Raw genomic sequence first — 115,291 nt, 5'->3', positions numbered from 1 at the left:
GGAAATGAATTGCAATGCAGCATCAAATGCTTACTGATTTTTAATTAACTCATGTATCATATCTTGAATTTTTACAGTTTGTGATTGAAGCCTTCTGTTGTTTGATATTAGAATGAATGCTGACAATTTTATAATAATTTACTATATAACAATAAGAAAACCTTGAGAATATTTTATCCAAAGTTTCTAAAGACAGTAAAAATATCAGATATAAGAATTGATCATACAACCAGCCTGTTCTGTAAGATGAGGGTGAATGTAGGACCACCGTGGCACCTCCCCTCATTCAGAAGGCTGGCAAAGGACAGGCAGGAATGGAGCTCCTCTGTGCTGCACCATAGGAAGCTCTGTCAGAACCCAACCTTGAAATGGGGTAAGAAGAGCTCATGTTTGCTAGAGAAGGATCCCAAAGCTGAATTTCACTGTGATCCTCAGCACCAGGAGCTGGCAGTGCCCTCATGTTTTCTGAGGAGTTTGTTCAGTTTCCACTTATTCCTTCCTGTTTCCTATCACAGCCAAGAGCCACTTCACTATTTGTAGTGGGGTTGCCTCTTTGCTTGATACTGCACCAGGTTCTCTGTGCCTTCAGTTACACAGGATGCCCAAGTTCCTTTGGAAGATGGCTGCACAGGAGTCACCCAATCACCTCAGCAGCATCCTGGCAAGGGGATGCAGTAGTGCAGAACCCAGCTGTCCCTGATGGCCAGGAGGAAAATGACTCTCATTGAAGAGACCAATGGAGGTGTTTTCTTCATATCAGTATTATTTTCCAACAAAACAATGCAGTTTGGTCCTTTTTTATAGTTGCAAAGAATCTGCACGGCCTATTATAAATAAGCTTTCCCTTTTCAGAAGATGTATTTGATGTGTACAAATTGCCCGACTCCAACAAGAGCAGTGCTGAGGGCTGGTCATCACCACCAAGTGCACTTCTGTTGTGCTTGCATCTCGCTGTAGGGTGAGATTTGTGTCCACCAGTATATATCTGCACGTACATCTGTTGTCATTGCAATGACTTTGTGCAATTGGGTGTTGAAAATAATACGGCTAATGCTCATGATGTGGCTGGCTCAGATTAAGGACCACAATTTAGTTATCTTCCTGGTGCTTTTCTGAGGTCAGGAATTATTCATGTTGTTTTTAGGTGAGAGTATAGGGGATGCACTCAAACCTTGGGGCAGTGAGTTGCCCCTTGCTGGATCCTTATGGCCAGCTCTGTGGTGTTGCAGCAAACCACTGCTGGAAGTGGTTGGGTTCACAGCCCGTCTTCTCATCCTGAGCATCCCGAGAAGTGGGCAGGAGCCGTCAGCCCATTGCTTTCCCAGGACACCACAGGATGTGGTGACCCAGCTCTGCTCATTCTCAGCACCAGCACCTGGCTGTCAACTTTGCTGGGTGTCCACAGTATTTGCCCAGTGCTGACTGCAACTGTACCTGGCACTGGAGCACAGTTTTGCTTCCAGCCTGGGTGCGTTGTCACTGACGTTACAGCACAGCTGCCTGGCCGTCAGCTCCTGCTGCAGCAACCAACATATAAATGTGAGCCCCGTGTAGCCAGTTGCATGCAGAGGCTCAGCAAAAGGATGCTCCCAAGCTGTCCCTGGGAGAAAGCAGATTTTGAGCTGCATGTTAGCAGGAGTGGGAGGCTGCTGGGACCTGTGCTTAGAGGAAATAGGTGACCTTCATTTTGGTGAGTGGTGGAAAGTCATTGGCCTGGGGTCACACTTCTAGTGGTAGGATGGGATGTAATGGCCTCAGTTTATGTCAGGGGAGGTTCAGGTTGAATATTAGGAAAACATTCTCAGAAAGAGCAGTGAGGAAGTGGCACAGGCTGCTATGGGTAGTGGGGAGTCACTGCCCTGGAGGTGGTCAGAAACTGTGGAGATGGTTAGCAGGCATGGTGGGGGTGGGCTGCTGGCTGGATCTGACTATCTTAGAGGGTTTTCCACCCTTAATGATTCTGTGATTCTGCTGATTGCGTTACAACCACCACGGTGATCCCATGCCCAGGTTGCTTTCTTCAGGTGTCAAGCAAGCGGTGCGTTTGTTTCCCTGACTCGGTGGGACGGCTTCAGTATCGCACTCGAGCAGCACGCTAATTCTTTCCCCGGGATATCCCTCCCAGAGACTAAAACGTAGTTGGGGCGTTGCGATGACCTCGCTCGAAGCTTCCGATAGGACGCGGCTGCGGGCAGATCCCGCTTCACTCAGCCCCTCCTCGCTGCCGGGGGTGCGGGCCGGCTGCACGTGGAGGGGCTCGGAGCCGCGCCAAGCCAGCTCGGTGCGATGCTGGGTGCGGGCGGGCTGCTGCTGGCCCTGCCGCTGCTCTGCGGGGCGGCGGCGGAGCCGGGGGCTCCCCGCCTGCCGCGCTTCTCCGGCCACGTGCCCGAGAACAGCCCGGCGGAGACGCGGGTGCGGGGAGCGCGGGTGCCGCTGTGGGGCCCCGGGGAGCCTCTGCAGCTGCGGCCGGGGGGCGAGCGTGAGGAGCTGGAGGCGCGCACGGTGCGGCGCCCGGACCGGGGAGCGCGGACCGAGTACAGCCCGCTACTGCGAGCGGCCGTCCGGCCCCGGGCAGCACTGCCGCGCGTCCGCGTCCCGGCTCGCTACGACCGCCGCCCGCGCCCGCCGCCCGCCACGCGCCTGGAGGCGGCCGAGGCGTCGCCGCAGGGCGGCGAGCTGGCGCGACTTCGCGCCTCGGACGGCGACGAGAGCCCCGACGCGCCGCTCACTTACCGTGCCTGGCCGCCCGGTGCCGGAGGCCGCCCGCTCTTCGCGGTGCCCCGCGGCGCACGGGTGCCGAGCGCGGACTCGCCGCCGGCGTCACGCCGCCTCAGCCTCTGGGTGCGGGCGCGGGACCGAGGCCGTCCGCCGCGCCCGCCGCTGGCCGTGCGCGGCCCGGGCGAGCAGAGGAGGCGGCTGCCGCGCTCGCCGTCCCCCGGACCCCGGCGGTACTCGGCACGGCTGCCCCCGGGGGCGCGGGTGGGAGACACCGTGTTCACGCTGCCGCGGGGCCGCGACACCGACGGGTGGTTCGAGCTGGCGGCACCCGGAGCCGCACCGCTCGGCGTGGACCGCGCGTCGGGGCGGCTCTACCTGCGGCGGGAGCTGCCGGCCGGGGGCGGCGCCGAGGCGCTCGTCAAGGTGCACCGCAGCGCGGGGAGAGGTAAGGGCGGCCGGGCCGCGGGGAAGCGGGCTGGGCTGTGCTGGGCTCTCGGGGCTGCGGGAGAGGAAGTCCGGGAGACCTTATCGCTTTAAGCTGCCTGGGAGGAGGCTCTGGCGAGGTGGGCGTCGGTCTCTTCTCCCAGGTAAAAGCCGTAGGAGGAGAGGTATAATGGCTTGAAGTTGCGCCGGGGAGGTTCAGGCTGGATATTAGGAAAAATCTCTTCTCGGGAGGAGTGGTGAGGCACTGGCACGGGCTGCCCAAAAAGGTGGTGGATTCACCATCCTGGAGGTGTTCAAGAGTCACGAAGATGTGGCACTCAGGGATGCGCTTAGTGGGCATGGTGGTGATGGGCTGACGGATGGACTAGATGATGTTTTCCAACCATGATGATTCTATGATTCTCAGCCAAGACCCAGCCAGCACTGGAAGCTGTCTAGACAACGTGCTGCCCGGTGGCCTTGCTTATTTTGAACACAGCAATTAACCTTGTGAGTGGTGGTGTGTAAATCAGACATGCTGTCCTCTCCAGTGCAGCTCTGTGCCATGTATTTTCACCCGTGTCTGTGCACAGATAATGTATTGACAAGGGATGAGCCTCGGGGAGAAAGGAGTTCAATGACCAATCGGGACAAGGTCGTTTTGATGCTCTTTTGAGCTGCTTTTAAAATCAAAACTATTCCATAGCTTTGCCCAGGGATGAACTGAAGCTCTCTTTCTTGCAGTTTATGTAACACAATCAGAGCTGGAGGCTTCTACTATCTTAAAATGTGAGCTGTCTGAAGCCAAGCAAAATTTACTTGTGCCTGCTTATCATTTCTCCTTTCTGTTGCCCCTTACCAAATATAATTAACAGTAGGTGACCCGCAGGCACTGGAACAGGTTGCCCAGAGATGCGATGGGTGCCCCATCAATGGAGATGCCCAAGGGGCTCTGAGCAACCTAATGTAGCTGTAGGTGTCCCTGCTCATTGCAAGGGAGTTGGATCTGTTGGCCTTTAAGGGTCCCTTCCAACTTCAATGATTCTGTGATGCTAAGACACAGCACTCGTGCTGCACAGCTAAAATACTGAAATGTGTTCTGTGTACGGAGTTCCACAACCTCTTGCTTCCCAACTCACTTGGTAGCACAGATGGGCATAGGGTTACCCTCACTGCTGTGAGGCTCCATAGCTAGTCCTATGGAAACACAGCTGATAAGAACCATTTCCAGCTGTAACTAAAGCCAAAGGAAATAGACCATAGCTCTGACCAGGGAGCCTGCAGCTCCTGATTTTTGGGTGGTCCTGTGTGGAGCCAGGAGCTGGACTGAATGGCCCTTCTGGGTACTTTCCAACTTAGGATATTCTGTAATCCTGTGACACTGCTGCAGGACAGGATGTCTGGAACATGGACACAAACATTCTCTGTTTGTCCATGAAGGGCAGCTGGGCAAGCACACGTGCTGCCTTTGTGTTTGGAATCCAAGGCCAGGATGGAAGGGAGCTTCATCCCCTCCTTCATCCTCTTTGAAGGTTGTCCTTACTCATGTGAGCTGAGGCCTCCTCAGCAGCATTTCATTAAAGTTTCCGTGCTAAAGCAGTAATTTAGTGCATTTCTGTCCAACCTTGAAGTTTCTGCCTGAGCAGTGAGGTAGGTATGCTAGTGGGAACTGTCAAAAATTTAAGAGAAAGTTTGAACAAATCCTTGAAACATGTGGCCTTAGGAAATAGGCTGATGGAAAGAACTTGGGGTTATGCTCCTGTAACTGTACAGTTCTTGGTGGCTTATGTATTGCTGACTGAGGGATGGACCTGAGCATAAGGTGTGTAAGCTGCAGTCAGTGCTGTATGCCTCCAGCTGCTGGCTTATATCAAATGAGTTGGTGGAGCTTTGGGCGGAGCAAACAAATGGAATAGACGAAAGCTTTGGGAAAGGAAGAGTAGCAAAGTGATAGGGCTGTTGGACTCAATGATCCCTAAGGGTCCCTTTCAACTTGGGATATTGTGTGAGTATAATTCTGTGTGTCTGTGGAAGGGGAAGAGGACACCAACTACTTTCACTGTAATAGATGTCGCTTAAGAGGAGAAATGTGGTGACCTGTTGTATAGGGACAAATACAATATTACAAGGAGGGCAACAAAGCTGGTGAGGGGTCTGGAACACAGGCCATATGAGGAGAGGCTGAAGGAGCTGGGAATGTTCAGCCTGGAGAAGAGGAGGCTCAGGGGAGACCTCATTGCTCTCTATAACTTCCTGAAGGGAGGTTGTAGTGAGCTGGGGGTCGGCCTCTTCTCTCGTGTCATTAGTGATAGGATCAGGGGGAATGGCTTCAAGCTACGGCAGGGGAGATTCAGGCTGGACATGAGGAAGTATTACTTTTCAGAAAGGGTGGTCAGGCACTGGAATGGACTGCCCAGGGAGGTGGTGGAGTCACCGAGCCTGGGGGTGTTCAAGGAAAGACTGGATGTTGTGTTGAGGGACATGGTTTAGTAGGAGCTATTGGGAATAGGTGAACAGTTGGACTGGGTGATCTTTTAGGTCTTTTCCAACCTTGGTGATTCTATGATTCTATGATTCTACGATAGGAGAACACCAATGAGAGAGCAGACTAAATTCCTTAAACCTTGCCGACTGAAACCTGAAGGGCAATCCATATTGGGTACATGAAGAAATGTGTCCCAGAAATGTCACCAACTGATGGCAGCAGGGTGGGCTGCACTGGTGCTGACTGGTTAACCAAGGGAGGAAAGCCATTGCTGCTGAAACAGCTGCTGATGGGGCACTTGGCACTGTTCCTCATCAAGGTGCACTGTGGCTGCAGGCTTTTGATCCACAAACTGATGTAATGCTTTGTATGTCTTCAGGGAAGCAAGCACACCCATTTCTGTAATGCTACTGGTAAGGATATTGCCCTGCCTTCAAGATATGGAAGATGTGGTCGTGGCTACGTACTGCTGTGGTGTGCATCGGGTGAGGTAGGGTGTTACAAGGGGATACAGTACCCCTGAGCAGTGTATCCACTGCTCAGTGTCCTTAGGATATCTCTGAGAAATCACATCTATTCATTATCAGAAACTTCACCCCCCAAGCATCTCTCATGGCTGATTGGAGCAGAGTTGACCTGGTACTTCCATGACTGCATTGAAACCACCCTGCACAACTTTTCTTGAGAGAGTTGGAGGAAAGAAATGAAAAAAAGGAAGGATTTGATTCCAGGGTGTTACCTGTGCCATGAAGCTGTTCCTCTGCTTCTCCCCACAATGGGAAGGGCAGCAAAGGTGGAGCATTGCTCACCAGTCTGCTTGTCAAGACCACATGAAAACTGATTTCTCGTATCCGTTCCTTCAGGGGAAACCCTTAGTTGGCCATTTTCTGGCCAGCTGCTTTCCTAAAGCTTGTAGGAACAACCCAGCAACCAGATCCTAATGCTGTTTGGGCAGGAGAGGGTGGGCCCAGCTGGCAGCGAGACTGTGTGAGCATCACTGCTGTAGGCTCAGAGGTATTTGTAAAACCAACAATGAGTGCTGCTGAAAGATTAATTGCTGCTATGAGGCATGTTGTTGGAAATGCAAGTACTCTGTAAGTATATTATTCCTGTGAATGCTTGTGTCTGGGGGACATTTCTGGAAGGCACAAAAGTACTCGCGGAGGAATTTTCATGAACTGTTTCCATCTATATCTTTTTTATTTTTTCTCATATGCAATGCTTTTCTTCCGTGCTTTTGGGCACTGTGTAGTTGCTGAGGACTGGGTTGCAAGTACCTGGGGGCTGTTAGAAAGCAGATTTATGAGACGTGTGACACCTCAGGCAGCACTGGAGTGGTGTGACTGATCATAACTGCAAAAACAGGTGGATGCAGATTGTCCCAGTCTTCTATTGAAGTGTGGTTTTAAAGGCAAATGCACATTTCCTGCAAGCTGCCTGCCAAGCATTTTACCTTACTGCCTCAGCAGCTGCCCAGCCTGCAGCCTGAGGGCAACTTAAGCCTATAGAAACAAATGAGTGCCCCTCCACTTGTTTTTCCTTTCTGCTTCAACCAAAACACTATGATCTTCCACAGTTTTCAGTCTGTTCAACTCCATTTTTAAAAATTGCTCCTGTAAAGTGCATTTCATAAGGAAAATTGTGGATTTACAGGACATGCATTTATAGGATTCTAGAGCCACTTTTCTTTCTTTTCTTTGTGTGACATTTGAGATAGACATTTATTAGCTTATTCAGCACAGCAGGTGTTTCCTGGCCATTACTTCTTTTTCTTTAATTTGAGGAAAGCAGGTCATTTGAGGCTAATTTTTCATTTCAGTCCTGAAGACTGCAAGCCTTCCTCAGGCTCGATGGGGCTGACAGGAGCTGCACGGGTTCTTGGAAGGGTTCAGCAGAAGTTCCTGCCCCTGCCCTGTGACATCGGGGCCCAAGAGCATGGCAAGGTGCTGTCTCTTACATTCAAATAGTTTATTTTGCCACAGAGAATGTAAACAAGACATAAACTACCATTATTTCTCAGATGTGAACATTTTTTTACTTCTCAGTTTGTACAAGGTTTCTATTGTAAACCCACATTAGTTGGTGTACTTCAAGACCTCATCTCAGGAAGAGAAAATCACATCTATCACATTTCCTTCTTCTGCTTGGGAAAGGAAAATGATTAAATTGGACATGAAGTTGATACAAGTTTGTAAGAAAAGCCATTTGTATTTTAAAAACCTTTTCCAAGTCTTTTCTTCATGTTCTTGTTCAATGGACAGAATGCTCTTCGTCACTTGGACAGTGAGTTCTCCCTGTCCTTCTGTTTGCTGCTCTCCTGGGGCAGTTATTGGTACAATTGCCCTCTGAGAAATTATTTTGAGTTTAGTTTAAGTTCCTCTTGCTTAAGTTCCTGAGGCTGGTTTTGCTGCTGCCAAGCAGCCTCATCCCTGATGTGCTGTTCATAGCATCATAAAATCATAGAATCACAGAACCACAGAATCACAAAATCCATAGGGCTGGAAAAGGCCTCTAAGATCATTTAGTCCAACCACCAACCCAACCAGCCTTTGCCAACCCTTTGTTGTTATTTGTAACCGAGGAGTAATGCTGAAGCCTTGGGGACATGCTGGTATAACCATGAAAATCAGCCCCTTCATTCTGACTTCTAGCTGGATCGTACCAAGGCTCTTATCCAATTGCATGGTGTCAATCCCAGTGTTTTATCCCATTGGTAGTCTTCTTCACAGACTACAGAGCCTGTTTTCCTGGATTGTTTGTTTTCTGTAAATTCGTATTGACAAAACGGGTGAGCTGTTGCATTTTGATTTGATAGGATGCTGCCGTTGTGACAGGGGAACAAAATAAAACATTATTGATTTCAACGACTCGATCTGTTAATGGCTTTCCAGTTCTGACAGCTGAAAAGCCGATACAAAGCTGGAAAAAAATTATCTTCCTCATTGGGACTGGTTTTGTTGTATGCCTTTGTTTGTTGTACATCTGGCCAGCAGAGGCTCTGTGTGGTTGTGTGGCATCTGCCTTCTTTGGGCCCATACCTGGGGAAGAGATGGGTCTGAGAACTGAGAGCAGCTCACGTGCTGAGCAGGAGGGATTGAGGCAGGAAAACTCAGCTAAGAACTGCTAAAGGGAGGTGCGTGCCTCGCGTTCAGGCATTCTGAACATGAAGTGCCTCATCTTTGCTTTGCCAGCACCACAGCGTTCTGAGGCACTTCCCAGAGCTGTAGGTCCTCTTGGGTGCTGGAGGGGATCATGCTTCTGGACACTGTGATGGAAAACACTGCAGCAATCAGGCTGCTGTGGCACTGCTGCTTCTGCCAGTGAAGCCCCTCTGTCCACCAAGAAGAAAAGGCAGAAGTGGCTTTTGCATCACCTACTTGCCTTTTTAAAGAACTCGATGCCTCTTCAGAAGGATGTTGGGATCTGAAATGCTTAGCTGTTTCTTTTGAAGCTTTGGTCATTATAAAAAATAATCAGTATATTATTTTGGTTGAAAATTATGTTTAATGGACAAAGATCTCAGTCTTTCTGAAGGTGAAAGCTTCCTTAGAATCAGTAAAATCTTTGAGTTGGAAGAGACCCTTAAAGGCCATGTAGTCCAACTCCCTGCAATGAACAGGGACACCTGCATCTACGTCAGATTGCTCAGAGCTCCATCCAGCTTGATCTTAGGTGTCTCCAGGGATGGGGCATCCATCACCTCTCTGGGCAACCTGTTCCAGTGTCTCACCATCCTTACTGTAAAAAACTTCTTTCTTACATCCAATCTAAATCCCCCCTCTTGTAATTCCCAGTCCTGCTGGGCTCTGTTTGCACAAGCAAATGGGACATGAGTGAGTTCAGATAAGAAAATTATCATTAATTTGAGCAATACAGTTATTTCCCTGGATGTTGTCTTGAACTCAATGCAGTGTATTCCTGTGTATGGGTTGCGCCTTTTTTTGTTTGTTTGTTTTATTTTAATGAATAAGGCTTATGTGAAGGGCTGATATTTTGGTGTAGTGGTGTTTTTTACAACTCTTTACAGCAGGATCTTGTTACTGATTCTATTTGGTACTCGCCAAATGTTGCTGGGTATGGGTGGGCTGGTTAATGTGTCTGTTTCTCAGCCCTCCTCTCAGCTGTGAATGAAATATTGAAACCTGGAGCAGCACTAGTCATCTCCTAGCCTGTGCTGAGGGCTGAGACTTGCCTTTTGCTGAATGATTGCAGAAGTTTCTTAGGATAATGTGTCTAACGAATGTTCCCATTTATTCAATGTTGGTAGTTTACAAAAAGAGAAACTGTGTAATCTAAGAATTTACTCTAGCTAAAGAAACCCTGTCTTAAATTATTTTAAATACTTCAAAAACTAAACATTCAATTAAGTCTTTTCCCTCCTGGGGGCAATTGTCTCAGATGAATTTGTCCAGACCACATTTTTACTGGTGTAAGACTGCCCATAAATGCTAGTCTTCCGTGTTGGGGGATATCTCTGTCTGTGGGTAGTCTTTTGTTTGGTATCTGATCTCTGAGGTCTACAGTTAAGATTTGTTTGGAATTTCTGGCTTCTTTCTGACCTTCAGTTTTGCTCACATGCTGCTTTCTTCTTCGGTCCAACTTAAAATTTGGTTGTGTTAAAGGCAGAGGTTGGGACCTCCTGTGTGAGACATGTGGATACCCAGGTGTGCCTGTCTCTTCTGACAGTGCTGTAGACCCGTAGCAGACCTACAACCTTGAAGCAATTTGTCCAAATACCTGACCATATTCTGTCAGGCAGGCAATACACATCTCTCACATTGATTTCTACTTTTCTCCCTTTCTGCACTTAGGGTCTGGTTGTTGAGTTTTTGGTTGGTTGGTTTGTTGTTGTTTTTTTTTCTTAATTATTATTATTATTATTTTTGAACTTATTTTGTGTATTTAATGATCCGAGGACAGATATAGACTGGGCACAGAATGGATTGAGAGTAACCCTGAGGAGAGAGACTCATGGATGTTGGTTGATGAGTGCTCAACATGAGCCAGCAGCATGTCCTTGCAGCCAGCTGTGTCCTGGTCTGCATCAAAAGTGGTGTGACCAGCACGTGGAGAGATTTATGCTGAATCCATTGAAAATAAAATGGTCAAATTTCACCTGGGTTTAGATAAATATACATTTTAAATTGTTTAATGGCTAAGTGGTGTAACTGGCACAGTGTTTAACATGCATATCTAGTTAATTTCTATCTATTATTGAAAGTATTTTCAAGTAGTTGTTAACTGTACTTAGTGCACATCAAGCCTCAAAAGTCCATATGTGAACTGAATTCTTCGTGCATGCAATAGGATGAATGTGACGAGTGATTCAGTTTGGTTTACAGCTGCTGAAGGATCCAACCGTAAACACTGCTGATGAGTCTGTGAAGAATCTGGCAGTATGTTCATCTTTTGCAGACGACAACTGGTACCTCTGCCACGTGACCCTCCTGGCCCCAGAAGAGGAGCTCCTGTCCTGGGCCATGTACCCATACCCCTACCTGGCACGCGTTGATCCAGATGCGCGGAAAGGCACTCCTGTCTATCGGCTTGCTGCACGATACAGCAACAGTGAGAACACCAGTGCTGGTGTATCTTACACACTGATTGCAGGTAGGTCTAGTCTGAAAGAAGTGATGAGCTTCTGCAAACCTGCAGATTTTTCCTATCGGTTTCCCATATTATCATTTCAGTTGATAGATTTTACCTCTTGGGAGATCCTTATGGATACAGCAGGTGAAGAAGGTGGAGGTGCTTTAAGAAAAATAGATGTGTGGATGGGAATTTTCCTTGCTTTCCCTGGCTTCTATTTTGAAAACAAGTGGAGCCTTATATTTTTTATTCATTCTGTCCTCTTTTACTGTGCACCAGTCAAGATAACATGGTGTGAGTGAGAACAAGGAGGGGGAAAAAGAAATGAATGCAGGGATACAGGTAAATGATTTGAGGGTAGCTTACTTTAAAACAGTGAGGATGCAAATGTGGATGCCCACCCCTAGAGGCACTCAAGGCCAGGTTGGATGGGGCTTCGAGCAACCTGGTCTAGAGGGAGGTGTTCCTGCCTATAGTAGGGGTTGGAACTAGATCCCCAAAAGTCCCTTCCAACCCAAACCATTCTATGATTCAAATGTTCTTGTTGTGGGGCGTTTTTCATACCCGCTCTGTGTGTACATTGGTAGGTGGCGAAGAACGATTTCAGGTTGATGTGGATACTGGGATTATCATGACCACGGGCTTACCTCTGGTGTGGAACGAGGAGTACGTGGTCACAGTGCAAGCCTTGGACGAGTATGGCAACAAGAGCCCCTTTGCCTCCATCTCCATCCTGGTGGGCTCCCGACCTCCACAGTTCACTAACATGTCCTACAGTGTGTTTGTCCCTGAAAATACACCACCAGGAGAAAAGTAAGTTCTGCTTTGTTAGGTGAGCTGTCTCACCTGTGTCAGGAGTCAGCTTGGAGTGAAACACTATTCTCCCCCTCTTTACAGAGTGGCAGTGGTTGAGGCTGTTTCCTTTCAGAACCAGCCCCTGTCCTACTCGCTGCTGACTAACCCCAGTGGGCTGTTCACTGTGAGGCAGGAGAGTGGCGAGCTCCTGCTCACCCACCCCGTGGACTATGAGGGTGAGCACCACCTTTACCACCTCCTCCTGAAAGCCGTGGAAGCTGGGAGCGCACTGAGCAGTGTGACTGAGGTACGGGGAGTGTTTCACTTGCCACCCGCTGTCCCATCCATCTCTGTCACCTCATCACCTGAATGATCTACCACGTATAGAGAGGCACTGGAACATGTTGCCTGGAGAGGTGGAGGATGCCCCATCCCTGGAGGGGCTTTGGGCAACCTGATCTAGATGCTGGTTGAAGAGAAGTTGGACTAAATGGCTTTTAAAAGTCCCTTCCAACTCAAACAATTATATGATTCTATTCTATGAAGGTAGATGGTGCTTGAGGGGCAGGTCCTGTGGTCAAGGCAGAAATTTGGACTCTTATATGAGGCCAGTTTAGGCTCCAGAAAAAAGAAATCTTATTGTTTGGCTATGAATTTGCTTCCCATAAGCTTGGAAGTGGAGGTGGTAGCACTTCTCAGTGCTGAGGGCATAGTGCAAGGAAATGTTTAATATTACTGCTGTCCCATCCTTAAGCCTCCATTGAATGCCCAGATTTGTCTGGAGTGAGGTGCATGTTTTCCTAAGCATAGAAAACGAACTTATATCTCAGCGTGTCCTTTTTGTCTCAGGTTATGGTCCACATCACGGATGAAAATGACTGTTCTCCTGAATTCCAGAACTCCATTTACAGCAGGGACAGCATTCCCGAAACCATTCCCATCGACACATCTCTCCTGCAAGGTGAACACCTTCCTGGCACCTCTCACTTCAGCTCAGGCTTCCCAGGGCCCCATCCAACCTGGTCTTGAGCGCCTCCAGGGATGAGGCACCCACAGCTTCTCTGGGCAGCTTGTGCCAGGGCTTCACAGTCTTCTTAGTGAAGAGTTTCTTCGTTATATATAATCTAAACCTACTCTCTTTCAAGATAGTATCCTGCTGACAAATTAGAGCAGTTGGAAATAATTTTAAACCCCAAGTTTCAACCCAAACTTCAGTCACTTTCAAAATACTGTGGTTGCACAAGTAAGGACTGAACTTGGGTGATGGGGCATGTCTTGTCTCACTCCATTAAAGAAAAGGAATAGAAGTCTGTTCCTCAAACTGATGTCACTTAAACACCCTCTATCTTAGGTGTCCTCAGATCTGACGAGCCAACTGTGATGCCACACATAGCACAGAGATGCAGTGCTTAAAACTCAGGCTGAGATCGCAGGCTGGTGATAAATTGTGTGAGAAATGGATGAGTACCAAGGCAAGACTCAGTGAAAAGTACATGTGTTGAAGATGTCTCTTTTGAAGACAAGGATGTAGTTTTCCACCATTTGAAGCTGAACATGCACAGGACACAGTGGGGATAATAAGCTTAGTCTCCCTTGTGTGATGATATGCTGATAGCAGGGCTGCAGGGAATGCTTTCCCTGGAAACTTAACAAGAAAGCAAACAGCTGCAGCTCATGCTTTGGTCTAATGGCTCACAGGAAGAAATAAGTTGCCAGCTCATCAGCTGCTGAAAGTTCTCAAGTATGTGATTTTCTTTAAAAAGGTGAAAGCTGTTCTCTCCATGAGACCTTTAAAGCTGATCAACTGTGTGGAAAAAGTGTACGCTCCATATCCAGAGCAAACAGAATGGCAAAGCTGTGCAGTGAGGTTTACAATTGCCACACTGAGTGAATGTCAAGGGAAAGAGCTTGAAACAGAAAGTGCTTTGTGTAAATACAGTGACAGTAAAAATGGGCAACTTGGTCACAGGGCTGAGCAGCATCGGGAGCAGCTGCGAGGGAGGGACAAGTGCAGTCACCTGCACATGGAGCTGCTAAGCCTGGCTGCTGATGCTAATACCACTTCAGAAAAGAGCAGCTCTTACCTGGCTGTAGTTCCTGAAGGACTAGGAGGCATGTAGCAGCCCCAGGTTGTCCTGCAAAGAAAGAGAAATGCGGATTCATGGCAGCCTTTGCTGTGCTGAGGCTGGTTGTTCTCCTTTGCTGGTGTAATTGTTCAACTGCACTGCTGTACTAGCAAAGTAGGGCTTGGAGTTGTAGCTGTCAAATTCAGCCAAACTAGCAGGCTTTGATGTGTAGTTAGCATGCAGTAAGCTAGCACACAGCATGGGCAAAGCTAGCTCAGACTTGCTTGCACTTGCTGCATGAGTCTCAAAATACTTTTGCAGTGCAGATCAGTTTGTAGGATGAAAAGGAATGGAATGGGAATGGAATTCCCTGTTGCTATTGGGAAGCAAGAGATTGCTTTGCAGTGAGTAAGCATCATGTTCCCTGCTTGCCAGGAAAAATAGAAGAGTGTGATCAGTGAGCATGTAAAACATGTTTTAAGTCAGTAACATGGTTACATGTCAGTAACATGGTTACATGTCAGGTCTTTAGAATAAATCAGAACTGTCCACATCAAAGCTGCATTACACTTTATACTTTTCTTTCTAAAATAGACACTTTGCCACAAAATTTAAGTTTTATTTCACTTTTATTTCTACTTTTCTCGGGTTTTTAATAGATGTAGATCTTCAGTGCAGCAAGAGTGGTTAACTCCATAGCCTTTGCTCTCGTAGTCATAATACAGCCAACCATTTATTTACTCACAGCAGAATTTTGAGATGTGAAACGAGAAGTTAGAACCACCATACACTGAAGTGAGTAACTTCCCAAAGGCAGAGGTGGTTGGTCTTTCCTTTTGCAGATAAGTAGCACAGTATTTCACTGCTCTTTTTCAAATCCCTCTCTTCTCTTTTTCTGAGCAAATCTGCTGATCACTCTGGGTCGCTGCCTCTGCACCCCATAGAGCTGTCTGTTGGAGTGTCAAGCACTGGAGTCACTCCTATGCCTTCCTCAAGCCTGTTGGCTGCTGCAATGGCCACACTTGTGTCCTGCTGCCTGCAAGAGGAGGTGGTTTAGCACTGGTGTGGATATGACCTGAAGCCTTGCTGTTTGAGGAGGAAAATGGCAGGGTAATTAAAGAGCTGAGCTCCTGCTCTTACAATCACTTGTGATACAACATGTAAGCCCTCTTTGTTCTGCCAATTTGCTGCTGCTGAGCAGATGGGACGCTGCCGTACTGAGCAAACACTTGCAAGGAACGATGTTTAATCACTCTTTATACCTTGAAGTGCCAGGTAATTAAAAAGTGCTTTAGCTGTAACATAGCTGGGAGCTAATTAAATGGGAACGGCATCCCCTGAGAGAGCGAGGACACAGTTTGTGGCTGATAATGCTCTAACAGTGTGTGTATTGATTGCGTGGTAATTACTGGTGCTGAGTGCTGCTGGCACAAGGCAGGCTGCAGTGCTGGGCTCGCTCTCGCATTGCTGCTGGGATGCATGTGGAACAGAACTGTTGGCTAGCTTCCCGCTGAGTTCCCTTTTGCAGCAACACAGCTTTCACAGAGAAAGCAGTTTAGTACAAAATCTGTTCCAAAAGAAGTTTACTAGGTGGGAAACAGCACACCCAAACCTTTTCTGTGGCATGACTGTTCTGCTAAATGTGTTCCCTGGTAGTGCTTGCGACAGACTGTGACTCTGGCCCCAACTCGGAGATCGCTTACTTCATCCAGAGCACTGATTTTTCCATCACCCACCACGGCGTCATCAATTCTAACCAGAGGCTGAACTTTGAGCGAGCCAACCACATGTATGAGTTTGTGGTGATCGCCGTCGATAAAGGACAACCCCCGCGGACAGGAACCGCGTCGGTGCGCATTCGAATGGCCAACGTGAATGATGAGGCACCCGTGTTCTCCCAGCCCGTGTAAGCCTGCCTGAACACCCACATTGCTTTGTACGGATGCTGTTCATGTGTGTAACCTTGATAAAACTTGACTAAATAGGTTGGGTTTTTTTGTGCATTTGTAAGTACCAGTGAAACCAAAGGGTGATGTGTCTGAAGAAAGGCTTTGGAAGCTGGTACTGAATGTGATTGCTCCCTTTTGTGCCTCAGTTACAGAACGTTCCTCTCGGAAGATGCTGGTCCCAGTACCTTAGTGGCTACTGTCCGGGCCATGGACCCCGATGGAGATGCGGTGCTCTATCTAATTGCTGGAGGAAATGAGGAGGGCAATTTTGAACTGGATAGTCAGAAAGGTAAGAGAGCTTTCATGGCACAGCTGTAAGGGAATGCAAGTACCTGGTTTAATACTCTCAGGCAGATGTTCACAAAGGCTTTGAAAATTCCATCATCAATTTTCCTGTAACTCTAAGTCCACATCCTTTTACTATTTGTACTTTTACACCACTAGCATACAGCAGTTACCTCATATATGCACATCTGGGAGATATAATAATTCTAAGCAGTCTTTTCTATTTTAATTTCCATACTCCAAACACAAAGTTAGCATGGGAGAAAATGGATCCTGAAAAGAGAACGGATTTTACTTAAAACGAATACAGTGCAGGGCTGCTGAGTCACTATAGCCTCGTTTCTACTGTCACATAATAAATAATTTCTTACCTTAGTACTAGTCCTTACGTTGCTTAAATGTCTGCATTTTGAATAAAGTATGGTACTGTTCAATAAAGGAGAAATAACTGATTGGCTTCTTTGCAGGTACATCTGTTGATGTGTTGAATGCACAAAACAAGCATGTTTTGAAACCTTGAGAAAAAGAATAAAAAGAAAGATATTTTCACTGACTTCTCAAGCTGTAACAGTGGGGACATGGGGACAACCCCTCCCCCGAACGTGTAGGAAGTGTTTAGGAACAACAAGATCTCACAGAAAAACTACACCTGGCCTTCATTTTCTTCCTTTTATGTCCATTCTTCTCCAGCATTCTCTCTCCTGGCTCTCACAAAAAGGGGGAAACATTTTCTTTCTTGTGAGGAAAACCTGAGAGGGCTGGGGAAGAGAGAGTCAGGAGGAGAAAGAGATCCAGACTGACTTCATATCGGCCTTCCAATACTTGAAGTGGGCTTATAAGAAAAATGGAGAGAGACGTTTTCCAAGGACAAGGGCTAACGGTTTGGAACAAAAAGAGCTTATGTATTGCTTAGGTATAGGTGTAATAAAGAAATTCTTCACTGTGAGAGCAGTGAGGTCCGGGCACAGCTGCTCAGAGAAGCTGTGGGTGCCCCATCCCTGGAGGTGCTCAAGGCCAGGCTGGATGGGGTCCTGGATTGAGCTGGGAATGTTCAGCCTGGAGAAGAGGAGGCTCAGGGGAGACCTCATTGCTCTCTATAACTTCCTGAAGGGAGGTTGTAGTGAGCTGGGGGTCGGCCTCTTCTCTCGTGTCATTAGTGATAGGACCAGGGGGAATGGCTTCAAGCTACGGCAGGGGAGATTCAGGCTGGACATGAGGAAGTATTACTTTTCAGAAAGGGTGGTCAGGCACTGGAATGGACTGCCCAGGGAGGTGGTGGAGTCACCGAGCCTGGGGGTGTTCAAGGAAAGACTGGATGTTGTGTTGAGGGGCATGGTTTAGTAGGAGCTATTGGGAATAGGTGAACGGTTGGACTGGGTGATCTTTTAGGTCTTTTCCAACCTTGGTGATTCTATGATTCTATGATTCTATGGACAGCCTGAGCAGGTGGGGGCAGCCCTGCCCATGGCAGGAGTTGGAGCTAGGTGGTGCTTAAGGTCCCTTCCAACCCAAGCCATTCTGTGATTCTATGGTACCGTCTACTCTCTACTGACTCTGCTTCATTGCTCTGCCAAAAACCGTAAGAAAGCACCATATTCTGCAAGTGAAGATGCTTCATATCAGTTAGAAAAAGCTCTTTGATTATGCATGGTTGATTCGAATATCAGCCAAAATTTGGAGAACTTGTCCAAGGGCTGTGTTGGCTGATATGATGGCTGATGTGATCCAGTGATAACTGAGCTGTGCTTTGCAACCAAGATACAGTGGCAGGGAAATATGACGCTCTATTTATTTTGCTTGTTTGTTAGCACTAGTGTGGATATGAGCTGAAGCCTTGCTGTTTGAGGAGGAAAATGGCAGGGTAATTAAAGAGCTGAGCTCCCGCTCCTAAAATCACTTGTGATACAACATGTAAGCCCTCCTTGGTAAAATAAAGCACTTTATGCTTCCAAATGCAGGTATCATTAAGCTCCGCAGAAGCCCTGTGCCCAATCTGAAAGGACCTCAATACATCCTGAACATCACTGCAATAGATGACAATGCCTCCGGGGGACCCACTCCTCTCAGCAGTTTTGCTGAGGTTATTGTAGGAGTTAATGACATTAATAACAACAAGCCTGTCTTCAGAGAGGTAAGATGTCTTCCTGCAGGTGTTTTCTTCCCATCCATAGCTGGCCTTATAGATTCTTCTTGGCGCCTGGTGAAGGAAATGTGTGAAACAGAACGAGTCTATAATTGAGCACATTTCTTTGTGCTTACATAGACAAGTCTTCATTCTCTTTTTTTCTTTTTTTTTCATCTTTCTTCCTTCCAGCTTGATTTCTTTGTGACTATAAGTAATAGTTTTCTTCTGAGTTCTTCTCAGATGTGCTGCCACTGCGCAGCTAATTCACACGGCTTGGTGTAATACATAGGGCTGGATGTTTGGGTGTGTTTTTAGTGCACTTACTACAGTGACAGCACCTGGGTTCTGGAGAACCAGCCTCCGGGCACGTACGTGCTGCAGGTAGAAGCCTACGATGCAGACCTTGGTGTTAATGGAGAGGTGAAGTATGGGCTCATGCACCGTGATGGAGCTTCCCTGGGCTTCAGCATCGATTCGGACACAGGTCAGTGGCTTTTGGGTTGCTGAGTTGAAATGAAAATGCCATTGTATTGCAGTGAGAATGCCGTGGTCTGATTGTTGGGTTAACTGTAACAGCTTATACAATAAATACTGAAAAGATAGACTAGGTGGAGAACTATGCATATTGATTAAATTAAGATTATAGTGATTGAAAAGACAAATTAGGTAGGGCAACAAACCCCTGTTCAATACGTAAACGTATTGAAACGTAAAAAGCTATTTTGAGTCAGTTCTCTTCCTACTGAACCAAGTGCAGCTATAAAATGCATGATAGAATCAAACAGCTTGAGTGTGTACTTCTCTTCAGTGGGGTTTACAGTTCTTTAATGTAGATTACTTATCAGTTCATGCACAAATGGGAAGGACAGTGTCATGTGTACAGAGGCAAAATGTTCATACCAGAAGGTGACAGTGGCAGATATTTTTGATGCCTCTTGGATGAAAGAGTTCCTGTAGTCAGATCAGTCAGGTGGGGTATTTGTGTGTTGGTGTCCAAACTCGGGGAGCTGTCAACAGAGAAACACAGTCCTTATCTTAAGCATAGCAGAGATGTGGGTCTGGAAGTAGTCCCAAGGCCACTTTGAAGGCTCACAACCAGAGAAAAAGAGCTGAGGCTGGGAGAGGGTTGGTCAACAGAGAGGAAAAGCTGTGGACTGGGAGAAAGTTGTTCCACTTACTGACCGACAGCATGATTCTATGTCGTTGTAATCTGTTCAGCAAGGTTTCCACTTTCGAGATGACCTTAATATCACTTAAGATTCCAGAGCAATCACGAGCTAACTTTGAAATATTCAGTTACCCGGACTATTGCTGGAACATCCCTATGGGACGTCTTGATGAGGAGACTGGGCAATGGGATAGCCAGGAGCTCAGACTGAAGCCCCTTAGGGTGCAGCAGGAGAGAAACCTGCTGTCTGCTGCTGGTGTCCAACAAGTAAAGGAGGAGAGACAGAACGTGTGGTTGATCCTGCTGGGGCTGTGCCTTGCAGGGTTGGTGTGGGTTGTGCTGTGAGCAGTTGTAGCTCTCTCCTGTAGAGGAGCAGTGGGGGCCCTTTCTGCAGGCTCAGTCCTGAGGCTGTGGCACGCAGACAGGAGGTGTCTGTGTCCTCAGGGGTCATCACCACCACGCAGAGCTTTGACCGTGAGGAACAGAGGGAGCACACCCTATCTGTCACCGCGACGGACCAAGCACAGGAGCCGCTGATCGGCATCTGTCAGATCACTGTTTTGATCGCTGACGTCAATGACAACGATCCCAAGTTTGAGAACAGTCGCTACCAATGTGAGTGATTGGTTAACCACCTTGTCCCAGTGCTATAACATGAACCTGTTCGATAGTTCCTAATACCGATGACAAGTTTTCAGGTCTTTCTTTGCTGCCAGCTGAGTCAGTTACTGCTCATCTCATTGCCAGTGCAAGTAGGCAGAACTGATCACTGTTCTAAGTGTTTTATTCAGTGCAATACTCTTAAAAACACTGACTGCCTTCAGACCTACAAACTATGCAAATCTGATCTCTCTATTTTCTGTCTTTCCCTTGCCCCATCTTTCTGCACACTGATGTTTTGTTCAGTATCTTAAAACAATACATGATACTGTAGCTGAGAATTCACCAACCCTGGCTAGAAGAGCAGTCATCATCTTTGTCTCCTTGATAGTGTGCCCCTGTTCAAATGGTTTGGAGTGATATTAGATATATCTCTTGTCAAACAACCTGGAATCCTTGGCTTGTAGTCTGCAGGTGGCTGTGAGCCCTGATCCTGGCTTGTAAGTATGTTGTCTCTAGCATCAGAGAGGCCAGAATCTTTTGTAGGAGTCAAAAAGTTGAATGCTTTATGGCAGGATTTTATCATGAAAAAGTGACCTGCTGAGAAATAATCTAAGTATATGTCTATTGAATCTTAGAATCATACAGTGGCCTGGGTTGGAAAGGGCCGCAGTGATCATCTAGGCAGTCCTTTGGGATGGGGAAACTGCAGACAACGAGGTCACTCTATGTGTAGCACTTTTCCAGTGTCAACAGCTAAGTAATCAATGTTCGTACGTCACAGAATTAAAAATAGCTTCCTTTCCAACAGGATCAAATGCCATTAGTCATAGGTTTCTGTTCTTCTTGGAAGTTGCTGGTTCTTTATTTCTGTGCACTAGCATATTAGTCAAATCCCTCGTTTAAGCCACGTATCTTATAAATCTGCATGAAATGAAGGCATTAAATAAATGCTTAACTCTGTGCAGTATGGATGGCATAGTAATTGCTAGTTATGCCAGCAGCAAGTAGAAGTACGTGAAATGAGAAAGAAAGACCCTTCCAAGTAACACAATGCTTTTTTTACAATGTGATTTAACAGGATTTGACTATAAAAGTATAAACCTAAACACAAAGAAAGGATATTTTACAGTGTTTCTTTGTAATAAATTCCATTTTCATTAATCTACTTTAATGTCAGTAAATCTCTTCTAAGAGTAGTTCTGGCTGTACTGACACACTGGGGACATGAATCCTAGGCCAACTAAACATCCTGGGGGATAAGAGAAGCTAATTAAAGCTCAACTTTGTGTTCATGGAGTGGTGGTGGTTTATAATTTTACTGCCCTGCTGCCACAAAATGCAGATATTGAGGGAGAAAAAGCAGAAAATATGAGCTCACTGTTTTATGAATACTGAGTGGTACTGATTTTCCCAGCTCGAAAATGCCTAACTGTGAACTATTTCTCATAACTTTTTTGGGATCCCTGCTAGGAATCAGGAAAACAAAACAAAATTACTCTATGCAACTGTGCACCTTTTCACTGTCATGTTTTCGGATGACAGTTACAAAAGCAGATTCAGAGAAGGTCTGGTCTGCCTCAAACCATTGGCACAAAGGCGCTGCCTCTGCTGCAGTCAGTTTGCTGGGAGCAAGGAGCGAGACCCGACGCTTCCTGCTCTGCCATCGCCCCCTGCCTCCCCTTGGAGGTGCTACTGCTCACATTCAGCACCGATTCGAAACACAGAGACCTTCATGATGCCAGGCGCAGAGGGACAGAAGCATCTGGGAGCTGTAAGAGTGACAGTCCCCAGAACTGTCCTGACAGAGGCTAGCAGAACAAACCTGCTGACAGTACCTTTCTCTTCTCAAAGATTTCCTCAGTGAAGACACTCCCATAGGGACGAGTTTCCTTCGTGTCACAGCTCATGACAGTGACCAAGGTGTGAATGCTGCCATCACGTATTCCATGTTAGCGCATCAGGTTCAGTACTTCCAGATCAATCCCAGCACAGGCTGGGTGTATGTGAACCACCGGATCTCCCAGGTAATGACAGCTTGCTGGAATGGAGCAACCCCCAGACCCATCACAGAGGGTCTTGATTTGCACAAAATACTTTGCAAATATCCTTCATCTTCTTCATTTCGTAGACAACACGCATTAGTCACTATGTTGTAGCAACGGATGGGGGCAACAGGAGCAGCGCCATGGAGCTGACCGTAAGCATCACCAACGCGCTCAGCCAGCCACCCTGCTGGGAGCAGAGCAGATACTGGGTAACAATCCCTGAAAACACCATCCGTGACACCAAGATAGTGGTATGTTATGAATACGATTGCTTACCTCCCTCTTGTTTTCATTTTGTCTTCCTTTGTTGTGCTCCCTCTGCATCCATGTCAGAAACATAGAATCATAGAATGGTTTGGGTTGGAAGGGACCTTAAAGTCCATCTAGTTTCAACCCTCTGCTGTGATCAGGGTCACTTCCCATTAGACTAGGCTGCCCCAACCCCCACCTAACCTGGTCTCAAACATTTCTAGGGTTGGGGCATCCACAGCTTCTCTGGGCAAGCTACATCACTGCCTTAACATCCTAATAGCAAAGAATTTTTTCCTAATATCTAATCTAAATCTACCTTCTCTTAATTTAAAACCATTACCCCTTGTTCTAGAACTACATTTCCCTGACAAATAATCCTTCCCCAGCTTTACTTTAGGTACTGCAAGGCTGCTATGAGGTTTCCTCAGAGCCTTTTCTTCTCTAGGCTAAACTATACAAGCAGGTACGTTTGTTTTTGATTGAAGACCTGCAACAAGCCTAAATGTTGTGAAATGAAATTCAGATCTTCAGAATACACCTTAACTGTTTCTCTTGTCAGTTGTCCTAGTCGTGCGTGCATGCACTGTTCTCCCCATCAAACTGAACGCTGAACACTTCCAACCCTGTGCCAATGCACATGGTGGCTCTTTTCTCCTTCAGACCATCAAGGCCATGTCCCCTCTTGGTGATCCCAGGGTTACGTATAACCTGGAAGAGGGTCAAGTTCCAGAGACAAACATGCCAATTCGTTTCTACCTGAGGCCAAATAGAGCTGATGGATCTGCTTCTCTTCTTGTTGCTGAACCACTTGACTTTGAGACAACCAAGTTCTTCAGCCTGGTAGTCCGGGCACAGAACGTGGCGATGACTCCTCTAGCTTCCTTTACCATTGTTTATGTTAATGTAACAGGTAAGCATTGCTGCTGTTTGAACAGCTCATTCAGAACACTATTCTCCTTATTTTTGCTCTAATACCATGAGTTAAGGTGAAGTACATGATATTACAAACTGCCTAAGAACAATTTGTGCATTTCTGTCCTATCAAAGGAAATTGAACAGTCATAAAAAAGCCTGAGACATGTTGTAAGTACAACTAGAAGATGTGGAAATGTAGTAATGCAATAATGGTGTGTGAATGTTTACCCACTGCTAATGCTTGTTTGTATAAATGTAAGCACAAAGAATTCCTTTTGATAGAGGGAGAAATCTTATAAAGATTCCCAAATTATCACTGGAAATATTCTTCTCTGTAGAAAAAGTTACCAGCAGGTTAGCTTTTTGCTTCATATAAGATGTTTAACTTTTTCATTACATTCATATTTTTTTATTTAACACTGTGGTAAAAACAATTTAAATGGAAATGTCCTTACAACAGGATCAATTTTCAAAGATTTGACCTAACATGCCATATAGAAAAATCTCTCTGTAAGGCTCTGCTCTTACAAAACCACATAAACCTAAGTCCAGTTTTTCTCCAAACAAAATTATTAGTTGTGCGGAAAAAATTTGAATAAATAAAGATGTTCCAGAAGACTTCAAACATTATCTGAATCCATCATCTTTTGCAGATGTCAACGATAATGTTCCATTCTTTGTGTCTTCCAACTATGAGGTGTCTGTGCCAGAAGGAGCTGATGTTGGCACATCGGTGGTTCAGGTTTTAGCAACAGACTTGGATTCAGGTCTTCATGGACAGGTTTGACCTTGCATCCAATTTTTTTCCTCCCAGTAGGCAAGTTTTGATATTGTAATTAGTGAGAGTGCACAGGCAGCAGATGTCAAGAGTAATGAACTATAAGTGCTTTTTACAGCACATTTGTCTAGCATGTGTCTGGGTCTGATGTGCATAATGTGGGGTGCAGGCAGAGAAGATGCTGTTCAGGATCTTGAGATCCTTTGTCATATCAGGTCATCCTGAACTAGCAACCATGGCAAAGCACTGCTGTGTGATTCTCAGGATTGCTCCCATGACACGATTCCAATCTCTTGGCTCTTTAGTTTAAATAGCTTTTCATTTAACTATTATTGTTGCAGAGACCTGACTCTTGAAGAAAAAAAAAAAAAAAAAAGCAGTGTTATGATGGAAACACACATTTTCTGTGCATTTTCCTGAGCCTTTTCTAAAAATCCTACAAATCTCTTGGGACTGAACCCAAACTATTGATTAGCTCTGCTTATTTGATACCAGAAGCAGTGTGGGTTGCCTGAAGTCTGGGAGGCACCAGGAAAAGTGTTGCTCTGTACTTTCTGTTACTTACAATATTTTTTAATTGACTCCTACCAGCCAATGTTGGAGGGGAGATACTGTGCTAGATGGACTTTGACATGATTGCTGCAGTTGTTCTGAGAATTGTATTGGATTTTTTTTTTTATTTTGAAATAGAGAAAAGTCTTCTCAAATTCTGTCCAGCTGAGAGCTTTTTCCCATAGAGCATTGCCATCTTGCAGAGAGACACAGAAAGCTAGTGAGGGAGAGAGAGGTCATGACATGAAAATGGAAGTGGAAAATGTAACCTGCCTTGACTGTTTTCCTTTTAGGTTCGCTACTTTATAATGAAAGATGCTAGTGAGGACTACCAGTTCTTCACCATTGAACCTGAGACAGGAATTATTTCCACCCAAGCATCTTTTGACAGAGAGAAAAGAGCCTCTTATTTGATTGAAGTTCAATCTCAGGACTCTTCAAAATCTGCCAGACCTGGTGTCCATGGGCAGCCCAACACAGGTAAAACTAGTAACAAATTCTATGTTGGGTAAAGAGATCAGAAATTGGGTTCCTTAGCTTTACTAGACTAGGGAGGTATGTGAGCTGTCTGGAATAAGGTGTTTCACCTCTGCCTTTCTAGTGTGCTTGTTCATCTTACATCTCCTTAGACACAGCCTATGTAAGGATTTTTGTTAGTGACGTGAATGACAATGCCCCAGCATTTCCTCAGCCGGTGTATGAGGTCAGCGTAGATGAAGACAGGGATGTTGGAAGTCCTGTTGTGACAGCAACAGCAGATGATCGAGATGAGGGTGAGTGGTCTTGCCCTGCGTGTCTTTCTCTTTAAGTCCTCTTGGTATTCCTAAGTGTTGTCCATAAGGTTGTTTCCCTAGTGGTCAAATTTACAGGTCGAATGTTCTCAGATGAATTCGTTCTCAAAATAGAGCAATGCCATTATATTTTAGCACCATCCAGTGGTAAAAAAAGAAACCAAAAAAGTTAAGGAATATTGGCACTTGAAGTAGAAGGTTAAGGAAACCCTAAGCAAAAACAGCTTCTAATATTTTAATTGTGTTTTACCTTTTTATTTTAAGTGAGTGAACAATAAATTAGAGGCACACAATTCTTCTGTTATCAATAAACAGGGACTTGTCTGTGACTGCAAATCGTATCTGTGGCTAAAAATACAGATCTGACCCCAAATCTCCCATACACATACCTTTCAGATTACATACATGGATCGTTCTGTTTGTGATTGTGTTTCCTGCACACTCTGTAACAGCCTTTTCTGATTTGAGTGAATAAGGTTTGAGTCAGGTACATGTCCACTCTGTAGGACTGAACTGAAGAGGGAGCGTACGGGCCATGGTCATTTGCTTTCTCTTGTAGGTGCAAATGCCAAACTCAGGTATCAGATCACATCAGGAAACACAAAAGGTGTTTTTGATGTGGAACCTGAGGCTGGTACTGTCTTCATCGTTCAGTCTCTGGATTATGAAGAAGAACAACATTATGAGCTCCAGCTCGTAGCATCTGATGGAAAATGGGAAAATCACACTCTTATCATCATCAATGTTGTCAATAAGAATGATGAAGCACCAGTCTTCACTCAGAATGAATACCACGGCAGTGTCCTGGAGGAGCTCACAGATCTGCCTGTACTTGTTCTAAAGGTAAAAGAGTTTGCATGAAGCTGAACAAAACCTGACTTTTTCTTCCAGGATTGAGCTCGGGATGGTTCAGTCCCATCCATTCACACAAATAGAAGGAGACAGTTTCAAGTGAGTAAGCCTTGGTAACTGGAATTTAGCTATCAACTTTCTGTGAACAAGAGAATAAAGAGAGCCTGGTTGAATCTGTGTGAACTTTCTCCCTTGACCATCACAAATGTTGAACAATAATCCTTACAAAGCAAAGGAATGTTTATTTGAGCTCACGCATTTAAGTTTGCAGAGACACACATACCTCATACATTTAAGTTCACAGACTCTTTAGCTACACGTGCTACAAAATAAACATTTACATGGAATGTTCTTTGACTGTGGGACTCGGTCATCTTCACTGTTTTATTGTTAGACCATGCCCTGGCAAGGGGATTGCCTTTCTGGCCCAACCAGCAGTTTTCCAAACTATCCCTGGTTGCAGATCAGGAGCTGGAGTTCTCTATGCTGGTAATCAGCTTGGATGTGCGGCCACCCTGCCTTCACAGTCTTCTGTTCGCTCTGAGAGAAAGTCCCTATTTCTCTAAGTGTTACAGCTCTGAATAGTTTCATAAGAAACATATGTTCTACAGATCTATTATTATTCCCACTTTCTTCTTTCCGCAGTTATTTCCTCTTTCCAAAATAAAATGTGGAGTAGAATATATTAGTCTAAACATGATCTTTTTGTTTCTCCAGGCTTCAATGTTTATTGAAAATACTTGACCTGGATGACTCAAGCCAAGAGATGTTTGTTATTAAAATGCATGCTATTTTGTTAGCCTGCATAATCCTAACTGTTATCAATAAAAGAAGAGTGTTTTACTGTTTCTTTTGCATAAATGTTTCCCTGCTGTGATTTGTTCTAGGTGTCTGCAACAGACCCCGACCAAGAGGCAGATCAGAATTCTATTAGCTACTCCCTGCATGGACAGGGAGCTGGGAGTGAATTCAGCATCGATGAGAACACGGGTGAGATCAGTGCAAACAAAAGATTGGACCGTGAGAAACGATCAACGTGGCAATTTCTTGTTCTTGCAACAGATGAGAGCGGAGAGGGACTGACTGGCTTTGCAGATGTGATCATAGAAGTGAGGGACACGAATGACAATGCACCCCTTTTTCTGTGTGTGTCAGATGGTTGTTTCATGGGTTATGTCCCTGAGGATTCCCCAGCAGACACGTCCGTCATGGAGATGACAGCAGTGGACCTTGATGACCCAAGGGCCAGCACGAATGCTGTGCTAACATACCAAATCATTCAGAATGTCCAAAATGAAATTAACCTGAACTTGTTTTCAATTAACCCTGTTAGTGGCACCATCTATACCATGCTTAGGTCCCTGGATCGGGAGAAGGAAGACAGGTACCTATTAGTGGTTGAGGCCAGAGACGGAGGAGGACTCGCTGGGACAGGCACTGCCACTATTCTGGTGACTGATGTAAACGATCATGCTCCAGTCTTCCTACAAAGGATCTACACAGCGTTTGTCTCTGAGAATGCAAGCATTAACACTGAGGTTGCGGTAGTGTCTGCTGTGGACAGAGATGAGGGAGAAAATGCCATGGTGACATTCAGCATCCTTGATGGCGACAATGACCATAAGTTCTCCATAGAGACAGATAAAGTCAACAACTGTGGGTTTATCCATCTACGAAAGCAGATTGATTTTGAGAAGCCTCATGAGAGGGTGTTTAATTTGACCGTGAAAGCAGAGGACATGGATTTCTTCAGCGTTGCTCATTGTGTCATCTACGTGGAGGATGCCAACGACCATGCTCCTGTCTTCTACCCCCAGTTCTATGAAGTGGTATCTCTGGCAGAAGATGTGCCTCTAGGCACCAAAGTTGTTCAAGTTTCTGCTGTTGACTTGGATTCTGGCCTGAATGGAAGGTTCTCTTTCCATCTGCTAAACAAGTCTGACCCAGGTGGCCAGTTTTCTGTGGCTAGTGATGGCTGGGTGATAGTTGCAGGAGTGCTGGATCACGAGACAGTGACACAGTACCAGCTCATTGTTATTGCCACTGATATGGGGCAGCCCCCTCTGGCTTGCAGTGCCACAGTTCTAGTGACTCTGCAGGATGTAAATGACAATGGGCCAGAGTTTGAGGCCCATTATAACCCAGTGGTCTGGGAGAACACAGCTTCTCCACAGTCTGTCCAAATGAATGAGACCTCTACTTTGCTGTACGCAAAGGATCGTGACACTGCTGCTAACGGAGCACCTTTCTCCTTTCATTTACTCAGCAATTTCGACAGTCTTGGTAACTTCCACTTGCAGGATTTCCATAATGGCAGTGCCTTGCTCACTGCACTGCGTACCTTTGACAGGGAAGTGCACAAGGTATTCCACCTGCCCATTCTGATCACAGACAGTGGGATTCCAGCCATGAGCTCCACCAACACATTAACTGTGAATATTGGGGACCAAAATGATCACCCACATTCTGCTGGCTACATGGAATGTCTCATCTACAGCTATGATGGTAAGTCCTTCCCTGATGCTTGCATCCAAGTATTACAGTATTAAAGGAGCAGCTGTGAGATTCTTCAGAGGACTTTGGTGTGTTCCACATAAGTTAAGATCTTAGCAGAGGTGCCACTGAGGTTTGCCCACATAAAGAATGGTAGGTGGGCAGTGCACAGGTCTATGGGCCTCTTGCTTTGTGAAAGACGCTGAGATAGCCTTGATTTAAGAGGATAGCTGGCTGCTCTTCGATGTATGGTTTTATCATACTTGAGTAATGTCTGCTTGTTTCCAGGTGCAGTTTTACAGCACAGTTAACATGTCAGAGAAAAAAAAGAAAAGCTGACAATTGCTATTAGGGGGCAATTTTCTGCAGATGTTGAGTGCAGCATTGTGAGAGAGACCTCCTTTCCTGCTTTGCTTTGGCAATTAGATAGCAGTTCTCCTGTGATCCAGTGTCCTACATAATGTGCCCATCAACAAGTTAAACCACAAGTTAAAGTAAAAAGATACTAGGTTGCTTGCATCCATGTAGGCTCAGGTCAGTCCTTCATTCCTCTTCTCTGCTGTATGACATATGGTGCAATAGCACATTAAATAGGGTATGAATTGTGGGCGCAGTAGAAACTACTTCTGTATAGATGCTCTATTTGATCTTCTGTTTGTACTGAAATGTTCTGCCTGTTCTATGCCCACTCTCAAGTCAGCTTATTGTAAAGTTGAAACCAAGCCTGGTTTGTTTTTTTTTTTCTGTCAAAAACAGAGAGTCTCTGCTTCAAAGCCAAGTACCAGATCTTTTCATTAAGCCTGCATTTTCTGTTAGCTGCCCCTTTAAAAGTAAAACTGATCTGTACTGCTGACTTCTGGGAGGAAGAAACAAGTCTAAAGATCTTTGGCTATTTTAAATGTTTAGCTGAAACAGACTCAGATAGTTACTGTTGTGCTGTGTGTTACATTTGTATAATATAGCAATCAAAGACCGGGGCATCCCACATACTGTCTTCTGCAAAATACCAAATGAATATTGTCACAGCTTCAGAAGAGGTACAGTTTTCTATTGTTCTGTTGCTGCTGCTTGCAGCCCTTCAGATGTCAGTGTTTGTGCTATTTCCTTTCACAAGGTGAAATCCCGCATTCTTTGCTCTTTATGTATCCTTGATTCTTTACTTAATAGATATATGAATTGAAATATTTGTGGATCTCTCCTTCAGAAATGGCTATTGATTTTAAACAAAAGCAAACTCCAAACCATTTATTTGTGAGTTTTTCGTAGAGGATTTAGGATCAGCACAATACATACCACTTTCCCTCTCACCCCAAAGTCTTACCACCTACACCAAATAAGCCTGGCTACTGTATTTTAGACATCCTCTCAGTCTTGCTGCAATTTCTTCCAAATTGCTATTGTTTGTTTGGGGTTTTTCTTGCCCTTTGCAATTCAGTCAGTATTTTGGTTGTTTTTTCTGCCAAACCCCAATCCCTGTCTAAACCACTCTTCAAACTGGTTGGGGACTACAGCCAAAATAGTGGAAAGAATTGTCCTGGCATTGTTTCTGGATTTCTCTTGCATCTTTATTCAGAGATGGCTAGTTTTTTCCTTCCTGATTTTTTTTTCATGCAGCCCCTGATTGAACTGAATCCATACAGCCATGTAGCAAACACCCAGTTAGCATTACAGCACGTGGTATTTACATGCTGGTGCACATCTTCAAGGAATCAGCATAACTATTTCTGTAAGGGCTTAAGGTTTAAGGCAAACCAGTAATCCTTGAGTGGCCAATCTGTTTGTGAAGATGTGATTGTTCTCACTATGCCAGTTATGTGCTATGTTGTTTTAGGTATCCTGCCCACGACTGTCTTGGGTCAAGTCCTTGCTCCTGATGAGGATGATTGGGATCGTAAAATTTACCAATTTGAAGGAAAAGCATCAAGGTATTTAGACCGAAAAGTGGAAGTTGTGTGAAATGTATGGAAAAACTTACCCACGTACAAAACACAGAATGTATTTAAACTGTCTTTATTTGAAAACAAGTGTGCAAAAGCAGGTTGTTGGTAAGATTGCTCTCCAGAATCCCTTCTGATTGTGAGATGACAGTAAATAATGCTGCGTGGCAAAGGATCCATTTCCTGTTGCCTGCTGGGGTGCCTTATCTAATAGGACACTGTTCCAAAATCCCCGTTCTTAGCCATATCCATAACCAGTATCAGTGAACCACTACAGAAAAACTACCCACTGCCTTCCAGCCTCTCTTCTCCTGACTCCTGGAGTTTAGTGTTGCAGTGTCACCACTGTTTATAAGAGCTTATATGTGTAGGATGTGTTCACACCAAAGTTGTGAGCAGAGTTGGGATGTACACATGCCGCTGGGGTGGGTTGTGTCCTTTGGAATGAGTGTACCTAAATTGGCAATTCACGCTGTTCCCAAAGGTATGGCTACAATAGCCACAATCTTCCTACTCAGTTTTCTATGGCACAGAAGGAGGAAGAAACCTTCTCAATGTACTCCTAGAAGGTCAGTAGGAGGTTCTGCCTTGTTCCTTCACGAGGGAACACATCTGCCATCTTCAGTAGCTTTCCCAAAATAAAGTGCATCAGAAGAACCGTCAGTGATAATAATTACTTCTTAGCTTTTTAACTCCTCATAGCTTGTTCCTTGGCTTAACTTTTATTGCAGGTACTTTATCCTTAATGATAACTCAGGTTTGCTAACTATTAAAGAAGGAACCCCACCAGGAACATACAACATAAAGGTTAGAGTCATCGACGGTGTTTGGCCAGATGTTGTCTCAACTGTAAAGGTTATAGTGAAGGAAATCAAAGATGATGCCCTCCATAATGCTGGTTCTTTACAAATCAAAGGTAAGTAAGGTGATGAAGTTCATTAGGATCACAATGCTGAAATCTACTTCTTCAGTGTTACTGCCACGTTACTTAGAATTTTAATTCTCTTTAACATGATAGGAGTTAGTAGCTTGGTGGGTGAGGGTTTGAAAACGCATCTACATTTGCATGGTCTTCTGACATGTCCTTATGTATGTAAGGAAAATGTCTGGAGAAAAATCAGCCAGAAATGCTTGTCAGATGCAGAAAACAAAGATACAAGTTTTCTACACCAACTTTTCAACAAAATACCAATTTATGTTTCAGAAAAAAAATCCTTGTTTGAACAACTGCCTGCCTGAAATTCAGGAAATTGTTTCAATCTTTGTGGAAAAGTAAAATATTCTTAACTATGTTTCTGATTTAAAAGAATAAAAAAGAAAGAAACAAATAAGATTCAAAAAGCTTCAGAACACAAGTTTTGAGCAGAAGCCAGCATGAAAAATTTCAGAGCCTAAAAGTGAAAACAGTCATGAATTTACAGCTAATTCATGTTCTACAGCCTTAATATTTGCTCTGCAGTGGTCTCCTCTTTTATTGCTATAGCAGTTATGAGGTATGTTTTTGTTTAAATTCTGTTACAGATATCACCCCAGAGGAGTTCATATCCCAATCCCCTGAAGAAGAGAGTAAATACAACCAGTTGAAGAAGCTGCTCTCAGAAATCATATCAGTCCAACTTGAAAATGTTCACATTTTCAGTGTGCTAAAGTCAAGTCAAACACGAGGGGTTGATGTTTGGTTTGCAGTTTATGGCCCCCCCTATTATAAAACAGAAAAACTTAATGGCAATGTAGCAGCTTCCAGAGCATGGGTAAGTACATATAAAAGATAAGAAACCGCAGCATCTTCTTATTGTATCTGTTCAAATAATGTCCACTGCCTAGTGGATGTGCCTATTTAGGAGGACTGAGGGAATAATGTGTGAGAAAAATGGATGATTTTAATTGACAAAGTCAAATTGTCCTGTAACATTTATATTAAAAGTTTCAAATAGGAAAGTTTTAAAAGCCTCATATTGAGTCACGGTGATCTAACTTTTGGGATTGTGAACATGTTTTTCCTATTGAAAAGACTGTAAAACCCTGTAAAAAGGATGTTGTCTGGCTGCTACCTTTCTACATGGTGCCTTAATGTTTCAGTTTATTTTCTGTTATACAGAAATGTTCAGTAGCTGAAGCTCACAAACCTGTGCTCACTCAACAAACAGTTCCAGCTTTCTAAGTAAAGAGAGCAAAGCAGTAAAATAACCATTGTCCAGTGGAGAAATAAGTTGGACATATGCATTGAAAATGTAATGAAGTTTGTGCACATTCCAAAAAAGAAAAAGTAGTCTTGCTAAAATCTAAATGACTCTCTGTTGGAAATGTGTAATCAGTGCTGCAATAGTAACTCGTTGCCAGAAAAGGTTTGCCAAGGCTAGTTCACCCTTCCCAGTATTAAGACACAAGTCCAAATTAGAAGTACATCTCAGATTCTATGTAAATAATCCATCAGAAATAAAAGTGAATAAAACTTACTCGACTTATGAAGACTGTGGCAAGACTTTTGTCTACTAAATGCTTACTCACATTACAATTGACTTGCATCGAGGCTTTCGCCTTAACACATACCAGGCTGAGCTGCCTTTGGCTGCAGAGACTGTGGTAGATGTTGGAAGGAAATGGCACAGCAAGCAGTTTTGAGAATAAATAAGACTCGCGCTTTTCATGGCTGTCATTTGTCAACTTCCTCTTGTGGAAAAGCTAGATGAATATAACTAATTGTTCTCCGCAGCTGGAAAACATCTTGGATATAAATATCACCCAGATTGGCATTGATGAATGTGTGACCGCAAACTGCACTCATAGCAGCGGATGCATCAGCAAGTATGAGCACAGTCATGTGCCAACGATAACCACAGCTGGAAGCATTTCACTGGTGTCTGTGACAGTCCTGAGAAGTGCCCTGTGTAGCTGTGCAGCTCGGGAGAGTCCTCATCTCTCTTGTTCCTCTTACCAGACAAACCCGTGTCTGAATGGCGGCACGTGTGTGGATACTGATTTAGGCTACAGGTTGGTTAGAGCTTTGTTTGGGGTGCAAGCAGAGTGCTTCTGCATCGGTCTGTAAGGAGGAGGACAGGCAGCTTTGGGGGATTGCATGTCTCCTCACTGTGACAGAACAGAATTCTGTTGTACTTCACACAGCAAACAGATTTCTGTTTTCAAGTAGGTACTTAGGATTGTTGTAGTCTCCAGGAAACCTTGGGAATTTTGCAAGCAGTCGTGGTTCCTTTAATGTCGTCCTGCAAGATGTCCTTGTTTCGTGCACCCCACCTCAGTGTCATTGGACACTTTAATCATGTCACTTACATTACTTAATAACCTCTTCCTCATGTTCCTTGCCTCCTTTTTTCCTCCAAAAATGACATCTCATCGACAAAATAGTATGAAGCTGAAAAATCCCAGCATAATAAGGCAGAAACAACTAGCCAGTATCTCCTGAAGAGCCTTGATAGGGCAGATAGTACTCAGACTATTAAGATGCAGAAGCCTTGGTCACAGTGCAGATCTCAAGCTAACGGTGCTGCTCAGATGTAATTAAGCAGGGAGATTTTGCTGCCTAGAAATACTGTTATCTTTGGTAGCCCCTTGCTACCTATTATCTGCTCAATTCTGAGGCTACTTTGTTTCTGTTGCATTTTCAGTAGTTTTATGAGTGGACTTCTGCTGCATCCCAGCCATGTCAATCTGCTCTCATGAGGTACTAGTCAGCTATGGGAAACCAGGAAATAGGAGTCCAGCTGTTCTCCCTGCCTGATATCTTTCCCATTTCTGTCACCCCTTTGGTTTTCCTTGCAGTTTTTGTAACTGCAGACTGAATTTCTCCCTTTTCCTCCCCTTCCCCTTCTCTGACTGAAGAGATCAAAGTTTTTCATGTGCTTTCTATATAACAAATTCACAGAATTATTCTTGCTAGAACTAAAGCTAATAGCATTTGTACAAACAAGTAAGTGGGGCTCCTTTTATAAAGAAAGCTTTGCTAGTGCTTGTTAAACTTGCTGTGGCCGAGGCAACAGAAGCTCCTAGGTTCAGTTCTACAACGGGATGAGCCGTTGGAGAGTTCTGCTTAGATGGCAGATTTTTTTCTTATTTCTAATAGATGCAGATGCTCTGCTAATTTTCACGGACCAGACTGCCAGCAAACAAAACACAGCTTTAAGGGCCATGGCTATGCCTGGTTCCCTCCTCTTAAGCCTTGCTTTGAGAGTCGCATCTCCTTAGAGTTCATCACTGAAGTCGCGGATGGCCTCCTGTTGTACCAGGGACCAGTAGCACGAGGGCAGCCTGGACAGCTGGAAGATTTCATTGCTTTGGGTTAGCACCTTCATCATTATTTCTTCTTTTTTGTTTTATGTGAACATGAATTACCAGCAGTTAATCATTTTGGGTTTTTTTGCTTGTTTAAGATTCAGTAAGTTACTTTTGGAGAATAAGGAGAATGCAGTAAAGAGCAGTATGCAGGACATAAAATTATTAGAGATTGTACAAAGGGTGGGCATGAAGATGGTGAATGGTCAAAAGGGAAAAACGTATGAAGAGAGGCTGAGTGGGGGTCAGGGACAGGTTCTGCACCAGAGGGTGGTGGGCACGGAACGGGCTGCCTGGGGCAGCAGGCACAGCCCCAGTGCCAGAGTCCAGGGAGCGTTTGGGCAGATCTGAGACACTGGGTTTGGATTTGGGGTGGTCCTCTGTGGAGCTGGGAGCTGGACTCAGTGATCCCTGTGGATCTGCTCCAACTCAGAATGTTCTGTTATTCTATGAATTTGCCACCATGCCCAGCAGTTTGAGTCCTAACGCTGTACTGGAAGTTGGATTTTTTAAAACTGAATTCCCTCCACTGGCTGAAGAACTCGTCAAACTAAAATGTAACTTTGAGCTCAGCTGGCTATGGGAACGTGGGTGTTTATCCAATAACAATCTTTTCTCTGCAGAGCTGTCTGGTGGTGTTCCAACACTGACTGTCAGCCATAGCTCTGGTGAGCTTTTCCTCCAGCTTTCCAAAAAAGTCAATGTTGCAGATCGCCGCTGGCACAATATAAAAATTAAAAGTGATGGAAAGGCAAGTGTAAATGTGGATGATCCTGATGAAGTACAAATTTATGTCTCTAGTTATCCCTTAAGAACCCTTTCATTCTTCTGTAGAGGTCTTTCATCAATCCTTCCATCACTGCAGTGCCAAGGACTGATGTTTGTAAAGTCAGCCATCACCTTAGTCAGGAGGCAGTCAATCAGAAGAAGATCTTAAAAAGTCCAGTTTATTTTTAATGATCCTACCTATTACTTAGAACTTAGAGCTGTGATAATCCAGAGGGCAGGATGGATTGATGTATCCTTTATTTCTGAGAGTGAGAAACCCTGCCCCACCAGCTGAGTTTAGAGATGCATGCAAAGCAGATATGTATGCTTTTATATAAGGGTGTATAATTTATTCTTGCTAATATAATGCTGGTGAAGGCATCTGCTGGGTTGCCCCTTTCTCTCACGCATAAGACAGAACAGCAAACATGTCAGGCCCTAAGACGGCTTGTCTCTTCAGGTTCTGATTTGGCAGCAAACTCCAAGAAAATCCTGTTCTCTCTTGGCCATGTCAGTGACTTGGCCAGCTTGTGATAGAGTCAAATTTTTCTTTTTTGTGGCTCGTTAGTTACATACCATATTCAATAACCTTCCAGATTAGCATGTGGAAGTGTTTTATTGTTCTGATGAAGTTTCCTACACTGTCATCACTCGGTAAAATCCTTCCTTCTGATAAGTGGGGAAAAAAGAAAAAAGTGAAATTAAAATGTATGCATGTCTCCAGATGCAATTGCTTTAAATAATTATTTTCTTCAGAAAGTGAAGCTGGTTCTTGACCACTGCATAAATGGCTCAGTTAGAGACAGTGACAGTGTTAAGAAGATCTCTCAAGTGGATCTGTCTGCCTGTGAAGCCTCCGAAGAGACTGTGGGAATTTGGAGGTAAAAACTAATAATAATCCCTGAGCTAGAAATGTGATTACTTAAAAGAGCTCATGAAAAGAAAGGGGGGGAAATTAAAAAAAAAAACAAGGGAAAAAAAAACCAACCAAAATGTGTTCTTTCTTTCCACTAATTCTTTCTTTCTCCGTCTTCCCCCCAGCACAGGCAAGATCTTCAGTGGTCACCAGCCCCTACAGCTGGGTGGAGTTAAAAAGATTTTGCCTTACCGCGACTCACAAGAGCGCTTCAGAGGGTTTGTTGGCTGCATTCGCAATGTCGTTGTTGACACTAAGGTAGAGCTGCTATGGCCAATCTTGGGTCTACCACTGTCAACTGTAAACATTTGGTGTGATTCTTCCCTTTGTCCTTTCCTAGGTATATGACTTAGAGCACCCTGCGGAGTCCTTGAACAGCTCTCCAGGATGCATTCTCACAGATGAAATGTGTCAGAGTGCTGGGATGGTCTCCTGTGGTGTCCACGGCCGGTGTGTTGGTGACTGGGACTTCTTTCACTGTGACTGTGCCCCAGGATATGCTGGACCAGTGTGTGATAAAGGTACTGCAAGTTCTAGGGGGAAATTCATGGCAGGAGCAGTGGGAACAGCGTCAAACACACTGCTGTGAATTTGCCTTTGCTTTGAACTTAGGATCTTAATAAGACCATGCTGTATTCTGGGAATGTTTTAGATCTGCAGTGAAGTAAAGATCCTTCTAAATCTTGCTGAATGAAGGTAATGACACAGATGAAGGTCTTCTGTTTTACTTTGTGGAGTAGGCAAATGGTCAAATGCATTGTTTTGCCTTTTTCATTGCATGGCACCTTATTTCTCAGTGGTAAAGATGGAAAAAAGGATTGCATTGTGCATTCTTCCTCTGACCATACTGATCAAAAGTTTATTTTAATAAATGTGGTGCTGTTTGTCATCCTGCAGTGGTCTTAAGAGTGATTAGGTGCCAGTTTGGAATATTCTCTCTGTGAAACCTGGGGACACAAACCTCAAGTCCTCCAGCCCGATTTTCTGTCCATAAAAGGGGGATAATTGTATTTTCTTCTGCCACTGGAATGAAATGAAGGTTGTGTAACACCATTAGACCACAGCAATGGGTTCGTGTAGGGACATAAAATGAGGACAGCTCCAGCAAATGTGTTATCCTGTGCAAAATCAGCATGAAATGTGCATCAGAGAACAAAAGCATGCAAGAGGCGATAATGAAAACCTCTGATGCATTGTAAGAAAGTACAAAGTTTTAGCAACATCCAAAAATCTAAAAAATGAAGTCTTTAATGTGTGAAGTGCTTCTAATAGCTCTCAGCCATGTTCAGGGCACATATGCTTGGATTGGCTCTGACTTCCTCATCTTAATACCTTCATCAGCCATTACTTGGAATCACAAACCAGACATGAGTTATGGGTGCTTATTGGGACTACCTGCCATATGCCTGCCTTCTGTCTCTAGGTACAAGATAGGAACAAGGAAGTTAGTAGTAACAGTCTCTGTCAGTATGAGTTCCCCATAATATCTGGGTCTTTGTCTGGTGTTGGAGGGGAATTAGCCCCCTCTGCACCTTAACATGAATGAGAAGCACTGGAAAAGGAGTATATGATAGTTAGCACTGAATCACTGTGTTGAGATTAATATGCATGACTGGTGTATTGCACGTACCCTTTCAATTTAGTGGTCTTATTTTCCCATCCTGCATACGGAATAATAATACCCTGAAGTAAGCCAGACCCTTTCTTCCTTTCTCCACCTCCCACACGAGACTTAAAAGGTGACATTAACTGACTCAGTGGAAGCTTGCCTGATGGGGTGAGAACTGGAGTCACAATTGGCAGCACATTCTAGGCCTGGAGCCCTCATTGTTTAGAGTTTATAATGACCACATAAATGGTCAGTATCGTTCAGTTATTTGTATTAATGTTTTGCAGATATACGATACTGGTTTAGAAACATCTGCCTAGATTTAATTCTCATTCTGTTTCGCATTATATTGGGATGCTCATTCAGAAGCCCAACTGCTTATTTGATATAGCTGCATTGGTTTCTACTTCTCACCACTGGGAGAAACCAAGCGCTCAGAAACCAGTTGTTTAAAATCCACAAGTCATACCCTGATGTATTAGGAATACTCCATTTGGTTCCGGTTTCTTCTAACATGTTGGGCTGCAAATGCTAGCATTGAGCTAGACAAAAGCAAAGGGTTACTGGGCTCAATGTAGGAGTGACGGGCAGAATGCATAGTCTGTGACAGGCAGAATGCCTGATTGTTCCTTTCCTGCCTAAATGTTTTTATTCTTGGTTTGTTCTTTTCTTCTTAATTCTCTTAAGAAAGGGAGATACATGCATGTGTGAATTTAACCGTTTGGAGTGGGGGAGTGCTTTCCAGAATGCTTCATTACTTTGTCAAAGTTTCTTAAGAACTGAAATTCTGATGCTCAGAACTGGTTAATTCTCAAGCACTGAAGGAGCAGTGGTTTCTGAGATTTTCTCTGCTTTGGTGAATGTTGTGAGTAGTTCTTCCAGAATGGGCTTTTGGAAGGGACAGCTGGATCCATTACGAGCCAAGGAATACCCTCAGCACTCTCAGCACTCGGATCCAGCTGATGGTGCGCACCCGCATCTCCCGCAGCACACTGCTCAGCTTGGCCTCTGCAGATGGGAGCAGCTTCATCCAGCTGGAGGTGGGTGCTTTGGAGCCCTTCTGCCTCGGTCCTCCTTATTTGTATTGGGGTATACAGGAGGAAATGATTCTGCTTAGGAGCATCTATTTTTTGATGTAATAAACAGCAAGAATTGTCCACATGAGGGCAACCATTCTCATTTGTGTTGTCCTCAGAAATGAACCACAATCAAAACAGTGATGCTTTCTGATGAAACAACATAGGAACATCTTCTGCAAAGTAAAAACTACTGAACCTGCAGTTTTCTTGTGGTAATTTTTACCTGGGAATAAAGCACTTTTTCACTCCCTTAAAAACAAGAATGCCATTTCAATTTTAAAAGCTCAGTTGTTGTTTTTTTTTGAGACAGGACAGTGCAATAACACTGAGAAGGGGTTATTAAAGGTCTTAATTGTCTTTTAGGTAGATGAGGGCTACTTTTCTGTTAACTTCAGCCTGGGGGACAAAAGTCACTCTCTGAGAATGAAGACGTTACGTATAAATAATGGCCAGTGGGTCCTGCTGACCATGGAGCGCTACAACAACGAGTTTACTCTGCGTGTCAACAGTGGTGGTGGGGATCAGGAAGTGACATCTGTCTTGGGCACAAATAGGTGGTTTGAAATGGACTGGGCAAGTGTTGTGCTAGGAAACCGCCTTCCCAGTCATTCAGAGAGTGATTTCCAAGGTAAGTGATGTGATGAGCTGTCAAAAAGAGGGAATTAGAGCCTAAAGGTGGCACCTTTGAGTATATTGAAGGATCTAAAGCCCAAGTAAGAATTCAGTCCCATGTACACTGCTATGCTCATGAAATCCCTCCTTCTGTACTAGAGACAAGTCAGAGCTAAGGTTCAAATTTCTGTTTGCCATGTATTTGGTCCTGCCAAAGATGTGAAGGTTCCTGTAAATATTAAAGATGAAAGCACTTTACATTTTCGTTTTCCATGGCAGAGGTCACAAGTAGAGAATGGAACATGTACTTATAGGTGAAGAAAGATTTGGGAGGCAACCCATAGTACTCTCTCCATTTCTTGGGGTGGAGGTGCTGGGACTTTGAGACCATGCCTTGTAGAAGACAGTTTTCCATTATGCTGCTTCTCATGCAGCCCCAATCTGCAGATGGGCCAGGACATACAGGCACATTTCCTGTAGCTTTTCTAAAACAAAACAATGGAAGTGGTGTAAGGATCTTTATAAATATTAAGTTTTCCTACAATTCAGCACACATGTTGGGGGCAAGGCTTAAGGTGGGGAACTTGATAACTCAGTGTACTTCTCTGCATACCTCTGCTTTGCTGCAGGTTGTTTGCGTGATGTCCAGCTCAACGGCCAGCCACTACTTGTGGAAGGCAGGAGCACAGAGTTTGGCTTCATTCTGAGGCGGCAGGGTGTCACGATGGGATGCCATTCTAGTGCCTGCAGCAGCCATCCCTGTTACAGCCCTTTCCTTTGTGTTGATCTCTGGAGAAAATATGAATGCCGGTATATTAAGCTTTTTTTTTTTCATACAGGGGTGATTGGGAAGCAGTTTTCAGGCAAATTGCTTTCAACAGCGAAACTCCCAGCTGCTTCTGGCCAGAGGGGAGTATCCCAAAGACAGATCCTGCTCTCTGTCTTATCTCCTGTCACGGGCCAAACTTGCCTTTTCCTGCAAATCTGGTGTCAAACCTACTTGTTCCACCATTTTTTTCCCTGTAATAAGAAGATCACACACCACTGATATGAAATGCCCTTTGATGGAAGCTGGATTGTTCTCTGCTAGTCTGTATGAAAAATACACATTTTTTAATGCAGAGTATATATTGTATGTACATATGTATGTACAATATATAGAGAGAATATATCATACATATATTCCGTAAAGAAGTTGGAGTTAGTTATACTTTGTATGAAGCTCTCAAAAAACTGAGTTCTAAAATTGATTGCTAAGAGTCAGAATCAAAGCCCACCAGCCTGGTATCTGGTGCAGTTAGCTAGCTAAATCAAAATACAGGCATTTGTGTTCCAAAATAATACAAACATACATGCAGGAGTGGGAGAAAGTGCCTCTTGAATTCTTTTAATAGTCAAAATTTGGCATATCTAAGGCCTAGCAAGTTGTTGCTAAAGGAGGCTCTGAGATGGTCTGAAGCGTGCCTTGAGACACTCTGTAATCAGTCCGAATGCACAAGATCAGTATTGAGGCTCTTCTACAAAAAACAGGTTTGTGTTCTTCACAGTATTCCTGCATGGCCCTTCTGCCTTCGTTTCAGAAGAAATGATTTTCTCTGCAGATTCAAGGTCTGAAAGACATGATGGTTGTTCAGAGCAGACCAATGACCATCTTTTTCCCAAAGATCCAGATGAACATTATAAATCTTATTCTAAATACAAGCTAGCCTTTTCCCCATTGATCTCAGCTATCTACTTCTTGATACTTTTGAACTCTGTGGAAAAAGGGTTAGTGCATTCAAAAACTGACATTCAAAAGCAGGTGCTTCACCTGCCTTAAAGATACCTTGTGCTTTTTTTGGACAGGTGTCCAGCTGGGAAAGTGGAAGTGACTGATAATCTTACAGGGCTCAGACACTGTACCTCATCACCTTGTGGACACTGGACCTGTAGGAATGGGGGTACCTGTCTGGCTCAATCCCAAGACAAGACTATCTGCCAGTGTCCTGAAGGCTACAAGGGAAGATGGTGTGAAATTAGCCAGGTGAAGGCAGGAAGACCTGTTGGACTCAGCTCTGGCTCTATTCTGGCAATCAGCATGTGTCTCCTTGTCTTTCTAGGTAGGAAAGCAAGTACTTTTTTTTTCTTTTTTCTTTTTTCTTTTTTTTTTTTTTTTACTCTTTTTAAATCCATTGAATCAAGTGCTTTAGCCTTGGATGTTGTGATCAGTATTTCTCCTTTTCTGGAAATCATCAGTTAGGAGCTCATTTAAGGATGCTAAGTAACATAGATTTAGAGTTTACTTGCTTGAAGCCACTTGAAGCAAATGTAGGACTTCTCTTTTCCAGAATCACTTATTTTCAATCCTTCATAAACAAGGATTTTCACCTATGTGTGCAAATCTGTGTGCAGCCATATCTACCTGAAACTCCCACCCGCCCAGAGCCCTCACATTCATATTAAGTAGGTTCTACAGCTAGCATGTGCTGTTCACATATTAGGAAGGTAGAGAGCTTTTTTCCAGAAGGTTTATGGTCTTAACAGGCAAGTCTCATTAAGAGTGCAGGGCAGAAAGAAATGTTCACAGTGTGTATGCTTTTAGGCACACTTTGGCTGAAATGTTAGTACACTGTAAAACTAGTTGTTTCTCATATTAAAAATAAGTGCATACATATCTCAGAATAGTAATGACTCCAATGATTATATTACATTTGTAACCTTCATTAAAACAGTGTTTTACTTACTTTGGATATCTTATTTACTCAGGATTGGTGAAAGGCCAGAGATTGGCCAAAATGCCTTCTATTTAAATGGATTCCTTTAGGTAAGTAAAATACTCTTTTAATGAAGTTTATAATATAATATGCATAGATGACTTTTTACCTTCCTGAATATAAATTGTTTATATATTAATGATTACACAGTTCTTAGCTGGGAATTTGACTGTCAAATCAAAAGTGGATTAAATGTGGAGGTTGGCGGCCCTGCATGCTGCAGGGGTTTGAGCTTGATGATCCTTGAGGTCCCTTCCAACCCAAGCCATTCTATGATTAGGTGATTCTATGACGATTCCAGGAATCACATAACTACTTGTTTATCGTATGTCATATTTTTCATATGTCATATAAAAAATATGTGTATTCATTTCTTCCAGCTCTCTTAGTTTCCTATACAGTGTGGAGTCAGTGGGGAAGTTCGGGGTTTCGGAAAGGAGGAATTTACCACATTCCTGAGGAGCGTGAAAGCTGGGAGGATGTTAGAGAAAATGTCTTCAACTATAATGAAGAAGGAGGTGGAGAACGCGACCAGGTATGATGCTGCTTCAACCCAGTCTTTGCAAATCCAACCTTTGCAAATCCAACCTCTCCTCATCTTCCTTTTCCATAATTTTTATTTTTTTTCTCTATTGTCCTTAGCCAAGAGGTTTTTTTTGTTTTTGTTTTTGTTTTTTTTTGCTTTTTTTTTTTTTTTAGCCTGAATTACTCTTTGAGTGGGAGAATTCTCTTTCAGCATAATCTGTCCTTCTCATGCTGGTCATCTGTGGCCACCTTTGAGGGGACTTCTCTGGACACACCATTCTAGATTTACTCGAAGACTGCCATCACCCAAAGGGCACAATCTGAACTCAGCTCTCTCTCTTCTTCAGTTTATAGAAAACTCGGAATCCAGTTTTGTGTTGCATCAGGCTTAAAAACATTTTTTGAATCTATTTCCTTTTTAATTTTCTCTCTTACATTTGCATTTTTGTTTTATTTCCCCAGAATGCTTACAATGTAGATGAACTGAAGAAACCTCTACATAACATTCCCCACTTCTCCTTGAGGGCAACATTTCCATATTCCAGGACACCCACTGGACCAAAAATAGACTCAGTCCCAAACCAAAAACAATCAACGTCAGCTGTTAGCAGTGTTCTGGACTTCAAGGAATATGTTTCTCAAATCATCCGGGATGCAGACAGTGATCTACAGAATCTTCCAGCTGACACTATTCATTTGTACTGCTTGGAAGGAGAATGCTCTCTGGCAGGGAGCCTTAGCTCCTTAAACTCCATTAGTGGTGATGAAGATCTAAATTATGACTTCCTCCAAGAGTGGGGGTCAAAGTTTGATAAGCTTAAAGAACTCTGTGAGCCCTTGCATGAACATTTGTAACTGGAGTTGAAGGAACTCGAGATGTTGCTGTGACAGATGGACACTACTTTTAAAGGACACCCTTTTTTATACATAAAGTACACCAAGTAATTTACTTGATACATGTTTTTAGTTACAATAGTATGAAATACTTTTCCCAGGAAAATAGTTTTTTTATATATATACTGTATAAATTGTTATTTAATGGTAGAAGTGGTAAGGCTTTTAATTTTCTTGAAAACTTTGGAATGCAGGATTTGAGTACTGTGGAATTATGACATCCCTTTTTATTTGTGTAGAGTGCAGAAAGCTACTAGAATTGTCCTGGATGAAAGAACTTTCATTTTCTCCCTGACGTGACTTTTACTAGGGGCTAGCAATGCGTAGGGCCCTCTTGTTTCCAGCTGCATTCCTTTTAGATGTCGAAATAAGGATTGTAAAACTTAAATATAAAACATTTTAAATGCCTGCGTTTCTGGTCAGCTTTTCTCTTGAGCATCACTGAGGCCCGTGGGCGGTGCCCTCACAACCGCCATCATCCCCCTTCACACCCCAGCGGCAGCAGGCGGGGCCTGGGTTCAGCACGGCCCCCTGGCGCAGCGGGGCGCGGCGGCCATCTTGTCGGCGGGACCGCCTCCTCCGCCGGTGGGCGGGCGCGGTTTGTGCCGCGTCCGTGGGTGCTCTGCGGGGCTGAGGCAGCGATGAGCGCCGAAGCGGCGGACCGGGAGGCCGCCACCTCCAGCCGGCCCTGCACTCCGCCGCAGACCTCTTGGTTCGAGTTCCTGCTGGAGGAAGATCTGCTGGAGCAGCACCTGCGCAAGCCCTCTCCCGGTGCGTGCGGCGCGGCCTGGCGCCGCTGCCGACTCCTCGCGGGCCTCCGTCTTCCTCGGCCGCTGCGGCCCGGCCTCTCTCCGCTCCCTGAGGGCGGCTCCCCTAGGGCGGCTTGGGGCGCTGAGGAGCTCCGTGCCCGGCAGTACCGCGGCTAGAACGTGCTTCTTCTGCGGCAGTCATCCCATTTAGTCACCCCGTTGAATCTTCTGAATTCGGCGTTTCCTGGGTTCTACCAGCGGGCTGCGGACGCAGGGGCGTCTGTAACAGCGTTGCTTCTGCAGAAAGTAGATTGAAGCGCAGTCAGGCGAGATCTCTTTTTCTCGCACCTTATGCTGCCCTTTTCCAATTAAAAATATTGATTGTTGATTGTCTGAAGTTCTTCAGAACAGCCCTGTGGTACTGAAGAGTCTTTTATTGTAGGGAGGAGCATCTTTGATTTTCACATATCCCCAGAATCAGACAAATGGTGTTTTCTGTGCGTATTCAGAAATGCCAGAAGTTTCTCATACCTACTTGTAATTCTTCTCAATGTTTTGAAAAGTGGGTGTGTATTTTTACAGTATCTTGCATGATTTAGTAACACGGCATTTATTTTCCATAGGTGCATGTACTAAAATTTTGCTGATGCAACGTACAAGAAATAAATGACAAAGTATGAGTGCCTTGGCTGTGGGAAAGTAAATGTGAAGGCTAAATAAAAATGCCAGTCTGATTCAACATAAACAAATTGGAATTAGAATCTGACAGGTGATTGTGCTGTCTGTGTAGTTGATAAGGAGATTAGATGGTTTTCCTGTGTAACCTGCTGTAGGGAACCTGCTGTAGCAGGTGAGGTTGGACGTGGTGATCTCCAGAGGTCCCTTCCAACCCTTATGATTGGTTCTGTATGTGATGATCGTGGCTGCAACAAGAAATGAATTTCTGGGCTTAGCTGCCCTCTGATGAGCGCCTGTGTTCTCTGCAGATCCTCCTCCCGTGCAGCTGATCGTCCAGTTCCTTGAACAAGCTTCCAAACCATCAGTGAATGAACAGAACCAGGTCCAGCCACCTCCTGATAACAAAAGAAACCGCATTCTGAAACTTCTTGCTCTTAAAGTTGCTGCTCATCTGAAGTGGGATTTGGATGTATTGGAGAAAAGGTACAATCTGTATAGCTTCATACTAAAACTGCTGAATGACAGAGTTACTTAGGTTGGAAAAGACCTTCAGTACCAACAAGTGCAACCACCATACTCTACAGAAAAAAGCATCTGGTGTACAATAGGCTTTACATACACTTTAGCTGTATGTGAATTTGCACAAAAGAGCTTTTTTAAGGCTGCTTTCCTTCTTGCAGGAGGAACTTGTGCTGGCGTTTATTCAGGGCATGCTTCCTGTCAGTACCTTTTTAAGCTACAGGCATAATTCCGATTCTAGACTGAGCTCTACTGTATGACAGTATTGTGGTGATTGTAGGATTCAGTGAGAATTTTTGGTCCGTTTGCGGTGTTTTGGTTTGTTGGGTGTTTTGTTATTGGTGGTTTTCTTTCTTTGTTAGGTTTGTAAAATAATCCAAAGGCATTTCAGTTACTAATAGAGCGTCTTTCTACATAGTAGCAAGAGCTCGTCTTCTGTGAGCTCATGATCCTTCAGATTGCTTTTAGTTGAGAACTAAGTGGGATTGGATTAAAGTTTGGATTATTTAAAAAACAAACAAACAAACAAACCAGATTGGGACCTTTTTTTTCTAAAATTTCTGCTGTTATGAGCAGTTGAGTGATGTTCAGCTATTGAATGTTGAAGTCACAGTGTTTCAGCTGTTTTAAATTATATCATAGAAGCTAGAAGTGATAGCACTCAGTCTGCCTGCCTTCTGGTTTTACCAAGGAAGGCTCTGTCCCGCCTGGCATCTGGTTTCATGTACTGCAGCTTGCAGTGGAACTACAGGGTGCTATTCCAGTTCTAGTCTTACCTTTACTGTTTGGTGATGGATGCAGTAGAAAGGGAGATAAGCCATGACAGCACAGAGAGATGTCTTCTTTATATGAGTATAGTTCCCTGTGAATGGAAATTGTTTACCTTTTGGATGTACGATCTGTGATTGCTTTGAGACTTCCTCACTAGCTGGGATCTGCTGCAATAGATGACTGAGTTGTTGGGATGTGTCTGAAACAGACTGACACAGCATGCGTGGAAGTAGTTCAGCTTGTTGGAACAGCTTTCCTCTTGGATTTAACTTAGGCTGATAGCAGTGGTAACCATTTTACATCCCTGATCTTGAACGCCATCAGATGCAAAGCATTTTGTTCTGCTGAATTGACAGAGTTCATATATTCTAGTGTTCAGAAGAAAGGTTGAGGGAACTGGGAAATGAGAAGGCTCCAGGTAGACCTCATTGAGGCCTTCCAGTATTTTAAAGGAGCATATAAAAGGAGGGGAGCGACTGTTTATGAGGTTGGATAGCAATAGGACAAGGGGAATGGTTTTAAACTGAGACAGGGGAGGTTTAGGTTGGATATTAGGAGGAAGTTTTTCACTCAGAGGGTGGTGACACACTGGAACAGGTTGCCCAAGGAGGCTGTGGATGCCCCATCCCTGGAGGCATTCAAGGCCAGGCTGGATGTGGCTCTGGGCAGCCTGGTCTGCTGGTTGGTGACCCTGCACATAGCAGGGGGTTGAAACCAGATGATCATTGTGCTCCTTGTCAACTCAGGCCGTTCTACGATTCCACACTTTGTAGCTGTTAAGTAATAAGGTATTGAGGTACTGAGTACCAACGTCACATAAACATTCCAGAAGTAGGTTTACTGTACCAAGCACCTTATTCTTTTATCTTTTGTAGCTTATCTGTTCCTGTATTGAACATGCTTCTGAATGAGCTTCTGTGCATCAGCAAGGTTCCCCCAGGGACTAAACATGTGGATGTTGACCTGTCCAGCCTACCCCCAACCACTGCCATGGCCATACTACTCTACAACAGATGGTGAAGTACTTTTAAGGCAGCGGCCTTAAAACCCCCATGGAGCTGTATATTTGTATGCAGAATGAGGGAATCTCAAAGTAGTATCAGTACTGTGGTCTCTGGGTGGATTATAGTGAGGAGCTAAGTCAGAAAAGTGATTCTACAGCTGCTTCTTTTTCAGTAAAGTAGTCAAGGGAGTGGTTTGCATGTTCATAAAGATAAAAAGATATTGCTGCCTTTTAACTTTTTTTAGCATTTCTAAAATAGTACAGGATGTATTATAGAGGGTAAAAGTAAATATATGGTAAGTTGATATTTTAAGAACCATGTAATCTTCTTATTGTGCCTCTGAGGCTCATGCCATTCTTCACTTAATTTTCTCCCCTGTGTAGGGCCATAAGGACCATTGTTAAAAGCAGTTTTCCTGTAAAGCAAGTGAAACCTGGCCCGCCTCAACTAAATGTGTAAGTTACCAGAACAATTCATTTGGACTTAATATGTATTTTGTAATCAGAAATAGAACTTGTAATTGGATTAAATCATGCTAATACACAGTTGTTTAACATGGTTAATTGTGATGTGGAAAACTTGTGTTTACTTCAAGTATATTCTTTATTTCTGTCAAGTACATTTAATTTATTTGTATGTGTATGGTTCTACTTCCTTAGTATCTTATCTGTGACTTTGTAGAAGTGTGAAGAATCATAGGAGAAAGGGAGATGGCAGTTTCTATGGGACAGAAAGCTTATTCTCTAGTTTAAACAGGAAGTATTTCTTACATCCTGCTCTGGCTTGCTTAGTACAGTTTTATTCTAACAATTTACCACACTGTATATCTGGTAACCTGAGAAATAATGAAATTATTTTATTGGTTTCATTAGGCAATACTAACTCAAAGTCAATACTGAGTTCACGTGCCAGGAGTTGTGCAGCTTCAGTTACAGCCTGTTCTTGGAATTGACTTTTACATTCCACATTTCTCAGATAAAGTTGGGAGCATCTCAGTGGTACTTTTCATGTGCTTTTGGGGTTGTGGATGCCCCATCCCTGGAGGCATTCAAGGCCAGGCTGGATGTGGCTCTGGGCAGCCTGGTCTGCTGGTTGGTGATCCTGCACGCAGCAGGGGGTTGAAACTGGGTGATCATTGTGGTCCTTTTCAACCCAGGCCATTCTATGATTCTATGATATGATTCTGTAATGGCACTGTTACTGGGATGAGTCTGTTAAGTGCGTTGATTGAAAATACTGCTAGAAATTCTATCAGAAATCCTGAAGTGTCCTGTCTGTATCCAGATCTGGTTATGATTTTGCTAGCGAAGCTTCAAGAGACTTCAGGATGTGCAAAGTGATTGCTTTTGCTGATATCAACAATCTGATAAAAAAAATAATAAAAAAGGAAGGCAATGAAAGCATGGAAATTTAATGAAATCATGTTCTCGTCTAAAACCTTTCATTTTATCTTTATATAATTTTTATTTCAGATAAAGGTAGCTAAGAATATTCAATGGTCTGGCATAGTGATGTTAAAAAGTTAAAAACAAAAGGTATTTAGGAATTAATTGTTGTGGCCTAGAGCAACAAAGTAAAGTAATGTGATGGTTTGCTTTAGAACTGAAGTGTTGACCGCATCCCTCTTTCTCCAGGATGAACCAGATGCAGCAGGAAAAGGAACTAACTGAAAACATCTTGAAAGTGGTGAGCTTGTTTGTACTTTTTACGTGAATATAAATGTGATGTGATTATCTTCCTTCCATTCATATTTACAGTTTTGTTGGATTTAGTACACTGAGGTGATGTTAGCTACTTCTAGCAGCTCCTACAGTTCCTTCGTGTTTGTTTGGGGTGGTGTTGCTCCTGTACTGGATGTTGTGTGGAGTTTGTTTTGTGAGGTTTAGCCATTCTTTCTTCAGTCCATGCGTGGAGCTGTACGAATCAAGCAAGCCTCTACAAAAATCAATGTGTAATTAATAATTAAGAGCATACAACACATGAGCTATAGAAGTGTATGACAGCAAAATAGGGCACAACTTCTTTTTAGAGAAAATTTAGTAGGGATGTTTTCTGTATGACATTGCCACCAGAATGCTGGGGGTGCCTAATGTGTTCCACTTCAAGAGAGGCAAAAAAGGGGAAAGAATAAAGCTTCTACTTCCATAAGCAACTTAGCTTCTTTCACTACTCTTATATTTAGAATCAATTGCAGTCACTGCATTGATTCTTTTCTCTACGCTTAAAAAGGAAATCTCAAATGAGTGAATGTAAATGAAGTTTTACCAGTTTGTCATAAAACGTGACAAAATTTTGCTGTTTGAAGAGAAGCTACTTTGATTTCAGCTGTGAAATAATAGCTGAGAATTTCCAGTCCAACTGTTGCATAACTTCATGCTCCAGAAGTAGACAGAAGCATAGGTGAAACCAAGAGAAAAGTATTGTTTCTATTGGAAGCTCTGATCCTGTTTCTCTAAGCACCTGAAATGGCAGTGACACATCTGTTTCTGTACAAGAAATACAGGTGCAGTGAGACAAGTGTGCTAAATAAATTCTTGGCTGCCTTTTTATTTTGCTGTTACAGTATTAAACCCAAAGCTAAACTCAAAACTAAGAGATTTATGTTTTTTTCTCAATGCATTTGAATTATTGTAGTTGAAGGAGCAGGCTGCTGATTCCATCCTGGTGCTAGAAGGAGCACTTAAATTGAATAAGGATCTCTATGTGCACACTATAAGAACTCTGGATTTGTTAGCCATGGAGCCTGGTATGGTGAATGGAGAAACAGAGAGTTCCACAGCTGGGCTAAAAATCAGCGCAGAGGAGATACAGTGCCAGGTACTGTACATTCTGGCCTGAAGCTTTCTGTTTATTTCTGTTTCTTTAGACAAATTGTTGTGCCACGTTTTGAGGTAAGCTGCAGTATTTTTCTGTTGATCTTTTCTTTGTTCTATCCGTAAAGCAATAAAATGCCGCTGACATCATTTTCATGCTGATTTATGCTTCTGTCAGTGTTGTAAATATTATCATTCTTTTTTTTTTCCCCCCCAAACTCTCACTTTTTCTCACTCTGGAATAAAGCACTGTCTGACAAGGACTGCGTTGTTACTCATATGTGGAAATCATTCTGTAATTCTGTAATGCCCATACAGAGTTACCTGTACAGTGAGGTGACGGAGCACTGGAACAGGCTGCCCAGGGAGGTGGTGGAGTCTCCTTCTCTGGAGATGTTCCAGACCTGCCTGGATGCCGACCTGTGCGACCTGCTGTAGGGAACCTGCTTTGGCAGGGGGTTGGACTCGATGATCTCTGGAGGTCCCTTCCAACCCCTACAATTCTGTGATTCTGTGAGATCGCGAGTAGAGAGGAAATAATTGCAGCATGTGGGGAAAGATGCACAGTGTGTGCACCAGCTAAAAATTTGAAGAGCGTGTAAGAAAAAAAAGGGTTGAAATACTTGATCTTACATGAATTTCTGAGGTGATGCCTTTTATACCAATGCTGTTTGCAGGTTTGCTATGACTTGGGTGCAATCTACTTTCAGCAAGGAGCAACAAACGCGGCTCTTCATGAAAATGCTAAAGAGAAGTTTTACAAAACAAAGGAGTTGATTGCGAAGGTAATGAGTGTTATATTACTATGTGTTCAGCTCTTCTAAGGGGAAAAAAAAATTTGCTTCCTTCTTTAGCAGCATAGTAACTGCTCTAAGTGTTTATTAATAAACGTCATGGGATTTTTGATGACAGTTTTGGGGTTTTTTGGAGGGTGATTTTTACATTGTGCTCTGTTCAAAATTATATTGATTAGGTGTGATGTGTCACTGTTTTCTTCTGGTTTGTGTTGAATGTTATGTAAACTGCACTGATGCAAGAAGTGCAATGGTAATGTCTTCAGTGCTAGTATTAACTTGGCTGACCAGTACAGTACGTTCTGTGTCAGTAGTGGTATTCTAACAGTGACTGTGTGTTTTTGAGGAAGAAAACCATATCAACAGCAGGCACTTCCTATTCTTGTTTATCTAACTTTCCATTGGAAATCAGATTTCTGTTTTGTTTTGAAAGAAAACTTTTTCAATTACAGCTAAGATATGCTTCCTTTTACATTTTTTTAATCTGTATTTCCAAAACTGCAAAACTCAGGTTTTATTTTAATAGACAAAACACGATCTGAGCTGTGAAGAGGCACATACAAGAGCATAAAAATGTGTCCATATGCACACGTTCTTTACTGTTTTTTGGGTTGTTTTTTTTTGCTGCCAGGGGAAACTGCGATTTTCCATTTGCATTTCAGAATTAAGCTCACGTTCCATAATATTTTTGATCACTAAGATTTCATGGGCTGCTGCTTTTCAGATTGGTTCATCATCGCTTCATTGTACCATCGATGAAAAGCGGTTAGCTGGATATTGTCAGGCTTGTGGAGTTCTTACCTCATCTGATGATGATGCATCTCAACAGGCAACTCCGTATAATCAAATCCACAACTGCATGAAATCTGGCAACTATCAGGTACTGTGGTTAATGCCCACTTACAGTGGAGAGTTATTTTTTTATTGGTGATTCCATCTGATCTGCTGGGAGTTTCAGGAAATGCTTAAGTGTTTTGTTCAACCATTGGCATACTGTTACAGAACTTGCTTCTATAGAAATATAATCTGATATGTATCAGATTAAAATATTTTGGATTCTGGACAGTGTAAATAATTTCTACTAGCTTCTGAATGGCTTTTTCAGGTTAATTGTAATTCTTTGGATTTCAGAGTATGCTTCTGAGTTATGTATGTTTTTTTCTCTGATGAGAAAGAACATGTTTGTTCTCTTTCTAGTGGTGTGTAGTGACTTTATTGTTATACAGTAAAATGTGGGTGTAAGCTGCTTCACTTTCTATCTGTCAAAACATTCAAAGAAAATTATTTTATCCATGTTTGAACTATCCATTGAATGATTCCAGTTGTCTGTGTTGCAGGACTTGGTGAAGATATTCCTTGAAGATAACCTAGCCCTCAGTTTACCCGTTCAGTTCAGACAATCTGTGCTGAGGGAGCTGTTCCAAAAAGCTCAGCAAGGGTGAGACATAATTTAATGGTCTATGCAATGTTTATGGAAATATATGTACACACACATATGTTTTTAAATTTATATCTAAGTTAATACCTCTTTGAAGGTCTTCTAACACTTGAAATCAAAGCTGATAAGGCTTTGATCACTGCTTACTGAGCAGTGATATTGCAGGAGATGTGGACTTTGTTGGGAGCACTGGCCCTGCAGTTTGCCTGTGATTAGGTGCCCTGTGCACTGCTGCACCAGCCCAGTCCTGGAGGATCAGTGTGGGAATTTTAGCAGAGACAGATATAGATAATTAAGCATGTTACAGTGGCAGCTTGAGGATGGTTCCTGAGAAGTGCTAAGCTTGTGGCCGTATCCAAAATTCAACCTCCCGTGGAATTTAGGCACTTGAATCAGGGCTCTGTGGAAGACACGTCGTTTAATGAAGACAAGTTGTCTCTGAGGTGGAGGTGCCTACAGGCATTTCAGTTACAGAGAGTAAGGTTGTATTTCACAAACATGTGAGAAGAAGAAGATACTGATTATGACAGTTTCAGTTTTCAGGATCACAAGATCTAGAAAAGGATCTTAGAGGCTGTTCTTATCAACGTACTCACGTATGTGAGACACACAGCCTAAGAGGAGGGTTCTGTAGATTGTTCACTTGGGTCTTGGGTAAAATATATAGATTCTGAGTCATTTTTTTTCAGAGGTGTGGACAAAGGCATCTGCTCCAGACTTGTCTTGGGATCTGACATGTAGAGATTTGCCTTGATACCAGCTGTGTTTGTCAGAGAAGTCGTGATCTTGAGTTTTGTATTCATGCAGGAATGATGCTCTGGATGAAGTTTGCTTCAAAATCTGTGTATGCAACACCGTCTGTGATGTACTGCAGGGTCAAATAATTGATATTCAGTTCTGTCAGCTGTTCCTCAAACCCAACAAAGAGAAAATAGACTTCCTCCTGGAGGTAAGGAATTATCATCTGAAACTAGAAGGGGAAATGGTATTCAATGGAGTAAGTCTTTCCCTCATTAACTGTATTGCTGTTTTAAGAAGCACTTGCTTGTGAAGCGAGAAAAATGCACTGTAAGGTAAATTCTCAAACTTTATTCAGCTTCATTACAGCTAACACTAATACACTCTGTATTGTTCTTCTGTCTGTATTAATGGTTCATCTGCTGGACTGAAGCTGTGTTGATATATTGCTTCAGCCTGGATTTGAAATTGCTGCATTTCCTTCATTCATTAAAATGCATAGCAATGTTATGGAATGTTTATTTTGAGGAACAAAGAAATGAAGTCTCAGAGAGAGATTCTGGGACAAAGTAATCCATGAAGATGACCACACTTGCTGGCTGTTACAGCAAACTGGCCTGTCGTGAAGCAGATCAGTCGCTGTACATGTGAGACTTAAACTCTTGCCTTCAGTGAAGCTTTTTAGGAAACTCTTGCTACTTAGTCTGAACCTGCTCTTTTTGTTGCTTTGCTAGTATTCATATCTCCTGTTGCTTAATTTGGGTCTTGTCTTTTGCTTGTCAGCTGCAGCTTCTCTTCAGTTTCTCTTCAAGTGTGTGTCAAAAATTGACTGATGTATTCTGTAGTTCAGAGCCAGCAAAAGGTTTTCCAACTGTTTAAATTAGAAGTGAACCTATTTCTAAAAAAAAAAAAGAAAAAAAGATTTCTTGAAAGCTGGCAATTATCAGCTGTTCAATTCTCTTGAAATTCCTGCTTTTTTTAAAAAAAAACAAAAGAACAACAAGTTAATCCTAATGGGTCTTACAGTTTTGCACTTGGAAATGTTAGTTCATTTCTAATCTCCCACAGAAGGACTTTATTACGTACTTAATGATATTTTTGACTGACTCACACTGTGACATTCAGTGTTAGCAGGCCTAAATATCTGAGGAATTGGCAAAAAAGAATGTGGATTATGTCAAGGAAGGTCACAGTTGTGTGAAACAGCTTCTTGTATCCCGGTTGAAAGAGATTCTTATCCATCTGTGATAGCTACAGTATTTATCAGGTAACTTTGTTACCTCCTTTGAGAGAGAGGGTTGCTACCTGATACTAACATGGAGTTAGAAGACTGGAGAGCAACACTGTCTCTAGCAAAATATTTTAAGTTTTCTGAGCCCTGCCTTAATTATTTACTGCTTACTTTCCCCAGGTTTGTTCAAGATCAATCAACTTGGAAACTGCATCTGAATCTCTGAAGAGAAAAATGGCAGCATTTCTCAAGTACGTATTGCTTCTAGGACATCATGCACTTGCATCTTATAAGCAATATAATGCGACATAAGAAGTACTTCTGAGAATTTACAACTTGACAAACAAACGGGTTATTCCTGATGATTATCAACTTTTTAATTTAGAAACTTGTGTTTGGGTTTGGAAGACCTTCAGCTTGTCTTCATGATTTCATCTCACGAGCTGTTCATAAAGCTTCTGAAAGATGATGAACGGAAACTGCTCGTTGATCAAATGCGGAAGAGATCTCTTCGAATCAACCTGTCCACAAAACCTGTGACTTCATTTTATGATATCCCAGGTAATTTTCAGTGTTTCTATTGACTTATATGTGTGCAGCTGCCTGTTTTCATTACCTGAGGTTACTATGCATAGACCTGTTCTCAGAACGAGTTCAGAGAGAAAGGTTTTAACGTTCTCACCTTCAGTCAGTGCCTTTTAAGAAGGTTGTTTTTTGTGTCTTAGCTGAGTGAGTACTGGCTGACAAGTGAAAGAGAGGTAAGGCAGTTGGTTTAAACTGGATCTGTCTGGCAGGTGTTCACAGTAAGGGTATTTTTCTGCCTTTGGATTTATCATAGAATCATAAAATCACAAAGTTGGAAAGGGCCTACAAGACCATCTAGTTTCACCGTGCTCCCATCACCATTGCTACCACAAGCCACTAAACCATACCTCGTAGCTCCTCATCCAGACACCTCTTGAACACTGCCAGGGACAGTGACCCCACCACCTCCCTGGGCAGCCATTCCAGTGCCTGACCACTCTCTGAGAGAAGTTTTTCCTGATGTCCAACCTAAACCTCCTCTGGTACAACTTACGGCCATTTCCCCGGGTTCTGTTTGCTGCCTGGGAGAAGAGACCAAACCCCTCCTCACCACAGCCTCCCTTCAGGAAGTTGTAGGATGCAATGAGGTCTCCCCTGAGCCTCCTGTTCTCCAGACTGAACAATCCCAGCTCCCTCAGCTGCTCCTCATAAGACTTATGCTAGCTCCAATGCTAGCGTGGCTGATGAGCTGGACCAGGAATACCATCTGGATGAATTTTTTAACCTATCAGGGTGTAACCCCAATATTTTTCAGCAAGCTCATGTCCCAGATGCAGCTGGCTGACTGCAGCAACACAACAGCTCAAAGCTGGCGTAAGAAAAAGGCCTACAAGCTGCTGGCTGAAACTGGGAAGAGCAAACCTTTTCTGCTCTAATGCAGTCATATGTTGACTTTAACCAGTTGTGAAAACACATTTTTTTCACTAAAGCAATAAAGAAAGACTTTGTGGTACAAATTTTGAACTTAATGCAGATCTTCAGAGTAACAATTTGCTGTAGCAGGAATAAGGGGATGCAGGGGGCTGCTGTTGTTAAAGAAGGGAATGTTGCAAGCAGCCCCGTAAGTAAGGAGGATTGTGGGGTTAGCATGAACTGTACATAGAGTCACACGTACAAGAGGATGTAAGGGGCCTAAAACTGCATTAGCTCTACATGCTACAATTTATTTCCTCTGCTTTTCATCCACGGATCAAATGACTTCAAGCTGTAATTATGCTACAATTTCATGTCAATTGCAGATCTGAAATAAATAAATTTAGCGAGAGTTTAAACCAAGAGTATTTGAAAACTGTTGATTTTAAAGGAAAAGTTGAGAATCCAGACACCTCTACCCGAGGAGCAGGAAGGCAAATGATAAGAAGGAAAATGAGTGACTGACTCCTTTCTTGACTGAGTGATGACATATCTCTTTTTGTGGCTAAGATATCAAATATCAAACGTGAAGGAGGAATGTTTTGTCCATTGTGTTGCCCTTTATTTCTGGAACATCAGCTTCAGAGCTGTAATCAAGATGGAGAGTTGGGCAGAGAGGAATCTTACAGTTCAACAAGGGCAAGTACAGAGTCCTGTGCCTGGTGAGGAATAACTGTGTGCATCAGTGTAGGTTAGGGGTTGACCTGCTGGAATAAAGCTCTGCAGAGAAGGACCTGGGTGTCTGGGTGGACAACAGGTTGACTGTGGCCAGCAGTGTGCCCTCATGACCAAGAAGGCTGATGGTATCCTGGGGTGCATTAGAAAGAGCATGGCCAGCAGGTTGATGCAGGTTCTAATCTGCCCTGCTGAGGCTACATCTGGAGTGCTGTGTCCAGTTCTGGGCTCTTCAGTTCAAGAAAGACATCAAACTATTAGAGTCCAGTAGGGGGCCATAAAGATGATGAGGGGCCTGGAGTATCTCCCTTATTATAGGAGAGGCTGAGAGACCTGAGGCTGTTCAGCCTGGAGAAGAAAAAGACAGGGGGGATCTTATCAATGCTTATAAATATCTGCAGGGTGGGTGTCAAGCGGATGGGACCAGGCTCTTTTTGGTGATCCTTAGCAACAGAACAAGGTGCAGTGGGCACAAATTGAGAGTAGGGAGTTCCATGCAAATACATGGAAGAAATGTTATGCTATTGAGTGTGACAGAACACTGGAACTGCCCAGAGTGGTTATATAGTCTCCTCTAGAGTTACAAGAGCTATCTGGATGCTTTCCTGTGTAACCTACTCTGTGTCAGAAGGGGGTTGGACTGGAGGATCTCCAAAGACCCTTCCAACCCCTGCAGTTCTGTGATTCTAGAAAGGCATTGGTGTATCCACTGTTCTTAGCTTATTGTTTAAAATATCACATACTGAAGTATTGTAAGGATCTACATTATGAAGGAATGCTCTGGAGACTTCAGTGCTTTTTTTTTTTTCCCCTAGCTTCAGCAAGTGTCAATATTGGCCAGCTTGAACATCAGCTCATACTGTCAGTAGACCCCTGGAGGATTCGTCAGATCTTGATTGAATTGCATGGTATGACTTCTGAACGCCAGTTCTGGACTATTTCAAATAAGGTAATTTATTCTGTGTGGTTATATGATAGAACTGCTTTCTGTGAATGGTAAACATTTTACCATAGATCCTCAGTGCACTGTTTTCATTTTCGTCTCTCTGCATAATGATGGTAAAAATAACAACGCATATCTAAACTGACATTCTGTAATGCCTAACCTTCATTTTAAGTAATTGCTGTTTGTATTGCAAACCTGTTGCATGAGAGTAAGTTTCTTTAGCTTTTGTTGCTCTGACCAGTTAAAAAGAGAGAGGAGTAGATTTTTTTTTCTTTAGTTAAGTTTTTGGCTTTCTTGTCTTTGTCTCTCAAATGACTGCACACTCAGCATATGAACAGAGTACAAGACGTAGCCCTTTTTAGGGTACTTCTGTATGCCTGAGCCATACCTTACTGCTGATGAAATGCAAACATTTCTGAAAGATTTGGCACTTAAAAATTCATCTCTCTCAACATTTTGAGCTTTATTTTTAGTATCCAAGCAAATGTATGAATTCTAAACTCTGTTTCTGTGCAAATGTCTTGCATGTTTCTCTCACAGTGGGAAGTACCAAATGTTTATGGCAATGTTATTCTAGGAATCAAAGATAATCTGACTAGGGATTTGGTCTACATCCTTATGGCGAAGGGATTACACTGCTGTGCAATTAAGGTGAGCAAGCCATCCCAACTTGCTGTGAGTTGGTTTGAGCAATTGAAGTTTAACAACAAGGAGCTGTGTGTGTGATATAATAGTTAAATATTTCTCTCAGTTCTCCAGAGCAAGGATAATGGCTTTCCAGTGAGTTGGGCCTGGAGATAACCTCATTCATGCATTTTGACTGGGATGTGCTAAATTGTGTATCTAAACTCAACACATTGATAGGAAGTGCTGGCTTTTGGCCCGTATACTTAAAGGATTTATAAGAATGTTGTTTTATTTGCCTTGTAATTGACTGTTCTGTAGGGAAAAACCAAAATGTCTGCATAATATGCTTATAGACAACTTCTGTTATGTTTTAGCTTGAGCTGCTTGTTTTATTTGAAAAGCCTGAAACTGTGGCAACTGTTAAGCTTAAAAGCAAGTCCAAGGAACTCAGTAATGCAAATGACAACTGTGAGTTTCTTAAGCAGTGCTGGCAATGAACATGAATGCTCCTTCAGCCAGGATTTCAGCTCTGTCTTTCCTTATGAATCCATTCAGAGCCGTTAATACGTAACCTCTTCGCTGCAGGATTTTGTCCACGCTAAGCAGCTTTTTGCTGCTTGCTTAGAGCTTGTCACAGAGTTTTCTCCAAAACTCCGTCAAGTCATGTTGAATGAAATGCTGCTCTTGGACATCTACACACATGAGGCTGGAGCTGGTGCTACTGGGGAGCGTCCTCCTTCTGATCTTATCAGCAGAGTCCGAGGATACTTGGAAATGAGAGTGCCTGGTAAGTATGCTGCTCTTTCTCCTGAGATGCAACAAAGCACAAAGCTTTATTAAAAAAAACAAAAAGGGAAAGAGCAATAGCTTTGTATTTTAGATATTTCAGTATATAACTTGAAAAACAATAGTTTTGGTTTGTCATGTTTGTTTTGTTAGTCTTTAGAAGTTGGAAGTAAGAACAGGAGCATCAGGATGGCTGCACGTTGCCAAGCATTGACAGTTTCTGTTGGGTACCACTCAGAGGGCTGGAACAGGATGTTTTAACATCTGCACTTCCATCTGCAGAGTTTTCCTGGTCGTTAAAGCAGTCTGTGTGGTTTCATGCTGAGGGAGCTGTGTGGTACTGCTGCAGCTGGAGGAAGCACTTGATCCTAATTTGTTTTTTTGCTTTTCTTGGTTTCTTATAATGCTGCTTTTCTCAAAAAAAAATAAAAATGCCTGTTTTTTTCCAGATATTCCTCTTCGACAGGTTATAGCTGAAGAGTGTGTGGCCTTCTTGTTAAACTGGCGTGAAAATGAGTACTTGACCATGCAAGTTCCATTACCTCTGGTTCAGACTAATCCTTATGTAAAGGTAATGAGCACTCAGTCTCAAAGCCATGTCAGGCTGTAACTGGCTTTTTCTTGTTGAGGTCTCTTGTACTTCTCAAAGTATTTACCTTTCTGTCATGAGGGTGGCAGTTTCTTTTGTTGCTATAATAAGTGAAATGTAGCAAAGTGGAGGGCCTAGCAAGGCTAAGCAGCAAACCTGTTTGACAGCTGGTAAAAGACTTGCAGGCCCTGCTGCAGGACAGATGAAACAAAGTGCCTGGTAACCCTTAGGCCAGCTGAGGTTGGTTCCCTAGACGGTGGGTATGTGTGGGGAGGATCCCCAAGCTGAGTGCTGAAACACCTTCCATAGAGGCCTGGACTCTCAGCAGGGATTCAGCCCAGGCTTATGGAGGAGATGTGACTGGTTTAGATATCATTCACTGACTCTTTCTGTTTTGAAAACCCTTTTTTTTTTCCAAATGCACTGTGGTCTGCTTGTGAGCCTGAGCCCAGTGCTTAGTTTGGGGGGGCATTCAAGCACTGCCCTTTGTGAAATCTTGCTTTCAGAATAGTTCTATAGTAGCGTTCTCACATCGGTCAGGCAATGAAGCTGAATGCAGTTGTGTGAAGTGATGTTCATTTTTGGCCAGCTTTGGTTAGCTGAGGTGCTGCTTAATTTCCATGTTGACCTTTTGATTTCTCTGTGTAGCAAAGAGTACCACTGCAACTTTTTCTTTTCTTTCAGGTTATTTATTGTATAGATATCAAAGGGATCGAGTCATTTTAAAACTGCAATTTGTTTTTTAGGTTTTGTGCAATGCATTATTTGAATAAGTAGAACGTAAAGCTTGTTTCCAGCAGCTCTTCATAATGAAGTACCCCATAAGGAAACTGTTAAAGGGAAAAATGCTTTGTTGTTTCATTCCCGTCTTCCACATTACAGATCAGCGTCCTCTGCTGCAAAGTTCAGCTACATTGATCTGATGTTTGTAGCTTAAAATTGTTTTTTTGGCCATTTTAAATACGAGTAACCTCTTCTCTAGTAAACATTCAGAGAAGCTGTGTGTTGTGTTTCTTCTCTTGCACTGCATAGCTGGGGCAGTTGCTGGCTGCTACGTGCAAAGAACTCCCAGGTCCCAAGGAAAGCAGAAGGACAGCCAAAGATCTCTGGGAAGTCGTCGTACAGATCTGCAGTGTATCCAACCAGCACAAACGGGGAAACGATGGCAGAGTGAGTTTGATAAAGCACAGAGAATCTACACTAGGCATTATGTACAGGTGTGTTTCCTTGAACTGCTTTTAAAGGTTGTTTGAGCTGTGTATCTAACCCAGCAGTTGCAAGCAGTGGGCAGTGTTGGCTATTAGGGTGGTGTGTTGGCTTTTCTTTTTGGAGAGAGAAAAGGTGTGGGTGGGATTCAAAGCAGTTTAGATGCCAAATGCGTGATGTATTCTCATGATCAGCATAGGTCACAGAATGACCTAAATGACCTAAAAGGACCAGAATGATCATCCAGTTTCAACCCCATGCTATGTGCAGGGTCACCAACCACCAGACCAGGCTGCCCAGAGCCACATCCAGCCTGGCCTTGAAGCCTCCAGGGATGGGGCATCCACGACTCTTTGGGCAAGAAATCTTCAAGTGAAGTCAATGGCATTTAGAGGGCAGTTTTTTGAGCAACTGGTGGTGTCTGCATTGAGTAGAGTTGCTTTACAGATTCTTTTATATCTATTCTGAACTCCTAGCTCACAGTGTAGGTGTCCACATCTGGTTTTAGGTTTTGAAAACTAAATGTTACTCTGTCTTGAAACAAAGCCTGTGGGGAGTGGGAGAAAAAGGTATAGATGAATGGAGTCATTTCACTGTCAATTACGTAACCTCTGCTAGCCCTCATGTTGACTGGTGTGACCGATTTAGGTCTCTGATTTGTCCAAACAGTTGATGTTTTTGGGTTCTTCTCAAATCCAAGGCCAACTATGAGCTTCTTGTTATGATAAACTCTGGAATGCGTGGTGTACAATCAATGGATATGAAGATGTTACAATCACAAAATAAACGAGAGTTAGGCAAAGTGGACTACGATAACAAGAGAGAATAAATGGAAGGCTTCCCCTTATGCTGGGCTCAGCACAAAACACCAGAAGGAGGGATCTTCAGACAAGATCCTTCCCCACTGGTAGCCAGCTCTTAAATGGGTCTAGGAGGGGTGCAGCCTGGCTCCACCCCTTCTGGCAGCACAGGTGAATTGCCTTCAGCTGTGCTCCTCTGGCTGACTCATGGCTCACCTCAATCAGATCAATCAGAGGTTCAGGCCGTGACTCAGCAGTTCCCATACACGTGGTTATGGTTAAGTTAATACAAAGAGATTATCATGCCTTTTGGAGCTTGATAAAAAGAATCATAGAATGGTTTGGGTTGGAAGAGACCTTTAAGATCATGTAATTCCAACCCCCTGCTATAGGCAGGGACACCTACCTGTAGACCAGGTTGCTCACAGCCTGGTCTTGGATGCTTCCAGGGAGGGGCATCCCCAGCCTCACTGGACAACCTGTTCCAGTGTCTCACCACCCTCACAGTAAAGAATTTCTTCCTAATATCTAGTCTTAAGTCTACCCTCTTCCAGTCTCAAACTGTTTTCTCTCGTTACTGTCTGCACTTCCAAAAAGTCCCTCCCCAGCTTTCCTGTAGGCCCCCTTCAGGTACTGGAAGGCTGCTATAAGGTCCTCATGGAGGCTTCTCTTCTCCAGGCTGAAAAGCCCCAGCTCTCTCAGCCTTTCCTCATACAGAAGGTGCTCCAGCCCTCTGATCATCTTTGTGGCCCTCCTCTGGACCCACTCCATATCCGTGTCCTTCTTGTGTTGAGGGCCCAGGGCTGGGTGCTGTACTCCAAGTGGGGTCTCATGAGAGCAGAGCAGAGGGGCAGAATTGCCTCCCTCAACCTGCTGGTCACAACTGTCTTGATGCAACTCAGGATACAGTGGCAGGTGTTTCATTTAGCTTCTTTATTTTTTTGAGTTATAAAAGTGAAATTGTTAGTAAGTGTGTTGAAAATGATTGAATATTTTCATTTATATACCCTGTATTTATAAGCTTGGAGCTGCAGGGATGTTCTGGCAGATGAAGGATTTGCTTTACTGACTTGTTTCTGGTGAATTAAGTTTGCCTGTGCTCTCAGTTGTGGATGGCGGCTCACAGATATTTGTGTTCCTGATTTAGGAGTGAACTGCTGTCCTTCATCAAAAAGCTTCGGGTAAGTTACAGTGGACTTGAATATGTTTGGAACCAGAACTTTCTTTTAGTATCACATTTCTCTGGAATTTAACACGAAAAGTCCAGAAAACGGAATGGCTGAAGAGCTCAGTTTATGATACCTGTTATACAGCAGTGTTGAAAATAGTCTGAAATAATTAAAGATTACATCAAGAAATTCTCTTGCAGTATTCCCGTGCTGCAGGATTCTTAACAAAATACTGTCTCAGTAGAAGATCACAGCAATGTCAGAACATACTACATTCCTTTAAAGCATAGGGAGAAAAGTAGACTTCCCTGATTTCATGGGAATATCTTTTTTTCTTTTCTTTTCTTTACAGGAACCATTGGTTTTAACTACAATATTGTCCCTGTTTGTCAAGCTTCATAATGTTCGGGTTAGTATCTTTCATACGGATGGCGTTAGGATTTCTTGAAGCACTTACCTTTGTAACCTGCTCTATTGTCCCCCTTTCCTTAGGAGGATATTGTGAATGATATTACAGCAGAGTACATCTCCATCTGGCCCTCATCTATTCCCAAGTAAGATCATTAATTCCAAGGACGACTTTAAAAATGCATTTAGGCAGTTGGTTTAATTGCAGTCGGTGTGCAGAAGTTATCAGTGTTAGTGTGACTGTTGGTATGTAAGGGCGTCACTGACCCCTGTTGTTTGCAGATGGATTGATCTGATTGTGTGGAAGTTTCTGTTGCTAACTTGGTGGTATTGATGGAGATGCAGGTACAAGAAACAGGGTTATTATTTAGCTTAAGTTGTGTACTTTACTAAGCTGTATGTAGCTGTGTGAGCTCTGTGATATTTTAGTACGAAGTAACTGATATGGTTTTGAAAGATGTTAAAATAATTGCCAAAATAGGAAGTGGCACATGGCATGTTTTGGTTTGTCCTGGCCAGACTGACCTGCATCTCTCCAGTCCAGAGGCTCCATGGAGCTGCAGCCTTGCACAATCATCTAGGAATTCTTTTTTCTCCTTTTTTTCCCTTTAGCCTTCAGTCAGTGGATTTTGAAGCCGTGGCTGTTACAGTGAAAGAGCTGGTCAACTATGCACTGACAATCAACTCCAACAACCACTTCTGGTTAATTATCCAGGCAGATATTTATTTTGGTAAGCAATGCCAGTATCTTTTTTTGTTGCATGCGTGGGAGCGGTGTTTATTTTGTAAAGTTTGCCTGCCTTCATAACCCTCCTTATAGTTCCTTCTATGCAAAGAAGCTTTTGTGATGTGACTTCAGGGTCTTTGGGGGCAGTAGTGTAGGTGACTTTGCCTAGGAGGCTGTCTGAGCTGACAGACAGCTTTCAGTGGATCGTGTGGACTTGCTCCTAGGGTAAGGGAAAGTTTCAGAGTTGTTGATGATTTTGCTTCGTTCAAGTGGTATATTAGTGTAATATTAGTATTTTATTAAGTTAAAAAAAAGTTTTGTGGATAGTGTTTGTGTTCAAATGGGGAGATCAGCTTTACTGAAGCAGAAGATGAGCAAAGAGGACCTGTATCTTATACAGGAGGTATGTGGGGTTTGTAAACGAGGAAACGTGAACTGGTTTGGTACTGGTTGTGATGGGAAACCCTTTTCTGTCTTTCTGTCCTCAATCTGCCACTTCCCCCATGCTTATCCCAGGGGCTCGTAGCTGGGAGCAGCCAACAGCACTGGGATGTGGAGCAGTTCAGATTCTAGGCACTGTGACATGCAGCTGGACTGCAGCAGTTAGCACTGCCTGGGGAGCCTGGCACAGCCTGGCTGGTAACTCACTGCCCTGTCTGGAGTCAGGCTCTGGAAATTTCATCAGCCCCTCACTCTCTCTGCTTACACTGTGAAGTATGAACATTCACAAGCCAGCCTGACAAATATGTGCTAGAGAATGGTAATGTTAAAACTGCCTCCAAAGCTAGTTGGGTATTTCTTGTGCTTCAGTTACCTATGGATTCCATTCTAGTGGAATTCAGCATTGAAGCTGGATTGTTCTTCTTTGCCAGTAAAGCAGGAGGAGGGGGTGCTTTGCCACTGCCGTCCATTTGCTGTGCCTGCATCTTATGCAGAGGGCAGGGTGCATGGTTCCAAAGTGCATTTGGGAGGATGGCTGTGTCATGCAGGAGTGTTCCACAGGGAGACAGATATATCCAGAAGGTGCTCGAGGTGGGACAAGGGGTTGTAGTCCCGTGGCTGGAGCTCCCCTCTTAAATATGGGAAAGTGATTCGGGGTTATAAACAGGCAGTGTTTACTACTTCATAGAATCATAGAACTGCTCAGGCTGGAAAAGACCTTAAAGATAATACAAGTCCAACCACAACCTGACCATACTACCCTACCTCTAACAGCCCTCTGCTAAATCATGTCCCTGAGCACCACATCCAAACAGGTTTTGAACACATCCAGGGATGGTGACTCAACGACCTCCCTGGGGAGCCTATTGCAGTGCTTAACAACCCTTCTGTAAAGAAGTTTTTTCCTGATATCCAACCTAAACTTACCCTGGCACAACTTGAGGCCATTTCCCCTTGTCCAGTCACAAGAAGAGACCAGCTCTGCTCTCGCTGCAGTCATTTGTCAGATATTGGAAGAGAGCAATAAGGTCTCCCCTCAGCCTCCTTTTCCCCAGACTAAACAGCCCCAGTTCCTTCAGTCTCTCCTCGTAGGCCATATTCTCCAAACTCTTCACAAGCCTTGATGCCCTTGTTTGGACCTGCTCCAGCACCTCCATGTCCTTTCTGTACTGAGGTGCCCAAAACTGAACAGTGCTCACTTGTATGAAGTGGAACAGCATCTCAGGGAGAGGAGGTTTATATGGGGTACCTCTGAAGCTGGTACCTGAGAGAGCAGGGCTACTTGGGCTGCCTGAACCTCCCTGCCACCCATGTGCTGAGTTCCAAGAAGCAAACTCCTTTGCTGCTCTGAAGCTGGTGGGCTTGGGATCAAATACCTAGAAAGTGAAAATGAATTCTCAGAGCTCAGACCTTTGCCTGTGTTGGCAGTTTGCCTGGTTGTGTGCTTTTCTACAAATGTTACTACCTCTCGTGTTTTTACAGCTGGCGTGCAAGTCATCTTCTAAATAGAATTTAGCTAACAGGGTCTGAATAATTCTACAAACAACTGATCTGAGTCTTAGAAATGAACTGCTCTATTCAATGGCAAGTCCTTGTTTTGCCCTTTTTCCACTGCAGCAACAAACCAGTATTCGGCAGCCCTTCACTATTACCTGCAGGCAGGAGCTGTGTGCTCCGATTTCTTCAATAAGATGGTGCCACCCGATGTGTTCACAGACCAGGTGAGTTACGGTGTTGGAATGGAATTTAAGTGTGCAAGTGGGATGGGATGGATTCAGCATTCCCATGTTCTGTAGATATGAATTTGCTGCATTTCAGCAGGTGGCAGGAAGAAACTGCTTGTCCGTGTCTAGGGCAGGAGGTTATTTTCATACCCTGCTCTGTTGCTTCTGCTTGTATGCTTCTGTCTGTATGGGAAGTGAGCGTTCAGCCTCTTTTTCTTGTGATTTTTGACCCTTCATAGCCCAATCAGAGCTATGCTCAGTGCCAGGCTGCAGCTGTCCAGAGCTCCTGGCAGGGATGTTGTGCCCTGGTGCTGCAGCTTGCTTTGCAGCAGCCCCTACCACGAGTGCAGTGCTCTGCTCTGTGAGCTCTGCTGGGCTCAGCTGCATGCTGGAGTGTGCCCAAACACGAGGATGAGGGAAGGGGTTAGAAGAAGGTTGATGTATAGCTGATCCTATTTGAAAAAGGAACAGAGATTTGTTGCTCGGTCTGTTCCATTGCTAACAGTTTGAAAACTTTTTTTAACCATTCTTAGGTGATAAAAAGAATGATAAAGTGTTGCTCCTTACTCAACTGTCACACACAGGTAAGAGCCCAAGTGTGGTACTCAGGAAATGGCATCTGTAAGCATTTTGAATTCAGAAGTTACAGGGAAACTTTCTAAAAGTAAAATTGGAGTCCAGCTTTCCTTGCAAGTGCAACCTGCAGTAAAATCGTTTGTTCCCATTGCCTGTAGAATATTTAAGGACCCAAGTTAACAAGTAAAGAAATGCACGCTTGGAAATGATCGTAGAATGATTAAGGTTGGAAAAGACCACTGAGGTCATCTAGTGCAACCATCAGCCCATCCCCACCATGCCCAGTAACCACGTCCCCTCAGTGCCACGCCTGCTTGTCTCTTGAACACCTCCAGGGATGGTGCCTCCCCCACCAACCTGGGCAGCCTGTGCCACTCCTTCACCACACTTCCAGAGAAGGAATTTTTCCTAATATCCAACCTGATTATTGCAGAAATAGAAATAGTCAGAGGTGAATCGTTTTGGGTTTTGTCCCCCATTTATTTTTAATATTTAAATAATGGTAGCCTTGTTTCACCTGCTAACTACATGTAGCAATTGAGTGCTCAAAGCTTATAGTAGCTCCTGTGTCAGACCTTAGTAAATACATTTAGAAACCCTGAAGCCTGGTCTGTCCCTTCCCATTTGTCTGTAAAAGTCTTTTTTTAAACTTTTTTTCTCCCCCCTGCTCCATGAGGGAAGGAGCTCTTGCCTGGGTCTGGAAGCTGGATGGGGTCGCTGCATCTTGTGGCAGACTCCTATTAGTGGGGCCTAAGGCTGGGAAAGACACCTGAGCCTGTCTTCATATCATAGAATTGTTTAGATTGGAAAAGACCTTAAAGATCGAGTCCAACCACAACCTGACCATACTACCCTAACTAACAGCCCTCTGTAAATCTTGTCCCTGAGCACCACATCCAAAAGGTTTTTAAACACATCCAGGGATGGTGACTCAACCACCTCCCTGGGGAGCCTATTGCAGTGCTTAACAACCCTTCTGTAAAGAAGTGTTTCCTGGTATATCTTTGTAGGTGGCTATTTTGTGCCAGTTCCTCAGAGAAGTAGACTATAAAACTGCATTCAAGGCCCTGCAGGAACAAAACAGGTAATTATTACAGTAAAACTTACAGGTTAGACTAGCAACATGTTGCTATACAAACATTACGTATATAATTACATATATAATCACCTGTGTTTTCTTTCAGTCATGATGCCATGGATTCATACTATGAATACATCTGGGATGTCACAATCTTGGAGTACTTGACATGTATCCTTTCAATAGAATGCTGCTAATGCTTAGGCTGGAGAAAGTGAGTAGATCTTACACCTATGCTTGCCTTAACTTCTCATTAGATCTCCACCACAAGAGAGGTGAGACAGACAAGAGGCAGATAGCGGTGAGTAAACGCCGTGCTTTGGGGGAGGAGTTCTTGAACACAATTGCCACTTGCAGCTGTGATTGTATTTCAGTCTGAAGGCTGTGTTAGGTGCATGTGGTGGTGTAGGGCAGAGGGCACAAGGTGCTGCAGAAGCATCCACCCGTCCATCATTTTGTTGACTAGCACTGGAAACTGTAACAGAACAGCCGTGTGCAATAACTGTTGCTACTGCTGTCTTTTTTTTTAAGATAAAAGCTATTGGGCAGACAGAGCTGAACGCCAGTAATCCTGAGGAAGTCCTACAGCTTGCTGCGCAGAGGAGGAAAAAGAAGTTTCTTCAAGCAATGGCAAAGCTTTATTTCTAAGCTAATGCTGGAGGACTACCATAAAATACATGAAAAGGGACAGAAAAACCTCTTTCAAGATTTTTTTTTTTTTATTTTTAAAAATTCATTTAAATTTTTATACAACATTTACAGTCTGGTATCTTTCTTATAGAAATAGATGAAATATTATAATAAAACACCATATCTTTACAAACTGTACAGAAGCCCTAAAACAATAACTTCAGGTATTTCTGGAAAGGACTGTTTGAAGAAGCCCTGAATTCAAGTTTGCAAAGGTGGCAAAGAAGAGTTTAATGAGTTGCTGCTGTAGTGCAGCTTCTTGCGTTGCTCGATGCTGGGAATTGGTCCTATGTGCTTCTGCACGTGGAAGCATCTTGCCAGAGGGAGGGGGACCACATTCCAGCTTTCCCTATACTGTCTCTTCAAGAGGAGCACCTCACATCCAGAGGTAGTGGATATTCCACTAACACAGTAGTTAATGCTGGTTAGGAACACAGTTGCTTCTTAACACTGCTGGCAGGATTTGAGTGGTTGTAGAGAACCAGAATAGGAAAGGGTAGGAAAAACAGCTTGTTGCTCATTACGTTCTTATCTATTGAAAGCTGGTGACTGAATCTTATAAAATAGAACTCCTTCCTTCCAAGACTGTACTGCATCCAGTTAAGATTACTTCAGCAGCATTGTTCTGTTTGTACTCTTACCTGAGGTCAGTGATTCGTGGGAACTGAAGTCTATGGCAGCCCTAAACAGGTGCTACTGACCTCCTGAGGAAGCTAAGATTTGAAACAGGGCTGGCCCTGCTTTAATGTGAGGGCACAGTGGTTTCAGAAATGTAAACTGTTTACTCACTGACCTCTGTAATACTGCACCTGAGCTCATAAGCTGACTAACTTACAGGCAGTAAGCTCCTAGAGAAAAGAAAGGTCAAGAAGAGGTAATACGTACATGCTGGCACCAAGGTCTCACGTGTGGCTGTCCCACATTAAAGCACATTGACACATACCTTGAGTGGACAACCCTTGCCACTCAGCCGTTTCAAAACATGTTCCTGAAATTCATAAGTTAGGAATGTTCAGAGAGTTGAACTACATAAGTCATTTGAGAAGGGACTCGAGTAGCCCACGCTCCTGCGATGACACAGGGAGGGGTGCTTGGTCTGAGTTCTTTGATCAAGTCTCAAGGAAGATGCTGCTATCAGTTCCATCTGCCACTCTGATGCATCCCTTACTGCTCACGTCTTGAAGAGCAGTAAAGATCATTGAAGTGAGTCACCCTTAGTATGGTCTTGTTCTGAAGCACCTGGTCTTTTTTCTTAAACTGTCCATAAGGATTGCTGTCCAAATTTCATTTCTTCTCTGTGCTTTTGGGAGGAGTTATTATTCCTGCTGTTGACACAGGTGATAACTGACCTGGGGCAGTAGCTGCTACTCCACTATTAACTTCTTCCTGTGTAGAGGGTGAAGAAGACAGTTAATAGCACACAGAGCTCTATGTTCCAGACTTACTGGCATTAGGAAGCTTTTTCCCTCGTGCTGCCAGTACAATTCAGGTACCCCACCGCTATGTTTCATGGCAAGGAGCACCACCTTTTAAACACTTCACCAGTAATCCTCACCCAACTCTTTACTCACAGCTCATGAGAGCACATGCAGCTTATCTCCAGAAAGCCAGAACCACAAGGTGTGGCATGCTGACCCCATCAGCCTGGAGAGCCTTCAGCACCTCAGGATATGGGCTGTATAAAGCACAGCTCTGCAAGCCACCTACCAGCATGTCCAAGTAGTTTGTGTGTGTTTGGATATTGTGGCAGTCTTCTACTGCAACCTTCTTGAAATGCTTCAGTTTCACAGAGACTTTCCTCGCCACGTTCACAAATGGAACCATCCACTCTACACATTCTGAAATGCTGTCCCAATCTAAGCCTACAGGAGAAAACACAGTGATACACTTAGAAGTTCTGAAGGAGTTGTACAGTCTCCTAACTAGAATTCCTAGAGGATTGGCAATTTAAAATAAATACAGCCGTAGGTAAGAATTCACCCTCCCAGAAATCCCCATTTCCTTGCATTTGTTACTTAAACACATTGTGGCAAAGGATGTGACCACAAGCCTAAAGAAAAAAAACAGCTCTGTGGCCAGGAGGGTTTCTGTTGCTCCCCAGGACATTAAAGTAACAGTTCACCCTACTGTGACTTTTTCAGTGAGTGAGATTTTTGGTTCATGCTCTAAAGCAAACACACACCATAGCGCTGCCTTTAAGACACCTCATGCAACACGGTGCTGAACTTGGTCAGGGAGACTTGTGGGATCCACACAAAGGCTGAGTGCCACTGACAGCCAAGGATGCCCTGCTGTAAATTGTATTTTAGGAAACAAAATTGCCAAATTACAAAGTACTGCTAGTGACCAAACAGTCAGAATCTATCAGAGGGGCAGTACTGGCCCAAAAAGCAAGCAAGCAAGCGTCTGCTCAATTCCCTTAGCTAACACTGTGCTTCTGAAAGCTCTTCCTTCTGTTTCAGGTCTTGGTAATGTCTGAAACAGTGGTAGGAAGGAAACAGTGTTAAAGGCAGAAGAGCTAAGAAAAAAAGAAAAGCCCCACAGAAAAACAAACTGTTAGTATCCTTGCAGAGCTTTTGCAGTCCTTAACCAGCACGCCCTTCACAACATCAGGCAGGGAACAGCCATCACTGCCTAACGAGATGCTTCTTACCTGAAGCTTTCTTCACTACTTCAGTTGAGGTATAGTGGCAGAGTGCAGCAGCAGCTAGTGTTCTGTACTGGAAGTCTAAAGAATTCACATCCAAAATACACAGGTCTAAGAGCTGAGGAAATAGAATTGAGGACATAAGTGTTATAAATTCCAAGAAGACACTTTGGTAAAATCCTATCCCAGGAAGTATCTACACTCCCTGTTCATGCTCTGCAGCATCGCTGTGCTATTTAGAATCAACTGCATGCATCTAGTTTATTTGTAGCACCAACTGCAGTAAAGCAGGTCTCACCCAAACAGTAATGTGCAAGACAGAGTGCTTGTACTAATGTGAGTTTAACCTTTAAGCTGTGGGCAGAGCTCAAGGAAAGTATTACCTTACATTAAAAAAGTTGCAGAATATCTCAGTGAATTAATTAGTTCAATTTACTCTTCAGTAAATATCTGAGGCTGGTCTTGTGTACTTGAAATTGAACCACAGTAGTTGCAAAGCAGAGTGAAAACACCACTGATCCTGCATTCTGGGGCAGAAACACCATTGCAGCTTACACAGGGAAAGGCAGCTAACCGGGCCCTCTGCCTGCTGTGTGCAGAACACTGCAGTGAGCAGCAACTTTGAGCATGCAGAGAAAGTGATAATATCTGAGAGCAGGGAGGCAGACACCTGGCTGCTTTTCCTTAAGGCTTGTATGCAGCTGTCTGGCAGAGTCAAACCTGCATATTCATTAACAAAGTAACAGGTGAGGTGAAAACAACAATGAAACAAGAAATTCTTCAGCTTTTGGGGGTACAACATTCGCCATAAACACTCCAGACCAGCACTTTCCTATAGAGTTTGTTATCTACCTGAGCTATCTGAATGAATTTTTCCTGAGAATACTGAGGTAGAAGCACTTTTGGAACGTCCTTCAGAGCATCCACTTGAAGATAGAGGTTCAGCCAGGAGATGATTGTCACAGGACACAGTTCCCACTTTAAAGCCTGTAAGCATTAAACAAATACATAAACACCTTAAACCGTGCACAGATTGCTCTGGGCTCTGATCTTTTCCCCCCATGCTTCCCCTTCTGAGTTCATTCAGTTTATTGCACAGATTCCCAAAAGATACTTGAGGTCATACACACTTTTAAGTATTTATTTTAGATCACATTCCTCCTACTTCTTGAAGAAAGTGATACTAAAACACAACATTAATCTGGAGCAAGATTTCAAGTGAGTCTTCCAAGCACCAAGTTATTACCTTTAACATAATAAGTTCCATTCTCACAATATCATCTTCACTGCAAGCACCATCAGTGACATAAGCAAATTCCTGTATTTTTGGAGCGTAGATTTCCTTCAAAAGGATGAAGAAAAAAGATTAGAAGACAGAGCTTGATACTGGCATATTGAAATATTAACTTTTCTTACACTAGAACTGTTTTTTTTTTTTCTTGTTACATGGAGTGACTTGAAACTTGCACAGTAGGAGATACTCAAACCAAGTAGGTTCGATGTCGTGTGTTGCATAACACAATAGATTTACTGCAACCATTTTAGCTTTGGAAAAAATGGACAAGGGGGAACAGTTTTGAACAGAGACAGGAGAGGCTTAGGTTGGATATTAGGAGGAAGTTTTTCACTCAGAGGGTGGTGACACACTGGAACAGGAAGGTTGTGGATGCCCCATCCCTGGAGGCATTCAAGGCCAGGCTGGATGTGGCTCTGGGCAGCCTGGTCTGCTGGTTGGCGACCCTGCACATAGCAGGGGGTTGAAACTGGATGATCTTTGTGCTCCTTTTCAACCCAGGCTATTCCATGATTTCATGATTCTATGAAATAAATGCTGACAGAACAATCAGAACAATCTCTTATTAAAACCACTTCCTACTCAGCCACCCTACATTTGAAGTACAGAGGAGAATCAGCAGTGCAGGGTAGGTGCAACATCAGTCAGTGCTGATGTGGCCATGAAGACCAAGAATTCCACTGCCAACATAGCTGCCAGAATCCATGGTGTAGAGACAGTTAAAAAAAGAATGCAGCCAACCTACTTGTGCCAATCTTATCCAATCTTATATGGGTAGGTGTAGAGGTACCTGCCAGCAGAACAGCTTGCAGCTCACCACCTTGCTTTGCAAACAGCAGTTTGATCGGGGGAGTTTCCAACTACCCCCAAATTTAACATCCCAAATTTGCCACTTAGTTTAGCCTACCACATGCTACAGAGTTTCCAGGAGACATACAGAAACCAAACACAACTCATCATCATTGTTGCACTGATCACATCATCTCTGAAAAGTTCCCCTAAATGGGTTTAAGAGACATCAGCTGCACAGGTTTGGTTTTCTTCAAGTCCTGCACCCATCCCTGAGGCTGTTTGCCAACGAGGGTACAGGTGTATGTTTGAAAAAAAAAGACAAAGCAGTACAAAATGCTCCTAGATATTCGCATTACTCTGAAGTTTAGGTGGTCTCCTTCCCACTGCTGGGAGGGAGGGCAAAGACCACCCTCCAAAAGGCTCACATACACACAACTGAAGAGAAAGATTTCCCCTTCTGACCTTCAGTGTTACATGCACTCTAAGTTCTAAAGGTTCAGACAGCAGAAATAAATACATTACCACCACCTTTTTAGTTATTCCATATGTAATCTCTCTTCCCCATAACAGAGCTGCTTACCTCAAGTTTGGATGCAATGAACAATGAGGTAATTCCTATCAGCTGAAGCATGCTCTTGTTAATGTTCTTCTGTGTCAACATGAATCTGTCAAAGAAGTCTTGAGCTAGGTAGAAGGTTTCCCTGTGGAGTGCATACACCTCACATACCTACAACAAATAGGAAAAAAAATCTCTATAATAAAACTCATGTACACACATTGGAATACTCCAGTACAGATTCCTCTTTTACATATACAGACCATCACTAATCTACATGTTTCACGAGACAGTTGTTAGCGTGGGGGCAGCAAAAAATATCTATATTTCCCTATAATCCTGTAGATTTCTAATCTACAGACAGCAATAAAAATCCTGAACGAATAGATCCCAAGTAGGAGTAATTGTCCTGCCTCACTACTCCATTTCACTTGCATGCAAAGGCAGAACAAAATCTCATCACCTCCAGCTACTTCATGAGAAGGCTGAAAGCCTGTTTGTGGATTGCATCTCCTCCTGACCTTAGAGAACGCAACTGGTTGGCAGGAACATTTTTTTGTTCTTTTTAAGAGCTGATGTAATAAATATTCACCAACTGAAGTGCTACTGCAAAATGAATAACAACTGCTCCAAACAAGGTTCGGAACAAAGAAGGTCCACACCATGAAAATAGTGTATGATTTCTATTAACACGTATTGGCCAAGCACAAGCAATACTCAAGACAGCCAAGTTCTATTATCTTCAAAGTGATGTTACAGAAGACCAGGTTAGGAGCTCCTGGAGAATTCCAAGTGATTTTACTTCGGCGTGGCATGTAGAAATACTGAGGTGGACAGTGGTAATAAGGTCAATGTGAACACTTTCATTAACAATTTCCTAACAGTTCAAGACTAAAAATACAAAATCACACCCAATCCAGGGGTGATGTGCCAACAACACATTAAAGGAATCCATGAAGTACACAAGTGGCATTGTTTCTGTATTCATACCATGTCTAAAAACTGCACATCCCTTCCCCTGAAATCCACTATTGGCACTGTTCAACAGCCAGGCAGTGAGTGCCACTGTAACATCTGCTTCCTTAGAGTACTTGGCATCACAGAACTGATGAACCTGCAAGATCCCTCCTACTGGTGAGCAAGAGCTACGTGAGTAAAAGGTTGCTTTTGGCAGTGGCGACCGAATATTCTGCAATACAGCGTGTTCTTGGAAACTGCTCCTGAACATAGCTCTCTATTTACAACACTAGTACTCCTTCATGTAGTGTTGGCTGCCAGAACGAGAACCTCCATTTTGTTTGGAATAGTCTGAAGTACAGAAATTAGACTGAAAAGCATTACAAATAAATCATTCCTACTTCAAGCAAGAAAGCATCTACAACAGGAGCCTTCAGATGCTAGCTACCAACGTGCTTTCTTCATAACATGTAACTAAATATTTACTAATAAGTCTGCTTCCCCCACTACTTTTTCTGACATCCGAAGGCTCTTGATATAACAACTCATGTCCTCAATACAAACGCAGCTGCCTATGGAGCTCCAACTTCACATCTTAGAACGTACCTGAACTCTGCAGTAACTTGTTACAGCTACCCCACTACAGGTGCCTCAGAGCTCCATTTTGCCCCTTCCCCGGCAGTTACATAGCACAGTAACAACAAGCATTCACAACTGTCGCTCACTGCCCTCTTTTGGCAGGGTGTATTGAGAGCAGTTTACCCAGTTGATCAGAAATAGCAACTTGCAACCTTGTTTGGGCATTTGCTGTATATCTTGCTATTATACCCCTAACATAGAAGCTCTGTTTTCACCTCCTCTCCTCAGAAGGACTACACGGTGCAAATAACACAAAGCACACACCTCTAGAAGCCAGTCCAACAGTATCGACCTCATGTGTGGCTGCAAACTGGAGTGTAGCGAAGTGAAGTGTTTGCAGTGAGCGTATCGGTTCTCCTTCTTCAGGATGTTGAGCCACACATCTTTGGAATTCCCCCAGCTATGGAATAAAGTTACAAGCCATTGTAAGTACGCACACACCTTCATAAGGGGAGTATAAAAACATTATTTCTAAAGATTCACTGCACAGAAAGATCCTTACAGTAATTAGAAAACTGCAGGCATACTTTGAACGTGTTACATGACCACAACAGCAGCTTGCCAGGATCATCAGCAAGCCCAGTTTCATAGAACAGCCAATAGAACTGAGTGCATACATCCTAAAGTTGCACATACAACCACAGAGAGTTTCCCATTTTGCTTAGGTAGCCATTAGCACACATAGCTCAGCCACTTTAAAGTTTGGCTTCCCAGAGGGCAAGGTAGAAAACACACAGAACAAAGAAATACATCACTACCTAAGAAACGCAACACACAAAGTTGACCATTTTCATTTTGGAAAAATCATTTGCAGATGATCTTTAAAAAAAGAGGAAGGGACCAATCAGTGACTTACAGTGTGACTAACCTACCTTAAGGCTCAGAAACATGCAATAAATATTAGGTTCTTGGTCATTACTGATTTATCAGCAGTCAAGCATACTTGGCAAGAAAATGCCTATGTAATAAATCTGATTTGGTTTTAGTTTGGAACTGCTGTTATTATGAATTAACTTTTTTTTTTTTTCCTCCCCTCACTATACAGTTATTAAGGAGGACAACAGATTGACCAACATAATGCCAATTTTCCCCTGAAGTTTTCAGAATTAAATACCTTCCCCCAGGCAGGAATGGAGAGAAATTAAACAGACCTCATTGCCACTATTGCTCACAATTTTAACCGAGATCAGTTCCACCCAGCTGCCACCATAAGCAGTAAGCTGGAGACTCTTCTTTAATGCACAAGTCTCTCAGTGAGCAGCCCTCAAGTCTCTCATCCTCCTACAGCAGTTAGGAATGTATGAAGAAGGCAGCAGAGAGTTAGTGAGCCTCTCATTTTGCTAAGTGGAAAACAGAGCTCAGCTTTACCAGGTACTGACTGACAAGAGGTTAACATCGAGGATGAAATGCTTTGTGTGGAAGTCTGTGTCTGAAAGTATCTTTGGGATCCAGCAGTTCCCAGCAACTTGCTAAGGGAGTACAGGAGAGCCCTTCAGCATGCTAAGCTTCTCAACACTTACAGAAATAGGATTTGCCAAACACAGATAGAAGTATATTGCTTTTTAAATCGCAGTTCAGCAACACGCAGCAGGTGCAGGAGCAACACTGAGAAGCTTGAAGCTCAGTGAGAGGCACAGCACTGAGGCTAAGTGCATCACTATGCAGCATCTCCCACTGCCAGTCAAGTTTTGATCGCAGCATGAAAACATGGCACATCTAGGTGGGTTCTCTTAAAGGAACTGCTTCACAGGCTCATCTCTTTTTGACCTTTCAATGTTTGGTTCTCCCCCCAGTGACTTGAGCAGTAGTTTTCTGTAACACACTGCAGCGTGCTTTTTCATTAATGTTGGGCTGTACAAACAGCAACCAGCACACTTACCTAACACACCCAAATGTGTAAGGATTGTTCAGTTCTTGAACAACCTCTATCCACTCAGCTAATCTATCCCTTTGCAAAGAGAAACCGTCTCAGTCAGCATACTTGTAGTATACTAACAGAGGTTTACAACGACATACAAACAAATGTTCTACAAAAGAAACTGCTCGACTGAGTGATTACCCTTTCCTCTTCAGCAAAGTCTTTATAACACGTATGTAACTTCTGCAACACTGCTCACTGAACTAGAAGACAGGAACTGTGACTGTATCAAATATGCTGCTACCAGTGCAGCAAGTTTGTGTAGTTCTACTTCTAAAGTTATTAAACTTTGTTCAGTATTTTGGTCACTTTATTGGTTGCTCAGTTTCAATAGTGCTGGCAGAAGGTGAGTTTTAACCACTGCACCCCTTTCAGCCACGGACAGGCTCCAGTGCTAAGTTACAAAAGGATGGCTACAACAAGCAAAAAGTGCTCTGTCCAGGACATTTCTGAGTGGGGAAGAGAAAAACCCACAACAGGATGAGTGTTTTTCCAGATATTGAACTGTCTGTGGGATGAAGAGACGAGTACTGTCCACTATTATACAAGCACAATACAATATCAGATACTTCTACAGTAGTTCAGCACATGTGATAAAAGAGCAACTACTGCATTCAGTCAACTTACGTGAGTTCAGGCAAAGGTGATGGATTTATGAAGAGGTTTCTGAACCTGTATTTTTTGAACCTTGAGAAGTCAGTGGTTACTGATTCTTTGTGAGGCGTTTCAATGATGATGCAAGGTGAGATGCCTCCTGTTATTGCGGGCGGCCAACAACTCTGCAACACAAACAAGTTGTCTTCTGAAAGAAGGATTTACTGTGACAGCAAGAGAGGCAAGATGCAGACTACAGTAACAACAACACATGCATTAAGTTCTCTGGACAAAACCTTTTGTAGCCAAGAGATGGAACATGTAAGAAGAAACAAACCTGACAAAACCAAGGGTTCTCAGCTCTGAGAAAAAAACTGACTTGGGTTTGATGAACCCACACGCAGCCTATCCATCACGTGAGCTCTACAGTTACAGTACATATGGAATAGGTTTTTACTGCTACTAAGAAACAAGACATTAGGTTGCTGGTCCTATCTACTTATCTGTGTGAAGGGAAAAGAAAAGAGAGGGTGGAGGTTCTACTGTCTTAAGGGAAATTCAACAACTTGTTATCTTCCAAGTACTCCAGGGAGGAGCCACCCATCTCGGCTCTGAAGCTAGATACCCCCCCAGCAAGCAGCAGCTGTGAACTATCTCTCAACTCACCGACACCAAATATGCAATGACTTAAAAGGAGAGGAGTCTGAAGTCAATTCATGCAGAAAGCTTCAGAGAAAGAATTCTAAGTAACTTCAGCTGAGTCTCCAGCTTATTTCAGTGTTATTTGGTTGTACACTATATCTCCTTACCCGTATTGATTAAGTACATGAAGCATATGCAATGCTGTAATGGCTGACAGCCTTCAAAATGGTGACAACTGAGCTTTAATTATGGTCTGTGGAACTAGGGAGATTCCTTTCACAAAGAATGACAAGACCTTCCTTTGAACACACTGAACATTTCCTACAGAGCTTCTTCTCAAGGTAAAGTGCATACAGTTTACTTAGCATACAAAACCTCAAAACCTATTTGGCCAGACAGAAGTATCTAAGAGTGAATTTAGTTCCAAACCCTTTGTAAAAGTGAAGGGGGGAAAAAAGAAAAAAAAAAAATAAAAAAAAAAAAAAAAATAGCATAAAGAGATGTTAAGGCACAGAGATCACATACTGTCCACATGCACAGAATGAAATTTCCCCTTTTCCAGTGTGGAATGCATGATTTCACATTCACCAATCTTAACGAGACAGATTCCTTCACCTAGTCTGAACAAGTACCCAAAGACTGATTTACCTTAATTTCATATTGGTGTTTTTTAGCAACTTTCCCATCTTCTTTCTTCTTAATCTCCTGCTGAAAAGAAAACCACACATCAGTAAGCTGACAATGACCAGCACACCCATGACCTCATACACACAGCAAACTATTGCTAATCCTGCCCCATTTTTTAGCTCTGCAGAGAGAAGGTTTCCCCCATCCTAGTGACCATAATAACGTGCAACATTAAATTTTGAGTGAATCAAGTGGGTCACCTCTGCCGTTCTCCTTTTCCTGGTCTGGAGATGCTCTGGTGCCTGCAGCTCACGTGGGGTCTCTTCTTGACATGACAGAGGCAGCTGTTGCTGCTGTTTGGCCTGCAGTCGGCTGCTGCAAGGGGCAGAGACACTCAGCATTAAGGGGGCAGCAGCTGGGAGGCGAGCAAAGGGCACGTTGGTGTGTCACAATGCTGACAGCTTACCTGCGTCTTGACATCTTCGGGCGGTAAGATCTCTCTACCTGGATCAAAGGAATAACAGCTGGATTAGTGAATCTTCTGAAAGTTGGGTGCTTTGTGCCCTAAGACAAAGCAACCACGTTGCTTTTTGCCATGTGTGGCTCAGAACTGAGACAGAAGGGCACTGTTAATTGACTGGCACAAGGCACACCTCGCATGGGATCCCTGTGATACACAAAAACGCTGCCCCACATCCAGACTGGATGTGGCTCCGGGCAGCCCGATCTGGTTGGCAATCCTGCACATAGAAGGGAGGTTGAAATTAGATGATCATTGTGGTCTTTTTCAACCCAGGCCATTCTATGATTCTATGATCCCTTGGAGGTGTCACGGTGCTTAACCCAGATCCCCGCAGCGCATCGCTCAGCAGATGGGCACTCCCTTACACAGCTCGCCTATGCCTACCTGGGGCTCATTTTGTCAGGTAGGGGGAGGGAAGCAGCCAAACAGCCTTTCCCGTGCGAGAGGGCATGGAGGAGGCACCCCAGGCGGGCTGCACACACACACACATACACACACTCACTCACTCACTGGGGGGGATCCCTCCCGCCTCCCCCACCTGCCGGGCCGAGCTGCCCGCGCTGCGGCCGCCTCTCTGCGCCGGTTCCGCGCCAATTTGCAGAGCGGGGAGGAGGAGGAGGCGGCCTCTCAGCGCCGCGCCTCGGCCGGCCCCGGGGCGAGCGGGGCTCAGACAGAACTGGTTGGGGGGGTGGGGGGCAGGACAGAATGCTGCCCACACTTGGGGTCTCTGCAGAAGGCGCCGAGCTCCCCCAGGCGGGGCTGCAGGGGTATCGGGGCGGCAGGACCTCGGCTCCCCACCCCTTCTCTCGCTCCCGCCTCGGTGCGCGCCGGGCTCCCTCCAAAACGCGGGAGGGGTTCCGGGACAGCGCCGCCACCTCACGGGGAGCCCGCGCCGGCGGACACCCCACCTCAGTCGGGACGTTTCTCTCAACGGGACACCCGAGGCGGGGACGCGTCCCTCGGGGGGAACGGGGGCAGCGCGGGGAGCCGAGGCCTCGCCTTGGGGGACGCGGCGGCCCCGGAGCGCCGCGGGGTGCGGGCGGGCGGCAAACGGGGTCAGCGCGCCAACAGCGCTCCCCGCCCCCACCAGCGGCGGGCGGGCGGCGAGCCGGGTCGGGATCCCGCCGAGCGCGGGGCTGAGCGGGGCGCTGCGGGCTCGGATGGGCGCCGCCGCCGCTCCTCCTCAGCCGCTCTCCCTCCAAAACCGCGTCCGGGCGCGCATCCCGCCCGCCGCTCCCGCCCGCGCCTCCGCAGCGCCCGCGGGGCTAAGAGCCGCATCAGCCCCGGACCGATCCGCGCGACCCCGCGCAGCCCCAGCACCATATGATGCCCCCAACGCCCTGTGCCCCCAGCATCCGACCTCCTGATGCCCCCAGCTCCGATCCCCCTGTCCCCGCTGCACGCCCCGCCGGAGCTACCATCGCCGAACACCGCATCGACGTGCGGTGGGCTCCTTCCCGCCCGCTGCCCCCCGCGGTTCCCCGCGCACCTCCGCCACCGCCGCCCGGGCCGCGCTGCTGCAGTGCCGCCGGCGCCAAGCCGCTATATAGCGCGGCCCGCGCCCGCGCTGCGCATGTGCGAGGGCGGCAGACAGCTCCCCCGCCCCGCGCCCGCGCCCCGCTGCCCCAGCGCCGCCCCTCGGCCGCGGCGCCCACCCCGGCCCGGAGGACACCCCACCGTCGCCGCCGCCCGCGCACCCCGGGGGCCGCCCGCCTCGGTTCCCCCGGTGAAGGCGACCCGAGCGAGTGGCGGGCGGGGAGTGCCGCTCCGCCGCCGCATCTCGCTCCGCCTCCCGCCTCCGTTTCCACGCACGTACCCCCGCCGCCCCGCATCGCTGTCCCGCGCCGCCACCGCCGCCCGGCTCCCGCAGGTACTCCCTATGCCGGGCGGCTCCACGCGCCGCGCACGCCGCGCGCCCGGCGAGGCCCGGCCCCGGGGCGGAGCCGCCGCCTCCCGCCCGCCAATGGCAGCCCGCCTCGCGGCGGCAACGTGCGGCGGCGGCGGAATGTAAACACGCACCTCGCGCCGCTCCCGCCGCCGCCGCCTGAGGGCGGAGCCGGGCCGCCCTGTCAGCGGGCGCGGCCACCGCCTGTCAGCGCCCCGCGGCCCTCCGCGGTCAGCCCGGAGCCCCCACACCGCGCCGGGGCGATCCCCATCCGCAGCCTCCGGGTGCTGAGGCGACAGAGCCTCCCGCCTGCTCTGCGCGGCCTCCGCTGAGGCACCGCCTCTCCCTCCTGCTTCTCCACACGTCTAAGCGCCAGGAAGTTCATCAAAACGAGAAAAGCGCCTCGTTTCACAAAAAGGTTCCCCTGAAAGCGGCTTTGAGCCAGGCCCCAGTGGAAGCAGCACAGCTCCGCCTGCGGCAGCACATGCCGCTGCCCAGGGACACCCGCACCCCTCTCGCACCCCACGTCCAGAAATGGCAGCAGCAGCAGCCCAGCACGGCCACCCCTTGAGATAGGACGAAGGGGAACGGCTTGAGGCTAAAAGGGGGGACATTTAAGTTAGATGTTAAGAAGAAATTCTTCACTCACAGGGTGGTGATCCCCTGGCAAAGCTGCCCAAAGGGCTGTGGTGCCCCATTCCTGAGGCACTCAAGGCCAGGTTGGGTGGGCCCTGGGCAGCCTGAGCTTGTGGGGGGCAGCCCTGCCCATGGCAGGGGTTGGATGACCTTCAAGGTCCCTTTCCCACCCAAACCATTCTGCAATTTTGTGACCCCCAGGCAAATTGAAACCCACCTTCCGTGCAAACGAGTTCCAACCAAGGACTGCACTGCAGTTAAACGGCAACAAAAATCCACCCTTCTTTTCCTTCTTAAAAGAAGGCTGTGCAGGAAGGCAGGTTGTGCACAGATATTTTGCAGAGAGAGACAAGAGAGTAAACACATGAAGAAATACCCCAGCTGCCTTCAAATGAATCCACCTCATCATCATTTTCTTCACTTCTGCTTTTTCTTTTCCCAAGTGTAATGCTACAAAAGAGTAAACACATCTGTACCTTACAACATCTAAGTGAGCAATTAAGCCACAATAACCAGGTTTTTGTTCTTGCCTTCTCATTTCTTTGCCATTTTACAAGTGGAAAGGCAGTGCAGTCCACCACAGCAAAGACATAGCAGCGCTACCAACAGGTCTAAGTGACCTCAGCAGGAGTCAGGTTTGGGCAGCAGGGGACATCTCCCACCTGTGATGCTGCCAGGACAATGGTTCCTGCAGACTTCCAGCAGAGCAGCATGCACGACAGCAGCACGATGTGGATGTTGAGCTGCCCAGCCTGCTCAGCTCAGCAAAATGCCCAGTCTCATCCTTTTCACAAAGGAAGTCTTCTCTTTATGGCTCAGAAGGCATTAAGAAAATACAATCACTCTCATCTGTTGAGGCCTGTTGAGACTTAGTGACAATGTTTGTGAACCGTCTGTGTTGAAGCTGTTTAGGCCTACCATGAACAGGTCACAGCACACCGACAGCAATGACTGCCACTTGCTTTCCCACCCCTTTTGCTGCGAGCTGCTTTCACATGGTATCCCAATGTATTTGTGTTTTTGGCCCGGTCCCGTAAGCAGACTCCTACCAGTGACTTCTTCCCCAAAGCCTGAGCAGTACAGAAAAGAAAAACAAAAAATCAGAAGAGCATAATAAAACTCCACTGCAGACAGTGAAATTATGGTTCTAACGCAAGCTAACGTGCCGACCTTTTGATGCGGCAACAAAACTGAAGTGACTGAAGTTCACTTTGGGATTATTTCCAAAGGAGTTAATGCACAGGACATCTTCTTTCACTACATGCGTGCCTCCTTAAGGGAGATGAGCTCACATGAGCAAAAAACTTTTATGCTAATTGAAACACACTGCAGGGAGTATTTGTGTTCAACATTACATGAGGTATTGGCCTCTGTATTCCTATCATGTTGCAATAAGCATTTCACCATAGCTGTTTGCTTTTGCTGCCAGACTTTGTTTCTGAATCACATCTTCACTATCTAAGCTATCTGATAATTCAGTTAAAGGAAGGCTCAAACCAGGACCTGTGCAGAAGAACTAGGCAGCTTATAAGAGGAATTTTAAGTCTGTTTACTACAGGGTGGCTTCAGCTACTATCCTAAATGCCATGAAAAACTTACACCACTCCTAAAAGGAATCCTTTAGCAGGAAGCTATATCCTTCCCAAACTGAGGCTTCCATCTGCCGAACAGCATAGGATAATTGAAACCCTAAGGTTTCAAAATCCTGGCTTTCTGTTAGAACCTGTGAAGTTCTACTGGTTTCATTTCAGAGATTTGTTTTAAAACATGAACCAATCGAAGAGTCTTTTTTTCTTTTTTGGATCTTACAAATTTGACTTCTTTTTCTTGATTTCAAGGGAAGGCATTAGTCTGATAAACACTTGATAAAAGCAAAATATAAGAAAAAGAGTAAAACTTTTCATTGTTAGCATGTGAATATGTCTAAGACCAATGCCGGCAGCAGAAAAGCTATTCTGCATAAGCAGCCCCTCTGACAATCAGATTAGTTCACAACCACCACCACTAGGAGCTACTGTTATAACAAGAGAAAGATCAGGAGTAATTTAACAGCTCCCTTACAACTTGCAGAGACAGATCTATAATATAGCACGATACAATGGTGAATTTTCTTTTCCTCTTGATTTTATTTTTCAGTACACACTCAAACTCCCCTAAGGACAGCATCTCTGCAGTGGGAAGTAGCACCTACAACCTAGAGGCAAACATTAAGTCCATCCCTACTTACTCCTGCATTCCATCTCCTGTCTGCAGCTCAGAGAGATAACAAGCCACACTTTCCTCACATTTTCCAGCATTGCTTCACCACTGGTCTGTAAGCATGATGCCTCTTGAACGAGGAACTATGAATATGGGGGAAAAGAAAGGAATCTCTGATCATTAGAACACAAGCTGGACAATAACACAGTACTTTCTTCATCAAAAATAGATTATCCTCACCTATCCACAGCCCTGCTGCCAGTTGCTGACCACATAGGCAAGCCCTCATCTCCCTGACTCAGCCCCCAAAAAGCTAGGGGATACATCTCCTCATCCCAGTGACTCACATCACCTGGCCATGCCCACAGCAGGCCTTGAACTGAGGGCTTTATTTCCCAGGCATGCAAAGTGAAGAATGTTTGCTACTCCAGCTCGCAAGCAATGTAGCAAAAACCTTGTTAATGGTGGGAGACTAAGGCTTTACTAATGATTCTCCATAGCCCTGACCTTGCCTGTGATTTGGGCACACTGTAGATCTCTCCAGATGTAAGAATGATGCACCAGAAATAATAACCTGCACCAAACAGCACACTATTAGTAAACATTTGGTAAAGATCAATCTTGATTCAGCTGTTTGCTGATTTCTCACCGGCCACAGAACTCAAATCCCTCACTTCTGTTTCTCTGTCTTGCACCACCAGTGCAAGACCAGTGAATTAGAGCTGAAATTCTCTGCTGTATATAGACAACAGGATACCTTTGCCCATATCAATCCTTCCTTTCTTAATTATAATGCCATCTTATTTCTTTCAGCTGTTAGCAGTTGAGGGCTCCTTCCCACTTCTTTACGACTACTAATTTCTCTACAGAAATCCACCTTAGGGAATATGAGATTATTTTAGCACTCAGAATTATGTTTGGGCACAACTGTATGATCTTTAAGGTCCTTTTCAACACCGACCATTGTAGGATTCTATGGTAGCTATGTATTTTTTAATTGTATTGCCTTACTGGGTCACCTTTTTATTTGGACATAAAGTAGGTGAGCTTCAAAAGAAATACAGACTGCCCATGCCTGCAAACTGAGATCTGACCTGTTCTGTTATTTTTATCTGTCTGTTTTTGTTGCTGTTCTTTTTTCTGTGGTTCTTTTTCCTTGGCTTGTCCATTCAATTAAAACATAGTTAGCTGTCTCATTAAGATTGTTGAGGATTCAACCATCTATCTGCCTGCAACACTTTGGAACACTTAGAGAGACTTTAACTTCTGAAGTGTTAGTCATGGAGCAGTAGTTCCAAGACAGTATTTTCATGGAGAAAAGGACTGGCTGAGGCACAAAAATTTATGAACACACTGCTAAGTCTCGGTTCAGTCCTATTTATTTTGAGAACAACTTATTGTGAGCACGCCATGGGAACAACCAGGCCACATTAAGAATTACTTCTCATTAAGAAGCCTGAACTCTACTTGCACGTATCGCTGAATTGTGGAGGTAGCATTTTGTGGTTGTAAACATGCACCAAAGTATTTCAGCGAGACAAATAAAGCAGATAATGAACAACTCAACAAGGAAACAACATGGAGAACTTCTACCAGTGTTCATTTTCAGTAATTAGTATCATGGCTTCATCAGAGATGTGCAAGGATCTATGCGTACAGGAAGCTGGAGCACACACTCCAGCTTTGATAAACAGGCAGGACACAAAACCTACGCTTGAAAATGAAAACTTTCCCTCAGAGTTTTCTTCGGAAAAACAAGCGCTTTGTTGCTCAAATTCTGTTTCATCATCTCAGTTAAGCAGAATACTTTGTTCCCCAGTTTGTTCCAGTTTAAGGATTGGACAGCTGCAAGTGTCCACAGGACCAGAGGGAATGGCTTCAAGCTGCTCCAGGGGAGATTTAGGCTGGGCGTTAGGAAATACTGCTTTTCTGAAAGAGTGGTCAGGCACTGGAATGGGCTGCCCAGGGAGGTGGTGGAGTCACCGACCCTGGAGGTGTGCAAGGAACGTTTGGATGTTGTGTGGAGGGAGATGGTTTAGTGAGAACTGTTGGTGATGGGTGGATGGTTGGACTGGGTGATCTGGTAGGTCTTTTCCAACCTTGGTGTTTCTGTGATTCTGTGAAATGACAGAACCGTGCTCTTTGAAGTTACCAGCACAGTTGACAGAACACAAGTGGGAAATGTTTTACCTGTCTTTCCATCCTATCACAGGGAGGAGGGGAAAAAAAAAGAAGCATAAGAAAACCCAGAGATCTAGATTTTCCTAGGAAAAGATAAACTCAGGAGACACGCCTTCAAAGATAATTCAGGTTGATCAGATGAGAGTAGCCAAAGAAAAAGTGGTTGTTTTTCTTTCAGACTGTCACTGCTTTCATTTGCACATGAAGTGAGACCAGGAGGAACATGTCTCATCTTTTCCTTGGCCACAAATTTTTCAGATGGAAGTTTTTTGTTTAGAGCTCTCAGGGAGGGGGGGGAGGACACAAGAAGCAGCAAAACTGTGATGGAAAAAAGCACCTGAATCCACACAGGGTTAGCAGCCAGCTAACTGGAATTTCTTACCTGTGAGGCTGGTGCCGGTGCTCACAGACAAGGCTGAGGCTCAGCACCTCCTCTGCCTCACCCTTGATCAGGAAGATCCCTCGACTCTGAGTTTAATGACAAGGTTCAAGAAGGAGAAGACTGACTGATATTCTGGGCACATGAAAAGAAGTGTAGTCAGCAGGTTGAGAGTGGTGGTCCTCCCCCTATACTGTGCTCTGGTGAGGCCATATCCGAAGTACTGTGCCCATTTCTGGGCTCCTCAGCTCAAGAAAGACAGGGAACTGCTGGAGAAAGTCCAGCTGAGGGCCACAGAGGTGATGAGAGACCTGGAGCATCTCCCTCATGAGGAAAGGCTGGGAGACCTGGGGTTGCTCAGCCTGGAGAAGAGAAGGCTGAGTAGGGATCTTATCAATGCTGATAAGTATCTAAAGGGTGGGAGCCAAGTGGATGGGGGGCCAGGCTCTTTCCAGCAGTGCCCAGCGACAGGACAAGGGACAACGGGCACAGAATGAAACATACAAAGTTCCATACAGACACGAGGAAAAAATTCTTTACTAAAAGGATTACGGAACATTGGAGCAGGCTGCTCAGAGAAGGTGTCTCATTCTCTGGAGATATTCAAAACACACCTGGATGCTTTCCTGAGTAACACACTGTGGGGAACTTCTGTAGCAGGGGGTTGGACTGGGTGGTCCCCTATGATTCTGTGATCTTTCTGGCCCCTTACTGGACTCTCTCCAGCATATCCACATCTGTCACACTGGGGACCTCAGCATTGGACACAGCACTCAGATGCATCTCTGTCAACCTGTTAGCTCTGTCCTTCCCTCTTGCAGCTGGGCAGGCTTTTAGCTTTTGAGACCACGAGGGTGCACTGCTGGCTCATAGTCAACAATAGGCACCCACTGATACTCAGACTATTTTGCAAAGGTGATTTCCAGCCACTTGGCCCCAGTATGAATTGTCAGCGGTAATTTTTCCTCAGATGTAGGACTTTGCATTTCTACCTGCTGAAATTTATGATGTTCCTGCCAGTGCATCTTTTCTGCCTGTTAAGATCTTCTGAGTGGCAGCACAGGTGCATGCAGCAGCTTCTCCTACTCTCTGCAAGCCTACTGATGGCACATTCTGTTCCAACAGCCAGGTCATTCATGAAGACGTTCACCATCACAGGAGTGATGGAATCATAACATACCCTGAGTTGGAAGGGACCCCCAAGGATCGAGTTCAGCTCCTGGCTTCACACAGGACCACTCAAAGATCAAATCTTATGTTAGAGATCATTGTCCAAACACTTCTTGAACTGTGGCAGCCCCAGCACCACAGTCAGTATAAACACTTTGGGTACAACAGCAGGTAATGGCCTTTAGCTAGGCTTGGTGTCACTGTGTACAACTTTCTGAGCTCAACCATTCTGATTGTCCTATAATTACCAGGTGTTTTTTTGTTTGTTTTACTTTCTTGAATACAGGCACAATACTTGATTTCCTTCCCTCCTTAGGAACCCTGTTCACTGCTATAACCACTGAAAGACTGAGTGTCCTCACAACACCATTAGAGAGTCAATGATTGTTACTAGTTATGGATGCATCCTATAGATTTACGTTCCATTTCTTGAAGTGTTCTTTTTCTCAGTCCCCCTCAACGAAGCACCAGCCTTCCCTTTGCTAACCTCAGAAGCCCACGATTTCCAAAGACTTTCTTACTGCTAGATTCTGTAGCAAAGAACACATGGCATTCAGACTTCTCTATGCTTTTGACACAGGGTCTCCTGCCCCATTTGGAAGCAGGTCTACTTTTTCCCTAATCTTTTTGCAGGTGGCATATGTGTAGAAGCTCCTTATTGCCTTCCAGAGCATTATGGTTGCAGCCGTGATACAGAGCCTTTCTTAGACTCAGTTGCAGGTGGCTGGGCTTTCCTAATCTCACCCCTGCACATATTTGCACAGGGTCTTTATGTGCCTCACATTACCTATCCCTAACTCAACCTCTTGAATGGTAATCACAGCATTCCAGTACAAGATGCAGACCTGTCAGAGCTGTGCATGGGAGGTCAAGCAAAGGCAATGAGTTGAGAACCAAAATGAAGTTCATGGAAAGGTCTTCTCTGGGCCCTAATTACAAAAGTCAAGCATCACAACAGGTTTCTTAGAAGTTGTGCAGTCCCCACTGTTGGAGACAGTTTTCCAGACAGGAAGAGACCAGGCTGCCCAGGTCTTAGTCATGATCTCACAGGTAGCCGTGTTGTCCTGAGGCAAAACCCCACCACAAGATGAAGCCAATGAGGGCATCAGCATTCATCAGCCAGTGGGCAGACAACAATTGAATACAACAGCAACTAGATTTTTTTAATAACCTCTGGAAAGTGTCAAGCCTGTGTAACAGCAGGGTTGTTTATCTTGATACCAGCTTTCCTGCCCTGTGTGCTTACTTCCCTACTTTCTATCCTGTTCACCTATTGCATTTCAGCAGGCTCATCAGGAGGCACAGCAGATGGCAGGGATGCGAGGTATCTCTTAGACCATGTATTATCACTTGATAATAAGTAATATTAGTAGATAAGTAGATTAGATAAATAATGCAAATCAATTCCCAGAGAAACCTTTGTACAACAGCAAGGATTTTGCTCTATACTGTACTCATGTCTACCACACCCCAATGGGACCCCCATACATTTCAAGTTCATGAGACATGACAGAAGACTGACATTTTTAATAGGCCATTTATTGAGAGTTCAGATCACGTCTCCCCACGGTGCATAATGCACCATGAAAACAAAATACAGAAGATTGCTTCAGGAAATACACACCGGTTAAGCAATGCTACTTTTTGGCAAAGTGCTGTATTTTGTCAGCTTTCAGCTTGTGTTAAACTATTAAAAATAAGAGCGAGACATTCTTCCATATCAAAAAGACTGCTACAAATAGAAAGTGGCTCTGGAAAGAAGCTGCCGTATATGCATAGACTGATGTACAGTATTAATCCTATCTGAAATGTCCCTTTTGTATCTTCAAGTCTGCTGTGTAAAGTTACACCTAGAAGGCACAGTTTAAAATGCAGATCTGTTTGTTAACCAGTATATGAAAACATTTCAGCAAAATTCATGAATGTCAATCAGTATGAGACACTGCAAGGCCTCCACTTTTACAAGAACAAAAAAAACATTTTAGTACAGTTCAAAAACCATATAAAAAGCCACACAGCTCACTAATAAAACAAAAAACCAAAACGAATCTAATCACCCAATAGCTCCAGGCATAAAATGGGACTAGATCAACATAAATACTTAAAACAAATTAACAAAAAGCCGTTGATGCAGTACTATCTCACACAACAACACGGTTTCCACTATTACAAGTTGAGAAGCACAGCTTTGTGCAACAAAACAGTTTATATCCTGAAAGATATAGGAGTTCATCACCAGAAAGTTATCTAGTAATGTAGTATAAAAAAAAAAAAAAAAGATGAGTTTCTCCCAACTCTAGGAGCAGTCTAAAGTTGCATTTACTTGCCTGCTAAGAACAGACCAAGGCTCTCATTCTAATGCCTGGGAGCCTTTACACTCTCAATTCCACCCCCTGTTGAGATCAAAGGATTACTTACTCCTTCCAACACAGGGAGGTGGATACATCATCTTCCTTCATTTAACTTTAAGAAAATTAAAGCTGAAGGAAAGTAGTTACTTGATATATCAAGAAAAACATAATACAGGAAAGCACAGAATTTTCCTGAGCTAGAAAGTTGGCAGTGAGGAAAAGGAAGTTTAAGCTGGACAAAGAGTTGGAGTGGTAAAGGTAGACCATCTGAGGCAAGTAGAAGTTTATGCCAGGTACAGATATGTACAGATGCAAGACTGGAGAAACTACAGCTACTTGGAGATAAGCCAGAGTATTTGGACCACAAAAATTATATGAATATGGATACATAAGGCTTTAAAGAGCAGTAACACCCTCACTGCTATTTTTGAGGCTCATAACGTGACCAATTTTGTTCTCTTACCCAGTTCACACAAACTCCATGTGTTTTGAAGGCCAGTGTATCCAGGAAAGCACCACTTGCTCTTACACATGCATGTGTTTGCCAACATCCCCTTGCAACAACCCTAACTAATCCCAGGTAAGCAGCAAAACTGAAGTGAGAAATGAAAACTGAAAGAAATGCTGTTTCCTGCATACTAGGTATGCTCCCCAGCAATTCCAGCTGCACTATGTGCAGTAACTACATCATGCACTACACTATAACTATATCAATACTAATTCAAATTGTTGGGCTTCTGAGAAAATCTGAAGCATTTGGATGGATTTAGAAAACAAGTGTTGCAGGTCTGGAACAATTCACATTGACATCACCCAATTTCCAATGCTCTCCATGTGAGTCCTTATGGAAACTTCTGTCTAAGGACTACTGGAAGACATGACTGAATGCCACATTAACACTTGAATGCCCCAGGCACCCAGCACAGGGAGGGGAAAAAAAAAAAAAAAAAAAAAAAAAAAGGACCACACAACATTTGAGCACTGATAAAAAGGAGGTAAAGTTACTTATTCCCCCTTTTTTGTGAGAATTTCTGTTCCCTCTCCCCTTCAAAGAGACTTAACCCACATCCTAGATTACCTATCAGTGTTCAGAGTGCCATGTGGCTGCAGTGTAATGTACAATCTATTAATAAGCTGGGTTTTTTTTTGCCTTTAAGTGCCCACCTACTCCCAACAGAGTATTTTGCAGAATGTTCTTAAGAATGAATACTTAAGTATTATATACTTAAGAATACTTGAGCATTTGTTAGTTTTGAATGGCTTTTCTTCCCTAGTAACCCACGGAATTGATATCCAGTCTTTCTGCTCCCTGTTGACTTAAAAACACTGCTGAGGTGCCTCAAATTTTATATACCGTTATCTGTATTTAGTTCTGTAAGACTGTTTCAGCATGCTCTTCTCCTTGCCACCCACTGCTCTTCATTTCCAGTCACAACTGATCTCAGACTTGATTGAGTGGGAGAACAGATTAGATAGAGAATTAGAAGAAGTTCTATCAGAAGTCCTTCTTCCAGCTATTTTCGAGCAACTCTCAGCCTGTAAACAAGAAAATCTAACAGCAATCAGCAGCTCAGAAATAGCTGGGCATCAGCCTGACTTCTTCAAAAAAGCAGTCAGCTACCAGTGGAATTAGAAGAACAGTTGATCCACTATTTTTTGGGGGGGGGGGTAACCAGACTACAGAACAAATGGAACAGATTAGGTTTTAGAAGAAATTGATCTTCAACAATAAAAAGAGTTAGAAAGGGAAGAGAGCTCAAACTGTACCAAGTAGAACACTTTAGCTCTCTGGCTTATGCATCTGTACTTAACCCATAGGTCCACTTCTCCTTTCACTCCACTGTGAGGTACTTCATCTGTAACACCAGTGCCATAGATACTGCAGAAATACTAAAGGGACGTTTAACCCTTTTCTGATACTCTTATTAAGTACCTAACACAACTACACAGATTCCATGCAAACACAGGTAGGTACTAGGCAATTCAGATTAGTTGTCCTTGTAACAGATCAGCATAGCTATGTAATATTCACTGGCAGCTACAGTATTTCCTTGTTAGAACTTAATCAGATATGCCTAATACAGAGAGATACACAAGCTGTCAAGTACTTGTCATTAAAGCATATGGCTAACTTCAAATTTTTAAACTCCACTTTGATTAATGCAAAGACATAACTGATTTTTCTATCTCAGTTAAGCTTCTTTAAGACTATGAACCTATCCATACATTGTAGATAGGTCAGCACATGAGCTACTGTACTGACAGGCTTCTAAGACACCGATACTTAACATAATTTAGACTGTAGCAAGATTTTTGGAGATGTGTCATCAAACCAATGCAGCATTAGTTGTGATTGTGTCGGAGGGAATCGATGATCAGCTGCAGATTGACCACACTCACCTATGTGTGAAAACATGAGCAACCTAAGGAACAATCAGATCATAGATTAAAACACGAGAGCCATCAGTAATTGAACTGACGCTGGCAAGGCTGGTGAACAAACAGTCCGTTGTGCTTGATATGCCGAGAGTGGCAATCCCTGGTGAGGTTTTGGCGACGGAGACCATTTCTGTTGAGGAAGTGTCTTTTGCTGTGTTCTTTTATCCAGTGGGTAGGACGAAAGCTCTTGTTTTTTTCCAGAAAACTTGAACGAGCAGGAAGAGCTGCGACAAAACAGCGAACACGCTGTCCTGTTTCATTTCGGGCCTCCAGTCTAGAAACAAAAAAAATGCATATTTAGATTGTTTCTGAGTTAGGACTGAAAGATGCAAGCTGCAGAGGGCACGAGAACATGAACATCCAGCATTTCAAGAAGGGGCACACTGATTGTACCGGACAAAGATCTGGGCTCAAGTTAGGCCAAGCCAGTTTAAGAAAATCACATTGGTAAGCAGCACTGCCAACTTGCTTTTACCACCAAGGCAAAAAAAATAGCTTTTGGGCTTCTGGTGTATAATGCCACTGTGCCCTTACTTTCCCACTCCACTTCCCTAACGCCACAGCACAGATCAGAATTACAAGGCAACGTGCGTCACCGATCCAGCTTTAGAAGACTTACATTTATCCGATGGGCAAAGTTTGGTTTAAAGAAAATCACCTTGAACACTAGTTGTTTGAACTGAAAACAAAAGCACACTAGTGAAAGTGTAATTTGGATTGCGAGCAAGTAAACTCAATGTTCATGCACAGGAGTGGGAAAGACAGACAAGTTGCGACACACACTGGAAACAACTCAAAAGGATCATTCTCCAAACAGTCCTCTTGATTTCACAAGTGGAGAGAGTCAGCAGTTTTGGCAAACCTTTGCATCATGCACTAGTGAGAAACAAAACAGCAGCCCATGCAAGCAGGGACTGACATAGTGATATACTGACTTCCCTACTTCACCAAACAATCACTGGCGTTTCCTGAAACTTCAAGAGTAAAGATAAAAATAACTTGGTGGTTTTAGAAGTGAGAAAAGCAAGTCCCAAGTCCGAGAGCCACAGCTGGTATGAGACCAGAGGCATTTCCAGCTACCAGTGAGCAACTCATTGGTACCCAGAAAGGTGTCTGAGAGGCCAGGAGTCTGCTTAAGCATGAGCAAGAAATCCCTTTAGAAATCCGTCTTTTAGCAGTAGCATGCCTGTACGCAGTATTTTTTGGGGGAGGGATTGGTTTGCATTTATTGTACAACATCCCCATGGGCTCCTGGAGAGCCTGCAATAAGCACTGACTGCTATGACCATGCTTCATCCTTCTCAAGTCTCCTCTAGGAGGTGACTGGCACAGAGCTGAGCTCCTCTACCTGCCTCCACCCCATGTACAAGGATGTATATGCTCTATCAGAAAGGGACACTGCCCCTACTCTCTCCTTTTTTCTTAAATATCAAAATCCACATAATTCACTTGCTTTTTAAGTTCCTAGGTAACTTGAAGCAACTGTACTGAAGCCTACCAGCACTATGACATGCTCATTTTCTTCTCTCCATTCATTGGATTTATCCTAAATCTAGGACTTCAAACAAACCTACTCAGCAGACTGCACCAGCTCAATTTACACAAGGGTGCCTGCAAACATGGGGCTACCATTTTCCATATATAGTGGTCCCTTCATGTGTTCCACAGTGCTGGAGCTGGAACTCCAGATGAAGCCTTAAAAAAGTTAGAAAGCCATACCACAGGATGTTATTGGAATGTGTTTTTCCTAAACACACTTTTACTTTGTGTCATTAGCTAAAGAAGTGCATTAACTGCTAATCCTAAGTGTTGTGACTTATTATGGGAGAAAATACAACTGACTGAAAGAACACAGGAAAAGTTTGTGCCATCCTTTTACTTTGGCAGGAATTTAGAAGGAACAAATGAAGACTTCCAAAATGAAAGTTCCATATTTTGGAATCTCAGTGGCTGCCTCTGGTAGTCTGGCCCTAGTGAGCCCCAGGCACTGGGAGAACTGGGTTGATGAGCCTCTGACCACATGGTCAAAAACATCTTTTTAGAGGGGCTATATCTAAAGCCAGCCTGATGCTCCATACACTTTGTACGCCCAGCATCTGTATTGCTAGAAAGCACTGCTACTACAGTTAGAATACATAGCCAGATCTCACAAGAAACATTAAAGGATTCAGACCCCACACCAATTAATATTTTAAAGTAATTTTTCTGCACTTAGTATTTGGGCTTGTTAAAGCAGATGCAGTTAGGCTTGATCAATTTACATTATTCAGCACAAAGGTTAGTCCTAAAAAGGAATATTGTTTTGGCATACAAGGCTCTAGAGGAAGCAGTGTTGCTAGCAAACTGATCACACAAGAAGCACTATCCCAAAACAGCAGTACTTACTGTGCCAGTGTGCCTTAAGCAGCTTTTCTTGGCCCTACAACATTAAATGGCCAACCATTAAACCACTGGGGACTTAAAGACAGCTTTCAAAGCCTACTGTGCTTTCAGTGCAATTGATTTTCCCAGTTTGAGATCTACCTCAGCTTTAGACTTGAGATCAACCCCCAGTTCTGCCACCCCGAATAGTGATGTTTTATACAGAGGCCTAGATCCTCTGATAAGGTAACAAATGAGAAGACAGCATGTGGAAACTTAATCATATGCCATTTGGGAAACTAAAGCTGTGACACTCAACACATTAAGGTTGCCTAACTCCACTGCATAACATAACACAAGATTCTTCTCCCAAATAATTTGTATCATTGCCTCTTGCAAAGAAGTCACCAGAGAAGCCAGTATCTGACTGCAGGTGTTACCATGCACTGGAGACGACTCATCAAAGCTGGTCTTTCCTTTACCAGGCCATGCCTAAGAGCCTACGGTTGTCCTGCAGACTCCTCCTAACCCAAATTTTAAAAGGTGCTGAGTACACATAGCTACCCCCTAAGTTCAGCTAGATCCTCAGTTTTTGATATCACAAACTGCCCTCCTCAGATAATCACGAGGCACAGCATGCGATTCTGTACATGTACTGGTACCAGCACTGTGCTCAAAACACAGCCATGTGCACCATCTCAGTCACTCACTTCTCTGAAGTGAGCAGTTTAAACATGACAAGGACCTGACCCAAAGTCATTGGGCATCTATCTACAGCAGCTTCTCTGCACTTTCATTGTTTTCCCACACAAAGATTTCTATAATTTAAGTCACTTTGTTGTCAATCAGGATGCCCAAAACATTCCACTAACTCCAATTAATGGAACACAGGCAAACGTGTAGTGACAGCAACAAAAATATATGTACATGCATATACACATGATATATGGTCTAGATGCAAATACTGGGCACTTGGCAGCAAGGGAGTAGTGCACCAAGAAAACACATCCACAGTAATCTCAAATGGCAAGGTCTTTAGAACTCAAGGTTAGAACAGCACAACTTCTCACCTTGGTAGAAGTTTGCAATGCAAATTCTCACATTGAGAGATGCAAGTTTTGTTAAGTATTTCAGTTTGGGTCTGTTCCACAAGCTGTGTGACAAGATTTTGTCTTCTATCCCAACCTATTACTAGGTTGAGAGTGACAAAAACAAATAGACTTCTCTGTTAGGACTGTTGGAGTAACATTTTTCAACTCAAGGTGACAGAAAGGATACTGACTAATGCTTATGGTAAAATACACATGGCTATAGAATCATTTGAGTTTGAAGGATCTGTAAAGGCAACGTAGCCAAACTCACCTGCAATGAACAGAGACATCTATTGCTTGATATGGTCGCCCAGAGCCCCACCCACCCTGACCCTGAATGCCCCCAAGGATGGGGCATACACCACCCCTCTGAACAACTTGTTCCAGTGCTTTCCTATCCTTATAATAAAAAATTCCATATGTTCTGGCTAAATGACTTTTCTTCTAATTACAAAGGGGGCAAAGTGTCTTCTAGCATACACAATCAGCTACACAGGTAACTGCCACCAGTCTCCACAGAACTTGAGTGTGTTCTGTGAAGGAATCACTGGGCTCCGTAAATACACCTCTCAGTGTATTTACACCTCTCAGTGTAAGAGCTGCACACCTCATTTCCTCCTAGCACAGTCATCTCTTGTAACATCTTTCTAGGTAGGCAGCCCTGATCACCCTACCCAACCTGTGTAGTATTCATGTTATTCACTTGCTCTGAAATAAGCTGGAAAATTCAGTATTAAGTGTCTATACTGATGAAGTAGAAACCAGATATATTTAGCAGCAGACGAGCAGCATTTACTTGGCACAAAGCAAAGGTACCTGGGACTGCCCGGTCTGCAGAATTCCTCATCCCCACATCCAGTGTCGCTGAGGCTGTGGCAGGCATTGTGGACAGCATAGACAGACATGCTTGGGTGCTCAATGAGGAGGTTCTCCATGGGGCTGGTTTCTACTTTGATGGCAGTCAGCCCACCTGCAGTGAAACATGGTGGAGGGGTGATGAACCAGCTCTCCTCCATGGGACACGACTCAAATTGGATGAAGCACGACTCGCCGGCCTCAGGCAAGTGCTCCAGAGGAGATGGCAGGCAGGTGAAGACAGGCGAGCTGCCTGCAGGTGATGTTTCAGCAATGTCATCTTGCTCCGTGGTGCAGTTAGTGCAAGTGTCTGCTGCAGGTGATCAGGGGAGCCACCAACATCAGTGATTGCAGAAAGACAAACACAGCAAGGTCACACGTAGCCAGAAACAGGATATGAAACAAAAACAGAAACAAACCCCTATCAGTATGTACACAAGTTTTTATGAGCCAAGGGGAGGGGAAAAGGGAGTTCCCTGACAACGCAGGTTAGACACGTAAAGCAGCTGTTATCAGCCGAGCAATACAACTGTGCAATAAGTCAAGCACGTTTTATCTGCACAAGTGGTTCTGCTGAAGCTCATGTCAGGCTTATAAACCTGATGTAATTTTTCTTACCAGTTTACGTAACACGTTTTGGTGCACGTGTTCAGAAGGCACCCTGCACTTCCATCAAGTTTGCCTTCACCAAGTTTCTGTTGTCTGTATGGTTTCTTCACATGGAAACACAACCAATACGGGCTAGAGCTCAGGTCTGACAGGCACCTTACCTATGAAGTCAACTAGAATCCACTCGTCATCTTCTTTCTCACTGAACTCTGGCTCTTGGCTGGACAAGCCATCAATCTCTCCCATGAACATGTTATTTAACCTCTGGAACATTACTAAGGCAGGAACAAGACTTTGGCTGGTAGATCTTTATATCCAAGGTTCAAGGCACAGCTCACACTGTTCTAGCACGGTGGCATAGACTTGAGATTAAAGTGCACAGATGCTTTACTAGTTTCGGTACAGGACACGTAGAGTCATGGCTGGTAAACAGTTTGTGTTAAACCTGCAAAAAACAGTGACAGGGGTCTTAGTGACAAAGCAACAGAGAGCATCCTGAGGGCAGCAAGCTGAAGCCCTCTCACTGGTGCAAAGTGAGGGACCAGCAAAAGTCTTTCCCAGGAGGAAGCAGCCCCACTGGCATCCCAGTGACACACAGAAGAGGCCCAGATCCCTCTAAAGCCTTCCTCCCAGGTCCTCCTCCTGTAAGAAGCTTCACTCTACTGTTGGCCCACACCTCTAGGTGTTCTACACAGAACACAAGCCCACCAAACCCTTCCTCAGTACCCTGAGCTCACTGACTCCAAGGAATGAAGAGAGGTGACTTGGTTTAATTACAGTAATGCTTCTTGCATACTTCTCTAGATCTAGGTGTAATGACAGCCAGCAAGCCTGAGCCCTGCACGCAGTGGTTGGGATGAGGGCATCCCATTGTTGCTGAGAGCTGAGCAGCCAGTTGTCCCCACACTGGCATGCTGATAGCCTTTGGATATCCATGTGTAACCCAAGGAATGGAAGCCAGCTGAATAAGTAACAGCTACATGTGAGAAAAATTCAGGGACTGAGCACTCATCTCACCAGAACAACATTTGAATTACTTCAGCTTGTTGGAATTCTTACAGATAAATACCTGCTTAAATAATTAACCAAGGAAAACGATATGCAGATATCTATCCAGAATGGGACAGACACCACAGCAGACAAAACCAACCAACAGTACTCCTTGCAGGCTGCATCCTTTACCAAGGCCTGCATGCCACCTCACCCACAGCCCTCAGACCACACAGATGAGGCACACTGGCTTCCAATGTCAGTGTGCTGTTTCCTCCTCTACACCCCAAGGAAGATTCAAGATAGCACCTGAAACTGCATTAACTTCAGTTGTTTTTCTATATAAGAGCTTCTGAAACATGCCATGTTTTCACGCTGATATGAGGCCACTGGACACCAAGCAGTAACACTGTTACTGAGAGTCAGCAGTGGGAGAAGCAGGGAAGAATCACACAAGGCTGGTAACAGTCAACTAGTCCAACTCTCAACCCATGCCCACTCACCACATCCCTCAGTGCCACACCAATACATTTCTTGAACACCTCCAGGGACCGTGCCTTCACCACCTCCCTGGGCAGCCTCTTCCAATACCTCACCACTCTTTCTGAGAAGAGACTTTTCCTAACATCCAACCCAAACCTCCTCTGGCACAGCTTAATGCCACTCCCTGTCATCCTACTGCTGTTATCTGGGAGAAGAGGCAAACCCCTGGGCAGCCTGTGCCAGTGCCTCACCACTCCTCCTGAGATTTTCCCTATATCGAACCTCAACATTCCCAGTGCAGTGTAATGCCATTCCCCTTAGTCCTGTCACTGTTACCTGAGAAAGAGGTCAACCCCCATGTTACACCAGCCTCCTTTCAGGCATCACTAAGACGTCCCCTGAGCCTCCTCTTCTCCACATTGAACAACCCCAGCTCCCTCAACCACCTTCCTCAAGACTTGAGCTCCAGACCCCTCACAGCTCTGCTGCCCTGAACACGTTCCTGCACCTCGATGTCTCTCTCGTATTGAGGGGCCCTAAACTGAGCACAGCACTCAAGATGCAGACACCAGAGCTGAGCACAGAATCGATCACCTCCCTGCGCCCGCTGGCAGGGCTATTTCTAATAGAAGCCAGGATGCCGTTGGCCTTCTTGGCCACCTGGGCACACTGTTGGCTCCCCTTCAGCCGGCTGTCAGCTAACACGCCCAGACCCTTTCCTCCGTTCAGCTTTCCAACCGCTCAGCCCTACGCCCGCAGCACGGCACGGGACCGCCGTGACCGAAGCTGAGGACGCGGTTGGATGTGGGCGGCTGAACGAGCAGCGCCCCGCCCAGCGCACAGCGCGACTGCCGGGGCAGAGGGACGCGCCGGGGAAAAGAAACGAACGTAATGAAAAGAAAAGAAAGAGCCGAAGAACAGAAGAACCCCCGGGCCGTCAGCACTCCTCCTTTCCCTCTGCAGCTGGGCTGGCTGTTCCCGCTGCCACCAGGCGGCTCCCAGGCGCTCCCGGTCGGGCTACGAGCGCTGCGCGGCGGGCGGCGCTGCCCGACCCCACCGACCCGGGCGGAGCGCAGAGTACGGGACCCCGCGGAGCTCCTCCGGGACGCAGCCACCCCGCTCGGCGGAGACAAAGCGGGGGCGACCCGGTCTCCCCGGCCGCCCTTCCGGGTGCGACAGGGACGGGCAGGCGGGAGGCGCTCGGGGCCGAAAAGCGAGCCGGGACCGCCCGGCCCCGCACTCACCTCCGGACCGCACGGCACCGCCGCTCCCAGCACCGCAGCCGCGCCAACTCCGCGCCCCGCGCAGCCCTTTGTTGTTATAGCGGCGCGCACAGCTGACGGGCTGCCCCGCCCCGCGCCCAATCGGCGCCGGCGGCGGCTGTCGCTAACGCACGTGACGGAGGGGCGGGGCCGGCGTGGCGCGCTCCCGCGGGGAGGGAACGCGCAGCGCGCGCGGTGGGGCTGTGTGTACTGGGTTGGTGCTCGGTATGGCCGTGTTCGCTGGGAGCCGTGCGAGTGGACTTCATGGAATCACAGAACGGCCTGGGTTGAAAAGGACCTCAAAGACCATCTAGTTTCAATCCCCCTGTTTTGTGCAGGGCCGCCAGCCACCAGACCAGGCTGTCCAGAGCCACATCCAGCCTGGCCTTGAATGCCTCCAGGGATGGGGCAACCACAAACGACTTCCAGTTCATAGATGGGCAGAATTACTTTCAGTGTTAGTGCTCTCAGGAGCGAATAGGGTCTGTGTGGAGGTAGTGCATGCCTGGGAGCCAAAGGCAGGCAGGGCCAAAGGTGACTTTTAGTGAATGAGTGCCCCGTGGGATGTGTGTGTGTTACAGAATTACAGTGTTAGGACTTGTTAATTGAGGCTGCGCAAAGTGCTTCAGGAGGTGAAAGCCACCATGTCTGGGTCACCTTGGGTCAGCAACCGCGTCACACGTGGCCATCCTTGCTTACAGTGACTGTTACATTAAAATGATGCATTGATCAATTAGCGTAACGTATTTTTCTGGCGCAGTCAAGCCCTTGGGTTGCATCTGAGACAGGCCCAGAAAGGAGATGAGATCCTGGGCCTTACGGCTGTGAAGTCCCTGGGAGAGGCTCTCCTCTCCCTGCAGCACGGCTCTTATCCCACATCTCCCTTCCTCCTTGTGATACCATACCCCACATCACGAAGTGGAGACACAGTGACCCTCCTGGCTGTCCCCACCACTGCTGCCATTGGAGCCCAGCAGGCAAGGCAACAGCAGTTCCTTGCGAGACTAGCTGGGCACAAAGGTGGCTCAGGGATTTCCTTAAGGGAACTGACATTTTTATTTGCATTGCAGATAAAAAAGAAGTGATCTCGGGAGCAATGACCTGCTCATACTTCCACCATGCTCCAGCACTTCAAGTATCATAAAAGCAGGAAGTGATTGGGCAGCTCTCCCCTGTTAGTTTTGCAGCACTCAGCATGCGCTGTACATGTCTGGCTGTTCCCTGCCACATCACCAAGAGTTGCAGGGGGTGCCTCCGACTCCTTCTTCCTCTTCCACAAAGAGATAAATACAGATCACTTGCAAACTATCACTCCAAGCAGTTTGCATGAACATCAATCACTTGTATGCAGCACGAGCCCAGCATATCTGTAAAGGAACCTCCCAGCCATTCTTCTTTCCTTACACATCTGCTTCCAAGGTTTCCTGCCTCAAATTTAGGCACAAGCCCTGCCATGTTGTTTAACATACAAGGTGTGGGAGCAGACCCAGCACAAAAAAACACACTCTCACATACGTGTCCATGTGCAAAATGTCCTTGGCTGAAAGTCGACGTTAGGTTTAACATCAAGCTTAGGCACTTCCTTTCCTGCTTTCCTTCCTCTGCCTTTGGTCAGTGCAGAGCTTTCTGCAGTGTTGACTTAATGACATCAAATTAGTTGATCCCGTTGTAAGTCACAGTCTGCAATGCTATTTTCCAAAAAGCAAACTACATTTGTGAGTAAGACCAGCTCCCTCCAGACTTATGCAGAACAAGTGCCAGAGACCTGTTTCTGTGTTTCTAAAGTACTGAAGTGAGCAAACTCAAGAATCCAGTTTGGATGTGACCAGGAGCCCCACAATTTGGCTGACAGAGCTGGGGAGATGGAGGTTACGGGATGTGATCCTTCAGACTGAACTGGAAGAAGCTGGGGTTTGGTTTTCTGGGGAGGAACTGTGATCTGAAAACATCAGCCCTCTCACAAAGAGTCCTTGGATAGACAGGGGAAAGTTTGTTTTCCTTTAGGAACTGTCAAGATGCAATCCCTTCATTTCATATTGTTGGAGAGCAAAACCAGGTGTTATTCAAATGTTCATTGGCAGGAAGCCACTGTAAATCCCTGCCACGTTAAGAAATAATGGTGAGCTTTAGCCGTGCTTCGAGCTCTTTTCCTTGACTCCATCCAAAATGAAAACCCTGTCAGAAGGCCGTGTGGGTTTTCTGAGAACGCCTCCATCCTGCATTCAGAGTGGAGTTGTGAGCTGGGGCTGTCGGGTGGGGGCACCTCCATGGGCAGTGCTGTACAGAGCGCGGGGCAGCAGTGCAGGTCCTCATGTCATCAGGTGAATGATTTTCTCCTCCTGAGGCACTCATCAAGTGTTTTCTGTCAGAGCTGGCTGTCCTCTCGTGTTTGTTTCTTGTGCTGGAAAAAGCCCAGCACTGCTCACTGCTCCTGCCCAAACCTGTCCTCTCCTTCAGCACTCTCTAACAGAAGACCCTGGTACACCTGTAGCACAGCCAGGAGCCACGCTCTCTGTTTTCAGCCTTGCCTTGTGGTTGGAGGCTTTCCAGGAGCACATCTCATGCCTATCTCAAGAGAAGTGGACCCATCGCTCAGCGAAGAAAAGACCTGGGGATTTTTGACTTCGGCACTGAACTTGTCTTTGTTACACTTAAGAAACTCCTGCACACCATTTATGAGATTCCTAACCCGGATAGGTAATTACTGTGGCTATTAGCCCTTCCAGTTTTTGTTCTTTATTTCAATGGTGATGTCACAGTGGTGGGCATCCCACATGCTGGCCAGTGCTCTTAAGCAACACTCAGTGCAGGGGAAGCTGCTGCTCAGTCAGAAGTTGTTCTGCATCCACTGCAGGCTGAGTTTAGAACAAACGTACCTTGGTGCCATGATTTATTTCCTGCACTGGATTTATCTTTGTAATGACTGTCAGTTAATGCCTGGTGAAGGGATAAGTAGGTCTCTCTGTTGGTAGCACATCCGTATTTTAAATCACGTGGAAATGACAGATGGTGATGAAATATTAGAAGCTTGCAGAGCTTCCTCCTTAAATTGCTTGCTCGCAGCATGTTTTGTTGTGGGGCCAGCCATGCTTAAACCCTTTCTTGAATTTTTTTTGCACAGCCACAGTCTGCAGACATGCACTAACCATCTCTGAGGCATTTCTGGTCTTAGCAGGGATCCACTTATTTCTTTTTGGCTTTCCCACTGATTCATCAGCTTCCCAAAATAGAAAGCACTATCTTTGTTTTGTTGTGATGAGTTACAAAAGAATTAATAACATCAGCTTAGCACCAAGAAATACAAATCAGGTCATTCTAAAATGTCCTTGGATTTCATCCGCAAGACTCCATCCAATTGTGCATTACCATTACCTTAGAAAGAGCTCCTGCTCTTTGCAGTACAAAGCATTTGATCCCGCACTGTAATTCTTTTCAGCCGTGGGTGTTTCTTGCAAGTTCTGAGCCCAGAGTTTCTTCACATTACTCAGAATGGCCTCAGGAGATAAAAAAATGTGCCAAATACCTCCGAAAGAAGATCAAATGTCTTTTGGGCTCTGTGCACCCCTTGCTTGCTTAGGACACACATAGCGAATGCCAGCACTCTGTGCCAGCAAAGCCCTGCTGAATGAATCCATGCTGTGGGAGGCCTTGCTGCACTAGACAGCATCTGACAGGAGCCAGGTGCAGGAGTCCACCTTGCATACTGAGGCACTGTAACTGTGAATCTGCTGTTACGTCCAACTGAGGAGCTCTTTTCAGATTGCAGTTTAAAACTGGTTATGCACAACAACAAACCAACGAGATCTCAGCGTCTGCAGGATTGAGTGCAATGAAGCCTCACGGCAAGAGACAGACGCCACGTGCCCTTCCTGGCTGGAAAAGCCAGTTTTCACAGAGAGGTACAGCTTCCATGCAAAACAAGACAGCTCCCCAGGTGCCAGCACAGTTTTCAGTAAATCGTGCCAGTGAGATAGCATTGTCCAGCTGCTATAGCAAGAGGCCTGTGCTCTGGGTTTAGTTGCTGTGGGGCTTTGGGCAGTCTGTGTAACTCTGCTCGAGTTCCTCATAGGTAGGATGTGGTCAGGTAGCCAGCCAGGCACCAAGGGGTGATGCAAGAGGCCTCGTGCACTTAACCCGCTGTGCTGTAGGCTCTCCAAGAGCTTCTCCAGTAACTGTGAGTTGTCAGAAAGGCTCTTTGATGACGTGAAGTCAAACTGCTCCTGGATCATTCTTCCAGGTGGCGTGAGGTCTGAATCCCAGAGTTACATGTATGATTCAGTTCTTGTCCATAGACACCAAAATGACACTTCCTGACTCTGAGTGACAGCATGACATAATGTGACAACTCAACAGTGACACTGCCAGCAGTCTCCAAGCACCAAGAATTACTGAGGCTCAACCCAAAGAGCTGATGTGCTCATCTACTACATGCATTTCAGCACTTAATGCACGCTGTGCTGAAGATGCATCTTTCAATGCTGTGAAGAAAGGGGAGGTTCGGGTTGGATATTAGGAAAAAAATATTTTCAGAAAGAGTGCTGAGGCATTGAAACAGGATGTCCAGGGAGCTGAGGGAGTCACCGTCCCTGGAGGTGCTCAGGAGACGTAGAGATGTGGCACTGAGGGATGTAGTCACCGTGCATGGTGGCACTGGGCTGATGTTTGGACCAGATGATCTTATTCTTTTCCACCATCAATGATTCTATGAAGTATTAGAAATGTGGTGTTTTTTTTTTCTTTTTTATAACAAAATGCCTGGCAGAAGCAGAGCCTGGGAGTGTCTTCCAGGGATTTTGGAAAAACATCACGACTGTGGTTGTGACACAATGACGAATGTGTTGTAAGAAAACACAGCTCATGAGAAGAGCTAAATAAAAGACATTTAAATTGAAAGAATTCTTTTTTTTTTCTTTGAATTTTCTAAATCTCATTAACCTAATGTCAGTGTTTGAATAATTAAAGTGGTGTAACGAGATGCAATTGCCAGAGCTGCAAGGACAGTAAACATAACTACGCTATTATCAGGACGAGCTGAGCCTCCAATGATGCAAGAGGTCGGACAGCTGTAATCACACCACTGCACCTGGAACAGGGTCAGCACAGGGGCCACATGCAGCCTGAACATGAACACATTGTACCTGGGCTCTGGAGCTATAATTAGAGCAAAACTGAAGGTTTATAGATCCCAACACAAAGTGGTACGAGAAAGCTTAAAAGAAATGGAAGTACATTGGAAGAAATATGAGTTTAATATTCAAATGAGCAATGCCACATTGTCTTAATTTCAGCTAGGATGGAATTATTTTCTTTAGAGTGTCTGGAATGATGCTGGTTTTGGTTCTAGGATGAAAACAATGCTGATAACACACCAGTGTTTATAATTGCTGCTACACAGCGTTATACAGAGCCAAGGCCTCCCTCTTCTGCTGCTCAGGGGGCAAGTTGGGCAACGGTTGATGGGTAGTGAGCAATTGCTTATGTGTTTCTTGTTATATACATTCATTTATATAGAGAGAGAGACACAGTCATTACTACTGTCCTTGTCCTTTTCTCAGTCTTAGTAAATAGTTTTATCTCAACCCACGAGTTCTACTTTTTTCCCCCCAGTTCTCTTCCCCATCCCACTCAGAAGGAGGGGAATGAGAGAACAACTGTGTGGTGCTCAGCCACCTGCCAGGTTAAACCACAACACACTTTAATTAACTGCACACTAGTTGTTAGTGGAAAAAAAAAAAAAAAAGATGCTATTAAAGAATAAAAAATGCAAGGTTTTCTGTTTGGTCAACTGCAAAAACAGACTGAGGAGCAAAGAGTAGGGAGCCGCCCTGCAGAAATGTTCTGGAGCTTACATACTGTTTCAAAAAAAGCAAGCTTCATACTGAGATGAAGCTATAAAAGAGAGGCTATAAAGTACATGAAGTAATTCTTCCACTTCTCACAGTCTTGGCAAAACTCAGCTGGAACTCCACGAGTCTGGCTTGGGGCACCGTGCTCAGGAGAGATACAACACTGATCAGGCTCAGGGGAGAGCAATGTGTGTGATCGGAGCTCTCGAAAAACACGACTTAAAGGGAAGATTGGAGAAAGGAGGTGCTTGTTCCAGTGAAGGCAAATCTGATGAAGATATGAGTCTTCAAACACATATTAGAGATTAATAAGACACTCAATTTCAGCATAAATAGTTTGGTCAGACATTACGAAGCTTTCTAAAAATAAGGATAGTGATGCATTAAGATAGATTGCCTGGGGATTGTAAATCTTTTTAAGAAGTGATCAGAGAAAATTTAGTCAGGAATGACAGAGATAAAATGAATCTAGAGAGTGGGATGGTAGAGATGGCTTCCTGAGATCCTTTTTCATCTGGATGTTCCACGATCATCCAAAAGACAAGGTTTTTCATTAGTGCTTGTTGAGCCACGCTATTCACTTCCATCTTCACCTTGGAAATGGAAATCAAATTGTTCAGTCCCAGTCAGCACTGATTTCAGGTTTTTCTTGTACCTAGCACCAACACAACGTGACTGAGTTTAAGTTGCCAGGATGTCAGGACCAAGTTTAGAATAGCATAAGTTAAAATAATAAAATTTGAAGCAATGCTCATACTGATTAAAAATACCTATCACCGGCCTTACATCAAAAGATTTAATTAAAGCAAGTCATATGTCTTGTGTCTCAGGTAATTCACGGTCCCTTTTACATTTCAGAGAGACTCTGTTTGGATAAACATTGCAGTTTTACTGGAACAAGCAAAGCAGAGTCAGGAATAAAAGCACATAGATCCAGTCTATAAAGCATCCCTTCCAGTTCTGGCTTGCTGCAGGGAGGGAGGTAGGAGACTTGCTGCCATGTTACCATGCATATCCACGGTGCTGCTTGGAGTCCCTCTAAAACGCAGGAAGCTGCAGGTAGATTTAAACCTGCTCATGGTGATCTGACCGGGCAGTTGGACCCTGAGGAAAGACAAAGCTTGGCTGAGCACAGCTGTTCAGGCCTCATCCTGCTTCTACAAACACCTTTGGTTTTTTTTCTTCACCCCGTGTTCCTATGGCAGCAGAATCAAAGCCTTGAACAAGTAATCCTCCTGCCTACATCCTGGGAGATTTAGACACCAATGTGAATACACTTCTGTCTCCATGTAATTTTGGTTATTACCAAGAGCCTTTTTAGCTCACCTTCAAATTATTACAGCTCCAGTACAGTGATTCTTGTTGCAACATGGTAAGGCAATTGGCTCCGGAGCAAGAGTCTTGTAAAACGGATAAAGTGCTTCTACCTATTATGATTAATATTATTTTGCTAAATACAGAGGGCACTTTGGCTCCCCACACCCCAGGTTGCTAAAGCAACACACATCTGTAAGGAATCATTCTTTTAATTGTGTCAATTAGGCTTATATAAGAGTCCTTCAGCAATCTTAATGTTGTGGAAAGCACAGTCTGAGGTCTGGCTAGAGATGAACCTCATGCTCCAAACACGCAATTATTTCAGACTTCCTCCTGCCATAATTGCTGTGCTGTGCATATGTAGTCAGGGCTAGCAGGAAGGACTGAACTGTGCAGGTTTACTGACTTTCCAGATGCAAGGAAGAACAACAGATGGCTTCTTAAATGCATCTTTGGAACAGAAGAAACACAGAGTTGATCATAAAATCATAGAATAGCTTGGGTTAGAAGGGACCTCAAGGATCACTGAGTTCCAACACCTCTGCTGCAGGCAGGGTTGCCAACCACTAGATCAAGTACTGCATCAGATTGCTCATGGCCTCATCTGGCTTTAAACACCTTCAGGGATGGGGAATCCACACCTCTCTGGGCAATGTGTTCCAGCACCTCACCTCTCAGTAAAAAACTTTCCTCTGACATCCAATCTAAATCTCCCTTCCTTTAGTTTAAAACCATTTCCCCTTGTCCTGTCACTGTCTACTCATGTAAAAAGTTGATTTCCCTCCTGTTTATAAACTCCCTTTAAATATTGGAAGGCCGCAACCAGATCTCCCTGCAGTCTTCTCTTTTCCAGGCTAACAAGCCCTTCAGCCTATTTTCACAGTAGAGGTGCTCCAGCCCTTGATCTTATATTTCATTTGTAAGACATTATGTTTCGATCAAGAAAAAACAAATGAAGGTTCAAACCTGGCATGTAACAGCACCAGATTGATTAATATTTTACAGCTAACTGGTGCCTGGTTAATGACTAATGGTTTACAGCTGTACATTGCTTTTCAAATGAAGCCACTCTGTGAAATGCATAGAGATGTTCAAGTCTACAGTAGTGAAAGTACAGCAAACTACTGATGGACAGCTTTGTCCAGAGGAATGTGAAAGCTGCAGGGCCACATGGAAACTTTCCAGACAACAGCAGTGCCTTTCTCGTGTGAGAAAACTGCTGTTCTCCACACAATAAAATGAAATGAAGGAGTTTGTTCTAACTAGCTGCTTATTTTATTAGCTCTATCCTCCTGGGCCATTTTTGCAACCCAAATCATTGTGTGTGAAAAACAAGCACTTTCTGAAAACTTGGTCTAATTAAGAGGCTTGTCATTAAAACATTAGAACAGTGCCTTGCTGCTACGTGACATTGTGCCATCACACTTGCCATGTTTTGCTGGTGATGTGACTCATCATAGGCGTGTGATAGAGATCAGCTATTGAAATGCCATGCAATTGCAATAACCATTATCTGAAACGTCCTGAAATAAAGAAAATGGCCATTTTATAGTGAGACAGCTATGCCTAATTACAGCCAATGATGGTGATATGATCACATAATTGTCCAAACATAACAGTGTGATCATTCTAATGCGTAACTCCATTCATCCAAAAGAAAAGTTCTGAAAATCAGTATGCTAACTGTCCATAGGTTGCCATCCTCTGTTGCAGTGGAACTGCAAGTGAGGCTGCATTACTACTTACTGCATGGACTAAGGGTGATCATCTTTTCATACAACGTTTTCAGATTATAGGAAAGAATAACAATGGTACGGGAGTTTCTCTTTGCTTTATTTGTAATGCAGTTACTGAGGGAAGCACACACAGTAACTCACAGTTATGTGTGAGTTCCCTAAACTGAATCCCTCTCAAAATGCTTCTGTGTTAAAAGATTACAATGACCTATGTGGAATAAAAGATGAGAAAATGACTCCCTAATCTCACATATGCCAAAATACAGTAATATTCACATTTAATAACTTGCTAACTTCAGGACAAAACAGGAGTAACTTGCTTTATCTTTGCTCAGACTGAAGCTTTTGGTTAGGAGCCAAACTGTGCAGCTGAGAGAAATCACACCACTGAAATGCACAGCTTCCTTTTGTTAATGAGGGAGTGGAGAGAAGGCAGTGTGGGGGCAGGAGTTGATCAGAGGAGTTCTCCAGCTCAGGGTTCCACCTCAGGCCTTGACCTATGGTGACCTGCCTCCCAGGACTGAGCTCTGCCATACTGATGCAGAAAGGATTACTTCCCCATGGTTTTTAGTCATCAATCTTCCAACCTAAAGCTCCTTTCTCCTGTAAGGTTCTCAATAATTCATCTGTTTCAGCAACCAGAGAATCACCATAAATCACCTTACTACATCAGCACTTTTTCTCCTCCTATGCTCTCTGAGGGTGTTTTGTCATTAACGTTGTCTTCTCCACATCTCTTTTCAGTATTTTAGCTGCATTTAATTAGAGTGACCATTTATAATGCTCAGAATTGAACTCTGGTCTGTTTGTGTATGAGTATAGTCAGTCTCTAAAAGGAGTTTTAGAAATGCTTTAGGATCCAATAGAAAATAAAAAAAAAGGGGGTGGGGGGGGAAGGGGCAGGAAGGTGAGTGGAAAGCAGGGCAGTATCTAAGCATCCTTTTCCCAGCAACTGCCGCACTTCACCAGTTATGGTTGGGTGGTAAGGGGCTCTTCAGAAGGAAAACATTTCTGCCTACCACTGCAGATTCCCATGTTGGTGTCCTGGAACCCTCTGCAGAAGACCTTCCCAGTTTCTGCTCAGATGAGTTCCCTGTCCTTGCTTCCTTGGATTTGCCAGATGTTTGGCCAAGCAGAGCTTGGGGGAACAGATCCTGGTTGAGGTAAGCGTGCCATCTCTATGTCAGTGAGGATGTTAATTGAGAATTCAGACCCTTCTTGCTGTTCTGAGGAGCTGTAAGTGCCCAGAATTTTGTCAGGAAAAACATTTAAGTACTCGAGGTGCTGTTTCTGTGCATGGCTGTAGGTGCCATTAAGTTGGTAAAGCCAGCTGTAATATCTCCTACACAACAGCATCCCTTACCACCTCAGGGATCAACCCCAGCAAACCTGGTACTTTTCCAACAATCCTTTTCAAAGGAGCATACGTAGAACAAGCACTATAGTGTCCCAGGAACCTACAAAGGCACCTCCATGCTATACTCTGCAGTTCCATCCCTACAGTGGTCCCCTGTGGTCTGGAGTGTATAACATTGTCCTGTCCTTCAAGGATATTTCAGTAGAGTTGGCAGCCTTACATTCTTTTACACCTCTCAGTGCTCACACTTCCCACCCCTTGCAGCAGAAACACATCTCTTGGCAGCCATGTGAGCTGTCAACAATGGGGCTAAGCTTGCGTTGTGATGAACAAGGTGGAGTTAGATTTTGGAAGGTAGCTGTGTTGCACTGACAGCCCGTCGCCCGAGCTGGGCCCTGCTTTCCTCCAGGTCATGCCCCAGCAACAGGGTCAGCAAAGGGACTGAGCATCCACAGCTTGGAGTGGCTACGTGTGACCTTGGGATAAGGTGTCCTAGGACACTGGGACCAACCCACAGGTGTGATGGTGTGGGGGAGAAACAGTTTTTCAAAAGAGAAGGCATAAGAATAAAGGAGAAGGCTTGTCAGAAGCTCAGTCAGAAGGGCAAGGCTTTCATTATTCATGTATGTATATATAAACAAAAACTTAATTGCCATTGGGCTTTTCAGGCTTTTGTTTGAAAACACAAGAGGTGCACAGAGTTGAAGTGCTGTTTGCTCACCTCAGTAAAGATTTCTGAGGCTCCTTAAAGATTCTGGGGTTGCCCATCTCAGTAAAGATTTCTGAGGCTCCTGGGGCTTCTTTTCTCTGCTCAGCCATAAAAGGCCCTTGTCCACAGACTGCCGAGTACAAGACACTTGTGGTAGGAAGAGAACTGTGGCTATCAGCAACACTCAGCAGGCACTATCTTTTCAGTGAGGAACTAGCAGGGTTTGAGGCATTCTCCTGCAAGCTGCTGACTGCACGGCCTGCTCAAATGGGGACAGCCTGGTACGTGCATGGCAGGCTGGGACCAGGAAGGAGAGATCAGTTCCATATCGTGAGCCACTGGAAGCTGGAGACCAAAGGTTAATGTGAAAGAGATGCAGTTCTGCGTCCTTGCAGACCTGCAGCTTTTGGACATGTTGTTGCTAGATCTTTGTTACATGTGAGCGTCCCAAAGCATTACCTCCTCTCCAGAGACTGGCACACTGCCCAGTGGTAAGAAGGTGGCCTGCAGCACCTAGGAATGCCCACTCTGAATGGAAAATTTTCTCCAAGTCCTTGCACAAGCTGTACAAGAGCCTTGGAGGAAGCAAGGGATGCTGTATCACTGCCAGCAGATCTGCAATGTTTTGCTCAGCTGCCAGGCAGCATGCTCAGCCGACAAGAGTTTGGAGCCTGGTTAAAGTTCCTTGACCATAATGGAGAGGGATCCCTTCAGGCCACTCTTTTTTTTTTTTTTTTTAACAAGAGTGTCTAATGCAAGGTGTCCAAGTGCCAAGTTGCCATCACCGTGGACTCTGCCAGAGAAATCAGGTTATGGGTTACCCTCAGTGACAACCTGCTGTGCCCTTTCCAGTTCTTATACATACAGACCCTATGTGGTAGGCAGCAATATGCCCTGTTTGTGTCTTCTGTTTTGGAAAACAGCATTAGGTGAACTCCCTTATGACTGGAGGTCTAGGACAGGGTGCTCACGATGCCAAGTTCTACCCTCTACCTTGCTCTAACACAAAAGCAGCAAGCAGCAGCATGCCTGCACAGGGAGTGCGAGGCAGCCCATGAATGGCAGAGCAGGGAGCGGTCTGTACCCAGGCACACCGAGTGCTGCTGGTCTCATCCTCTTTGCCTCAGGTAGCAAAGGTGGCAGCAAGCCCAAGGATGTTTCCTTGGTGGGATATGTCTCATATCTCCCTGTGTCCCTGCTAATATGCAGTAGTGATGTGTCCTCTACATCCAAAAGGCCTTGGGATTTGGGCACTAAGTATGCAAGTCGGTTAAAATGGCTTGGTGCAGGGGCCAGAGTGTCAGCTGCTCTCAGATGTGACCATCTGAGAGTACAAGTGTTGCCCACAGGAACTCAGTGATAGGCCTCCACATCCAAGCTACCAGCCTTGTACATTAGTTACTCAGTAGTTCTTCCTCTCACAAGTTCCTAAAATGAAATAACACAGGAAAATGTAAAGGTCTCAGTGGAACATGATAAGCTCCCAGAACAAACTGTTCTCCCCTACTGTATTTTCTTCACTGGAAAGCTGTAGGACTTTCACCATGAATACCTGCTGGTATTTATTTCCAGTCTTCTTAGGAACAAGCTCCAGTGATGCACTTTTCTATTATTCACCTTTCCTCCATCCAACTGCTAGTTCAGGTTGCAAGATCAAAACAAGCATTCACAACAAACATAACTGCCCCCAATACAACTCTAGCTTAGCACTGGCTAAAAAACATTCACTTTGTAGATTCTACTGAAATCCTTGTTTTGTTTGAGACTGACTTCATCTGCATGCCAAAAACCAGACTGCATGCTTCCAGCTCCCTCTTTCTCATCTCCCTCCCAACAACTTCACAAGAATTTCAAACAAGAAAAGGCTGGCAACTTGTTGAAGGAACACAAAGACTTTGTCCTTGCTAGCTGGAGAAATAGCACTGGTACCTGTCCATCAAGAACTTGTGGCTTTTCAGTTTGCATGTTTCTTGCTAGCAGTGTTTATCCAGGTAGCACAGATGGGGCGTATCATTTGGCAAGCTTACCTGTAAGCTTTCTACAACAAAGATGATAACAGGTGCAAGATAAGGGACACGTACAAAACCAGAGTTCATTACAAATACATTTGCATCCAAAGCAGCAGCGGCAGGACTTGGCTCTGCTTTATCTTAAAAGCATACACTTTGTGAATTCCATTCAAATACTCCCTGTATTTGCATCTGATATCACCCCAGGCAACAACATGGAACCAAGTTGTGTTTGCGTAGGCCTGCGCTTCTGCGCAAGGGCAGACAGATAAGTCATCTCTCATGACAATATTGAGTTTTCAGGGTGGCTCTTGAAAAACCAGAGCCAAAATTCTGAAGAGAGTCCATTGTCCCCACAGAGAGCTGGGTTTTCAAAGGAATGCCTTAGATAAATAGCAATGCCTTCTCAGTTCTGAAATCCTCATTTTGATGTCAAAGTGGAAGCCGAGCAGCTATGTGCTAAGCCCTTGAATATCTGGCTCCACGTCCTGCTTCTGCCTGTGTGCTCAGAGAATGTGGTACAGCTCTGGAGAGGTTCTTGGTCAGAGAGGATTAGTAACCCACAATTAGGAGAGAGTCTGAGGTTAATTAGAATGATCTGTGTGTGATACTATACCCTTATTCTGAGTTACTCTCTGCAGAAGTCCTGTTTTGCTCCACTGGCTAAAAAGAGATAAGAGACTATCCTAAGAAAAGATAGGTATTGAAAGGTATCGTGCAACAGAAGTTGCATGACCTGAATACCCACTGCTTCACTCACAGCTTTGCAGCCTGAATCAGAAATAACTGAAAGCTAGTTAACATCCATAAATGTGCTTGATGGCATATTTGAAGTGCATTGAGAGATCCACCTATCCCTATCCAGGGAGTAAAACTGATCCTCACGTAAAACTGCAGGAGGTTTGAGAATACCAGGTGGGCAGCAATTCCTGCTGAGTGCAGTGGAGTGTGCCCATGGTTGGCAAAGGTGTCAGTGGACATGGAAAAAAGAGCTGTTTGCTTTCACTCAGGACACTCAGTTCAGTCCTTCAGCACACAGCCAGAGAAGCACACAGTGGTTCTCATGCTTCATAAATTCGAGACCTTTGTTCTCCACTGTCATTAGTATAGCACCTCTTGCAGTTTTCATCTGTGATTGAAACTGGGGAGTGCAAAATGGTAATAAGAAATGTTTATAAACACATTTATCTACAGGCAAAACCACAAAAAATAAACACATGCAGCAGCAACAAAGATGAAACCCCTTCACTGCAACGTCATTTTGAAACTTTTTATCTACTTTGCAATTAAAGACTTTAT

The 115,291-nt window shown here is 44.5% G+C and overlaps 4 protein-coding genes across 9 annotated transcripts; 2 read left to right on the top strand and 2 right to left on the bottom strand.

Moving 5' to 3' along the window:
- The first annotated feature begins 2,286 nt into the window (after nt 1-2,286).
- Nucleotides 2,287-44,225, top strand: LOC122154992 (neural-cadherin-like). Its single transcript, XM_042808648.1, has 33 exons — nt 2,287-3,163; nt 11,042-11,236; nt 11,803-12,028; nt 12,113-12,317; nt 12,860-12,971; nt 15,733-15,982; nt 16,172-16,314; nt 18,269-18,441; nt 18,751-18,919; nt 20,048-20,218; nt 22,058-22,230; nt 22,335-22,502; nt 23,164-23,413; nt 24,072-24,199; nt 25,042-25,228; nt 25,378-25,521; nt 26,099-26,382; nt 27,279-28,896; nt 30,716-30,809; nt 31,553-31,737; nt 32,343-32,572; nt 33,535-33,812; nt 34,900-35,114; nt 35,732-35,859; nt 36,633-36,757; nt 36,918-37,050; nt 37,133-37,313; nt 39,275-39,441; nt 39,844-40,108; nt 40,722-40,902; nt 41,938-42,191; nt 43,226-43,380; nt 43,833-44,225. Exons 1-33 carry the CDS (start codon nt 2,287-2,289, stop codon nt 44,223-44,225), a joined length of 8,457 nt encoding a protein of 2,818 aa, XP_042664582.1.
- A 642-nt stretch (nt 44,226-44,867) lies between these two features.
- Nucleotides 44,868-69,076, top strand: INTS8 (integrator complex subunit 8). Of its 2 annotated transcripts, XM_042839831.1 has the most exons (27): nt 44,868-45,035; nt 46,000-46,174; nt 47,857-47,997; nt 48,369-48,440; nt 49,620-49,671; nt 50,620-50,802; nt 51,476-51,583; nt 52,317-52,472; nt 52,930-53,030; nt 53,838-53,979; nt 55,180-55,250; nt 55,385-55,560; nt 57,987-58,120; nt 58,658-58,768; nt 59,330-59,531; nt 59,980-60,101; nt 61,152-61,336; nt 63,273-63,306; nt 63,647-63,703; nt 63,787-63,848; nt 64,315-64,433; nt 66,488-66,591; nt 67,128-67,178; nt 68,181-68,254; nt 68,355-68,419; nt 68,506-68,549; nt 68,780-69,076. In XM_042839831.1, exons 1-27 carry the CDS (start codon nt 44,906-44,908, stop codon nt 68,894-68,896), a joined length of 2,988 nt encoding a protein of 995 aa, XP_042695765.1. In that variant the 5' UTR covers nt 44,868-44,905; the 3' UTR covers nt 68,897-69,076. The 2 variants fall into 2 exon arrangements, with proteins under 2 accessions (XP_042695765.1, XP_042695766.1); XM_042839832.1 differs by lacking the exons at nt 66,488-66,591; nt 67,128-67,178; nt 68,181-68,254; ... (1 more) ...; nt 68,506-68,549; nt 68,780-69,076 and adding an exon at nt 66,353-66,474.
- CCNE2 (cyclin E2) lies at nt 69,016-81,633 on the bottom strand. Of its 2 annotated transcripts, none has more exons than XM_042839833.1 (12): nt 81,617-81,633; nt 80,071-80,108; nt 79,865-79,979; nt 79,626-79,685; nt 78,369-78,520; nt 76,088-76,223; nt 74,252-74,398; nt 72,832-72,927; nt 72,438-72,572; nt 71,592-71,703; nt 70,646-70,800; nt 69,016-70,324 (listed from the first exon to the last, which is right to left on the bottom strand). In XM_042839833.1, exons 2-12 carry the CDS (start codon nt 80,082-80,084, stop codon nt 70,223-70,225), a joined length of 1,224 nt encoding a protein of 407 aa, XP_042695767.1. In that variant the 5' UTR covers nt 80,085-80,108; nt 81,617-81,633; the 3' UTR covers nt 69,016-70,222. The 2 variants fall into 2 exon arrangements, with proteins under 2 accessions (XP_042695767.1, XP_042695769.1); XM_042839835.1 differs by having other exon boundaries at nt 79,626-79,682.
- Nucleotides 81,634-90,095: 8,462 nt separating this feature from the next.
- TP53INP1 (tumor protein p53 inducible nuclear protein 1) lies at nt 90,096-101,084 on the bottom strand. Of its 4 annotated transcripts, XM_042808625.1 has the most exons (5): nt 101,001-101,084; nt 98,445-98,728; nt 97,636-97,987; nt 95,753-95,786; nt 93,553-93,641 (listed from the first exon to the last, which is right to left on the bottom strand). In XM_042808625.1, the coding sequence occupies exons 2-5, from the start codon at nt 98,554-98,556 to the stop codon at nt 93,624-93,626; spliced, it is 516 nt and encodes a 171-aa protein (XP_042664559.1). In that variant the 5' UTR covers nt 98,557-98,728; nt 101,001-101,084; the 3' UTR covers nt 93,553-93,623. The 4 variants fall into 4 exon arrangements, with proteins under 4 accessions (XP_042664556.1, XP_042664558.1, XP_042664557.1 ...); XM_042808622.1 differs by lacking the exon at nt 95,753-95,786 and having other exon boundaries at nt 90,096-93,641; XM_042808624.1 differs by lacking the exon at nt 95,753-95,786 and having other exon boundaries at nt 90,096-93,641; nt 97,636-97,984.
- Between the last annotated feature and the right edge of the window lie 14,207 nt (nt 101,085-115,291).

The sequence above is a fragment of the Centrocercus urophasianus genome, unplaced genomic scaffold, assembly GCF_019232065.1.
Source record: "Centrocercus urophasianus isolate 14NV4802_14NV808 unplaced genomic scaffold, USGS_Curo_1.0 seq_11, whole genome shotgun sequence".
NCBI classification, from domain to species: domain Eukaryota; kingdom Metazoa; phylum Chordata; class Aves; order Galliformes; family Phasianidae; genus Centrocercus; species Centrocercus urophasianus.
The sequence above is the reverse complement of the archived record's forward strand: the minus strand, read 5'-3'. Positions and strand labels throughout refer to the sequence as shown.

Excerpts from the sequence above, each read along its gene's own strand:
- INTS8 (XM_042839831.1), top strand. The coding sequence starts at position 44,906 with ATGAGCGCCGAAGCGGCGGACCGGGAGGCCGCCACCTCCAGCCGGCCC. Across the intron at positions 50,803-51,475 it reads CAGAGGAGATACAGTGCCAG|GTTTGCTATGACTTGGGTGC; the intron begins GTACTGTACATT and ends TGCTGTTTGCAG. Across the intron at positions 64,434-66,487 it reads CCAGGCAGATATTTATTTTG|CAACAAACCAGTATTCGGCA; the intron begins GTAAGCAATGCC and ends TTTCCACTGCAG.
- LOC122154992 (XM_042808648.1), top strand. The coding sequence starts at position 2,287 with ATGCTGGGTGCGGGCGGGCTGCTGCTGGCCCTGCCGCTGCTCTGCGGG. Across the intron at positions 30,810-31,552 it reads TTTGAAGGAAAAGCATCAAG|GTACTTTATCCTTAATGATA; the intron begins GTATTTAGACCG and ends CTTTTATTGCAG. Across the intron at positions 43,381-43,832 it reads GAGGTGGAGAACGCGACCAG|AATGCTTACAATGTAGATGA; the intron begins GTATGATGCTGC and ends TTATTTCCCCAG.
- TP53INP1 (XM_042808622.1), bottom strand. The coding sequence starts at position 98,556 with ATGTTCCAGAGGTTAAATAACATGTTCATGGGAGAGATTGATGGCTTG. Across the intron at positions 97,988-98,444 it reads GATTCTAGTTGACTTCATAG|CAGACACTTGCACTAACTGC; the intron begins GTAAGGTGCCTG and ends GATCACCTGCAG. Across the intron at positions 93,642-97,635 it reads TGCAGACCGGGCAGTCCCAG|ACTGGAGGCCCGAAATGAAA; the intron begins GTACCTTTGCTT and ends TTTTGTTTCTAG.
- CCNE2 (XM_042839833.1), bottom strand. Across the intron at positions 76,224-78,368 it reads TCACCTTTGCCTGAACTCAC|CTGGGGGAATTCCAAAGATG; the intron begins GTAAGTTGACTG and ends TTTATTCCATAG. Across the intron at positions 72,928-74,251 it reads TCATTGCATCCAAACTTGAG|GAAATCTACGCTCCAAAAAT; the intron begins GTAAGCAGCTCT and ends ATCCTTTTGAAG.